The 137,065-nt window shown below is 42.9% G+C and overlaps 5 protein-coding genes across 7 annotated transcripts; 2 read left to right on the top strand and 3 right to left on the bottom strand.

Annotated features, from left to right (window-relative positions):
• Positions 1–15,866: 15,866 nt before the first annotated feature.
• Positions 15,867–19,796, bottom strand: LOC101163128 (toll-like receptor 1). Its single transcript, XM_004083114.4, has 2 exons — positions 19,593–19,796; positions 15,867–19,495 (listed from the first exon to the last, which is right to left on the bottom strand). Exons 1-2 carry the CDS (start codon positions 19,604–19,606, stop codon positions 17,029–17,031), a joined length of 2,481 nt encoding a protein of 826 aa, XP_004083162.1. The 5' UTR covers positions 19,607–19,796; the 3' UTR covers positions 15,867–17,028.
• An 8,491-nt stretch (positions 19,797–28,287) lies between these two features.
• On the top strand, positions 28,288–43,749 carry mkrn1 (makorin ring finger protein 1). Of its 2 annotated transcripts, XM_023952437.1 has the most exons (9): positions 28,288–28,539; positions 32,973–33,104; positions 37,678–37,859; positions 37,971–38,075; positions 38,207–38,430; positions 40,060–40,274; positions 42,224–42,334; positions 42,519–42,663; positions 43,088–43,749. In XM_023952437.1, the coding sequence occupies exons 1-9, from the start codon at positions 28,472–28,474 to the stop codon at positions 43,298–43,300; spliced, it is 1,395 nt and encodes a 464-aa protein (XP_023808205.1). In that variant the 5' UTR covers positions 28,288–28,471; the 3' UTR covers positions 43,301–43,749. The 2 variants fall into 2 exon arrangements, with proteins under 2 accessions (XP_023808205.1, XP_004083045.1); XM_004082997.3 differs by lacking the exon at positions 37,971–38,075 and having other exon boundaries at positions 28,339–28,539.
• Positions 43,750–48,128: 4,379 nt separating this feature from the next.
• On the top strand, positions 48,129–50,470 carry tmem121b (transmembrane protein 121B). Its single transcript, XM_004083113.3, has one exon. It carries the CDS (start codon positions 48,129–48,131, stop codon positions 49,263–49,265), a length of 1,137 nt encoding a protein of 378 aa, XP_004083161.1. The 3' UTR covers positions 49,266–50,470.
• A 3,683-nt stretch (positions 50,471–54,153) lies between these two features.
• LOC101162646 (interleukin-17 receptor A) lies at positions 54,154–64,301 on the bottom strand. 2 transcript variants are annotated; one of them, XM_023952495.1, is made up of 11 exons: positions 64,034–64,301; positions 63,335–63,365; positions 62,005–62,151; positions 61,781–61,902; positions 59,526–59,652; positions 59,063–59,110; positions 58,847–58,989; positions 57,395–57,469; positions 57,021–57,093; positions 55,996–56,100; positions 54,154–55,929 (listed from the first exon to the last, which is right to left on the bottom strand). In XM_023952495.1, exons 1-11 carry the CDS (start codon positions 64,121–64,123, stop codon positions 54,665–54,667), a joined length of 2,226 nt encoding a protein of 741 aa, XP_023808263.1. In that variant the 5' UTR covers positions 64,124–64,301; the 3' UTR covers positions 54,154–54,664. The 2 variants fall into 2 exon arrangements, with proteins under 2 accessions (XP_023808263.1, XP_023808262.1); XM_023952494.1 differs by having other exon boundaries at positions 55,996–56,103; positions 64,034–64,300.
• Positions 64,302–66,426: 2,125 nt separating this feature from the next.
• Positions 66,427–107,696, bottom strand: arhgef39 (Rho guanine nucleotide exchange factor 39). Its single transcript, XM_004082996.4, has 12 exons — positions 107,437–107,696; positions 106,744–106,945; positions 104,173–104,267; positions 97,362–97,482; positions 96,882–97,000; positions 86,714–86,784; positions 78,865–78,993; positions 74,509–74,738; positions 69,597–69,685; positions 68,079–68,166; positions 67,208–67,302; positions 66,427–66,933 (listed from the first exon to the last, which is right to left on the bottom strand). The coding sequence occupies exons 2-12, from the start codon at positions 106,891–106,893 to the stop codon at positions 66,897–66,899; spliced, it is 1,224 nt and encodes a 407-aa protein (XP_004083044.1). The 5' UTR covers positions 106,894–106,945; positions 107,437–107,696; the 3' UTR covers positions 66,427–66,896.
• Between the last annotated feature and the right edge of the window lie 29,369 nt (positions 107,697–137,065).

The following is a 137,065-nucleotide window of genomic DNA, read 5'->3' as shown; positions in this document are numbered from 1 at the left end:
AAAACACCGTCTGTACAGGAGTCAAACAGTCCCTCAACAGAATGCCATCTATTCCATTCTCTGAGAGCTTACCCCAAAAGACAAAAGGGACTAACTTGACTGCCTTCTTAAAGTCCACATCACAGATGTAGACTGGATGTCCCAACTCAGAACCACACTGTTTCCTCTAACATCTAATGTTAATGGACTGGAGTCTCTTCAGGCCTTACCAGAGAAGCTGAGGTTTGTGATTCTTCTGTATTTTGAATGCCCTTAATCCTATCTTTTAAGACAGACACCACAACCCAAGATTTGTCATCCAGAAAGACTACCCCCGCCCACTTTTGGTGTCCAATGATGTTGCAGAAACATAAAGGCTATGTTCACACCGCAGGCTGAAACAACCCAATTCCAATTTTTTTGCCCCTATGCGACCTGTATCTGATCTTTTCATGACAGTCTGAACGACACAGATCCGATCTTTTCAAATGCGACCCAGGCCACTTGGGTATGTGGTCCTGAATCCTATACGTGTTCGATCTTTTCAAATGCGACCTCCGTCTGAACGGCCAGGCCACATGTATCCAACCCGTACGTCATTGAGACGCTACAAACGTCATAATTCTGCGTTGAAGTAGGAAAGAACGAGAACATAAACATCAACCATGGTGGACAATGCTGCTGAGACCAGTCAGTGGAAGGAAAGTGAGGTCACAGATTTGATTATTATTTGGGATGACAGCTCTATTCAGGCCAAACTCAAGGGCTCTTGTCGCAACTGGGTGGTTTTTGAAAAGACTTCCAGCGAAATGGCAGAGAGTGGCGTTGAACCTTTCCCGCAATGACTTTTTTTCCTTTCCGACCGTGGTCAGAAGCGCGGTCGGATCCACCTCCAGGGCCAAAGGTAGATCCTCCTCCGTTCGGACCCTCAGATTCTCCAGGGCGGGTTAATAAAGAGTCAATAGCATTTATTCTGGGGGGAGCCTTCTTTTATTACCGGTCTCCTTCCTTCGTAACACACAACACGAATGCGCGCACCCGACTAACTTTCGCTGCCCCCCCCCCGACACACACACACTCGCTCTGGCGCTTTACGCTCTCTCTCTCTTACACACACGAGCGCGGCCCCAGCACATACACATCCCCATTCCACAACAGTGGGTACAGATGCATGCGGGTCACTTCTGGGTCATTTCACGGTCACAGAGGAGATCACAAAAGTTCGGATTTGATTGGAAATGCGAACGGCCTTGCAAAAAATTCTTATTTTTTCAAAAAATTGGAACTGAGCATTAAGCCCTGCAGTGTAAACGTAGCCAAAGATAGATGGACCAAACATCAGCTCTAACCTTCTTTTTTTAATGTGTGTAAGTGTCTGTATGTGTGTGTGTGTGTGTGAGATTGTAGTTTCTATTGAGTGTAGTTGTAGAAAAATGCCATGATAATATTGTGCAACTACGGAGCAGTGATGTCACAAATTGGGTTTTGAACACTGAAGGAGTTCCTGGACAAAAGATCTTCAAAGGAGCACCTGGCAGCAAAAACCATGGGAAAGACTGCAACTTAGTGACTTAAAGAGCCTGTCTGCCAATTGGCTGGTCTATACTGAGGTTTCATCCCAAACTGCCTGCAATTCGAAAACCACATGTCTATCACTTCAGATAAAACTGTTTGTTCTATGCTCTGTAACATGATGAAAAAAAAGCACAATTATGGTAGAACCTCATCTGACTTCGACCATACAAGAACATGAGGTAAAAGTAAACTTACTGAAATTCCATAAACTATAGTGGGAGTTTTTTGACTTACCTCCAGAAGAGACTTTGGCTTTTGGAATATCCCAATCCAACAGGATTCACTCCAAACAAAGATCTGCTCATTTACAGTCAGGTAGCTGAATTCTCACACAGAGCCTTTTTTTTCAGCTAAAGAAAATTTGTAGGGTAACTTCTTTCAGGGTTGGGACAGTCAACGACCGAACATTAGCAGCCATGAGTGTAATCTCCACATTGGGACAATGATGTGTTTTGAGTGCACCCGTCCAATCATTGCAGAGCCTGACTTTCCTTTTAAGAGATAAGTGTTACTAGAGAGGTTTTTGGATTTCTACCGTGACTTGGAACTGAACAAGCTGGATGCTAGTGGGGTTGTATGACGAGAGAATCATCAGAGTGCTGAAAGAAGATCTGAAAATTTGCTTGTGCCCCCTCCCCCTTTGTGTGCCATGAGCATGGACTGTATAAAAGAATTGGACTGAGTGACCCCTCCCCTTAGCATTCTAAACAGGAAGTACACGCTGGCTCCAGGAAGCCAAATTCCCATGGACTTCTACAGAGAAGCAAACAGCTATTACTCAATCATTCTATTTGTCAGAAGAACTATTGATGCTTTGTTTTTCCTATTAGATTTTCTTCAGAGTCCTCATTGTCTTTCATGATATTTTTTCTGTAGTGTAAGTTATTCAAGTTATAAACTGACCAATGTGATGCCTCAATAAAACTAGGTGGTCTTATGTCCAATGTTCAAAATGTTTGATTGACATTGAAGACAATTCCAAGTAGTTGGGGTGTGGACTTCCAAAAATCTCACTGATTGACCTCAGTGGTTGTCATAGAAAGGTAGACTCAGACTGACTCAGACAAATCCCTGCTTACCGACGATTTCTGGTTCTAACATTGTAGCATCTGTAATGCAAAAAAATGTCGACTGAGTTGACTTCATTTGGTTGGAGCCAGAGAAACCATTTTCTATGGATGATGCCACACTCATTCAGTCCAGTTCTTACATACAGTAAATAGCTGTGTGCCAATCACAAAATGGCTCTCTGTTGTGGGGGTATCAGTAATACCTCAACAGTCCGGTCCAGTCCATTTGAGTATTTTGAGTGTTTCCATGATAAAATGGACCCATTATGTCGGACTGGACTGTACCATTTTTGGACCCACATTGGTTGTAGGGCCAAGAAAATTGAACGGACTTGTTAGGGCGGAGCTAATTTTGGTACCTGTGAATTGGCTGAAGGTCATTATGACAAAAGGAAGTTCCAACAAAGGGGCGGTATTCATCTTCACCACACTTGATCTTCTCTCAAACAACATTAAATGCTTTGTAACTACAAAGAACCAAAAGCCAATGAGCTGCTGGATGACTTCCACTGTTGTTGTTGTTAGATTTACTCCACATGCGCCGTGACTGTCCATCTTTGAGTGGAAACGCTCACCTGAATTGCCTGGACCTTTTTAAACCAGACCCGACTGTACCACTCAGTGGAAACTAGGCTCAGGATGTTTTGGTTGTCTGACACTCTTCACGGATTTCTGTTAATTGTATCCACTTAGATTTAAAAACATGATAACATGATTTGAACATGTGTTTGAAGATATCCAATTTCATTTGACCTCTGAAAGTCAGAGATTTACTGTGGTTGGCACCAATATTTGGAAGCAGACATGATCGTAAAAATTTACAAGGGAACAAAAGAAAAATATCACCGTTCCAGGTGTGAAGGTGGATCCTACACTGATGTATAGCGTCTGGGAGTCCATCTTAGCAGCCCTACGGCTGGCAGGGGTCCGACTGGAATCAGTATGGACAACGTTTATGCCCGTTTGTGTGTCTTGACTTGTCGGACTGCTGTGTTCATGTTACTGTGTACCCCATCTCCAGAAACAACTTATGGACACACAGAGCTAAGCTGGAATTCTGGGATCTCTTCATTAAAAGAGTTCCAGGTGTGCGTGTTGCTTCCATTTATGCTGGGGACCGGTTTCCTTTCAAAACTCAAATGTGGTTTTCTGTAGAAAAACACATCATTTCAGATATGATGAAGAGACAGAACATGGGATGTTTATCTATTCAGTGTTTTTTTTTTATTAAATAAAGCAGCTGTGGATCCATTTCACAGAAACTGTGGTCTTTTTCCATCTTCTGAAACAGACACAGCTATAAGTTTTTCATCAGCCCTCAGTCAAACGTCTGTAAAAAAGCTTTTTACTGTGATGGTCTGAACAGGACTTTGAGCTCTTATCACCTGAAGTTGACACCAAACCACAGCTCCTATTGAATGAAAGCTTAGCTAAAATAGAAAATTAGGAACTGAAATTTTTATGTCAAACAGTTCTTTGTACAAAACACCCATAGATGAGGTGAATCCAAAGACTGTGAACTAAATAAGAGATATAGGAACCGGTGGTCTTATGACCCCTTGGTATTTTTGGTATCATTAGAAGCCAACTGTTCAGTCATGTTGATCAGATATAAAGACATTGAACCCTTTTTTTTCTAAAGAATGGGTGAAATTGCGGAGTAAACTTGTCTGTCAGTTGTTAAGACATGCCCACTAAGGCTGCTTCAGCAACAATAGACATATCTCTACATGTCCATCTGAAGAACATGCTTCACATCAGTGGACTTTAGACCTTAACCCTTTACCACCAAAGCTTCAGCTTCAATGTTTATATTCTTTCGACTACCGTAACTCTTCAACTGTTTATGCAATTTAAGTAAATCAGGCGAATTATGTAGCGGAGAAAAAACAGGCTTGTGCTGTCATGCAACTACATGTTTGAATAGTAGCAGATGGGCTTCATGACATGCGTTAATTTCTGATATGCACACTTTGTTGGTCATTATCCTACTTAGTAAGGGTCATAAATCCTGATATGGATCAGCCATAGTGAGGCCAGTTTACTTTGCCCACTGCAACAACATCCTAAAATGACCAGCTGAGGCAGGATAAAATTAAGCGAGTTTTGGTTGAGTTTATCCATAAATATACCTACCTGCTAGCAAAAATACACCCCCAAAATATTATTATTATTAATTTGAGCAATAAATAATAAATACATTTTTAATCCAAACACCTGCACACAGATACAGTATTTAGAGAAAATACAACAACAACAATAAAAGAATCTACACTGCACTGTGTAACAAAATTGTAAATCGTTTATTTTTGTTGTAAAGTTGGAGATTTTATTATGGATATCAATGGTAAATTGCTCCCTACCGCCACCAGCCTGCAGTGGTCATTTGAGGACCTGCAAACGTCTTGTTTGGCTTTACCCTTTAACATTGATGCTGTCAATGGCGACACCTTAAGAACACACACTCTTTGACGTACCGTACCTCCTCAACTGTTTATGCAATCAATGTGAATCCACTTTCGCTGTTGTATGGGAGAAGCAACTTTTCATGCCAACTTTGGACGGCGCACAGCTGCTTTTCTCCACTTTAGAATCCAATGGAATTGCTTTTTTTGCATAAAAAAAAGTCGAACAAATGTAAACACTGGCGCTAAAACTCAATTAAAACCTAAAACTTAATTAAAAAAGAGGTGGAGCCAGAGTATGAGTGTCTGTGCATTTCTGTGATGTAGTTGAAACATTACATTGAGGTGAATGGGGAATTCTGTGAAAGGGAGTACAAAGACTGTGCACTTTTCAGTTTTGTCTTTTAAGAATAAAGCTGTAGCAACTGTAAATGAAAAAAAGCATACCGGTAAAATGAATAATTGTAAAACACGCAAAGAGGGATATAAAGAGATAGTTGACCAAATGAACCTACGTTCTTCCAGATGTCTGTAAAATAATTTCACACTTGCACATAAAAGACTGTAGAAGTAACCCTTTCTCGGTTTGTTTTTCCTAGTGGATGCAGGAGCTGGAAGCTCTGCTCACAAAGATGACACATTTAAGTGCTGGTAAAAAGCTGGGACATTTGGGTTTTTTCATTCAAAAATGTGCCCTGTCATCACTGTCAGGTGGAGAACAGAGTGCTTAAAAGGGAGGAGAGATGGCAGTGCACAGAGATCACAGGTGCTAAAAATAATGTGGACACTCATGCGAATGTGGACAGAGCACAAGTTGACTGTCATGAAGGTTCAGCGACGCTTCAAGGAGCCCTTCTCTCACCAATTTAAGGCTTGCATTCAAATTGGCTGTAAAATGTACTCCTGTTTCCATTATGTAAGAGTGGTATGTGACAGAAACCCCTATACAGGGGTGACATCTGTGAAGGGCTGATGGGTATCAGGGATCTAAACACAGATAATGTTGGTTAATGCGTGTGGTGTGTGTACACTCCTCCAGGCACAGCACTGACAGACATGATTGACAGTTTACCATCATTCTACTCCGACATGCCACCTCAACAGCATCACAATCACTGCAGGACTGCTGCAAAAAAGGTTTTCACCTAAAAATATGTTGCTGTGTATGTCAGGCTGTCTACAGCTCACTGTGGGGTTAAAGAGTCATGCCTGGAAGTTAGCATTCATTATACATGGATCCATGGAAAGTGAAACCGCTCTGCCTCGGCAGGCCTCCTGTCTTTTTGTACATAGCAGAAACGCTGCAGAACTATTAACTCAGGTTATCGAAAGGATGGACAGAGAAGCCAAGGAAGCATTTATTATTCTTCCATTTATCTATCCATCCATCCAGTAAGTCATTCATAAATTTAATGGCCAATCCATTTGTTCGTCCTTCTTTTCATCTACTGAATGTGTCCTTTTGTCTATCAATCTACCATCTACCCATCGTTCGCTAATCTATGTATCCGTCCATATAGTTTTCCATCTGTCTACCTGTTTATCTATCTGTTCATTAACTCATTTATCCATCAAGCTATGAATCCATCCATTGATCCATTTGTTTATCTACCCATTTGTCCTTTCATCCATAAATCTTCCATCAACCCTTCCAAACAACAGTTCATCCATCCATCCATCTATCTTCAATTAGTTAAATGAGGATAGATGGATGGTAATCAATTCAACTTCCTATCTATTAATCTTTTTAATAATAAGTCTTCCATCCACTGTCAAGAAATCTGTTGATTCATCCATCCATCCATCATCCATCCATCCATCATCCATCCATCCATCCATCCATCCATCTATTCATCCATCCATCCATCCATCCATCCATCTATTCATCCATCCATCCATCCATTTATCCATCCATCCATCTATTAATCATCCATCCATCCATCCCTCCATTCATCCATCCATCCCTCCATTCATCCATCCATCCATCTATTCATCATCCATCCATCCATTCCTCCATCCATCCATTCATCCATCCATCCATCCATCTATCCATCTATTAATCATCCATCCATCCATCCCTCCATTCATCCATCCATCCCTCCATTCATCCATCCATCCATCCATTCCTCCATCCATCCATCCATCCATCCATCCATATATTCATCATCCATCCATCCATCCATCCCTCCATTCATCCATCCATCCATCTATCCATCCACCCATCCATCCATCCATCCATCCATCTATCTATCTATTCATCCATCCATCCATCCATTCATCCATCCATCTATCCATCCATTCATCCATCCCTCTATTCATCCATCCATCCATTCATCCATCCATTCCTCCATCCATCCATCCATATATTCATCATCCATCCATCCATCCATCCCTCCATTCATCCATCCATCTATCCATCCACCCATCCATCCACCCATCCATCCATCCATCCATCCATCCATCTATTCATCCATCCATCCATCCATCCATCTATCCATCTATTCATCCATCCATCCATCCATTCATCCATCCATCCATCCATCTATCCATCTATTCATCCATCCATCCATCCATCCATCCATCCATCCATCCATCTATCCATCTATTCATCCATCCATCCATCCATCCATCCATCCATCCATCCATCCATCCATCCATCAGTCCGTGAATTATTAATTATTAATTTTTAATCTGGGTCTGTTAGTTTCTAAAAAGAAGTTTGTATTTTCCTGTAAAAAGTCTCAGCTCATAACAATTTCCACAGTTATGTGTCTCTGCACTGTCTCCATCTTTTTTTGTTGAAAACCTGAAACCTCTCTTGTTGATGTTTTTTTCACTTTCTCTGAGCAGGAAATCCTTAAAGACGAAAATCTATTTTGAGGAAGAGCGTGGAGGCAGGTGAGGTTTGACCCACATTCAGAAACCGAGAGGATGAGGCTTCACTGAAGGAATGAAAGGCTCAACTTTAGTGCTTAGCTTGTTCCAACCTTTTTCTTCTTCAAACATTTGAACATCTAATGATAACATCCCAGTGGAAGACAATTTTTACAACTAATATTGGAAGTCATAACAAAAGCAATGAAAGTAGAAAATCACTTGTGACAAAGTAATGTGAAGCAATTCTAGTGACATTTAATTAAAAGTTTGATTTACATTTTCAGTCCCTCATGTTTACACCAGACTTACACCTGTGCTCAGGTGAGTGTCTGTGTTGTACTGTGGATAATTAAATGTGAAAAGAAGGGAAGTGCCCATTCACCTCCACACCAAGACCCTTGGTGAAGTAGCAGTGGCTGCCACGGCCCCCAGGGACCTGCACGGACCCAGACCAGGGCCGGAAGGACCACCACAGGGGCCCCCAGTGCCAGAGAGCAGGGGGACACAGAAGCATGGAGAATGCAATCCATTCAACCCAGCCAGAGAACAGCCTTCCTACCACCCCAGGAGGCCCAGCACAAGGCCCCATCCACAGAAGAGACCCTCATCCCCAGACAAGCAGCCCACCACCACCTGGGAGTTCTGAACATCACCCCAACCCCAGACATGAATCAGGGGCCCCCAAGGGAGACCCGCCCCACACTCCAGGCAACCACTCACTTCCCCCACAGGATATCCAGTAGAGAGCAAGGCAGGGCCCACTCTAAGGGTTGCTCCTTTAGCGGTGCCCTCTGTGCTTTCACTTAGCCGAAATGAATTGTGTTATTTATGTTTTTTATATAGATTTGCTGGATCCTTATGATTATTAAAAGGATCAGCTGCCCTCCAAGATTTTACCCAGCCTGATCAAAGCTTTCATGGGGGCTCAAACGGCACATTTCGCTTCACTGGAGCATTATCTGAGGCCTCTCAAATTTGTTTCTTAGTCACCATTAAGAGCTGATGGCACACTTTTCAACATTGTCCTTGTGTGCACAACGTTGTGGAGGTTCTCATCTGCAACTTGCTGCTCTCTGACAAATCAACCCCATAGAGAGGCAAGTCTGCAAAGCAAGAAATTGGATCAACAACTTCCATTTCCACTGCTTTCTGCACATGGAAAGATAGAGTCACCAAAACAGAGGTTTCTAGCTTCTGCATACAAGGCATGCTCACTTTGCATTTCCAGAAGCTTCTAAGGTGTTAGATGGAGCTTGGGCATCCCGCAGGAGAACTGAGGCCCAGCTAAACATCCAGACCTCGGCTTCAGAAACATCTGCAAGCATGACATGAAGCTGATTGGTTCTAAACTGCACAACTGGAAAAATACATTTGAAAACCGCATCCATCCACCGTGCAGTGGACTGTCAGCCTCTGTCAGAAATGGGGTCAAGAAATCAGGGGGATTTTTCTGCTTAATGCCAAAACAGCTGCAAGAAAGACAGGAATAACACTGACCAAAGCGCACCCCCACCCCTCCCACCTGTATGTAGTCAATGCAGAAGAGACTGTCACTCTAGAGGGTATTAATTTAGCCACTCCAGGAAATCTTTACAGAACTAATCTCTTAGATTGCTACTTCACTGTCCTCCCAGACAGACAGATGCCAGTAAATAGATGAACAATGTCAGTTACTGTGAGATGTGTGAGTCCAACTTTGTGACCCAAACCTCTATAAATAATAAATAAAAATGAAATACTCACTCACTTATATCACGACCTAAAATCTGATTGTGTAATACCAGCTGTGGAAGTTTCTGGAAAGCTTCATCAGTGCAGCACCTCTGCATAGAGCTGTTCTACTGACGATGACACTCTGGTTCTACCAATCAGTAACTCAAACGATGCAACAGGCAGTGATGGATGGATGGATGGATGGATGGATGGATGGATGGATGGATGGATGGATGGATGGATGGATGGATGGATGGATGGATGGATGGATGGATGGATGGATGGATGGATGGATCTGTGTGTTGTCTCCACATTGGTTGTACAAGACGTGTGATCTTGGAATTGCATCTGTGCTGCTGCAGAGTTCAATGTTGTGCATCAAACTGTTCTTACAGATAAATGTTTTAAGGCCCATCTAACTTGTAAGGCTGGTGCTGGTTGGCCATCAGCACATATTTTCTTTTTTATGTATGATTTATTTAGAAATTCTTTCAAGTAAGCAAAAACAAAAAATTCAAAACCACAATTACAAAAATAAAATAAATAAACAAAAAAACAAAAGAAAAAAATATATATAAATAAATAAATACTATGGTACTAATCTATGTCCAGCAAAGACATTAAATACTTCATACCTGTTAATATAGTTGAAAGTTCACTGGGTCGTTTCTAAGGTCAAGGACATGGCATGTTCTAAGAAAGGTGACCACATTTCAGAAATTGTACATCCAGAGCCCTTAAGAGAATGTCTGATTTTTTCCAGGTTAATAAAAGAAAGTGAATTCTTTATCCATTGTGAATGAGTGGGTGGGCGAAGATCTTTCCAGCACATCAAGATAGTCCACCGGGCAAGCAGTGTCAGAAAAGCTACAAGATCCTCAGACCAAGGAGAGAGGGAATGATTGTCCGGAAGTACACCAAAGAGGGCTGTCATTGGGAATTGCTGTACTATGACATTACAGACAGAGGATAGAGAGTCAAATACAGCGTTCCAGGAATCAGAAAGCGACGGACATGTCAAAAACATGAGTGAGACTTGCAGGGCCTAGATCACATTTTACACAGTTAGGATCAGTACCGGGAAAAACTCTGGCAAGTCTGTTTCTAGACCAATGAACTCTATGAACCATTCTACATTGAATGATATCAAATCAAATCAAACTTTATAAAATAGCGCTTTTCATGCATTTTGTGAGGCTCGAAGCGCTTTAACATTAAAAACAGAAACAGAAAACACACAACATTACAGTAAAAACCCAACCCACCCTTCACCCTTCCCACTCCCCTCCATTAAAACATATGACCCATGACCCATGACAATGAATATTGACTATGCAAGTTTGAATAAATAAATAAGCAAACAAACATGTATGGCTTGGCTCTGCTGTGAGGAAACGGTATTTGGGAATCTCTTCGTACCAGGAGCCAGCTCGGCCATGGGAGCATCGCCACAGCGCCCACCCAGACTGGAACAACACTGGGGTCCATCAGCCGTGAAGCTGCAAAGTTTAACTCCAGCTGCCCCAGCAAGGGCGACAACTGCAGCAACAACCACAGACCAAGCCGGCAAGCCCTGGAGGAAAAGATCCCCACAAGAAACACTGGGGCTAAAATCATGATAAGATACTAAAATTAAAGACATAAGATTTACATAAAAACATAAAACTGAGAATAAGATGCATAAAATAAAATTAAATACATAAAATAGCCTATAATAAAACTAATAGAATAAATTAGCAGTTAAAATCAACTAAAAGCTAAATTAAAAAGGTGGGTTTTGAGCCTCTTCTTAAAAACTTCTACAGTCTCTGTGGCCTTGAGGTTCTCCCGCAGGCTGTTCCACAGGTGAGGACTGTAATGGCAGAACGAAGCCTCACTATACGGTTTGGTCCTCACCTTAGGAACAACTAAGAGGCCAGCACCGGAGGACCTCAGGGTCCGCGAGGGCTTATATTATAAAAGACTATCATTTAAATAAGAAGGCCCAAGACCATAAAAACATTTATAAACCATTAAAAGAACTTTAAAATACATCCTGAAACGCACAGGGAGCCAATGCAGTGACTTTAAAACCGGTGTAATGTCTTCCCGCCCTCTGGTCCTCTTCAGAACTCGTGCCGCTGAGTTCTGCAATAGCTGTAGATTTGAGATTGACTTTTTGGGTAAACCAGAGAGCAGGGCATTACAATAATCTAAACGACTAAAAATAAAAGCATGCATCTCTGTGCAAGAGAGAGGAACGGTCGGACTCTGGCAATGTTTTTGAGATGATAAAATCCTGTCTTAACGACATTTTTAATGTGTGGGATAAAATTTAGCTCAGAGTCAAAAAGTACGCCCAGGTTTCTCACACATTCAGAAGGTTTAAAATTATGAAGATGTGGTAAAATCATCTCTCTCTTGTCTTCAAAACCGATGATTAAAACTTCAGTTTTGTCCTGGTTGAATGATACAGTGATACAATGATCAATACACATATTGATGAGGAGTGAAGAATTCGTCCAAGCACAGATCTCCACTGATCATCATTTGTGTCCACATGGAGCTCTTCTGACCAAGCCATGGGTAGATGTTCAGATGTTGAATCAAGTGTGGATTTTGCAAGAGGTTTTACATTTTTGATATTGTACCCTTCAGAGGGGGGTTGATCCCCATGAAAGTATCATTGGGACACTGGAAGGGTCAGGGAGGTGACGACGAATAAAACTACAAGCCTGAAGATACCTGAAGAAGTGAGTGTTGGGCAGATTCAACTTTTTAGATAGTAATTCAAACAGAGCTAAAGTTCCCTCTGTGCAAAAGTCTTTTACTGAAACTAGGCCACGACTTCTCCACAGGGCAAAAGTCTTATCAGTAAATGATGGAGGAAACAGAGGGTTAAGATGGAGTGACGACATGAGAGATATTTTTGGATTCCAAGGTGCTGTTTAACTTGTGTCCATATCTTTAAACAATGCTTAACTATGACATTATCGGTATAAGATGTGGGAGATAGTTTAAGAGGAAAACACAAAAGAGAGAGTGGAGTAGCAGAGGCAAGAGTACAAGACGACTCCTCTATTGGTAACCAGGCTGGCTTAACCCTATGACCAAAAGATTGTTGTTCTGATATTTGCAGCCCAATAGTAAAATAAAAGGTTTGGTAGGGAGAGGCCGCCATTATCTTTGCTTTTCTGCAATATATTTTTTCTCATTCTTGGAGGCTATTTTCCCATAAGAATTGAGCAATAGAATTGTCAAGGGACCTGAAAAATTGCTTTGGAATGAATACTGCTAGGCATTGAAAAAATAGAGAAGTTTAGGAAGCACATTCATATTGATGCAGCTCATTCTACCTGCGAGAGATAATGGCAGCATGGACCAACGCTGTAAGTCACAATTAATTTGATCCAGTAATGGGATAAACCAGCAAACATTTTCCTCATGTTGTTCTCATCTGTCCTGTGATTGATTTACTGTTCATCACTGGCAATCATGTGCTGCCACCCAGTGGTAAATGTGCTGAATGACAAAGCAGTACCGGTCCACTGAGGATTGTGACAAAGGAAAAGAGATGATCCAGAATTCCGAACTAGAACCAGACTGTTTCCTCTAACCCTTGTGCTATCCTAGGCACTTTAACATTGGGAGTTGGGTCATCTAGACCCACTAGACAGTGCTCTGAACCATTTTTCTTCAATGATTTGTGATCTTCACTGGTGTCCATGAATTACATGAAATCTTTCCACCTTTGTCCACCTTTGTCATGGTAGGGAGAACACGTCAACGTAAGGGTGGGGTCATCTAAGATAGCACAAGGGTTAAATATGAGCCTCAACTACTGATCCTACTCTCTGCTGAGGATTCCAGCGTTTAACGGAGTGTGGGATTCCTCTGTAACTGAAACACACATGCTTTATTAAAGAAGGGGGGACCTCCAGTTCAGTTTGCCATCGTCACTGACCATTTTTTTAATCATTGCTGTTTGTTTTGCTCTTATGGTTCTGCTGTTTCACCGTTTTAACACTTAACAAGATTCTGTAGCCTGCATTACTTTTTTCTTAGTTGATGTCAGAAAAGGTGGAAGACTGTTTAAGGGGAATTTACAAACCTGTCTTTCTATCTCCATATTTTTAAGTTCAAAAAGAGAACAAACCTCCTAGAACGGGGGGGGGGGGGGGGGGGGGGGGGGCTGCTCTTCTGGTTGGGCTGGAGCTTGCACTCTCTGTCCCCCCTATGCTTCCCTGCTCTCTGGCAGTCTGGGGTCTGATGGCCTGGGTGGTAGATGTGATCGCCTGGCGGGCGGTTGTTCTCTATCTGCTACCGTGCGGGTGTTGGGGGGGTCCTGGCTGCCTCTGCGGCGGGGGTCTTGGTGTGGGGAGGACTGAGCACTCTCCCTCTTTTTTTTTTTACATTCCATCATCCATTTAGAAGGACATAAACAATCACTCGAGCACAGGTGTCAGCTCACCTTTGCACAAATAGTTTGCATGACTGAATGAAATGTTTCACACTGGCTAGTATGAATACATAAGTGTGCGTGTGTGAACATTAGTAGTACTGTATACTATGTCCATGTTGACATGTTTGTATGTTTGTATTATTGGAGCCAACAGGTATGTTTGTAACATCTGAGTGTGTGTGAACAGGCCCCGCCCCTTTTTAGAATTGTTTTACATCTAAACCTGACAGTAATGATTGTAAACATCCAGCAACTTGTTGCTCTATGATGCTTTCTGATTTTACCCCCCCCCCCTTCTATAATCACCCTCTACCCCCCCTCTCTGACATCCCTCTCTTCTCTCCTTTTCCTTTCTGTCAATTCCAACAAAAGATCTGCTACAAATATAATTAAGATGAATACAGTTTAGCATAAATCACAAAAGGGGTTTATTCAAATATACACCGTTTGTGTCTGAAGGTTCATAACCCATGTTGTAATAGTAAAGCCTGTCACAACAACACAAGAGGCTTTCAGCTCCCGTCTGTTTGCTCAGCTGTTGGACAGGACAAGCTGAAAAAAAAAAGAAAGAAAGAAAACAAACAGTCAAACAGGAACATATCCAAAAGTTGTTTTAATGTTCTTGGTAAAGTCTGGAAAGCGTACATCCCACAAATAGACCATAATTTACACTATAAATCTGAACAGGATTTTTTATATGTTTTAAAAAAAAACTAAAAGCTTTTAAAAGCACCACCCCTTCACCGATGCAAAGTATTACTTGAGCCATGTGGTGTTCAGTCACTTCATCATTTTTTTTTTTTTTTTTTTTTGTTAACTTGTCCTGTCCAACAGCTAGGCAGACAGATGAGAGCTGAGGGCCTCTTGTGTTGGACATATTTTACTTTAACAAGAGGGGTTATTAATCTTCAGACAAACCAAAGGTATGTCTGAATAAACCCCTTTTGTAATTGAGGCCAAACTTTATTAATTTCAATCATGTTTGAAAATCTTTGGTGTTGGACCGGACGGAAAAGGAAAGAGGGGAAGAAGAGAGAGGGACGTTAGAGAGAGGGGGGGGGGGTAGGAGGGTGATAATAGGAGGGGAAGGGGGGTAAGACCATGAAGCAGCATAAAGCAACAAGTTTACTGGTTGTTAATCATTATGGTAAGGTTCAAATGTAGTACAAAAAGGGCGGGGCCTATCCACACACACACTCAAATGTTATAAACACACCTGCTAGCTGCAAAAATGTCCACCTGTCGACATGTACACAAAACAGATAGTGTTCACACGCATACTTATGCCTTAAAACCAACTAGTGTGAAATATTTCAGTCATTCAATCATGCAAACTGTTAGTGCAAAGGTGAGCTAACACCTGTGCTCAGGTGAGTGTTTATGTTCTTCTAAAATGGATGGTGGAACGTGACAAGAAGGAGGGAGAGTGCCCAGCCATCCCCACCCCAAGACCCCCACCGCAGCAGCAGTGGCAGCCGAAATCCCCCCAACGCCACACGAGAACCGGCAGGGAACAACCGCCGCCCGGGCGACCAAGCCCGCCACCCAGGCCAGGGCCAGCAGGACCGCCGCAAGGCCCCCAGAGCCAGAGAGCAGGGATGCACGGAGGGAAAGAGAGCGCCGCCCCAGCCCAACCAGGAGAGCAGCCCCCCCGCCGCGCCGGTAGCGCCCAACGCAGGGCCCCACCGGAGAAGGACCCCCACAGCCCCAGACAAGCACCCCACCACCACCCAGGAGTTCCGGGCATCCCCCCGCCCCCACCCCAGGTACGAGCCAGGACCCCCCAAGGGAGACCCGCTCCGCACTCCAGGCAGCCATCCGCCCGGCCCACGGTTGGTCCAGGGAGGAGCAACCGTTTGCAGTCACTTCATCATTTGATACAGCAGCAGCATCTTTGGATCTATGAGAACCACTGACTATAGACCGAGTGTGATGTCACCCATAAAAATGGTTTGCCTCTGGTTCAACCAAATGAAATCAATTTAGTCACCATTTTTCTGCAATATGGATGCCGCCATGTTGGAGCCAGCATTGACTGGTCATAGCAAAATTGTTGTGTGTGTTTGAAACCACATATCTTTGTGATAATAAATAAAACAAGGCCAAAGGATGAGCACTTGAATCACATCCTGAATGTGGCTGCCACTCAGGATGTGAGTTCTGTGGGGCTCCCACACTTTTTATCACTACATCAAACAGGACACTGCCCAACCGGACAAACGCCTGTCTGACCAGTAACCAGTGATCCAAAGACCCGCTGATACCCATCAGCCGCAGATTATAGAATTATTAACAATACTGTGCTTTTACTATTTTGGATACACTGTCTTCAGGCTACAGCCATATATTTTATATTGATCGGAAGTTGCTGTTTTTACCACAATTTTACTGGTCCAACCCACATGGGAATAGATTTGACTCCATGTGGCCCTTGAGTTAAAATGGTTTTGACACCCCTTGACTAGTGTGTGGTGAAAGGCGCTTATAATCTGTACGTCATAAGGGCGTATGGCTTACATTAGTTTTATGAATGCAATACAAGAACCACACGAACAACTTGAATTCATTTAGGGGGGTTGGGGGCCTTTAAATTCTATGGGCTGAAACTATGCAATAGAATGAAAAAATAATAATAAAGTCGCAAAAGTATCCTTTGTGTCCATAACAACCAGCCAGCAGTGGGGAAAAAACTTTTTTTCCCAGCTTTTATTTTTACAGAATTGCATTCATTAAAAAAAAACAAGGGGGGGGGGACTGTTATGTTAAACAAATTAACTAAACTACACGTGTTTCATGTTTTTTTAACTGTAAAAATGTATGAACCAAAAATTAAAAAAAAAAATTAAAAAATTGATTTTTACCACATTTTTCCGCAGAACCTCCCCCAAACACAGCTGCGGGTTTACAGTTAAATGTCTTTTTTTGTTCACTTGGAAAAAGCAGGAACTAAACATTTTCACTGAGATTGTCACGTTTGCTCTGTCAGCAGAGGGATTCTATCTAAAATGTCCTGTGCTGCATCCCTCAGAACCACCGCTTTGTCTGCCATGTGCAGCAAAGACTTCAGACTCGCCCAGAAAACCTGCTGCTTGCGCTCGTCACTGGGCCATTCCAGGTAGGTCTGCTGCTTCAACAAGCTCCGGAGTCTCAGGAACCTCTTGGGAAGAGAGTCTGGTGGGATTGGCTCCAACAGAACAAAGACTATGGAGTCGCTTTGGGTGCTGATGGATCTGTGCTGCGCAAAGAAGAGCTCATAGTTGCACCACTCACTCTGCACAAAATGTTTGGAGAGCACAAATAGCGTCTTGTAGCTGGACTCTACGCAGTTGATGATGTTATCCAGAATCCACTCACCCGGGACAAAGTCCCGCTCATGGACGCAGAGGGAGAAACCATTTCCTTCTAGAGAGGGCACCAGCTGACTGTCCACCCAGTTGGAGTCCTGGTGGCTGTACGAGATGAAGGCATGATAGTCGAATGAGGCGTTCTTCAGCAGGTTAGAACGCTTCTTGCCTCTCCTCTTCATCCTGATCCAGGTCCACAGCATCCTTGTGTACCAAGCTCCGTCACACTTCCAGAAAATGACACTGATGGCTGTGCAAACGGCTGTTAGCACAGGCAGAGCCACCACAGACTGAAGCCACATTTCGCAGGACAGCTTGCTGGTTTTGTACTCAGACAGAGACAGTCCAGTGAGGGAAGGCGGCGTGCTGCATGTGTAATCGAATGGCCAGTCTGGTAGTAAGGACTTATTGAAAGCAGTAATGAACCAGTGGATGTCACAGGAGCAGAAATAGGGATTGTTCCCAGCGATCAGTGTCTGAAGTCTGGGCAGCCCCGCTAAAGCCTCTCTGGACACAGAGGTGATGGCGTTCTGGTCCACATGGAGCCTGAGCAGAGTTGGGACGCTGAGATCTTCAGGGAAAACCTGGATGCTGTTAAAGCTCAGTGTGAGTTGCTCCAGTTTGGGAAAGCGAGACAGGACTTCCTGTGTTATGGCTGTTATTCCTGTCTTTGTCAAGTCAATCTTTACAAAGTTTGGAGACAGGTAACTGAACACAGCGTTGCCCAAATTGTTGTTGCCCAAGCTCAGTTCTGTCAGCTGAGCCGGCCAGAAGCATGCGCCATCCAAATGGATCGAGTTGAAGCTGAGGTCAAGAGATTTTAGTGTCTTCATTTGCTGCATTTTCTTAGAGATAAATGAAAGACTAATGAATCTATTTCTGCTCAAAGAAAGCTTCTGCAGCTTTGGGAAGGTGGAGGCATATGAACACTGAAACCACCAGAAGCCAGACTCTGACAAGAGGTTGTCCGACAGGTCAAGCATTTCCAGAGACGGTAGAGTTGAAATGAGTCCGCAGGGTAAAATGTTCATCCCGGTGCCTGAAAACCTCAGATACGTGAGCTCTGAGAAGGCCTTGGAACTCATGTTGAAAGTCGGATATTTGTACTGGTAATGGTTCACACTGTTGAAGGTAACTGAGCGGAGACTGATGCTTTGGTTTATGGTGGGGAGCTGAAACCCCTCCGCCGTGTCTTCATTATAAGTGATGTTAACAAACAGGAGTTCACGAAGAGAGGAGAGCCACACGTTCTTCACGAAACTCTCCATGAATGAACTGTTGATCCATGTGCTCTCAATGCTGAGTCTCTGCAGGAAAGGCATCGTCCTCAGCTTGAAGAAGGGGTCTCCTGTCACACGGCAGGTGTCAAGAAATACAGATGTGAATCGAATTGACCTTACTCGTGCCTCAGCCAAATCCCTTAGAAGGTTGTCCAACATGATGAAATCCTCACAGAATGACACGTGGAGGGAAATGTTTTGGAGGTTAATTCTTGCAAGAGAACCAGAATCATATTTTCGCCACGGAGTTCCAGCCCCCAAGAACAAATGGTTCAGGGAAACATTCACGAGCGCATCAAAGTCATGAAAACGAACCGTTGTGGCCGCTGTGCTTCCCAAGACCAGAAAGTCCAGAGCTCTTAGATCCCGAAAGGAAGCAGGAATCTTATAGCTGCTGTACAGATTATTGTCCACAGCAAAAACCTGCAGCCTTTTCAGTGAAATTGCTGGAATGAAAGACAAGCTGTTGTGAGAAATGTTGAGGACTTTAAGCCCCGGTGTGTGTTTGAACACCGTGGGGGGAATCACCCGTAGGCCACAGTGGGTTGCTTTCAGGAAGCACAGCTGGGACAATCCAAAAAACTGATCTGCGTCCCACCTGTGGATGGGGTTGTAAGAAATGTCCAAATACTGTGTGCTGTGGGGAAGATGGGAAGGGACAGCGGTCAGGTTATGGTTGGAATAGTCCTTCAGTCCTCGCCTCAGAACGCCACACAGTTGAAATCCTCTGTCATCTGTCTCTGCAGCTCTGGACACAGGATTCAGAAAAGCCACCACGAAAATGGCCCCAATCACTGGAGCAATGCTTGGCCTGGAACACCAAAGAGTTTGGAAAAAGTAGGTGGAACATAAGTGAAAGAGCACAAGGTAGGAAAAAGCAATGTGACGCATAAAAGAAGCTGGTTTACCTCTGCAACTTCATGACTTTAGAAACGGCAGCAGCTGTGACCTAAGCCGGCGGTTCCCCTCGGCACTCTGATCTGCTGCTGTCAAAAGCACAAGTCTTTCCTTCCCTAAATCAGTTTCTCCTTTCTGCCCTCTGCTCTCCTTTCATATGAGTGTGACTTACTAAAGGGGAAGTTCTAAGCTGGTGAAGCCCAAAAGAAAAACATGCTGTCTACACCATGAAACTGGAAATCATCATCAAAGTCTTTGTTTTAAAGACCCAATGTGCCAACATCAGTGCTTCGAAAGGATTCAAGCTTGTTTGAGACTTCTCCTGAAATGAGACAGGTCTAGACAACATCAAACAAATGCTTTAGAGATGTACTGCACCGTGACTTTACAGGTTTTCTCAGAGAACATATTCACCAAAAAAAAGTATAAAAAATAACTTTGATCCCAGCGCTCTTTATTTGAAAAAAGAAAAATCAGTCATTGAACCATAATTTGGATTGAGCGCTGTTTATTAAAGAATGTCATTTTTGATCTGAGTTGTGAATCCAGCTGACTTATCTGTATGTAACATTAATAGTAAATGAGAACTCGACTGAATGACCCCTCCCCCCCAATATTCCAAACAGGACGACAGGACGAGTTTTTACTCTAGTTACAAACTGACCAATCAGATGCCTTGATAAAAGAAGGCGGTCTCACGTCAACTGTTCAAAACCTTTGATTGACAAATTTTGTGTAGCTCCCCCCCCGTGGCCTTCCAACAAGCTCACTCCTGATTGAGAGTGGTTGCCATACCAGCTTTGACTCGACTGACTTGGACCAATCACTGCTTACTGATGTAATTTGGCTCCAACATTTCGATGTCTGTATCCCAAAGAAAATGGTGACTTAATTGACTTTATTTGGTTGAAGATGCAAGTAAACCTTTTTCTATGGGTGACGTCACACGCATAATTTAAAAGTGAAATGTGAGCCATATACACAATATAAAAGTTATTCATCGGTGGTATATGCGGGAAAAGTCTGTTAGACATACGTGGAACGATCATGGAAAGCCACAAATTTGCATATGCATCTTGCAAAAATCCCACACAATTGTGTAAGATTCATGTCATAATTGTGTGTAAACTATGTAAAATACGCATAAACTGTGTAATTCTCTACCAAACAAAAAATTTAAACAGATTAAAACAGAATTCATGATAAAGACCCATCGGCCGAAACCCTTGACGGACACTTGCAACTCATCGGTCAATGGCAAGAAACACTTATGAATTACATATTGTGTGCATCGCAAAAGACCAAAATTTAATTTGTGGAAAATGTACAAAATGTATGTCGTAGCTGTGTGAACAACATTTCTAAATGAAAGGATTTGGAGTTTACACAGAATATCTGTATATGCTGATGATACCCTAGTTTTTTTAGACCTGCTAGTCAGCTGTTTAACAAAATTTTATAAAACCATGTTGTAAAAAAAAATGTCTGAAAGCTCAGATACTTCTTTATAATTTTGCATGAGATCATTAAAGATGTCAAAATTTCTTTCTGTTAGTCACGGTTTTAAGCAAAGAAGAACAAGCTCGGGTTTTGTTCAGTCTTCTATTCCGACTGACTTATTGTGTCACAAATAAAATAAGCTCAGAATAAATAAAAATTAGTGATAACCTATTAAACACTCTGATAGTTTTTAGAACTAAGAACAGGTGCTTTGTAAATAAACTCGTACCTGAAATAAAACAGTTTTTTTTCTGGCTGGGTTGCATAAAGCATTCACTTGAAGAATCTGGATCATCCAAATGGTCATTGTAAAGACAAAGTCTCAAATTCAAACAAACTGACCTCATCCCACCCACAGCAAACCAAAAGACAAAGAATTGACTTTTTAAAGGATCATTGACCAAGATAAAAGAAAGAATGACATAAAATTATTCTCTATTCTTCCAAGTCTTAAAAATGAAAACAAAAGAAATGGGCTGCTGCTCAGAGCACTTCCTCTTCCACAAAGGAAATGTCCATAATAAAAAACAATATTTTTATGCCAATTTAAAATAACGATTTTGGAAACACCCGAATTGTGCCACCACATGATTTACGTGGCTCACACTTCCTCAACTTTCATGAACAAATACAACTCAGCTGAATTGTGTAACCAGCAAGTGTGGTTCCTGACCAAGCAAACATATTAATAATTCATTGTTCCATGATTTATTTGTTGGTAAAACAACATTAAAACAGTCTATAGTCTACACTACTGTTGTCAGAAAATGCCCAAATATGCAACTACTACTTCACACAACTGGAAGGAGCAGTTTAATTGCACTACAGAAGATGCTCCAAAGAGTTAATTTCCCCCAATAACCTGAAACAAATTTTTAGTTTGAATACACCCAAGCGCACACTGGACCAGGAACCCATCTTTCGAGTTGGTCTCAGTTCAATTCCAATCAGATTGAGCTTTGGTTGGCTCTGAGTATCCTCGGTCTGAATAGGCTATGTGCTTGGAGCGAAAAAAACAACTGGACGAAAACAGCCACTGTACACTGTAGACGGAATAATGGAATGTGGTTGGATGAATGAAGCCTCATTATAAAAACTTTTAACGTGATGCATATTGCTTCACACTTGTTTTCCCAACAAACTATATGTCAGCGTTTCAGCGTACCTTCTTAGCATAGCAGTCATCTCCTCAGTAACTGCCTTGCAGCATTCCTCCAACATACCAAAATAACAATGTGGGTTAAAAATAATCCTGAATCAAAATAGTTTATAATATATTGCCTTTCAATTACGGTAAATATCTATGAGGATTGTGCATCTTGGTTTGATTTTTGGATAGGTTTTTGACTGAAAAATTAACAGGGATCAATCAATTTATCCTCTTTTAAATCCAGGTCTTTTCTGTTGTTTATCCATGTGTATTTTCATTTACTTAATATTTTTGTGTTTTTGATAAATTTTTACAAAAAAAATCATTGTTTTATTTTAAACATGGTTGATTAGCCGTCATATCCTTTTTTTTTGGACAATTGCCTTGCTTTGCGTTTCCTTATGTGTGATACGTTTTTTGTGTGTCTCTCTTGTTTGAACACTTGATTTAGTTTATAATTACTTGTGTTCACCTGGAGGAATTCATTCAGCAAAACACTTTGCGCTCAAACAGTGTGTGAAAAGTAATTATTTAAGCCCCAAGTCACAACTGCCCTTATGGGTGGATTTGGGCTGTCTACAGGCAAAAAATTGGACAACCCTGTAGGGGGCAGGCAAGTGTCCCCCCACGAAATATCAAGGTCATGGACCGCTTTGTGAACCCTGAAAATAGGCACATTTTTTAGAGCACACTGTGAATGAGAGGTCCCAGTGGACACTTACACGACATGGAAGGGTGCAGTCATCGTACGGGCGCCCCATGAGCACTTGAGTATCACCTGCACACTCCATGCATGCAGCATTTGCGTGTGGCACGCAACACGCACATCACTAATGACTAGAGTGTGGCATAAGGTCACAGTACATGTGTGCGACCTATATTAGCCTTACATATACTTCACAATACATTTACCACACGCATGACAATGGTACATTCCATTTTCATGATGTTCCATTGAGGGACGAGCCTCAAGGGAACTATAAGACACACCTGCGTTCCCCTTAAAATGCGGTTGCTTCTCTCTACGACTCTTCACTGGTCCAGACAACCCAAAAGCCCACAGCACCTTTATGGACGGGTGCATGTGACTATTAATGACCGTTAAAGGTTTGTTGTCGTTCTGCTTTTGCTGTGACCATGTCAACAGCTTTTTTGGGTTTATTTGCACAGAAGCAAATTGGGAGAGAGCAATTGTTTTTTTTTTACTTTAACAAAGTCTTAATTATCCTTAATTTTCTAACTTGGACTTAATAAAAAAAGGTCTTTCAAACAGAAAATCTTTGATTCCATTTAAAATAAATCAGGGAAAGTCCGGGATGGACCCTCAGAAAGACATTAACAGTGCAGGTCTATTGCCTGATGTAACCCTCAGTTTTACAGTAATGCAACTCCAGAATTTACCATAAATCAAGCATTTTGATCTGCAAAGAGAGAAGGAAGTGCAGAATTTGACCAGTTTCAGAAGGGAAGAGAAGGCAGACTATGACTCAGTGGTACAGCAGTTGGAGCTGGAGAGTAAACTATTGTTGCATGCTTGAATCAAGGCAATTGAGAAGTTCTCAATTCCTTTATTTTACAGAAAAGTCAGCATGAAACATGGAGGAATGTCTCTGTTTATGGCGACCAAAACCAGAGCCCACATGCTTTACCTTCTGCCGGGACATTAGTCTCAGATGAAGCCAAATGGATCAAATCATCTGTAAAAAGTGGAAATGGATTCCTAGACCACCCAGGCAACCAAACCCTTTCTCTATTTGGCTGCACCAAGAAATTCTGTCCATTAAATTCATGATCAGAATTGGTGGTAAAAGCAACCTGGTTATAGTCAGAGGAGTCTGCTCTGTTTATAAAGAGATCACATGACCACATACGTCTCCTAATCTAGTAGTGGAAGGGGGGAAAGTACAGAGCAGATCCTTTAAAACATAGACAGTGTTCCTCCAGAGGCTAAGGTTGTACTACTACTGGACTATCATCTCTAGAACTCGAACATGGACACAGAATCTAGAAGTCTAGTTTCCCTTTTATGTGCTTCTGAGCATCACATGACAAAGCAGATTTTATTGATTCACGATGTTGGAGCCCGAATGTCTGATTCAGAAGTTTCCTGTTGCTGTTTCTCCAGAGGTCTGTGAAGTACCTCTCAGTCCTTCACTTCAGATGCTGCTCCTTTATGCTACATTCACACCAGGCATGTGTTGCACGTTCAAGAAAGCCCCATAAACGGTTTCATGAACGCAGATTTAGCCTGTGGTGTTCAACCAGACCAGCACCAGACAAGCAGGGAGCGGCAGGGAGGGGCTTCTTCTTCTTTTGTTTTTCTACTGTTTACTAGCGCATGTCCGCCCCGCACAGTTGGAAGAGGCTTGGTGTGAAATGTCAAAGCGGTGCAAATTCTGGTGAATCTTGATCCAGACCTTTTATTCCACAACTCCATTCCGACATATGAAAGTGATAAAAAAAAAATCCAGACGGGCACAAGCCGCAATCAGTAATCTCTCATCTCTCCAGAATAAAATCATTCTAATCCTCATCATGCACAGCACTTTTTCTCACCAGTCACCATTTTGGAGCTCCTCCTTTTAAGTCCTTAAATATTTATGTTTTTAGGTCTATGTTTTACTCTACTTGAATTTTTAATGGTCTATATCGCCTGCTTTTCTTAAGACTTTCAGAGTCAGCTATTTCCATATATATCAGGGGTGACGAACATGCGGCTCTCGAGCTGCATGCGGCTCTCGGCCAATAAGCATGCGGCTCTTTGCGTCTCATCACATTGTAGCGACCCTGGGGTTAGCCCCGCCCTTAGCCCCTAAGACTCATGGGAAGTGGGGAATTGTGGGTGTAAAGTTTGTCACCATAAGTGAGGGGGGCTATGAGCAGAAAGGAAGTTCATGCTGTTTGGTTGTGTGTGGGTGTGTTCAAAGAAATAGGCACAGATACAGTATAGGAAAGTATGAAATATAACTTTGTATTTGCTACTCTCTCTCTGTGAATGTGCAGTCTCATGTGGTGGACTGGTCATGGCTGTGTCATAGCAGTAAATTATTTATTAAGCCTGATTTTATATTTGTTTACCTTTAGGACTGTACTCATAACCATCAGAGGGTATTAAAAATAAATAATAAGAGTAAATTGGCACTATGTGTGTTCTGATTCTGCTCCCAACACATAAGTGACCGGCAATCATTTGCACGAGTTACGCCCAATGTCGGAAGAAATTACTAAACATTTGATGTGCGTGCAGACTGTTACCCTCATGGTCAAAATGGTGAAATTCAGAGTATAAAGATAAACACAGGACGTTTCTGGAAGAATGGGAAGAGTCTTACTTTTTTACTGAACGGAATGGCAAGTCACTATGTTTATTATTACAAGCTTTTGGAAGCAGTAAAATTGTTCATGGCAGAAAAGAACAAAACGTTAAACGAAAATTAAAAACTCTAAAAACTGTATGTTTTTAATAAGTTGGAGTTTTGTGAAAGTCATTTGTTGAGTGCAATGTATGTAACGTGTTTATTGTGAATAGGAATTATTCAGACACCAGATGGATGCTCTGTCCAGGTGTAAGAGTCAATAGCCGCGGTTACATGCGCAAATATCTTGATCGGATCAATGGTCGGATAAAAATTCAACCGTGTACATGGGCCCAGAAAAACCTTTTCCGATTAGAACGAACGTTCACCTGGTCACACTTTCGATCGGAATAAATCATTTGGGCATGCTCAGTAGTGTTGAAAATACCGGAAGAGGAAATGAATCCCACAGTAAACAAAGTGAGCTATACATTTATGTAGCAGCTCGGTAATATACGGGACGATCTTCTAAATGTGCTTTTATTATTGTTATGATTATTATGAAGCGCCTGTTCGCTCATTATTTTATTTTTGATCCCTGTGGTCGGTGCTTTTTTTTGTGGAAGAACGGAGCTGGAAGAAGCCAGAGTTATTAGAAGGCTGACACGCACGCATAACATTAGCCTTGTTTGATGAACATAAAATCGATGCAGGAAATGCAGCAATCTGCATCTTGGCTGCACGTAAATATGTGGGAATATTATCAGCCTTTATTTTGTCGGGACACGACTGGAAACACAAATCCACGTGAATGTTTGAACGGTATCTAAGGACTGAGCGACATTTCTGCCTTTGAAAACCTCACACACCCAAAGCCGCTGTGTGAGCTGGTGGCCCGAGCTCTGCTCGGACACAAGGTTCTCCTGAGTCCGTCAGCCGCTAACCCAGAGCGGCGGGGTCGGAAGCCTCCCCCCAGGAGCGCACACGCAACACAGCACCACCGCCCTGTCCGCAAACACAAAGCTATAAGTCCGGCTGCTCTGCTCACAGACACGGTTCACTCGCATGGAGCAGCCGGCCAGTCATGTATGAGCTCCAAAGCTTTCGCTGAAGCACCGCACCATTTATGCGTGACGTAAACCAGAGCAGTAGTGACACACGATCGGAGTTAACAGTTTACACTCACAACGATCGGATTAACAATCGGCATAACCCACCTATCTCGATCGGAAAGGTTTTTTGATCCGAACGAGTCTGATCGGGGCAGACTATTCCGAATGGCGTGTTTACGTGACGCATTTTTCTTCCGATCAGGCGTTCTTTCTGATTACTTTTGTCCATGTAATCATGCAGCTAGTGAAAGAGGAATGTTGAGATACAAAGAATTACCAGTTAAAAACTGTTGGATGAACAGTGAAACATTCAGTTTTTATCATCGTAAATCTGCCAACCATCAACCTCACTGCACGTCACTGAGTAGTTGTGTGTGTTAGAGAGGGAGAGAAAAGGGTGAGAGAGAGAGAGAGAGTGTGTGTGGAGGGGGTATCTGACCTCCAGGGTAGTCGCTGTGTTAACTTTGGCTAAGCTGCATTTAATGTGTGTATTGAGGGTGGACACTTTCCTTGAAATAAACACAAGTACAATACTTGCTGTTGTTTTGTAGGGAGAGGAATGTTTTATGGAAAATAATACGGCTTTAATTGTGTGTTTGTGTGTGTACGTCGTGGCAGGTCAGTGCCTGGTGTGGCTCTTTGACTCTCACAGTGAAAGAATTTGGCTCTTGGTGTCAAACTTGTTCGCCACATCTGATATATATGATCATATATCACCTTTGGCACATTAAAGAAGGATTTTTTTAAAATGAAATATTAGTTGTTTTTGCAGCAAATTTCTTAACCGGAAGTGAAACGCAACAATCTCTGAGGCTCTGCCTCCTTTCCTTGTGGTTGCCGCCTATTTCATGATGTCAATCGAGAGCTGGCCTCGATGTGAAATGGTCTGCATTTCACCCACAAAAATGATCAACATCCAAACTTTTGCATTGATGGATTTGCATATTTTGCATACAAAAGGAACGCTTATCGCCAATCACTGCTAGCTCTGCAGAGGAAGCGGGTGTGTGTTAACCTGGAGGCGGAGCTGGCAGCACAGACTCTTTCTGGAGGGACTGTTCCTCACTTTGTGACGTCAAAGTGTGAGAACCATTATATAATACATAAGTGAACGAAGTGCGTGTGACATCACCCAAGAAATTGCTTTGCTTCCGGGTCCAAATAGTTTAAGTCAATTCAATGGACATTTTTCCGTGACATGTCTGTTGCCGTGTTGGAACCCTTACGTCCTCAGTAAGCCGTGATTGGTTTGTCTACATTTCCATGGCAACCACTCCCTGAGTCAGGAGTGAGCATGTTAGAAGGCCACACTCCTCCCACTGAAACCGAACTGGGGATAATCTGTCAATCAAACACTTCAAATGCTTGACATGACGCCATCTACTTTTATTGAGGCATCTGATTGGTCAATTTGTAACTTGAATACCATGCATGACAGCAAAATATAATGATAAAAAAATAGGATTAGCAAGACCATGCTAATAACAGCTATCAGTGCAAGAATGTAAGAAGTTGATTTTGCATGATATAGGTCTTCTAAATCTTTTCCATGTCTTTGTTTTTTTTTTTGTTTTGTTTTTTTTTTGGACATTTGGAACTCGAGTTTAAAAAAAATCATATTCAAAAAATTCTAAAAGCAAAACAAAGAACCGCTTTAGATAAAAAAGTACATACATAAAATAACAAGAGAGAACGTTAGATATCCGGGACATACGACAGTCGTGTAAACAGACTCTCGGAAAGGTTCGTTTTGAAATGTGTGTGACGGAAATAGCCGAGTTGAGGCGGACCTGTCCGGAACATCCGGCTGGGGCTCCTCAACATAAACAGAAATGGCGGAGGCAGCAGCAGCGTCTACGGCGGCGGTAACAGGAGGTTGGACCAAACACGTAACCTGCCGGTGAGCCACCGTAACCCCGCGATATAGTGTCCAGGGGGCCTGGGGTGTTGTTGGGCCACAGAGAAGCGGGGCTTCGGGGCGCGCGGCCGGCCGGCTGACGCCTGTGTCCGTGTTACTGTTAGCTTAGCTGTGTTAACGTCACCAGATTCCTCCGTTGCTGACTTGCTCTGCGTTAGCGCAGCTCCGAGGCGACTCACCGCCGTCTGCGCGAGCGACGCGGTCAGGATCTCACCGACAACCCGGGTCACACACACGACACCGGCCCCTCGAACTACGACCAAACTTAACCCCGTTTTAGCTTTTAATTTGAACGGAAGCGTCCTGCCGGCTTCCTGGCTCTGTTGCGGGGTCCCCTCCGAATTCCGTCCCCGGCGTCAGCCCCGCTGGTTGTCGGCCTGTGTGTTTGAGCTCCAGAGGAGCAGCTCGGCTCAAGTGCTGCGGGGAAAGTGCGACAAGTCAGCAGATTATTCCTCCATATGGATCTGCTCCTCCGTCAAAACTGAAAACATTTAGTTCAGGTCGTTCACCGATCACCGGGTCAGGGCAGGAGAACCGACAGGTCTGTCTGTCCGGTCCGGTCCAGATCCACATGATCAGGTCGTCCAGACTCTGCTGAACGACAGCATTTCAAACGAGACTCCTCTTCTGATTGTTTTTCTTCCTGTTTTCAGCATCTTGCTGCTGATGTTCCTTTACTTTTGGTTCCAAAATAGAACACTGGTTTCTATTGAAAATGAATAGAGCAGTGTTAATAATAATACAGCTGGAAGGAAACTTTCAGCTGGTTCAAAGTTTACACAGTTTGAACACTGAGCACGACCCACTCCAATGGAAATGTTTTTGTAGCATTTTTCTGATGATAAAGGACACATTTAAAGAAAATTATGACTAAACGTTTCATTTCTGGTTAGTTCTTTATTCAAATCATTGGGAAATGGGAGCAAACGAGGAAAAAAAGAGCAGTTTGAAAAAGATTGTAGTTTTTTGTAGAAACTACAACCAGCACAAGCTCCCTGCTCCACTCCATTCTGATGCATCCACCTGCAGACTAATAGATCCATGAACGTCTTTGTTTTCCTCATCTGAGTTGGAATCTGGATCAAAATTTGGAGAAATCCATTTTTGTTGCACCGCTAATGTTAGGTTGGGGGTGTGAGGGGCTGTAGTCTAGCTGGAGAGAGTTGTAAACAAAGGGATCATGGGAAATGAGTGCAGGCTTACCACACCTACAGTTGTGCCCACTACTCGCAGGTGAATTTCCAATAAGCTCCTCCTGTTCTTCAGAAACTATGTCCTAGAATATGACACAGATTTTGGGGAATTTTGTTTTAAAAAAAATCACAAAAGAGCACTGGGAACACTTTAAAATAGATCAAAAGATGATCTAATAACAAAGGTTTTAGATTTTTTTATTTTTTTTAGAAATACATGAAATGTTCTGGGGGCTGCACAGGGGTGTAGTGGTTATCACTCTTGCCTCTCAGGGTTCAAATCCCAGCTGGTTTGTTTCTGTGCAGGGTTTGCATATTCCCCCTCCTTCAGGTGTAACCCAACCTGTTCTCCAGGTTCTTAGTTTTTCTCCTACAGTCTAAAAACTGGCTTTAAAGGGCAAATGATGAATCCAATCCAAATTGTCGTCGCTTGGTGTAAATATCTTGACTTTCTCATAAATCTAACTGTAAACTCAAATTCAAAAATGCTGAGAAAACAAGGACAGATTCAATAGAGATGTCCTAGTTCTGCTTCCATTGTATTTTATATAAAGTCATTACAAAAACGGCCTGAAAACAGTATAATGTTTTATTATTGTTATTATATCATTGACATTAAAGCTGCAGGTGTGTCACGAGGAAGAGGGGCAGGGGGATTCACACCTGACAGGTCACAGGTCACACAAAAAACTGTAATGCAACAAACACGCTGCTAAAACACAATTGTGTTATTTATAAAAATGCAGTTTTTTATTCATGTCCAATGAATTAATTTTGTTGTATTGATCCGTCACGTCTTAACGGCCGGTCTGTGAAAATATTGTCCGATTTTAAACCGTCAGTGTTTACATTTAAGTGACAGAGGGAACAGCTCGTTAGCATAGCATCATAGCATTAGCGTCTAATAACAGCGCGGTCTCCATATCAACACGTTTTATTCATCTGATTGTTGCTGCTGTAAGTGAAGCAGCTTTTTATCCTCCAGTTCTGACTGGATCCTGGTAAAAATCACTGCATATTCCGCTGTTTCATCACTCAAAACTGAAAGCTACACAGGTGAAGTGACCTCATGTGCTTGTTTCACTCTCGTGCAGGCTGTAGAGGAGGAAAGGAGAAACAAGAAATTTACCAAATTGAAACGACTAAGTTTATGCAAACATTAACTTGTCATGTGATGATTAACCCGCTAACTTTTAATCTATAGTGAGTCTATTTTGATAGACTCATTCTATTGAGAAAGTTATATCGAAATATGTTTTATCATTTTATTGCCCATCCTTCACATGACACATTCTGATCATTTGGCTTTCTTGTCTGACATTTTGCAAAAATCATCCAATTGACCTCAAAGTAATTCATCTATTTATTTTTGTTAGTGTTAGTAAAAATAATATTAAAGTCTTTTCAGCTAAATTAGCATTTAGTAAGGTCTATTTTCAGGAGGCATTATAGCTGCAGTTGATGTAAAGTTTGGTAATGTTTTCTCTTTCCACTTTATGTTGGGTTTAACCTTTTTAGAGGTACAGCACAAGGACAGAAGCACAGACCTTTAAAGTATTTATTAGTTATTTCAGTTTCTAAACTTCCTTTAGTTTTTAATTAAATTCCAGAATCTTCAGAGACCTCCTTTAATTAGTTTTTAAATGCATTTTTCTAGTAAGTGTAGTTTTAAGCTAATTTTGTTTTGCTAAGGACGCAAACAGATTTCACAAAGTGTTTGAAGCACGCCCAAGCCTTTCAACATTCACCAGAATTAGGCAGGAAACGGAGATTAGTTATTACATCTGCATGAAAGGAAAATATCAATGTTTCACCCGTAGATGAATAGACACTGGAGAATGTCTAACATGTGGAATCTGCTCTGTGAACAGGAAGTCTAAAAGTGAGACAGAAACTTAGACCTGCGCTCCAAAAAAGACGGTTAGGGAGGGCAACATAACCTTTGAAGCATTTTTGAGTCCTCCCACCTGAAAATAAAGGGGGAAAAAAACTCTAAATGTCTGCAAATTTGAAAAACTGATAAAAAAAAAACACACACACAGTTGTCAATGATGGGGAACAGAGAAACACACACTGAAAAGATCCTTGATACCCGATTTTATTTTTGGTAGAATTTCTCGAGCCTTTAACATGGGAGTCAATGGGAAATGGCTTCCTTTTGCAACCTGCCTCCAGTGGTCTTTGATGGAATAGCAAGATTTGGTGTTTCTAGTTTGTATTATATTCATAATGGAAGGCGAGACTTGTTTACAACCACATATATTCATGAGAAACAATGACCTAATTCTTTGAAGGAAGGATGCGGTCCTATTTCCATTAATAATAAAAGCAATATTCGTGTTGACGTCACAGTGCCAGCGGTTAGCAGCGTCGTAAGACTTTATTTGTTGCAAAACCGCAATCCCTGACTAAAGCAGATGCCAGCGATGGATGAAGAAGACAGAACATGTCACTTTACGTCTTGGCAGAGGTCATTAAGAACAGAAACAACTGATGGAGCTTCTGGAAGAAGTGAGGAGGCTAAGAGCCCGAAAGACTGCCAACAACTCTGACAAACACAGTGAGCTGGAGCGGAGCAACAGGTGGAGGCTTTTTCTCAAGTCTAAAGGGATTTCTCTGGATGTGAATAACCTTGAGACCTGCCAGCCCATCCCCAGGACAAAAGAGTCTGATAAACCAGAGATAATCACAAAAGTTGTGAATCAAAAACAAAAACCAGCTTCATTGAAGCAAGAAAATGTAAAATACTCATCAAACTAAATGGACCAGCAGAGCTGGCCAAGGTTATGGTAGCTGGGAGTGTTGAAGACTTGGAGAAGTTCTTGGTCACAACAGTCTCAGTTAAAGATAAGCAGTAAAAGGAAATCACCATGGTAACTGAGAACTTTACTGGACTCACGAGGTGAGAAGCTGAACTCTGCAAACAAGGACATCAAAACTTCAAAAGCTATCCGTGACCAGGATTTGCAACAGACTGTTCTGAACCGAGAACATCTTGACCTCAACGTCTGATAACAGCTTACACAGGAAATGGACCCTGATTCGTGTTTATTCTTCGGTTAGCATGGACTGCAAATATTACAGCATAGAGAACTTCAAAAACTGTAGAAGAATGTGGACCATCTTTGGGTTTGCTGTTGTTGTTTATTTGTTTGGCCCTCGGAGTTGCATAGAAAACTTTAAACAACGGTTGTCTAAAATGTTTGTCCTTTGTGCTTTCAGATACTTCATGCATGGTCTTTGCAAAGAAGGAGACAACTGCCGGTATTCCCATGATCTGACCAGCAGCAAACCTGCAACCATGATATGCAAGTTCTTTCAGAAAGGAAACTGCGTGTACGGAGACCGCTGCAGGTAAAGACCCGCGCAGCAATGCAGCGCCGATGTTATTGGATGTGGAGGAAAAGTTTGGCCCGTGGCTGTTGGGTTTTAGTCATCTACCTGTGATTTCATGGATTCTTCTGGGGTTCTGTAATGGTCCCTATGGGGGTGCGGCTACGTTCTGTCAGGGCTGTTTGTGTCTGAAGATGCTTTGCTGTTGCTGCAATGGTGACACATTTAGATCAAAACCAACCCATCCCCATTTTACCGCCACCTTAACCAGTATCGCCACCGTTTTGACTACCTCGCCGGAGGAGATCAAAACACGGGCAAACTAAGGGTTCCCTCTTTTACACTCTCATCTTCTCAGGACTAAACATCTCATTCTTATCAACAGTCACTCAGCTGTGCTTTCAAACTCTCACCCTCTATCTGTGCAAGCCATCTCCTTTCTGTCTGGAGAACGCTGCCAGACTCCTTCACACCCTCACTCTGACGCAGGAAAGCTCCTTCATGCTTTTGTCTCCTCCAGACTCCACTACAGCAGTGCTCTCCACCCCCACCCCCACCTCCTGGAAACTCAAGGACTTGCAGATTGTACAGAACTGGTCCTGTTGTTTCTCAATTCTTTTTTTAAATTCTGTTTGTATGTGTTCTGGCACTCTGAAAATGTCATTATTCTCATGACGTGAGACAGCTGCTCCTACAACTCTGCCCTTTATTTGTTTCTACCTCTAGTCACTGTTGACAGGGAAGAAATGACCGTTCCAAAGACACTCAGAGTGTCTCCTGACTTCTGATCCACGGCTCAAGAGCGCAACCAATTTAGTTGCAAAATCAAATTATTTTTTTTCAAAGGTGTGACCAACAACAGGTGCACTTTAAACCCATATCATGGTCTAAAGCAGCGGTCCCCAACCTTTATATCGCCACGGACCGGTATGACGTCACACAAAGTTTCTACGGACCGGTCTTTAGGAAGCAAAGCTATGCTGAAGAAGGAACAGACACGTGACAGGACTTAAACCGTGCTTTTATTTTGACACGCACAACATAGTATATCGCACAGGTGTCATCATTCTCTCTCCCCTTCCCACAGTCATGGTTCAAAAAAGAAGTACTGTCTATTAAATGTAGCTTTCTTTTTTTGGAAGTGGAAGGCTCCTCCTCTGTTTCCTGGCTGGGCGTTTTCCCCTTGGCAAAGAAACTTTCCAAAGACGTTTGTTTTTTACCCGGGGGTTGGGGACCACTGGTCTAAAGCAATCAGTGATGTACTATATTAGCAAAAGTATTGGCTCATCCATCCAAATGGTCAGAATCAGGTGTCTTAATCACTTGGCCTGGCCACATGTTTGTAAAATCAAGCCCTCAGCCATACAGACTGTTTTTACAGACATTTGGAAGAATAGGAGCTCCGTGAATTCCAGCGTGGAACTGTCATAGGATGCCACCTGTACAACAAATTCCGTCATAAAATGTCCTCGCTCCTAAATATTCCACAGCCAACTGTCAGCTCTATCGGAACAAAATGGATGAGTTTGGGAGCAATAGAAACTCAGCGCTTTTGGAAGAATGCTCAAAAATTCCTATGAACACACTCCTCAACCTTGTGGACAGCCTTTCCAGAAGAGTTGAAGCTGTAATGGCTCCAAAAGGTGGACCAACATCAAATTGAACTCTATGGGTTAGGAATGGGATGGCACTTCAGTTCATGTGGGAGTCATGGCAGGTGAGCAAATACCTTTGGTGATATAGTGTGGTTAAAGGGGCTGCACGGTGGTGTAGGGGTTGGTGCTCTCACCCTAAGTTGAATCTGGCTAGCTTAGTTCTCTGTGGAATTTGCGTGTTCTCGTGTATGTATGGATTTTCTCCAGGCACTCCATTTTCCTCCCACATTTCAACAACATGCTTCATAGGTTTAGTGGTGATTCTAAATGGCCCCTAGGTGTGAATGTGAGTGTGCGGTGCTGTAATGGAGTAATGAATGACCTGTTCAGGGTCTACCCCACCTTCACCCAACAGTAGCTGGGATAGGCTCCAGCAACCCAGTGACTCCAAAAGGGATATTCTCTCTCACTCTCACTCACACACCCAGTAGGGTGGACCATAAGCTCCCTGCAACCAGAGATTCTAAGAGAATATCATCGTCCATCCCGGTGGTTTACTGCAAACATCGTCAACTGCCAATTTAAGGGACATCGCCCAACCCTACCACCCAGCATATTTTCTGCATCACAACTACAATATTTTGTTTTAAAGGCCATTTTTTTCACCTGCTCCTGATTCAATATTTAAGTAAAGAAATACCCCGAAATGCTACTTCAGATCAAGTTTCTTTAGGTAAAAACACGTTTTACATTTTTTTTAATCAATCAGTCATAGAAAAGTTCTAGAAACTTTTTTTTTTGGTTTATAGCTTTCCTTTTTTAAACCATGTTGATGTTTCGTATCCCTATTTACTTTGGTGATGAAAATTCTTAAAGCATGATTTTAATTTAGTTAGCTATTTCAGGGATTATTGATCAACATTATTGTCAGTTCTAATAGTCTTTATAGCTGTTTGACTTTATTTTGTCTTTACTGCAATAATTTTACATTTAAAATCTAACTGAGCCTTTTACTTATTTTTCTTGTTATTCTAACAAAATGGGGGAGACAAAAATAATCCAACGTGCAAACATGGAGGAAGTGGAATGGAGAGAAAAACAAAACAAACAAAACTGTGGCAGGAAAATCACATCATGGGTTGTGTGTGAGTAAACAGACACTGTTCAGTGGATACTAATATTTATAATACTAGCATTACACATTACCAATAATGACAAAAAAAGTTACTCTTCGTTATCCCAAGTATTCCATTTATATTTATAAGTTCCTATAAAAAAGAAAGTACTTGCATGTAAATTAATATATGTTATTATGATCAGTGAGGATTATTTTACAAGGACCATTAAAGTAATTTTAGTCTCTCAAGTATGGCATGGCTGCCCCCCCCCCCTCCCACATCTAAAAATAGAGCCTGTCTTTCAAGGAGTCCAGTTAGCCTCCAACATTTAACTTGGCAGCTATTGCTGATCATTTTTCTGCATTATTGAAGCTTCTAAATTCGTTGGTCCAGAAGCCTCCTCGTCTGTCAGCAGACGTGTTTGCTGTCTGAATGTTGAACGTTTGTCAGCGGAAGTCCTGACAGGAACAAAGACACAGGAGGTGAGTGGGTTCAAGCTGGACTGATGCAGACAGCCTCCTTCACGCTCAGACTGTCTGCAGCAGCCTTTCTATAGCAGACCCCCCCCCCCCCCCCTCCCATTAGCAGCTGGGATGCATGTGAGTCATTCACAGCCTCCATCCTTGCTGCCTGTTGTTGTGTTGTGCTGCTGTAGTCAGGGGGCTGCTTGCATTGTTCGTGTGACTCGGCTGGGCTCAGCTCTTTTCTCCGTTCTTTTGTGATGCTCTGTCTGGCGCCCTCTCCCTCTGCAGGAGTGCGTTTCTCCCCGTTCTGCAGCAGGCGCTGTCATTACATAACCCTTTCTCTGCTGCGCTTTGTCAGAGCTGCGCCTCCTCCTGTCCTGGGTTTGCAGGTTCGTCCTGCTTCCTTCTGCTCCCCCTTTCCCGTTCCAGCTGCCTTTACGTCATACCTTTACCCTCCATGTTCCAGGAGGCAGGCGTGTGCGTGGTCTTTGTGTTGGAAAATCGGCACACACTGACATGCAAAATCAACCGTAATGAATGAAAGCAGCTAAAGAGAGCACAAGGAATTCGAGTTGGTGCTGAAAGACGAATCCTCTGCTCACACCTGGCTACTCATACCAGAGTCCATTTCACCCCAGCATCCACTGGCTTTGTCTGGTTGCTCAGGTGGTCTAGAATTAAGGACTTGGGTGTGTGACTCCAGCATTTGACCCCGGGGGAGCGTGAGCTGTAGACACAACCATGCTTTGGACCCTCCCCCCCTCGATTCCAACCCCTAACTGCTGAGGGTCAAGCAGGTAGGGATTTGATCACATTTTCAGAGTCTTTGGTGTGACTTAGCCAGGGATTTGAACTCTCAACCATCCAGTCTCAGGGCACAAGACCACTGAGCTGCTATGATCACTAACACACTAATTCTCCAAAGCTATCACGTATGTCACACCCTGAATTAAAAACCAAACTTCATTCATGGGGATGGTCACGAAGAAGCTAAAGCTGCGTTCACACCAGACGCGGTTTGCTCGTCAGGTACGTGAAGTTTCAATGTTAAGTGAATGTGCAGACGTGATCTGAGGTCCTGTGGCACGATTTGGCCGTTTGAGGGACTCAGCTTTTGGGCACGTAGATCCAATAAGCTCCCTACTCTGCTCCACCTGCAGACAAATGGATCCATGAACGTCTTAGTTTTCCTCGTCTGAGCTGGAATCTGGATCCAAACTGTACGGCTGGATAGCTCTGATATTGCTCACCATTTATGTCCTAGAAAACGACAGCCTATTTTCAGCCTCACCAAAGCCTGTCTGTCATGTCTGACTTTATACTTGTCTGCGGTGCAGAGAAGGTTTGGAACTGCTGGCGTGGGCGTCCCATCGTCTGAGTCTACATGATCATGATCTAATCTGTCTGGTTCATTCAGGTTTGAACACAGTAAAGTTGCGCGGAAAGAGGAGCTGCCAACCTCCCAGACGCTGCTGCCGGCCTCCGCCTCGCTGTCTGACCCGTCACACGCAGAACCCAGTGGGCTGACACCCGCACAAGGGGGGCAGGACTGGGTCAACGCAGCCGAGTTTGTTCCTGGACAGCCGTACTGTGGACGCCGTGAGTCACCAGCGTTAATTCACACAACATTAAATATCTGCTGTTGGTTCTGGCGATAAATGTACATTTTTAAATAAAGAAAAACCTTCCTTCATCTCCTCATATATGAAGCTGCCCTTCCTGAAATTGGGGGTGGTGGTGTAAACCTCAGAGGGTCCCACCACCACCCGCTGTCTGACTGTTTAAGGCCGCAGGGTCAGACTCCAGGCCTCAACGGTTGGTTTGCTGCTGGTTTTTCAGCAAGTTTTCAGAGGAAAAACTTCAAAGTCACGTTAGTGACTAAATGACACAATATGAATGAGTGTTAAGGTTTCTCTAACCCCTAGTGTGTGTTTGTGTGTGTGCAGCCGAGCCGGTGAAAGGGGAAAGCTCTGTTCCTCTCATCGAGGAGTTTGACCCGGACGCGGCGCTGGAGAACAAAGACCTGAGGAAGGAGCTCTGTCCCTATGCTGCCGTTGGAGAGTGTCGCTATGGGATCAACTGTGCCTATCTCCATGGCGACGTGTGTGACATGTGTGGGCTTCAGGTCCTCCACCCCACCGACAACAACCAGCGCTCAGAGCACACCAAGGTGACGGCACACATGAACAGTGGGGGGCTTGTTTTTTAACATCTCTTTGGAAACTACAGTTATCTGTGTGGTAATATGACACTGAGAAAAAGCTGCAGTAGAAAAATGGACAAAATTCATGACTGTATTAGTACTCCCCCTCCCCCCATGTCTGTATCTGGCTACGGTTTGACCAGAACCTTGTAGAAATAGTCTTAACCTTTCTCTGTGTCTTCTCATCTTGTCCATGAACTAAAGGGATGGTGGGAGGAGTTTAAAGTCTGTCCATATAGAGTCATAAAATGACCTTCAGCAGTAGAAGCCTTAGCAGCTAAACTCAAGTCATTGCTTAAGGTCACCCTTAAGGTACCTCCTGAACTGTTGGTTCTACTAAATAGCCCCCCTCCATTTAGTATATGAAATTCAAGGAAGCGCCTTCTATGGAGTCCGTGACCTGATATGGGTAAAGAAAAAAATAATAATTCGTTCCCATGAAATAACCATTAGCTTCCCTGAAATAATCGTTCCCACAAAATAATAGCGGGTGAGCTATGCCCGGCTGCGGAGCACCAAGCGGGCGGCTGGCTGGCCGGCAGACGGAGAGCCGCTGCGGTAAGGGATGTTGTACTTTAAGGTCGAACAGGAATAATAATATTCAGGACGTCCTGAGGTAACTTGTCTTTTATTAACATAGTTGTTAGCAGTCACTTGGCATCCGATGGCTACATACTTTGTAAGTATCCCATCATGCATCACACATATCCCATAATGCATCTCAACCAATCAACATGTCACTGTACCTGAGGTGCATTCAAATACAACAGGATAAAATTATATTCTAAAATATTACAAGGGGAAGCAGCAAGCCATCTGTGTTTATGAATGACATCACGAGAATTATTATTTCGTGAGAACAAATTATTATTATTTCGTGAGAACAAATTATTATTTTTTCGTGGGGACGAATTTTTTATTCATTTTTACCCATGTCGGGTAACGGGCTTCGTAATCCTGCAGACTCAGAACAAAATGTTCTGTTCGGAAAAAATGGGACTATGAGGTCTTTGACAGAAAATGGAGCTTCTCTGTTTAAATCTTTAAATCTTAGTAAAAGAAATATGAAATCTATTCTGTTTTTAACTATCAGAAAACAATGAAAAGAAGCTAAAATGGGTTGAATATGATCTACCCTTATTTTTAGCAAACTCTGGCCGCAGCATTTTGGAGAACAGTTTGATACTAAAAAATAACCGCTGTCTAATCTTGATTTCCATAAAGTCATTTTTCTTTCTCATTCTGGATTTTGTAATATTTCAAATATGAAAGATGATGTTCTAGAAAATTGATTTATGAGCTGAAATTCAAGTTTTGATCAAAAATGATACCAAGGTTTCTCTCAGTTTGAACAAAGACCAAATGAAAGACATTCAGTGTGATGATGAATCCATGAGAAAAAAAATTAACCTCAGTTTGATCGGAGTATAGGAAAAGAAAAATCAGTCTCTAAATCTTTAAACTGGGAGAGATCTCCTGTTTATTTGATAAGCAGTTCAGTATCATCTGTATAAATGTCTGCTGTTCTACATGACAGTGTTGCTTCATGAAAGCCTGTTTGGACTAATCACTGAGTGCTTGCTCCTCTTTTTGCAGGCTTGCATTGAAGCGCATGAGAAAGACATGGAGATCTCTTTTGCCATCCAGCGCAGCAAAGACATGATGTGTGGCGTCTGCATGGAGGTGGTGTTCGAGAAAACCAACCCCAGCGAGCGCCGCTTTGGGATCCTCTCCAACTGTAGCCACTGTTACTGTCTCAAGTGCATTCGCAAGTGGAGGAGTGCTAAGCAGTTTGAGAGCAAAATTATCAAGTGAGTGAAGCTTGTTTTTAGCATAAATCAGTCTGCCCCAGGGCAGCTGTGGCTACAACCGTAGCTTACCATCACCAAGTATGAATGAGTAGTGAATGAATAATGGACACAATGTAAGCGCTTTGGGTGTCTTGAAAAGCGCAGATAAATCCAATCCATTATTATTATTATTATTAAATGATTTTGTATATCAGACGGGTGTTTAACAGGTTTGTATTTCCACAAACTTTGTTTTGATAATGAAAGCAGTTTGATTTAAAGCATCTGGATCCGATCTGTGCCAGCGGACTTCCTGAGGTGGTTCACAAAACGTTTTGTGTTCTTTAGCAAACTTCAAGCTTAAGCTCCATATCTGGGCGTATTCAAACGGCTGTCACCCGTTTGTCCATGGTCGGATAGGTCAGGGTTCAGTGATGTAATGTCACTTTTCAATCTGTCACTTTCTACTTGCGTAGTTCCTATGTATAGAAATGCTCTAAAGTTTTTCCATTACATAAAGTTGGGGATAGCCAAAATGTAAACAACTATCAACCTATTTCGGTTATTAATAATGTTGTGAAGGTTTTTGAGACAATTTTCTTGAATCAATTAATCAACTTCCTCTCTTCAAATAACATTTGCTCTTTATCAATCAGGATTCAGAAAGAATTTTCCTACCACTGCTCTTATAACATTTACAAATAATATTTTCTCTCATTTTGATAACAAAATGTTCACAGGTGCTCTTTTGTGGGTCTAACTAAAGCGTTTGATTGAGTTGATCATTATCTGCTTTTAGATAAATTGTATGCAGTTGGTCTTTCTAATAACTCTCTTCTTTGGTTTAATTCTTACTTTTGTTTATGCCACCAGTGTGTATCATTCAGGGGTAGCCATTTAGATTTTATTTGAATAAATAACGGTTTTCTTCAAGGATCTTTTCTTGGGGCAGTACTGTTCTCTATCGTTATTAATAACCTACCAAATTTCTGTACAAAATGTAACATCCATCTTTATGCTGATGATGCAGTTATTTACTGTTCTAAATGAAGCATCTCAGACATTATTGGGTTTTTGCAGCACGATTTCAAGAACTGTGTTCTTTCAAACGCAGTCTATGAACACTTAATTAAACCTTAATGTACATTTTTTGTATTCTTCTCCTCTAGAGTCAACAGTCTTTTAAATATCTTGGTGTTTGGTTAGAACCAAATTTATCTTCCCAAGCTTACATTCATTCAACATCTGTAACGCTTTAACTTGCATGTAAGAAAAAGATTAGTTTCTCAATAAATGCTCCCCGTTTTAGATTATGCAGACTTTATTTATTTTAATGGTATTTCAGCTTGTTGACATTCCCTGGATGTTATCTACAACAATAAGTCGTTTTGTTCTTCCCTGTCCTTATTTGACTCACCGCTGCTGATTCGATGTACGCCTTGGTTGGCTCTCAGCATCAAACAGAAGACAAGTTCACTGGCTACGATTTATATTTAGATGTTTTTACTTCAACTTTGTTTTTATTTCAAACTGTACTTCCTTTCCTATAGTTTACAATAGGACTGGGCAATATGGAATTTTTATCATCACGAAATAGATTTTTTCATATCGGGTGATAATATCTACCACGATATAAACTAAATAACGATATTTGTTGAAGTCGAAAACTCTACGGCTCTTAAAACAAATGTGTAATCATCATTTCCTGTTTGGGTGGTGATGTACCTGAATTATGATACCTGAAATGTATCCGTCATTTTCGTACCTTTAATCTAAAAAAGTGAAATAAATGGAGGCTTTCTTTTGAACCAAGCACAGCAGACGGCCTCTGAAAGTTCAGTGAATGGAGAAGACGACTGCTTCAGCGGTCACAAACTGACTTTCCTGTCATGGTTAACCCTTTGTGCACGGCAGTGTTCCTCCTCTCAGGTGAGTCTGTAAGCACACCTGTCTGTGTCTGCGTCTGGCAGGTCCTGTCCTGAGTGTCGCATCACCTCCAACTTTGTGATCCCAAGCGAGTACTGGGTGGAGGACAAGGAGGACAAGCAGAAGCTGATTCAGAAATACAAAGATGGCATGAGGTATAGAACACACACAGAAGAAAAGGCAGTGTGAGTGTGTCAATCCAGAAGCCCCTGTTGTGTAGATGTATCATCCAGGTTTCAGCTCCGTGTTGTGAAGACCTCCAGGATCTCCTTTTCCCGCCCAAAAGGCGAACAGAGCGAGTGTTGGTGGTTTCATGTGTCTGTTCTCGGGTTCCTGCAGGAACAAACCGTGTCGGTACTTTGACGAGGGCCGTGGGACCTGCCCCTTCGGCTCCAACTGCTTCTACAAGCACGCCTTTCCTGATGGGCGTCTGGAGGAGGCTCAACCACAGCGCAGACAGACCGGCTCCAGCAGCAGAAACCGGGTAACGCTCCCCCTCCCAAAAAATGCTTTCGTCTCACCTCCCAAAGCCCAGAAATGGAGAGGTGACCATGTGACACTGTCAAAACAAAAATCTATCGTCTTCCCAGCGTTGAACCTGTTCAAGTTGAAATTTACTCAAATTCACAGTGGGCCAAAATTAAGCAGTGAAGTAAAGTCACGGACTAAACTCAATATTTATTGAAAATTGATAAGTAATGTCCAGCTCTAATGCACATTTGATATGATCTCGCGGGCCAATTATAATTGCCTTACTTATGTGATCTATGACATCACAGACTGGGAATAGACGAAGATGGAGTCTGTCTGCTTCTACCTCAATGCCACGCAGCCCCACACCTCCCTTTTTGCAGGAGGTAACCGCTTTACTGAGTGCTGAGTTTGTTGTGTCCCCCCCTCCCCCACAGAGCTCGCGGAGAACCCCACTGTGGGACATTCTGGACGAGCGGGAAAGCCCGGACTCGCTTGACAACGAGGACGAGGACCTGGTGACGCTGGAGCTGAGCGAGATGCTCCTCATGCTGCTCACCGCAGGAACGGACGACGAGGTGACGGACTCGGAGGACGAGTGGGATTTGTTTCACGAGGAGCTGGACGATTTCTACGAGATTTACCTATAGCAGTCCCCCCCCCGACCCCCGACCCCCCTCCATTTATGCTAGACACTAGAATGGACTGTCTTGTGCAAGTTATGGACAGTAGCTCCCTCTGTGTTGTGGCAGTGCCTTGAAGCAGGCCATTCATAACTGAACTTCTAAAACGCTAAAAAAAAAAAAAACCACCTCAGTGCGCTCGTGCTAAATATTTTATAGACCTCTATCCTCGTGACTCCTTCCTGTTTGTGTCCATGAGAAGAAGAGTAACTGTTGCTAATAAACTGGGTCAGGTTTGTACATATTCTGACAGTCTGATGATGCACTTGAACTACTCTTACTGTAATCCAGCTGGGCATGTGGTCAGGTTTTACAGGCGCTTTCTGAAGGCCGGATCTTCTCCTGTTTGTTTATAAAAGCTGCTCAGAGCCAATATATTGTGCTGATGTTTAATAAATTGACAGTAATCATTTTCATGTTGTGCAGAAATTCTGCTTTGATTTGTTGTGTTTCAGTCGCGTTTGAAGAAGCAGAACCACCGATGGTGGAGTGTACTCCACTCACAAGAAGTTGAGGGTTTGATTTCGTCTGAATTTTGATGAAATACTCAAAAATCCCTTTGATATCACTAATAATGAATGAGAAAAAATACTACATTTTTCATTAGTTTGATATTCTTTACCCCATTAATGAAGACAATAATAAAGATAGACCCAAATAACAAACATTGATCATGTCAATGGCAGGTATTTCCACCAGTGACAGCTTGTCACCAGACTCATGATGTTCTGAGGCGTTCCACTCTACCACAAGTTCTACATACAGTTCTGCAGGTCACTTGGGGGTCCGATCATCCAGTTTCTGCTTCAGCTGGTCCCAGATGTGCTCAATGGGGTTCAGGTCAGAGGTCATTGCTGGTCATACCGTATGAGGCCACGCCCACTTCCTAAAGTCCAGTTGTGATCATTCTGGTACCATGTGGTGGAGCAATATCTTCCATGAACAGAACGTTGAAGGGTGTTCTGGTGGAATTGGGGGATGAAGGAGGTTCTATGATCTTTCTGAGGTAAGTACCTGCCTGCGACTGAACCCTCTACAAGAACCAAATGGGTTTTGCTCTGACTGGGGATGCCTGCCCAGACTGTTGCTCCTCCTCCACCACAGGGAACCCTTGGGACCATGTTGACCTCTGCGTATTGTCTTCTCCATCAACGCTGACCTCCATCATATTTATGTAAGGTTACCCGACACCCACCAGTGAACAGGACGGTAGACTGTTGCTGCATTGTCCAGGTCACATGGTCTTGTACTGCAAACGTTCACAGCGATGTCTGGGGGTCAGTGGAGTCACCTGCAACGGTGTCATTCCAGTCAAAGCGGTGGAGTCGCTTACCGCCCTGATGCCCCTCACATCTGGTAAACGGGCCTGCAGCTGTGTGGTGTTTACTAAACCATGTCTGAGGTCAGAGGTCCTTAGGTTCTGGTCATGGAGGTGGTCTGTCAGTCGTTCTGAGTGGTGGTGCAAGTCTGCCGATGTCACTTTAAGGCTCAGCAAGTCCACCTGCAACACCTGAATGCCTCTGAGATGGAATTTTTTCAAAGCTGGATTCTATAAAAAATTGAAAGTGAATCATTTAAGTGTGACGTTTGAATAGAATTCAATCAGGCTCTTTTTATTTATTTTTTTAAATCTGCATAGACTGAAGAGTTCTCTGGCACAAGGGTGGACTTCCCATAAGGCAAATTTCCATACCCAATATTGTTTAACTCGTAAAAAAACACTAAATCCCTGAAATGGCATAAGAGGGTTTATTGTCGTCCCCTGTCCCTCTGCAGCAGTGGACTATTCCACCAACAGCAAGTTTATTTATTTATTTATTCTAACTTGTCCAACAGCTGAGCAAGCAGATCAGAGCTGCAGTACCTCTTGTATTGGACAGATTTTATCCTTACAGTTGGGTTTTATGGATCTTCAGACAGACAGAGTGTGTATTTGAATAAACCTCTGTATTTGAGGCTAAGCTTTATTTCTGAAAATTATATTTGTATGCATTCCTTGTTGGACCGGACGGAAAAAAAGAAACAAAAGAGGGGAGAAAGAAACTGAGTGGGATGTCAGAGATGGGGGGGGGGGGGGGGGATAGTCGATATTACAAAGTTAAAACAAAAAAGTGTTGTAAGTAAATTAAATTACATAACTTGGGTCACACAGCAACAAAACAAACAAAAAATAACCCAGCAAGTTTTTGACTGGTGAGCTAGTTTGCCATTGATGCAGAGAGACACTTTGATGATATAAAAAAAATGAAGTTTTATGAGCAGTGGGGAAAATGATCATTATTGTTGTAATAAAAGAAAAAAAGAAAAGCATCTGACATGAGTTCTTAGTGGAAGTTCTCATTCATCCAGGTGACGACTTGGAAGTTGAGCCATAACATCTGAACTTTAGATCTTCCTCCTTGAAACATTTTGCTGCTCGTCCAAGTGATGAAGACGAGGAAAGGCAGAAAATGGTCATTTTGTGAATGTTTTTTATTTTTAACAGTTGCCACAAGGAGGCATTTCTCCGTTCACACTCTGAACCCGCTTGTTCCTGTACTTTATCAGGGGGTAGTGTGAGCGGGGTACGCCCTGGACAGCTCCCCAGTCCAAAAACACGCATCAGAGGTTACTAGTTGATAGGTGGTTGTTCTTTTTTTACCGTTTTGTGTTTTCATAGACCAGGCTCCTGGAATGTTCCTCGTCATCATGTTTCATGTCAACTGGACGGCAGCTCTGAGTTTGTCCTGGCTGAATGTTCTTGAAACCTGGTCTACAGGAGAGAGAAAACACTAAACGGTCATAAAACCATCTAGTTTGACGTCCATTCATTCTTTTTTGAACTCTAGTGGTATTCCAAGTTCTTGTGGTCAGTAAGCATGCGAATGGCAGATGTTTTTTAACTGATCCCCCGTTGCCACCACTGTTTTGATCCATCATTTAAGTACTTTTCAACCTTTTGCTTTCCTTCTCCAGAAAAACCTGACAAATTCTAGAAAAGACAGAAGATTGTCATTTGTTCCTGCTACAAAGTGAGTGGGGCATAAATAAGTGCATTCTGTAAATGGAATGTTGTTTTCCAAGTAAAACTAAAGGATTTAAAACACATTTGTTTAACATACATATACATTTATTTGGAGTTTTTCAATGTTCATCAAAACATTTTAGATTCTTGACATTGCTGCCGTCAAAAAGTGGTTACAAGGATTTTACAAAAAAATAACAATGAATACAACTGCTGCAGGGGAGGGGCCTGTGTTATTGTTCTAGTGGGGCCCCCAGACTGCTAAGTCCTCCACTGATCTGGTGCCCCACAACTAAAAGCGGTACAAAAGTTTCAGTCCAACAAACCCAAAACATCTTACACCACAAATGATGTAGCCGCTTTTCTACCTTTATAGAAGGCTCGAAGCACTTTAATCCCATTCACACACGCACGCACACACACACACACATATGCACGCGCGCACACACATATGCATGCACGCACACACATATGCATGCACGCACACACACATATGCATGCACACACACACACATATGCGTGCACGCACACACACATATGCACGCACGCACACACACATATGCATGCACGCACACACACATATGCATGCATGCACACACACATATGCATGCACGCACACACACATATGCATGCACGCACACACACATATGCATGCATGCACACACACATATGCATGCACGCACACACACACCTCTATGCATGCACGCACACACACCTATGCATGCACGCACACACACACACACGCACGCACACACACACATGCACGCACACACACATATGCATGCACGCACACACACACACACCTCTATGCATGCACGCACACACACCTATGCATGCACGCACACACACACATGCACGCACACACACACAAAGCATGCACGCACACACACACCTATGCATGCACGCACACCTATGCATGCACGCACACACACACCTATGCATGCACGCACACCTATGCATGCACGCACACACACATATGCATGCAACGCCAAACACTGGCACCAACCAATGACCACCAGGAGTGATGTGGGGTTCAGTGACCTAGCCAAGGAGGACACTTCAACACTTGGCGGGAACCAAACTTGCACTCTGACTAGAGGTCAACCGCTGTACCTGTGGACCACAGCCGCCCCATCAGAACACATGGAAAGTATTTTTTCACATAACCGTTTCATGCAACGGATTTGAGACAAATGGGAACTTCAAGATGTTATACATGATAATGTAATCAATGTTGGCAGAGTTTGAGAGTAAAGTTACTTTTACTCAGTTACTGCTATTCAGTAACTAAAATCAAATATATGTTCCCAGGTCCTGGATGTTAGTGTCTGAGGTGATGTTTGTGCGTCTGAGGAGGTAAAGATGTCTGTTTTTATCAGAATGGTTGGTTCCAGCTAACAAAGGCTTTTCTATTAGGAAGAAACTGCTGGGACTTGAACCAACAACCCTCCAGCCACATCAGAATTCACTACGTTTTTTGGGTGAAGGTTTTTTTTCCAGCTTTTGGATTAATTTATGATGGATCCAGAAACATGACAGTTTCAGGTTTGATTTCAGCTTCTCCCTTTGATGTGAATGGAAAAATTTCATAGATGATCAAATTGATCAAAGATGTCAGACCGGAAGTGACGAAAAATCTCCTTAAAAATCGTCTCAGATGAGATTTGGATTTGAAGCCGGTCCTCCTTCAATCCCCCCTCCCCGCCTCCGTCAGTCAGTCTGGCTCCTCTGCTCCTTTAAAGGCTCCAGGAAGCGGAGCAGCGATGGCGGGGGCGCGGCAGCTGCAGTAAGATGCTCTCTGAGACCTGGAAGCGCAACCCGCAGGCCGATCACCTCCACAGCTTTGGGCCGGACCCCCCCTCCTCTTCTTTCTCCTCCCTCTCCGGGGGAAGCACCCCCCACAAGGACAGCGGCACCCTCCAGCCCCTGGTCTCCTCCGGATCCTCGGACACCGCCCGAAGCATGACGTCCGGGGAGCTGATGCAGAGCGCGCCGCTCCTCGCGCACAGATCCACGCGCTGCGCGCTCTACAAGGCGCTGTGCTTCCTCCTCCTCATCCTCCAAGGCGGGGTTCTGGACTTTTACCTGATCTACACCGACCTGTACCGGTGCTCCTGGATCGCCACGGACCTGGTGGTCATCTCCGGCTGGGGCATCTTCTTCGTGAAGAACGCGCGTAGCAGACGGGAGCGCGCCTGCGGCTTCCACCAGAAGAGCTCCATGTTCGGCTGCAACCTGGGCGAGTTCACGTACGCGTACCTGGCCTGGCTCATCTACGTCATCGCCTACACGCCGAAGGTGGTGTTGATCCTGGAGACCTCCATCCTGGACCTGATCGCGCTGAAGCTCCCGTGCGGCGTGACCGGCTTCAAGGTGGTGGCGCTGCTGTCCGCGCCGCTGCTCTTCTGCCTCATCAGCTCCGTGGTGCTGGACCTGAACGGCCCCACGCGCCACCGCGCGCACAGCTGCTTCATGAGCACGTGCCTGGACCTGCTGGACAGCTTCACGCTGGTGGAGATGCTCCTCCGGAGCGAGGTTCCCTCCGCCTACCTGAAGTACGCGGTGATCGCGGCGTTCTTCGCGGCGCTGGCTGCGCCCGTGATCTGGCTGTACGAGCTGACGGCGGCGGAGCTGCGCTGCGCGTGGCTCTGCGCGCGCTTTTCCACGGGCCTGCTGGTCAACGCGCCGCTGCTCGTGGTCAGATGTTTCCTGGTCTTCGTGTACCGGATCCCCGTGTCGGTGTTCATGCTCAAAAACGTCTTCTTCCTCGCGTGCAGGACGCTGGAGCTGGTGGAGCAGTGCGCGGCGGTGCGCGGGGTCCGGAGGCTGGCGGGAGGAACCAACCCGGCCCAGTTCTCCCACTGCGTGTCCGATAATGACATGTGTCCTCACGATTACGTCAACACCCTGGCGGTCAGCCAGTCATAACGGGGGCGCGTCCAGCTGCGTGTCACGCGCACGGACATGGGAGTTTATTGATGCAATCAACAGAACCTTCTCCTCAGCAGTGTGGGTTTCTTCTGGTTCCAAAGATCTGTCACCCGTCTTGGTTTGACCTTTGAGGGTCCTCCTTGGATTTTTGAACGTTTTTCTTCTTTTCTTTAATTGTCTTTAAATTCAAACTAACTGCAGGAGCCACAAGCTCTTCTCCCAGCATGCAGCAGTGCTGGACTGTGGAGTTCAGGAGCACTCAGCACCTTCTCCATCCAGATGGACCCTGATGTTGGACATGTCAGGGGTCAAAAGCCTTTAGCGTGTTACCTTTTGTGCTTTAGTTTTAGCTCAAAGAGCAGGGCCTCGTGCACGTGCACGTGCAGGATTTTGCACAAATCGCTGCAGTTAGTTGTGGAAGGCCGTGTTTCTGTGAGGAGGATTTTCTCACTGGTTGGGTGACTTTACAGAGTTCTGGTGACGTCCTGTCCTCGGATCACAAGAACTCCCCGACACCACTAGTCTCTCTTATCAGATTCAGTGACAGGAGGGGAGCAACGGGAGGAAACACGCCGAGGACAGTTATCTGAAGAAGCACAAGTCAAAAAGATTCAAAGCGGGAGGGTCATAGTTCAGGCTGGGACATGTGCATTTCCTCCACCCTCATTTCATCACTGTGGTGCCCTTGAGCAAGGGACTCTGTTCTGGAGGGGCTGATCTGTGGTTGTAGTGGAAATGGAATAAGCCGCCGCTCACATGATGCAACCATAGCTCGTGTTGGGCTGGAGGATGGAGGATGGAGGATGGAGGGGGTCATTTGTCCACACAAACTAAATCCCTTTTTATTGGGTGGAGTGCAGGTGGAGGTCAAAGTGTGGTTTCAGGGTTAGACTTGGATTGTGGTCAGGATCAGGGGATTTATAGTCATGACGTCAAAATAAAATGCATTTCTGTATAAATGTGTGTAAAGGTCAAGCCCCCACAGGCCCTTTACTTTCATAACGGGGGGTGGGGGTGGGGGGGCTGTAAGGGTAAGTTGGTCCTTTGAACCAGCCTGGGTGAGTCCACTGCTCTAACCCCACTGCAGAGCTTGACAATAATTCAAACCACATTTTGAATGATGCAAAACATTTAGGTTCTGCAGAAACTCTGCAATGATGGTTAACCCTTGTGCTATCTTAGATGACCCCACCCTTACATTGACGTGTTCTCCCTACCATGACAAAGGTGGATAAAGGTGGAAAGATTTCATGTCATCCATGGACACCAGTGAAGATCACAAATCATTGAAGAAAAAAGGTTCAGAGCACTGTCTAGTGGGTCTAGATGACCCAACTCCCAATGTTAAAGTGCCTAGGATAGCTCAAGGGTTACACGCGTCTGTTCTGCAGCAGAACCGCCGGCTCATATAGACCATGAGCCGGCGGTTCTGCTGCCTGCTGGAGGTCTCACTGAAAACTCACACCTGTGGGTCCATGGACTCCACCAACCACAATTCAGAGCTCGACCCTCCCCAAGTGAACAAAGACTCAAAAAAGATCAGTGAAGAACAATTAAAAGCCTGTGTAAAGAGGTGTGTATGCAGTCGTGTATGTGCATGTTTGTGTGTGTATATACACAGATGTGTGTGTCTGTATACAATTGGATGTATGTTTACAAGTGTGTGTACACACATGTGTGCATACAGTTCTGCGTGCAAAGGTGTGTGTATACACATACGTGTGTGTGTACACAGGTGTGTGTATACACATTCGTGTGTGTGTACACAGGTGTGTGTTTACAAGTGTGGGTACACACGTGTGTGCATACAGGTGTGTATGTACAAAGGTGTGTGTAAACATATACTTGTGTGTACACAGGCGTGTATACAGTTGTGTTTACAACTGTGTGTACACACATGTAGAACTGTGCGTGTGCAGGTGTCTGTATACAGCTGTGTGTTTGTTAACAGGTGTGTGTACACAGTTGTACACACACTTGTAAACACATGTGTGTAACCCTTGTGCTATCTTAGATGACCCCACCCTTACATTGACGTGTTCTCCCTACCATGACAAAGGTGGATAAAGGTGGAAAGATTTCATGTAATCCATGGACACCAGTGAAGATCACAAATCATTGAAGAAAAAAAGGTTCAGCGCACTGTCTAGTGGGTCTAGATGACCCAACTCCCAATGTTAAAGTGCCTAGCATAGCACAAGGGGTACATGTGTGTGCCTGTACACAGGTGTGTTTTCAGTTCCAGCAGTGAGGAGAATCCACGGTTCTGTTCTGTAGCTATAGCTCCGTTTTGCTTCTGTCTGGAGTTTTTTTTGTAAAAAACATTTTTGTTGCTACGGTTTTTTTGCACAAAAGATCTTCAGAAGAAGTGAAAAAGCTGCTGAATGTTTTGGTGCCGCATGAACATCAGCTGAACTCCTCATGACCTGCTTCCTCCATCAGGACGCCGGTTTGGACTCTGATGTTTCAGATCTTCTGCAGGAAGCTCCTTCATGTCAGGCGGCATCTGTTCATGAAACGGTTGAACGTTTTCCTCGGTGCTGCTGTCAGACTGTTCTTACACTTTAAATGTTTGACGTAATGTTCTGTGGACGCTGGAGAAACATCTGTCAGCATCAGGATGTCTCTGCTGACCAGGAGACATCTCAACTCATCAATGTGGTGTTTAGAAGCAGAAAAATTCTGAACGTTGCTTTGTTTTCAGGAGAACTGTGTGTTTATCATCTTGCAACAACCCACAAAAGCACATCAGATGGAAAACTGCACGGAAACCTCCTCTAAACCTTCATGAACCCTGATGGGACTCTGTGCTTCTCCTGCCTTTGTCTTCATGAAGGTTTCCTCTCACCTTTGGCCAACATTTTTCTATATTTGATATTGTTTCTATCAGAAGTTGTCAGATGGTGCCGACCCGCGTCCTCGGGCCCAGTTTGTCGTGTTTTAGCTGCAGCTCTCACTCCTCGGTTCCGTGTAGCTGTTGTGATCCGTGCGTCTGGAATAAACCACATGAAGACCCAGAGTCTGCTTTTGTGTCTGAAGCTCCACTTTTTAAAGGACGCTCACGTGAAGTTAGAAAACATGAAGGATCTTATTTGTGCAGTTGCATAAAAATTCTCGTCATAAATTGTTTGAAAGCTTCAGACCTGAGGTCATCTCCAGAATGAGAAGACAGGAGCATCCAGCCCAGAAGAAACTAAAAACATCCAGATTCTTGAGACACAAACCTTTCAAACGAGGACAAACTGACTTATTTTTAGTAGGAACATTCCGCTTCGATTCTTTAGCCCCAATCCGGTTTCGGAGTCATTTGTTTTGGAGTATCAGCCAATACCGAATTCCGATCCAATACTTTGGTTGCACATGCATACAAAAATGACCTAGATAGTAAAAATAGGTGATAATTAATTGATAATGATAATAATTAATTGACTGAAGCTTCAGGACCATCAGAACTCTTAAGTGTTTTTGATCAGACCTCTTAAAAATTCTTAAAAATGCTAACTTGCTTCCAAAATCGTTGTAGTATGACTATGATGAGTAGCTCATATCAGCGTAAAGATTTATCAGTTATGGTTGTTATCAAGAGATTATGGATTTCTTTTCTTTTTAATCACTTTTTCCTTGAGCTTGAACTTTGTTGACGGTCCCTTAAGGCCGCGTCACACTGCCGCTACATACAAGTTGTGCATGTTACACGGATGAAAACCGGTCATATGTGAATAAATGTGGAAAAAGTGAGAAAATTGCGGTCTTTATGTGAAATGTTAACAGATGTTTCACGAATAAACCACATTAAAATGACAGAAGACTTACAAATAAACCACGCTAAGAACATCTAAACCCACGCTGCGTTGAATTTCTTCACTTTGACCTTCAGAGCACTGAGCAGAAATCACATGGCGTCAGCACCATGGTCAGCTCCCGCCGTGTTGTTTTGTTTAAACGGATTCCGCTAGTCCACGCCAGTTCTAAGTCAGTTGCTAGGCGCTAGCTGAGGCAGCCTGCCGGGGGGCCCCACCGAGAGCCAGAGTCACATCTGCGTCCTCCCGTAACCCTCACCCGCTTCCCCCATCTGGACGAGCCGGATGGGGGGAGAGAGAGCCCAGCTACAGACTGTTGGAGCGCTGAACAGTTGTCCGCTTTCTAAACCTGTCACACAACACACCAATCGTGCATGGACCATGCGTGATCATTGCATTGTTCCTGATATTCAGTGATTCCTGTAATTTTTACGTGACGTGTGCGCCGTTTATGCGCGAAAAGTCCATTAGAAATACGTGAAACAGTCGTGGAAAACCATAAATTTGTATATGCGTCTCACAAAAATCACGCATAGTTGTTTAGCCCTTGTGCTATCCTATGGGGTCAAGATGACCATTGACGTGTTCTCCCTACCATGACAAAGGTGGATAAAGGTGGAAAGATTTCATGTAATCCATGGACACCAGTGAAGATCACAAATCATTGAAGAAAAAAGGATCAGCGCACTGTCTAGTGGGTCTAGATGACCCAACTCCATTGTCAAAGTGTCTAGGATAGCACAAGGGTTAAGATTTATGTAATAATTGCGTATAAACTACATAAAATACGTGTAAACTGTGTAATTCATAATTCTCAACCAACCAAAAATTTTGAACAGCTCAAAACCAAACTCACGTAAAGACCCGTTGGCTGAAACCCTAGACGGACATCTGCAGCATTGAGGAAGGACTTATGAATCATGTATGTCACGCATGGATCACAAAAAAAAGAATTACATACATGGAACATGTACAACATGTAGGCTGCTTCTGTGTGACACGACCTCACAGCACAGAGAGCAACGCTCAATACAAAGAAACCAAAGAGATTTTTTCTGTTAAGACAAACCCAAAGAAACCCTTGGTGTCAGTGTGAAACATTTATTAAAATTCCAAATCTGTGAACATCTTTCTAACTTCACCAAACTGTTTTTGTGCGCCTCCTGATCAAACCGCTGACGTTTTCCGCTGCGTTTGACTTCCAACAAGAGTATTTATCGCTTATCATAAGCTGGAAATATACAGAAATGATCAAAATAGGAATAAAATAAGTGATCAGGATCCAACATCTGAGACCAAGTGAGTCTGAAATCTGTCAATCACCAGCAGGTTCCATAAAGAACCCCCTCCGGACTGCTCCATTTGAGGGTCCAGGTCTTTCAGTGACCTCTGGTTCTGGAGGCAGATCTTCATCAATTCAGCATAGAACTCCAGCAGGAGCTGCCACCGGCGTGCCGCGCTCCTGCTGGAGCTCCACACTCACTGGGTTCTCCTCAGGGTGTCGGGGTTCTGCTGCACCGGTTCTGCTGCAGCACCGGTTCTGCTGCACCGGTTCTGCTGCAGCACCTCCCTTGCAGCGGAAGCTGCCAGCTCCTCTCACGACGCAGTCAAGCTGTTGGAGATGTAGCCTTGGTCGGACCCGCTCCTGGGCCCCTTTCTGTTGGGCTCCAGCTGATCCTCCTGCTCCTCATCCACTTCCTCAGGAATGGAGCATCCGTCAGGAACGGAAGGGAAATGCAGAGCCTCTGGGAATGCCTGTACAGACGGAGCAGAGGCATCTTCATCATCCTCAGCGGGGCTCTGAGTTAGGATCCGTTCCTCCAGAGAGAGCCAGGTTCCTCCTGAGGGGGACTGGAAGTCCAGAACCGGCTCGTGGATGTAGAGCTGTGGAGTGGTGGGGTGTGGGGGCAGCGGGACCTGGCTGGCCAGGTGCTGAGGATGATGAAGCACCGCTGGAAGGAGTTCAACCATATGCTGAGGCTGCAGCGGCGGCCTGAGCTCAGGAGAGAGAAGCAGAACGCTGCTGCAGGCTTCAGTGACGCTCACGTCACAGGCGTAGACCGGAGGCCCGTCTCTGATGGCGGGAACACACTCCAGAACGGCGGGGATCTGCTCCTCGACCTGCTGGACCTCAAGCGTGACGTCCTCCTCACTCTCCACGCACTCCTTCTCAAACCAGTCCGGGTTCTCCTGCTGGAAGGCCTTGAAGACCTGGATGGCCTCCTTCAGGGCCCTCCCCGAGGGGCTGCTGGAGTACTCCTCCTCCCCAATTCCCAGGATGTGGTTGATCCGATCCGGCTGGTACTTCTCCATGTCCAGGAGTCTGAAGAAGAGCTCCTCAAAGTGCTTCATCAGACTGTATTTGGCCGCGATGTTGAAGACGGAGGGCACGTCCTCCGCGCTGCTGATGTCCTCGAAGTACGCCACCAGGTACTTTCCCAGCATCCCTGCCTGGTGCATGTCGGACAGGAAGAGGTTCAGGAAGGGGATGAGCATGTCGTCGGTGGGGGAGAGGACGTCCTCCCTCAGGGTCACGCGGCCCAGACCGCACATGGCCCTCCACTTGGCCTGGACCCCAGGAGAGCACAGCACCAGGATCTTGTCGGACGGGTTTCTCAGCTGCTGCCGCTGCCACTCCAGCCAGCGCACTCGACCCACCATGCTGACCGAGCTGGAGTCCAGCAGGTCCACCACAACCTTGGTGCCACACTTGGCTTGGAGGAAGGCACACAGCTTCAGGACCACGTCCCGGTACAGGCGGTGGTCCTGGGAGTAGATGACCAGGACTTTCGGAGGATGCAGCAGCGGCTCCAGACGCTCCTTTTCTGGATCCCGGGGCGGCTCCGGAGGAAACGCTTTCCCTGAAACACAAACCGCCATGAGGAGGACAAACGGGCACAGAGGCGGGGAGGGGGCGGACAGAATACCTTTCCTTCTGCAGAGAAACCAGCCGGCAGCTGCCAGCACGACGCACGAGAGGCTCCCCGCCACCACGGCAAACGGGTACGGCGTGTCCGGTTTCTGCGTGGGAACTACTAGAAGAAACACGGGAGAAACAAAGGCGTGAGGTCAGGAGCTGGGAAAGTTCAGACTCTTCAGGATGAAGATGGAAGAATCTCTGCTGTTCTTTTGGTTTCCTGCTTAGTTTGAAAGATCTGCGGTTAAATCCCAGAAAAATGTTCAGAAATCTTCTGGATCTCAGCTTTATGTGCTCAGCTCCTTCAGGAGGAGATCCCTGCTTCCTCTCGTGGTCTTTTGTTTTACACCCACTGCAAAAACAGGCCTCCTAAAAAGTCAAAAATATTTAAAATAAGCCCAAAAAAATCTGTCACTAGGGTAAGAAGATGGTTTTATCATAAAATTCCTGTTTTAAGAAATCATTTCTAAGATGAACTTTAAGATGATTTTTCTTGCACGACAGAAAATTAGCATTTTTCTTGAAGCAACGCTCTTTTTACTTTCTTCAGATTCCGTTTTTTTTATTTGGGAATATGGATCTATGTGAAGCCCAGATTTATGTCTTCTCTATCTCTTCTCTGCCCAAAGAAACTTGATTTTTTTTATTAGCTTTGGGCTTTTAATTTAGTGACTAGAGCAGCCGCTTTAAGGAAGTGGCGGATGGATTTAGGACCAATGAGGAGGCGAGCGCGCCCTGACATGAGGTGGTGGACAGAATCCTGTAGGTTCCAGAACAAAACGTTCTTTTGAATCCCAAAAAAGAAAAGAAAAACTGTATGGATTCTGTCATTCTTTGCCTGCAGCCCAGTACCAGGTGACGGACAGAGGGGTACTGGTCTGCGGCTCGGGGCTGGGGACCACAGTTGGATCAGTTTTCATGTAAAGAACCAGATTCAGCATCAGAACGCGGTCCAAAGCAAACCAGTTTTCCCTCAAAGACGTCTCTGAGGATGTCTGGAGGTCAGTGACGGTGTCAGAAAGCGGAGCTTCGTACCCGCTCCACAAAGATCTCCAGTTCGTCTTCTTCTGGGACAGTCGCTTTGGCAGAGCGGGAAAAGGGGTTTGATCTGTAGAGAAACAATCAGACGAAGGGTTCAGGCCACAAAACCACGTCTGGGTCTTCGTCCTCTGTAGGGGGGCAGTGAAGCTTTATGAAGCTCAGAAACCGATGAAACCATTTCCAGCTTCAAAAAGAAGTTGTCTCCACAGAGACACCTAGTGGCCGTCTGCTCTAATGACCACATTCTGCTGAATACCTGAATGCTGCTGCTCATCTGCATTCAGCAAACGGAATCTTAGTGCACCCACCATCCCAGACGACCCCCCCCCCCCCCCCCCCATGAATGCGTAGATGACTGGGAAACAAACCTCGACATCAAACTGGCAGCAGGACCTCGGCCACTTGGAGAGCATGAAGGTTGCATTCAGGATCTTCTGGCCTCCCTGGGAAAAAAAAACAAGAGTTTCAGGTTTCTGATACGAAGGCTCTGTGAAAATGAAAAAAGAAAAGAAAAGAGTAGAAAAGAAAAGACTCAGTTAATGATGTTAATAAGTTTCCTTTGAATTTAAGCACATGTCAGTTACGGTGGTGATGACATCATCTGCCGCTGCAGGCAGACTGTGCCGCTGCTTCGACCAAATGAGAGCAGGAGAAGGTTTTTTTTCTTTGACGTTTTGGGCCTTTGATGATTTAAGTGAGTTTTTGTCGATGCAGGTTTGCCTTTGGGCTGTTTGTTTAGTATTTTTACTTCCTCTTAAATTGGTAACGTGCCGCTAGATGAGCACTAATTTACCCATAAGCAGTGTAGAGCGCCGGCTCCAGTCCGGCTGCTCGGCATTATCTCTGCATGTACATGTACATGTACACATCCAGATCTGCTGCTGTCAACAGACAAACCTATGAAGTGAATATGCTCTGTAAAAAATAATAATGTAATAAACTACAGTGAAGCATTTTTAACATTTATCTTTTTTGTAAACTTGTGTTTTGAGGACTTTAAGTATCTTTTTCAAGTCCTTATCGCTGATGTTGACAGCGATGGATAAAGAAAGTGACCGAGGGAAAACTGCAGAGTTAAATGCAGTCAGGTGGAAAAGGTGGGAGCACGGAACCTTGGTGCTGGTGCGCCGGAGAAAAGAGGTTAGGCGCGGCGGTGGAACCAGTGCAAACATTTCATCTACTTGTGGACTTTGTTTCCTGGAAACAAACTTTTTCTTCATCATCTGGACAAAAAACAATGTGATAAAAAGGTGAACTTTCTTTCTCTCGGAACTGACGCTTTGGATCACTTTACGTGACGTTTAGCTTACAAACCACTTTCCTGCAGGCTCGTTTACCATGACAACACGCCACTCTGCATATCACAGTCTGCTTGTTTTAAACATGAAAAAAACTTTATTGATTATGTCTTCCTTTCTGCATTGACCATGGTATAAGCGGGATAATGTCCATTATCAGGAACGAATGGACTTTGCAGAAGAAACCGTCCGACTCAAAGAGCCGTCCGTGACTTTCTGACAGTGGAAACCTCAAAGGACGTTAATGAAAGTGTTTATGTTCGGACTGCTGAGAGAAACTCTCTGAACTGCACAGGAATCTTCATTTCAGAAACCATGTCAGACGTTAGCCAGCTTCAAAAGTCTTCAAAACTGGAGAAAAAAAGAAATTCAAAGTTTCTCTGGGACGATTTCTTTGGAGAAATGAAGACATGTTCTACCTACTTTCTGAGAAAAAGATGTGCAGGAGGACACATATAAAGTCTTTGGTCACATTCAAGCACATCAGGGAGTGACATCCAGCAGTTCCATGACGCCACTCACCTCAGAAACCGTGACGGTTTGGAGCTGCTGTCCACATTTCACAAAGACGTCGTAGCTGTGGCAGAGCGGGTCGCCAGCGAAGCTGACGGCCAGAGAGCCGTCTGCGGTCTGAGCCATGCTGATGTTCGGCTGCCACAGGCTCCCTGCAGAGAGGAGGCGGAGTGAGCCAATCACAGCGCACGCGCGTGTGCACGCTCACCAGAACACAAGACTCACCTGTCTCTATGCAGTACTGGGTGTTCTCCATTTCAGGGACGTTACAGTCTGAGGAAGCAGAGCAGCATCAGGTTAGACGACGGTCACGTACCCCGAAACCCGAAATGAGAGTTTCTCCACATATCCGGCAGGTGGCCGCATGGCGGCATTAGCGACCGGGAGGTGGTAGTGGCATTTTTACACGACATGGGTCAGTGGCTGCCCGGGCACATTTGGAGGTGGTTTGGTGGCTGTCCGGTGACAGGCGGGTGGCAGGAAGGCAGCAGTGTCATCATTGACGGAAAATGGACTGATCGTCTGCTGATTGGCCGATTTCTGCCACCATCAGATTGTTAGTAATCGTAAGGCAGCAGGTAGTCGGGCTGTTGACGAGCTCCGTGAGGACCGCTGTATGTTTTTGTACATTTACCTCATTCTTACATATTCCTGTCTTCTGCTCATTAGTCTTTCAGTCTAAGCTCACCTGGAACCTGCACTCTGGTGCTGACGTCGTAGAAGCTGTGACCTTCCTCTGGTTTGGGGATGTTGAAGACGGAGACTTTGTACTCCTGACCCGGCTGCAGAACCAGCATGTCTGAGGAGATCAACCACTGGAAGAACAGACCAGACCATCAGCTGACACCAATCTGGACCCGATTCCACCCCGGTCCCGCCCTTTTTCAGCGCAGCCTGCTGCTTCCGACGACCACCGACCTAAAACAGAACTAGACGCTCAGAGAGTACAGCAGCTGAGTGTGTGACCTCCTCTGTACAGCTGATTTATTCACTAAATGATCACATATTGCTCCATCCTCTCAAACTATCAGGTAACTTTAAAGCCGCGGTTATTCGGCCATGAACACTCTTAGCAGTGGGCGGGCTGTGTTTTGATTGGTTTAGCAGTGGGACCCACCAAGTCCCAATAAACAGGAAGACACTAGTGGGGGCGTGGCCTCTAAACGGGAGGCTTCCTGCTTCACATCACTGGGAGGTTCTGAAGTTTTCTGGACATCTTCAGTCAGGAACAGATCAAGTTGGATAAAAACTTTCAGCGCCCCCATGTGGCTGGTTTGGCTCATCACTGACATCTAGGAAAGAACCAAACATATTCTGGAGTCTGTCCTGGCCGCTCCACGTCTCCATCTCTCTTTTCCTCAGGCAGAGCCTGCATTTCTATTTAGGGTCTTTGTCTGGTTGTTGGATAAACCCCTGAACAAATGGGTGCACGAAAGCGTGTCGTGCTGGTTAAATAATAATAATTGATACTTTATTCATCCCAAAATGGGGATAATCTTTCCTCGCATTTGACCCCTCCCCTGGGGGAGCGGTGAGCTGAACTGCGCTCGGGATAAGGGTACAAGCCACTCATCCTGAATCCAGCAAAACATCCCCTTATCATCACGCTATCTTCTCCGTGTTTTACAGTCTCCATAGACTCTGGAGCCATCCTTTCAACCTTATTGACAAAGACTTTGTGGAAAGAACCAAAGATGTTCCGTTTTGGGTCTTTGGCCCATAATTCCTTCACCCCCTCCAGTGTTTCTTGGTTCAGATGAGCCGCTTGATCTTATTCTGACGTCTTAGGAGGGGCTTTGTTGCTGAAGCATCCAGTCAACCCTGCAGTTCTGGTGCTGCGCTCCCACTGGGCACATGTCGCGGGTTCTACAAAGCACTTTAGCATATACTGGGTTGTCCCCACCTGATACTCGTACATTTATCTACAGTTGGAAGAGGCTTATTGTGGAACCTCAAAGCGGCGTAAATCTGGTGAATCTTGTTCCAGGCTTTTTCTGTCTATTCCGATCCATGAAAGCCTTCTAGTCAGGCACAAACCACTAAAATGCATTTCTCCCTCATGATCAATTATCCAACGTTTGACACTTCCGTAAATTAAAAAGGAAGCTACCAAATCAAAGTCCCCTTCAGCGGATGGAAGTCTCTGTTGGCTGGCTGTAGGACAGGAAACCAGGTTCTATAGGGCAAGACCCTTCGTGTTACTCTATATGTGGCCACAAAGGGGTTCGGGTCTGCGTCCCCCTGTGCCGGTCCCCAGCCTGGATACTACAGAGTTGTCAGGAAGAGGATCTGGTGTAAAAATGTCTGCCAAACCACCTGTGGGAAATAGTGAAAGCAGACTCGCTGTGGCGGTCCCTGATGGGATATGCCTAAAGGTGAAGAACAACCAAATCAAAGTCCCTGATTGGTCAAAGTTGAACTGGTTTAACTTTTAAAGCGTGTTCAATAGCTGCGGGTTTTGTCCACAGAGCCCACAAACTGACGTTAAAACTTCTGTAGTGACGAATGAATGCGAGTTTTGAACACGGAAGCCCGAAACGTGCGTTTATGTAGACGTTTGATTGGATGTGGTCGCTTGAATGCATGTTTCTGAGCCAGGTATGAACGTAGCGTTAGTTTTCACAGTTCAAACGGAGACTGGAGACCACAATGAAGCTGTTGTCTTGTGAGATGCTGATCCTGCCGTAGTCCCACCTCCCCTTACAGGTGAGGACAGGCTGTCTGATACAAAATATCTAGATCGTAGACCGCTTGGCGATCCCCAGAGCAAAAATGTTCGTGTACTTTTTTTTCTACAGGCATGCTGTGAGCGACAGGTCATAGTGGACCCGGACAACCCAAAAACCTGCAGCATCTATATGGGTCAACCCCTGGTATGACTGAGGCTTAACTGTCAGAAAGGTGTCAAACATCTCTGAACCTTTAAAAGTTAGTGACCCTCACCTTTTTATTTGACGGGTCCCTCTGGGGAAGTTTGCCCTTAAAGGAAAATCGAAGACAATCGTTGCGTCCGGTGGAGATGGTGAGAAGGTGGAGCTCGGTGGCGACCAGGTAAGAAATGCTGCCTGCAGAAGAAGATGATGAGCTGCTGCTTCTTCCCCACAGAGCTATCAGGAATCAAACCCGTGACACAGAAGGGGGTGTTGATCCTCTCTAGACTGACTCACCATCATCCTTTATCTCCCACTGCGCCTGCAGGACTGCCTGGCGCCGGCCTTCATCGTCTGTCATGGTGATGACCTGGACATCCGGCTCCTCTGGAGCGCTGGGTGTGTAATTCTTCACCTTCAGCCATTCGGGGTCCATGCAGTTACCTGCATGTACACACACAAATACACAAACACACACAGACACACAGGGGATCAGACCTGCAGTTTCTGAACCCTGAAGGTCATCAGAGCATCAAGACAAAGTCCCAACAGTCTTCTGTCCAGCTCTTACCCACAATTCATTCACTCATCTGTCTGTCTCCATAGAGACGGGTCCTTTTCCAGAAATGATGCTTAAGTTTTCTGAACGCCTCGTGGTCATATTGAGTCACTGGAACGTTAATCACCTTCCTGCCGTTTTGTAATTGTTGTAACATAAATAAATGTTTTTATTAAAATAAAGCAACAAAACAAAAAAAAAACTCATGTCAGGGATATCCAAAGGAAGGTTTGAAATTATTATATCATGTTGTGGCCAAGAATGAGAAACTTTGATTCAAGGGATCCTTCCAAAATATCACACACATTCCACCAGTTGAGGTCTACAATCACAACCAAAGTAATGTTGACCTTTGACCTCGGGAAGAGGCCACCATCTTGATTTTTTTTTTTGTTAAGCCACCTTTAGTACCATCTACAAATATAACCTCTTTCAATCTATCGCCTCCTAACTCCTCAAGCATCATTGGGAAAGTAATTAAGAAGTAATGTTGGTTTTAAAGTTTGTACATTCTGAACGCCGTTAGCATGGCGAGCTCACTAAAGTGGCGTCCCCCTGTTACTGGCACATTTTCTACGATATGTTGTGAAAATATCATCAGCGAATCGTTGGCTCAAGCTGTACGAAACAATATGACATAATATGAACACATTAGGAAAGTAGGCATGGTTAACAAAACAAAAAAACCTCGGTTGCCATGGAGACACAGAAATTTCCTTTTGCCGATTCTTCTAAAAATTACTGCGACCCGTTTGTCACCCCCGGACTAGCAAAAAATTAAATGGTTGCTATGGAGATAAAAACAACATAAAAGCCACAGTTTTGAAAAAAAAAGTGTTTTTTTTTTTATGTGCAGCTCTGACCAGGATGGCAGTGGCAGAAGGGGGGGGGGGGGGGCGTGTACCAGCTGCCAATGAGGGCCGGTCAAACGGGGGGGATGGCAAGGCCCCCATTCAATGCCGCTCCTGATATAAATGTGCATTTTGTTCATTTCTGTCTTTGTTGTCAACAGAAGTGCAGGAAATGATGTGCGGTGTTCTGGCAGGAGTGAGGAGGAGTGTGACTCACTGAGGCTGATGGCGCAGTTCAGGTCCTGCAGCTGAAACACAAAACAACCAGGTCAGATGAGGAGGCGGCAGGTTCAGCGTCTCACGCAGACAGGAAGTCCATCTGCTCCAAAATCAGACTCGATGCCATCCGTCCAAGCTCTGCTGTTTTCAGGCGGTGAACACTGAACCACAGCCAGAGGTTTGAGTCCCTTTTTAACTAAATTACAGGCATGAAGCTTTCATTAAACTGTAACCAGAACTTTACCACATTATGCATGAGGAAATATTAACTCAGCTTTATCATTGAAAGAAATATTTCATCGAATGGATCAATAATTTACCATAAGGGGACATTTTTCTATAGAGTCGGGATTATTAGGGACAAAATAAACAGTTTTGTCTATTCTTTAAAATAATCAAAACTTTAATCTCTAACTCTTTTTTTAAAATCCCAATTTCTTTAGAAATTCTGAGAAACTTTTTCTTCTGGCCGTTCAGATCATTTTCATCTTTGTGTTTCCGGTTGGTTTCGTTTTCCGAATTAAAATGTATTTTTACAGATTTAGGATGAAACGACAGGAATTATCCCGGGTAAGATTAGACTGGATCGCATTCAAACTCTGGGTCAACAGTTTCTTCCAAAGAATCCAGAACACAAAGGTTTTTCTTTTTCAAGGCAAACAACACAGCAGGTAAACAAACAGCGCGCGCGTCTCACCTGTCGCGGGCACGTGAGGTTGTGTCCAGACAAGACCGTGACCGCTGACAAGCGGGCCACGAGCACGAGGATGGTTAGGAAAGTCCTCATGTCGCTTCGCGGTCATAGAACCAGAACCAGGACCCGCTCGCTCATGTCTGAAGCAGCAGGAAAAGTCTCGAGCGCGTTGAATGTGAAACTTCCTGCTAAAAAAAAAAAAAAACCTCGCGCAGTTTACTGGAAAAACCTGTCGAGTGATGCCTTCAGGTGTCCCCGGAATTTATGGCTCCGCGAGGACAGCGGCCATTCGCGGAGCCGCGATTTTAACTTGGCAGGCGGAGCTCCGCGCGCGGATATTCACTTTTCCGATTTTCCACGGTGACATGAAAGCGCCACGAAAGATTTCCGCAACCCACTTCCTCATTCAGAGTCGTGACCTCACCTGTGTAGGTGTGTGCGCGGGCGCTGTCTACACTGACTGGGCCTCCGGCTAATTCTGAACTTTTTATTTATTAGAACTCTTTAGATAAATTAAAATTCCCCTCTGAGTTGAGCGCAGAACTATTGTTGCAGAGTAAACCTTCCCTCATTTCCCACGATCCCTTTATTTATGCTCTCTCCCACTAGCTTACAGCCCATTTAAAGCCCACAGGTAACAATAGCAGTGCAACAAAAATGGTGAGCAATATCAGCGCCGTCCAGATTCCAGCTCAGACAGGGAAAACAAAGACATTCATGGATCTATTTATTTGCAAGTGGAGGCATTAGAAGGCTGTAGGTGTACATTACACCTACAGCATTTTCCGTCTGTTTCAGCTGTACCACTTTAAAGAAAAACTTTAGCCTTAATTTTCTTAAAATATGTCCTCCATCATGAAACAAATGCCACATGAACATGTAAAATCTGACCATATGACTGTCCATCCATCCTTTTATTAATATAAATCAGTCATCCTGTCCTGGTCCCTTTGCTGGAAAACAGCCCCAAAGCATGATGTTTCCACCCCCGTGCTTTACAGTGGGTCTGGTGTTCTTTGGAATGTAACAGCATTCTTTCTTCTCCAAACAACAAGTAGAGTTCTTACCAAAATGTTCTATTTTGGTTTCATCTGACCATAGGAAATTCTCCCAATCCTCTTCTGGATCATCCAAATGCTCTCTAGTAAACTTTAGACGGGTCTGCACATGTACTGGCTTTAGTAGGGGGACAAGTCTGGCACTGCAGAGTTTGAGTCCCTGGTGGTGTAGTGTGTTATTGATGTTTTACTTTGGTCCCAGCTCTCTGCAGGTCATTTACTAGGTCCCCCATGGGGTTCTGGGACTTTTGCTCACCGTTCTTGTGATTATTTTGACCCCACAGGGTGAGATCCTGGGAGTAGCCCCAGATGGAGGGAGATTATTTGTGGTCTTGTACGTCTTTCATTTCCCAATATTTGCTCCCACATTTGATTTCTTCACACCAAGCTGCTTAACTATAGCAGATTTAGTCTTCTCAGCTTGATGAAGGTCAACTATTTGGTTTCTGGTGTCCTAAGACAGCTCTATGGTCTTGTCTATAGTGGAGTTTGGAGTGAGACTGTTTGAGGTTGTAGGCATATGTGTTTCTCCCAAATATGTCAGGAAATTCTTGAACTCTGGCAGCCAGGGCTAGTTTTCATTTGATTAAATATAAATATTTAAATGCTAATACTAAAATAGAGGGCCCACCCATCTGCCAATTAAACAGAAACATGTGTTCAAAGTCATAAAAAATTTGAGCTCTAATAAAATACAAACGACTAATTAGAAAAAAGAACTCACCTTAAACAGCGATAAAAATCAAAAATGTTTTTCAAACCAAACTGAATGTGTTCCTTTTTTTTACCAGAAATGTTACATTTTTAACACGAGCCACTGGAAAACGACTCCTTTTCCCCCAGTGGACCTTTCAGGAACTGCAACGGTACTTCAAGTTGGTAAAATGGTAAATACTTCTATAGCGCTTTCTACCCTCTTTCAAAAGCCCAAAGCGCTTTACAGTCACAGTCCCATTCACACAGTCACACACACATTCACACACTGATGTCGGTTCCGCTGCCAAAAACTGGCTCCAACCTCGCACCAGAGGCAAGGTGGGGTTCAGTGTCTTGCCCAAGGACACTTCGACACATGGGTGTGCAAGGCAGGAATCGAACCTTCAATATTTTTGATCATGGGTCGACCGCCCTACCGCTGCACCACGGCCGCCCAAGTGAGGTGGAGGATCGCATCAAACAGTTAAAACGTGGAACTGAACAGCCCAAAACTGTTTTAAATAAAATGGACTCAAAAAGATCAGAAAATATCAGTAGAGCAGCAAAAGGCTGTTTGGGAAACAAACAGAGGCTCCAAAAATACGGTAAATTACTTTAATGATAAAATAATAGGGAAAAAAAAATGTTTGTAGCATTTTTATTGGGAAATTATAATTTCCATTTTACATCATAAAAAAACACAAGAAAGCTAAAAGATCATACCATACCCACAGTATACGATAATGTTTAGGAGTAAAGATGAAAGTGTCAAAGTGAAGATAAATAAAGGTCATTAAAGACCATAAAGTGAGCATAAATGATGAAGAACATTCCTGCTGCTTCGTCTGGAAGAACGGATCAGTTCTCCTGCAGTTTAAGGAGTTGGGTTAATAAGAAAGGAGTCCTTATCAGGACTACATAATCCCTTTAAGGTCGCATTAAAGCCATGAAACCACCACGAAGAAGAAAGCGAGTGTCAAAGACGGTCAGGTTCTCGTTTGCTCCATCGTCTTCCTCAGTGGAGCTGCAGAAGCTGCATGTGAGCCTCGGTTAGCTGCAGAGGTGAAGCTCTGCAGCTCCACCTCCTCCTGATCCCGACCTGAACGGAGCCATCAGAGGATCACACAGCTGGAGGCGGAGCTTTCTGCACTGCTGACACAAAGGGAAATGGGCGAGGGTCACAGGCTAAACAGAACTTTAGTGTGCTATAGTATTCAGTCAGTTTGACGTCCGTGTACTGGTAGAGGATTATGGGAAGGAGCTGACAGAAGAACCAGTTATTCATTCATCTACCTTCACTTTTAGGCTCATTGTAAACATTCTGACCTGCTGATGTGTCAAAACTAGAAGAAATTGTTGGAGAGGAACAGATTTCTGTCAGGAAGATCTGATGGAGAAAACGAACCACGACCAGCGTTCCCACCTCGCTCCTGCCTCATCAGACTCTTTCATCCTCTTCGGCACGCTGCAGTCCTGCTCGGCGACAGTTGGAGCATGCTCAGTGGCGTCGGCGAGGGGCTGAAAGGGGGCGGGGCATTCAGATAGTTGAATATGGAACCTTTTATGCGTCAGAAACTACATTTCTTTAACGGCGTCACTCAGAGTTTTACAGAGATGTAAAAAGGCGGAATCACGCAGCCGCTACGTCCATTTTCCACGAGTAAAAAGTCGTTCTTTCGTCATTCATGTGTTTCTTGCCTCGTTGATCTGCACTGATGTCCATCGAGCCTTTCAGGATTTTACGTGAATTCCATTTTGAGCTGGTCAAAATTTTTGGTGTGTGCTGTTTCCGTGTGTTTTATGTAGTTTATACACAATTATTACGTAATTCTTATGCAATTGTTTGTGATTTTTTTTTGTAGATTCATACACAAATTTTTGTCTTTTCACGACCGTTTTTCGTGTGTCTAACTGACTTTTCATGTACGTCCCAACTCTGTATGACTTTAATATCGCGTATATGTCGCACAAATCATGCTGAAATGACGTTGATGCATGAATAATTTATGATGGCATCTAAACAGGACAACAATCACACATGGTTCATGTTCTATTCTGTTTTTAACGTGATTCATTCGAGAAAACTTCACATGAAGACCACAACTTTCTCACTTTTTCTACTTATATTCACCAATTTCCATCCGTGTAATACGTGTTAACCGTACGCAGAGGCTGTGAGACTCGGCCTTAAGGTTTTGGCATCAGCACACAAACATGGAGGATCTTTGGACCAGCAGCACAGGAAAGGTGGCTGGCTGTGCACGTGCGCGTCCGTGCACGTGAGCAGCACTCACCATGTGCCTCTTCCTGCCGCTGCTGCATGGCTGCCCCCCCCATCCGTCCTCCCTCTGATGGATCACGGTCGCTTTGGGCTGCAACTTCCTGTGACGACCACACCAACGAGCCTCTTTGAGCACTTCTGAGACCACAACATTCAGGTAACCATGGCAACCTGCTGCTGACGCACAAATTGAGAACTAAAGAGATGAAAAGTTCGGAAACAAAAAAAACCCCAAAACAACCCACACTCCTCTCTTCAGGGTTTTACAAATGAGAAATACGATAAACATCTGAAACGTTCTTGACACTAGACTATAAGTTTGTTTGCAAAACGAAAAAAATTTCCACAACTCTGCAAACAACAAATCGGAATATTTAAAACTGTTGCTTTTCCCTTTTTAAACCCAAAGTCTGCACTTTTTTGGTATATGAGGACAGTTTCACTGCATAAAGCTTTAGAATGTGTGTGTGTGTGGGGGGGGGGGGGGGGCGGGGGGGCGGGCAGGTTTGGGTGGATTCCTTTTCTTGACGTAAATCTATGATGTGATCTTTGGTGGAAGATCCTGTCAGGAGTTTTATTGAGGAAATCTAAAGGGTCACCTATAACAGGAGCCAGGAGCCTCACTTTGCTGTTTGGGTTTAGTCTCACATTTACCGTGTTTGATCACAGATTCTTGGGCTCTTTCACTGCTTCCGTCTGGTCTTTTACGCATTCAGACTGATGTTTTTTAACTAATTTTTCAAACTTTGCAAACACTTAAAGACCCACTCCAATGAAACTTTGTTTTTGGTGTGTTTTTTGGAGATTTTCTCAGGTTTGAGAACATACAATGGGTCAAAAAAGTATTTCGTCAACCACTAATTGTGGAAGTTCTCCCACTTAAAAACATCCCTGCTCTAGAGGAGATCTGCATGGAGGAATGGGCCAAAATACCAGCAACAGTTTGTGAAAACCTTGTGAAGACTTACAGAAAACATTTGACTGCTGTCATTGCCAGGAAAGTGTATACAACAAAGTATTGAGTCGTACTTTTGTTATTGATCCACCATAATTTACAAATAGATATTTAAAAAATGAGACGATGGGATTTTTTGCCCCCCCCCTCATGTTGTTAAAATTACAGGCCTCTCTCAGAATTAAGAAAATGAAGATAAAATTGTGTTTACAGTTATATTTTTGTTTGTTTTGTTATGTTTGAAGTTAAGCAGGAACCTGACAGAAAAACAAGGGACGTTGTTTAAAGGGATGAATTTAATTTCTTTCTCAACCTTTCTTTTTGTATTATCTTTTGTGTATTCTGATCTCATGTTTTAAAAATAAAGGTATGCATTTTAAAGGCACTTCATTTTCATACATCCAGTAAAAACACAAATATGTAGTAACCATTCTGGCACAATATATTAAATAGATAGAATTTTGGTCTTATCTGTGTATCGAATCAAAACCTAACTAATGATCCACAGCCCTAAGGTGTGTGTGTGTGTATGTGTGAGTGTGTGTGTGTAGGTGTGTGTGTAGGTGTGTGTGTTACCTGATGGCTGCGCTCAGGTTCTGGTGCCAGTCATTCAGGTCCTCCTGGTTGTTGGACATCAACAGAACTTTGGCTTTGGGGAAGGTTAACTGGAGGAAGACGTCATGTGTTACAAACATTCACCAGGAGGCTGAAGTCACATTATCGGAAGGAACTCCAGTAGAATACTTTCAAATGACCTCAAAGTTCCTGCAGGTCAGAAAGTTTCTTCTGTGCTTCAGAAAGACTTAATGAGGAGGTCAAAAACAACAGACCGACCGGGTCAACCCCAATATGGGAGTCCACACGGCTCCTCCCCCACCTTAACACAAAGCTATTACAACTGAACCCGGAAGAGATCAAAGGAGAGAAAAACCAAACAACCAAGAAAGCAACCAGCTGGTCTGCCGTCACAGTCGGCTGCTATGATCACAGAGTGCAAAAGAAGGGGCCGGGAAGGCGGTCCACGCCTCAGAAAAGGTCCAAACAGAACAACCCTATGCAGGTCATCAAGCATATTTAAAACATGTTTAATAGTGATGAAGGCGGAGCCTATTGATGCTGTCGCCTTTCCTTTCCACTACAGCATTCGCCATGAACGAATATGCAATGTAGCATAACAGTGGGAGGAGTTTATGATCACTTTAAGACATGAAATGTGATTCATCAGTGATTGTGTTTAGATTTTGCATACCTGAGCCAGGTGCTTCACACTAAATCTCTGCATTCACCGAGGGATAACTGGCATGTGGCGGCCAAGCGTTCATAGCGACGTCGCTTTTTGTGAAGCAGAATTCACCAAGCGTTGGATTGTTCACCCACTAATAGGGAACGTGAGCTGGGTTTAGTTAGTCTTACCCTACTGATGATGTGTTGTTGCAATGGTAATCCTGCTGCCTACAACTGTGATGAAGGCAGTGGATCTTCTCTGTTCACGCGCAGAATATTAGCGATTAGGATTTTTCGAGATCTCCAGTCCAGCACGGCAACATTTTTAACATGTAAAGAAAAGCTCAGCACGCAGTGTGGCTCCAACCTGCTCACTAGAACCCAAACAGATCCTTTTGCTCCTTCCTCCAACTCAAGCAGTCAAATGTGGTTTTCAGCTTTAAAGGATATAAAAAGTTGAAAAGTTCCTAAAAGCTCTTGGTAGTTGATTCATATAAATTCCACTCTGATCATCTTTTGCTCTACCTAAAAAGTGTTCCCAGTGGTCTTCCAATAAATCTTTTTAATGCCGTTTTTAGCCAAAATCTAAAAACCTGTGTACTAGGACATAGTTACTGTGGAGGGGCAGGATTTCACCTCTGTGTTGTGGATGGGACCATTTGCACAGAGTAACACTGCCCTTATTTCCTGACATGCATCTGTTTATACGCTCTCATGCTAGCTTACAGCCCCTCATACCCCTAACTTAACATTAGCAGTGCAACCAAAATGGCGAGCAATATCAGAGCTATCCAGCCGTAGAGTTTAGATCCAGATTCCAGCTAAAACGAGGAAAACAAAGACGTTCGTGGATCTATTTGTCTACAAGAGGATGCATCAGAATGGAGCAGGGCAGGGACTTGAGGCCCCGCCCAGCGTATTTTCTACGCCACGAACTTTTCCAACAGCGTGTTTTTATTTACATTAAGCTATTTTTATTTATTTTCAGCAATTTTTAGTAATCAAAGCAGCCCCCACAAACCATGATTCATTTGAATGGGCTGCAGTGATAATACAATGCCAGCAGAGGGCGCCCCAGACCAAGAATACACCATGATTGTTCAGGAGCAAACTGCAGATGCTTTTACAGATGTTTATCGATAGAAGTCAAACTGATGTAAAATATCACAACCATGTATAAAGAAAAAGCAAAATGAATTTTAAAAAAATGACACAGCATGTTAGCAATCAGGCCATGTTTGCTTAAGAACTACCTTTTGTTGGTTGTTTGGTTCACAGAACAGGTGTGACGTTTGTTCAGCAGGACAAAAGAACTAACCACAAAAGACAGCTCAGGAGCGCCAAGAAAACTAACAAAGCTTCAACATGGAGCTCCTAAAGTGTCCAGCTATTTCACAGAACACACTTGGATTCACTAGCAAATCATCTTCCTGCATCCAATCCTCTCTGCATCCTCCTCATTCACACCATCCACCCTCATGCTCTCCTACATCCATGAACTTCCTCTCTGGTCTTCCTCTAGCCCTCTTTCTTGGTAGTTCGGCACCCTTTCACCAACATCATCACTGTTTCTCCTCTAAAACCATCTCCATCTCCTTCCCTGCATTTATCTCCCAAACATCTACCATGATCTGTTCCTCTGATGGATTTATCCTGATCCTCTCCATCCTAGTCACTCCCACAGAACACCTCAACATCTTCATCTCTAGCAACACCATCTAATTGCAGATGACCTTCATTCCTCTTTTTCCAGAACCTCTCTAGACATTCCTTCACCTGCTCTCACTATAGATCACATTGTCATCTGCAAACATTATGATCCAGACAGATTCCTGTCTAACCTCATCTGTCAGTCTGTCCATCACCATAGAAACAAGAAAGGGGTCTGGCGAAGGACCAGAAGTTACCTACCCCCCCCCCCAGAAGACTTGATTCAGGGACTACAAAATTCAATTTGGACAGTTGCCATCTTGTTGATTTTCTTGAGTCCAATTTCTTCCTCACGGTACAGGAAAGAGGGCATTTCTGCCAAATTGTTGGAGGGAGGTGTGTGTTTGTAGGGGGGTTCATACAGTCCATCTACTGCTTCTTATGCATTTGGACAGAAGAACATTAAACTCATCAAACACAGAAGCTGGGGAGGGGTTGTCTTAAAGATGAAGATTTCAAATTCAGCGTCGTCTCATTAGAGGGTTCATTGAGTAGAGCCAAAAATGAGTAACTCATAAGATGAAGCACTTTCCATTTGGCAGACAGCCGTTATTTCCAGCATAAATAAATTTCACTTGTATTGCAGTGGGGTAATTAGAGATTTGTCAGGAAATCTGACCCTCTTAGGTGGTAATTACTTTGTATAATAAGAACGGCGGAGCAGAGAGCCTGATCGCTGCACATAATTTAGCTTGATTATTTATACATCAAAGAGAATCTGTCAGCCAAGTGGAAAAATATTCAAGCAGAGAGGGAATATTAGCATGAAGAAGGCAAAGGGAGAAGGTAGAGGAGGAAGGTTGAGAGTCAGAAGAGGAAAAGGCGAAAGCTGGGAGGGGGGGGCATAAATAATGGTCATTGCTTTGCCAACATATGCGAGTAAAAGAAAAGAAAAACCAGCTAGAAATTTTAATAAAAGATCTTTTTTCAGACTTTGCATATAGATTGCCGTGGCATTTACAGCTGTCAAATTTAATTTGGCTTTAATTCTTCATGGTCCTCCATGGAGGGGGGGCCTGAAGTGTTTACAGCCTTTTTCCTGAGGCTCAGGTAGACGCCCGGGATCAATAATGTGTCGTTATGAGAAATTATGTGTAATGCTATTGAGTATGCATGCGGGCCTCTGTGGGAGAAGAGGCTAATGAAATGCCATTTCTGCCATTAGATAAGCTGTAGAGAGATCCCAGAGAGCGGCGACAGGCTGGAGGAAGATGCATTTACTGCAGGCCTGGAAGAGACGCATTTGCAACTTAATCTGATCCAGCAACTGGAGGACTCTCTCAAAAGCATGCGCACGTGCACACGCACGCGTGCACACGCGCACACGCAGGCGTGCACACGCGCACACACAGTAGGTACTTGCAGTAATTTCCTGGAGATTTATTCCAGCTTTAAACAAAACTATTACTTATTCGACCTTAAAATCAAACATGACCTTTTTGTGGGCTTCACAGCGGTGCGGTGGTTAGCGCTCTCGGCCTGAAAGCCCTATTCAAATCCCGGCTGGGTTCTTTCTGTGTGGAGTTTGCTCCTTCTCCCCGTGCATGTTGGGGTTTTCTCTGGTTTCCGCCCGCAGTCCAAAAAGCGACGTACCTGAAGTGTTTTTAAGTGTGTGTGAGTGGTTGTGTGACAGATTGACAACCTGTTCAGGGTGCACCCTGCCTTCACCTAAAAGTAGCTGGGATAGGCTCCAGCAGCCCGTGACCCTGAAAGGGATTAAGTGAGTTCAGAAAATGAATGATGGATGACGTTTGTTTTGCTAACTTTGACCTCAGAATGCTGTGACTTTAGCTGGTGGGCGTTGATTTTAGCCCCTACAGGGAGAGGAACAGCGGCTGGGTAGCTCGGTTGGTAATGGGGTCAATTACCATAGCAATTAATATCACCCAGTGGGGGTCCTTGGACGAGACCCTTAACACTACCCAGCTGTAAGCTGACGCACCCCTGAAACAACTGAAAATATGTCATATTGTAGGTTCTTCATAGTAGCCACCTTTTGATTTGATTACTGCTTTGCACACTCTTGGCATTCTCTTGATGAGCTTCTAGAGGTAGTCACCTGAAATGTTTTTCACTTCACAGGTGTGCCCTGTCAGGTTTAATAAGTGGGATATCTTGCCTTATAAATGCGGTTGGGACCATCAGTTGTGTTGCGCAGAAGTCAGATGGATACACAGCTGATAGTCCAACTGAATAGTCTGTTATAAGTTGTTTTATGGCAAGAACAAAGCAGCCAAGTACAGAAAAACTTGTTCTGCAAAGGTGCAGAACAAATGCGGTTCGGAGAGCTGCTGTGATCGCGCCAGTCTCTGCACTATGACCATCTGCTTTTAAAACAACGACATAAACCAAACTGCAAAACAACGTTGTGCTCTGAAGTCAGACCATAGTGGAAAACATTCAAAACACTTTTAGATCTAGAGGACTTCTCTGCTCTGGGCGCCTGCAAGCTCTTCATTTATTTCTGGGTGGAAAACCAAAGAGAAAATGTGGTAAAAGTATAACCCACAATTAGGATCGGACTGTTTTGTACAACGTCAGGCGGATGACTTACGCTGAGCAGGCCTCCTTTGCTCCTGGTGTGTCCAAAGACCTTTTCAACGCTGCAGTCCTGTAGGGGGTAAGCATGCTGGCCAGCAAATTTCTCTCCGTTGGTAAGATCCAGGGGGCTGCAGCGCTTGGCCTGCAGGAGCATGTCAGAGAAGAGGAAAAACATCCTGGGCTTGGCCTCGTCACCTTTTTGGGGAACCTTGTTCAGCCAGCCCTCACGGATGTACCACCTCCCTGTGAAAGGGGACATTAAAAGGAGACGTTCAGCTCTTGTGCTTGAGCTGAAGGTTTGCCGAGAGCTTTTGAGGCGTCATGACGGACTTAAAATATAAGCTGCATGTTAAAAACAGGAAAGAGCCAGGCAGAGTTATGCAACTGTAAATTTAGTCTGAATAGATTTTGAAACTGCAAAATGTTCCCAAACATTCTCAGTCACTTGTGAAACTAAGGTAACATCATTTTGATCTTCTAGCAAAAGAAAGTATAGAAGTTTTCTTTTACATTCAGGTTTTTTAGACCATGGCTGTAAACGTAGGCTGGGCCTGCGGTTCTGAACCCAGAACCAATCAAGCACTTCATCAGCAACTTTCTTCACTGTCATATTGACATTCATTCTTGATTACTTGTTAGTTTGTACACAAACTTGATTATCTGGAAGAAATCTGGAAAACTTCAGCTGCACTGTTCAGTACCAGGTAATTCTCTCTGAGTCACACTGGATGACTCAGAGAGACCAAGGTGCATCAGAAGGGCGGTCGACCCACGATTGTAAGGTTCGATTCCCGCCTTGCAGGCCCATGAATTGAAGTGTCCTTGGGCAAGACACTGAACCCCACCTTGCCTCTGTTGGTAGGCGGACGCCTGTGTTTGGCAGCGGAGCCGCCACCAGTGTGTGAATGTGTGTGTGACTGGGTGAATGGGACTGTGACTGTAAAGGGTTTTGGGCCTTGTAGGTAGAAAAGCGCTTTATAAGTATACGCCATTTACGCCATGAATGTTTGGCTAAAGATGTCCTGGATCCATTGTAGGTCAGTGAATCGTTCAAAATGAACCAAAATTAATTATGAATCGTATCGTCAAGCACAAATAATGATGACGTCCTCTTCAGAGAACAAAGGAAAATGGACGAGGCACGTGACCACCTGACTTACAGTTAAAGCTAAACTGTGTTAAATGCATTAGACGACGCGACATGATCCAATGACAGTTGGGTTTGTTGTTTGTCTGTTACCACTAGGAGGCGTAGGTTTAGAGGTCAAGAATGTAGCTGCTCGGTTCTACAGGACTGCTCTGAAACCCCCCACTGCATGACAGACTACATTACAAACTATGTGAAGCTTTGATGCAATTTTAGTGAGGAAGATGTACCTCATCTCCATGTATGCAGGTGGCTGATTCATCACTCACGTGTCACTCAATTGTTCCTCCCTCTGAGCCAATAGCTAAAGTACTCTTCATTTTATTGTGTTAAGTATTTAACACAATGAAATGATGTATTTATGACATCACAGATACAGAACGAACTTCCTGGAGAAAAAATGAGAGTCTAAGCATAATCTACCGGGGGCGGGGAGAGAGAAATCAGCTGATCCGCTTCAGATTTAGAGTCAACTAATTTCTGTATTTAACAATATTGTTAGAATTCTAACCCAAAAACTAAAACTAAAACTAAAATTTTAAAAAATTCCCAAAAGATCGGGCCAATTAAAGCAGAAACTTCGTTTCCATAATGCAGCTGGTAGAAGTTGTACCCGACACCAAACTCTTCTGTTTCATCATTTCAATGCTCTGCCAATCAGAAATGTGCACTTAATTGATTTAGCAAAAATCCTTTATGATTGTCCCAACCTTTAATTAAACAAAACAGTAAAATGACAAATTTCATATCTCACACTTTGTGTTGAGTTCTGCTTAACGTGACATGCACACTGATGCCCCCACCCCCCGCAGAAACAACCTGTGCTGTACGCATGTCCAATTGACTGAGGCTGTACGACTCCCTTCTGTCCCGCAGAGCTACTTAATATGTCTGAGAGGCCCCGATGCTTCTCTGGTGTTAAAAGGCAGAGCTTTTCTTTTGCCCACATTAGAGGCAGTGACAGTGGGGAGGAAGGAGAATGGGTCGGCGTGGGGTCGAGGCGTGTGGAGCCGCTGCAGCCGCTCTGAAGTCTGCCTGGTGGGACCGGAGCTTTATTGGCTAAAAAGGCTGCCTGCAGTCGGACGAAGGCTTGAGAACGAGGATGAGAGAAAGCTTTTGAAACTTTGCACGCCGACATTAGAGAGATGAGCAGCTATTCATGGGTCCCTCTTAGCCAGCACAAACACCTCCACACAAGCACACTTTAAACACGCCTGCATATCTAACACACAGACCCCCGTCACAAACACACTTTTCCCTCCTTTTTATCTTTTGGTCTGAGAGACGAAGCTGGACTCTAATTGGTCCTGGGGGAAGCTGGCAGGGCGAGGAGCACAACAATGAGGCCAGATTCTCTGGAGACAAACACCAGGAGGGGGAGTGTCAGGAAGAAAAGAGCCACCTCTTCACAAGAGAGAGTGGGGGGGGCACAACAGAAGAGAAAAATGAAGGAAAGAGGAAAAAAACAGGGGGGGTTGTTCACATATATGAGCTTTTTAACGTTAGCTAAATCTAGTAATTCTCATTACTACTAAACTTACAGATTTACTAAATTAGTTTAGGTGTTCATCCACTCTGGCAGGTTTGGTCCTGGTCTGATCCAGGTCTGGTTTCTTCTGATGGCTCACCTGAACTCTGGTTTGGACTAACCAAGAGAACTCTGGCTCTCTTGAGCTCAAACGTTTGCTCATCTGCAACTAAACTATGGTATGGTACACTAAAGTATGAATGCAGATGGATTTGTCATGGGAAGGGAAAAACAGCCAGGAGTTGCAGATGTTTCTTAGTTTGACGAGTACCAGGACTCACCACTTGTCTTCCTCCTGCTTTTGGACAATAGCGCCCTCAAATGGGCAGTTTTTGGAACTGCCTGATCTTTCCAGGTGGTTTGGTCTGCTTTAGTCTTTGGTTCTGTGTGTGAAGATTAATCAAACTAGATGCCCTCTAACAGATAAAAGCAGTATCACTGATGGCCTTAAGGTAAATGACACAAATCTGGGTTGGGTTGAGGGTTGGGTTCAAATCCTCGTACCATGTCTGGTCCAACCATGTTGGACTAATGTAGTAAGTCTTATATTTGCGCTGGACTGGCAGCATTGCAATTTGAGTCTTGCAGCGTGGCGCCTCCAGAGTTCAAAAGTATGAACTTTAGCGAAGAAGACAAGTTGCGTCAAGCAATCAATCTTTGGCCCATGACGTGTTCAATAGCAGAATCAGTGGGAGGAGTCCAAACCCAACCGGGGGGGAGAATCTGATCGTTCTTCTCCTAAACGTCATGATTTTTTTGCATCAAGACAATAATAAAAAGTTCGTCTAATTTTATTCCTATCTTTCCCTCCTCGGACTACTGCGAGACAGCAAGTTGTCAAACTAGGTCACAGATAGACAGAAGTACCGCTAAAAGCGTCCGTCATTCAGATGCAGCTCCTGCAGTAGATGATGAAGTTCACCGTACTCAGAGAATCTCTGAATGATGTCATGAACTCAGACGTGGAGGCGTGATTATTGATGCTTTTGTAGAACTTCTTATAATAAATCAACCTGATCTCTCAGCTTCATCTTTGTCTTCCAGGCATTGTAAATGAGATACATACAGACACCACTCCAACTAGCGATCAGGCTAAAAACACTTGGCAGAAGCTCCTCCCACATGCGTCCAGGGCATCAAGTTTGTGAACACATTTTTGGACAAGCGTCAAGCAGGGAATTTGCCGCATGTACGAATAGATGGACCCAATGGAAAGTTGATGCTTGAATTGCATTTAGACTGCTAGAAGTGACTAAATTACACAGTCGGAGTGTAGTTTGTGTGGACATCCTATGGCACTTAGATATTCCGTGCATATGGCAGTGTAGGCCAGTTCACACACCTTTCTAACAACAAGAGGGTGGTGCATCACCTGTACGTCATGAATCCATGCAACTTCCATTAGCCTTACGAATACTTCACGATACAACTACGACACACACGATAATTGTGTGTTCAATTTTTATGATGTTGCTTAAGGTGGCTGTACGAGCCTCAAGGGAACTACGAAACCCACCACCTCTCCCTTTAAGATGCAGTCCCTGCTTTCTACAGCCCCTTTAAACATGCGACTAAGGCGAAAAGCTTCAGTGGATATTTGAATCTGTGGCTGTAAACAGGATGTCATTGTGATATAAAAACTGTTCACTTTCCGTGGAGCCTACCTGTATAAAGAAAAGGTGAAACAATCTTACCTGCAGTCAGGATTTTGGTTTTCTTCCCTTTAAGCAGCTTTTGCACTCGACAGAGCTGCAGGTGGTTCTCATGGCGCCTTGTATTGTCCTCAATGCGCTGGAACACCTTACTGACTTCATGAAAGGCCTCTGCAACAAATGCAATTAAGTTTAGACAATCGCTCATATCTGCAACATGACACACTTTAACCTTCTAACTTAATTTGTCAGCAAATATGTGATTTGGCATCCTAGATGACATTAGCCTGAGGATTTTCGGGTACATCTGTAATCAGCCAGAGTTTTTCTAAAATGGAAGCTGGTGAAACTAAAACTATAAGCCGTCTAAGTGAGAACACTTGTAATACTTAAACAATTCATAGGAGCGAAGGGTTTTCAGAGTGCTGCCATTAAGATGGAACTGTACAATTTACTTTTAAAACAATGCTAAACTTTAGCCTGACAATGAAAGGCGATCCCTTAGGCTGTACTGCAAATGCAGGAATTGAAACTTTCACTCATCTGTCCTTTCATTATCTTTGATGGGATATGATTTTTTTTTCCTTTCATTAAGAAAAGATTTTATGATCCAGAGTAAAATGGTACTTCATAAAAGACTTGGTGAGCTTAAAGGTCATTCGTTTTTTCTTTTTCACGCTTGAATGCACTAGTCCAACCAAACTGAAGCAGAGCAGACCAGAAACGATGCTGCTAAAACATGACATCATTAAATAAAGCTCCTTTAATCAGACCGTTTTACTGGCTGCAATGCAGAGCATATACTAGTGCGCTAAACTGTTGCAGAACTGAGAGGAGAATCAGAGACAAAACACAAGAGTTTGCTTCATCATGCAAACCAACAGCTGCAGCTCAGTGATATTCAGATCCTTTCAAAGACGGACGTCAGTCTAGATTATGAGAAGGTGAAGAGGATGAAGGCTGCAGGTGAGCAGACCTGCAGATTATGATTATGAGACATGCACAGCCACACAAACACGTGTCACTGTTTATGGTTTGATTTTAGTAAGGAGTTTAAATGCAGTGGCAACTTTGACATGAAAATACTCTTAAAATAAATGATATTTTCATTTCAAAGGATGTCTTCCGTCTTACAAAGTTCTTTTAACGTTGGGGGTGTCTGTCTGTGGCCACAATGGTCTGATAGTTTACATCGACTCCATTGGGTCTCCGGTCCGTCCCCCTCCCCCCTGGATCCTGGAGGAATGGTTTGTCCTGTAACCCCCGTGTAAAGTAGTTTGTACCGCTGTTTGCTCATCCAATACTTAAATAAACAAACCTCATGCCCTTTCCTGAGTCCTTGTAAAATATAAGTTTTGTGTCATATATGAGGCTATTTCATCGTCTTGTTATCCGTGGTGTTCACGTCAGTATAAATAAGAAATTAAGTCTTATAAAGTTTATTTTGAAAGTACAGCAGAAGTTTTTATTTTGAAGCCCACACCTGTTTCACGTTAACCGGCTTTTTGCCGCAAAATGACGGGTAATTGGACTGGAAATAGAAAAGCGTGTATTGCGGTACGGAGGGACACACGTGGAACGCAGACAGGATGAAGGCGAAGTAAATATCCGACTGATTTATGAAGCTTTTATTTTTTTGTGTCTGTGCAACGTAGGCGTGCTGCAAACGGACCAGAAGAAATCCGCCTTTTCTCCATCAACACGAGTCAGTGGATTCACAGAGAAAAACAGATTTACGAAGCGAATTTAAAGCAGCTTTTCACTAACACACAACACATTACTAACATAAAGTAATGCATACTGGCGCAAAGCCACTTTTCTCCAGTCAGAATAAAACTGACTCACTTTTATCATGTTAAGGGGTGAAAGGTTCTGGTGGTTGAAGGAATGTAAACACCGGAGCTTAAAAGGGTTAACAGTTTTAGAAAACGTGGCACTTTTGTTAATAACAATTTTTAAAGAAATAAAATGAGTACCGCTTTTTTCCCCCATTTTAAGCTCATCTTCCACACTAAAACTTTTTTGTACTGGAGATCATAATAGTAACCGTTTTATAAGATAAAGGTTTAATAAAAGGTGCCACAATTGTGAAAACTTGTGGAATTTCCACTTCTAGCTACTGATGTCTGGGCGCCATCTTGTCTGCAGCCAGGCCCCCTGAAATGGGATTGATGTAATCGGCTCAGAACAAACACAATTAATGGAGATAAAATTCCTATCCTTTTTCCTAGAATGTATTTTTTTTTTGGTAACTACTACCCCCATTCATTTTCACTTCTCTTCATAATTCTATATCTGTTGCAACTCCGGCCTTTTTTGTGAAAAGGTGGTCTTTCTACCCCCCCTTGTGGGTTCACCTCCAGAGGATATGGGCTCTTTGTTGCGCTCTTTGCTCTGTCAATCTCCCGTAGGACCAATTATAGTCCAGCTTTGTCTTTCTGTTTCTGTTTTTGACATTCAGACTGTCCTACTGCAAGACGACACACATGAGCACAGCACTGTAGTTAAAAGTGAATTCAGATCAACTCCTTAACAGCACTTCATTAAATGGTAAATGGCATACACTTATAAAGCGCTATTCTACCTTCTTTCCATTCCCCCACACACTGATGGTGGCTCTGCTGGCAAACCACCAGGAGCTATGTGGGAGTCAGTGTCTTGCCCAGGGACACTTGGACAACCAAGGCCGAACCGAACCAGAGATACTCCGATCAGAGGTCCACCACTTTGCCTCTGCACCACGGCCACCAGAGATTCAAGGGAGATTTGATCAAAATAGATTTAAAAGATCTAGAGATACTGACTTCATAAAAAGCCATTCCGAGCTGGGCCTCACTAGAGCTCAGACAAGATTAGAAAAGTCTAACAATGTTTGAACAACAATGGAAAAGTCTACACAGTTTCCTTACATCTATACAAAAACATAGAAATAGTCTAGTTAGGGGTGTGGTAAAGAAGGATGAGAGTGGGGCAAATGGCACACTAATCAAACTGTTGCACAAGGGTCATGCCCTTCCTGTGAAGCTGAACCCCCATGAATAATATCAGCCAGATCATTGGGCAAGTGAGGCGCCCACAAATCCATAAAAATGTCATCATTACACTTTACCTTTGTACTTAACCCTTTTTTATTGGTCAATATTTTTGAAAACGTCTTTGTACCACTGAGTTTTAGTAGGAGGTTTCTCTCTAACCCAGTTCAATCAAATAAATTTTCATGCTAATAAAAGTAGCTTACAAAGGAGTTTAGACTTGTGTCCTATGTGGTAGTTTTTTGTCGCATCCCAACAGGAACTGACCTGGATCTTTACATGATTTGCATTTCAGTATGGATCTTATTTATCTTGTAACACATAGCCAAAATTTACGGATTTTCAGACAGGTCCATAAACGGCGCGTGTATGTTCCCGTTGGTGATTTTTGTGCAACACAAAAATGCACTTAAGACTACTTGCGTGGATCTAACCAATTCAAAAAGTGTGGTGTCTGCTGTTGTCCATATAAGATTTTATTAATCAGTCAGGGTTTACTTCAGAAAGTCGTGATCACACCAGAGCAGCAGATTTAGCTCGAGGTTCACGGCAGGACCAGTCAAATCTTGCATTAGAATAACTCTGACACGAGAGAGTTGTTGTTCGCTTTTTTAGCACATCCCACCACAGCGAGTCAGCTTTCACAGATTCTCACAGGTTATGCATTTTTACGCCGGATGCCCTTCCTGACCCAACCTTGTATTTTACCCGGGCTGGGGACCTGCACAGGGAGACCCTGTGGCTACATACACTGGAAGAAGCTCATTGCGTTTTCTGGTTTCCTGCGTGTCACCACCAGCTGCACTTTTTTCCAATCCTCCGTTGTTTTCGGTCAGGATTCGTTTAATTTTAGCAGAAAACTCTGCGGTTTCTTTTCACTAAATGGATTGAGTGAGTTACACAAAAAATACAAGGAAAGTATCAAACCAAGCCAGAATAAATCGATTATTGACTATTGTAATCCACTTTAGCCCTGATCCTTCCAAACAGGCCAAATTATTTTATCATTATGTGAATAGTAGATTCTGCTCACAAATGAAGCAGGTTTGTCAACATTTGCCCAACACCACAAACCACAGTTTTATATTTTATATTTTTTACTTTTAAGGATTTTAAATTGAAGTGTTTTTCTATTAAGAGTTAGTAGTTGCTGCTATGGAAGAGCAGCAGACAAACTTTGAATGTCTTGGCATCATAAAATCATTAGTGTGTCTGTCTAATATGAACTGCACGGCTCCACTGATACCTGCATGAAGACATCCCTGCAACAAACTGGGAGAAGCTTTGAAATGTGGCGTGAAGAACAAGCAGAACAATCACCAAGACAGACAGACATGTCCAATTACAGAGTGTCAGCTGCCGCGATGCCTGTGAACTTTCAATCGCTCATTAACGCTTCCAAAATAGCTGGAAACAGATGGACTCTAATTTCAAGATCAACTTAGCTGCTGTGCTGTGGAGACGGAAACGCTCAGCGACTCGTCTGCGCTGAAAGAACAATCAGCTAATTGGCTCACTTAACTTCACCACAATTAGCATGTAAAGCCAACAAGGTGTCCGTGCAGAGTTTCCTTCCGTTACAAGTGTGTGGAGTCTTTTATGCCACCTTCTTTAGAAAAACAACTCCTAACTAATTACATTGTTCTCGGAGTGAGATTTCAATAATACATAGAGCCCATTAGAGATGCTGAGGACATCTGCCACAGCAGCTCTTCCTCTCATTTACTGTCCGCCGGAGTTCAACCACGAGCCCGGCACGCCGACCTCCTGACAGCCGCGTTCAGAGCGACGACAGGCGTTACAGTGTCGCTGTGAAGCACGCCGAGACAACCACTAGAAGCGCCGCAACAATTAAATCCAGAGAAAAGAGGAAAGCCTTAGAGGAAAAGCAAACAAAAGCAAAGCAACAACACAACAGACTCCTGGGATTCTCCGAGCTAGTTCACTTAATCAAGTACAGAATGATTTGTCTGGATTTCTTTTCAACTGCATTTCCTCAAAAACACAAGCAAGCTGAGAACCCCCCCCCCCTCTCTCTCTAATGAGAGGAGGATGGAAAAGCGGGCACAACCACAGCTGTACCTTCATCTTAGAGGCCATAGCGGTTTTAATTTGTAAGCAAAGGCAGCGCTGCAGCAATGAGATTTTAATTGATGCACATAAATAATTCCTTGTGTGTATTTGCACTTGAGTCAGACTTTCTGTTTATCTTACAACTGAAATTAGTCATTTTGAAGATTCCTGTTGACGCTCAAGATTTTACTTATTAATACAGCGCCCACTTAATATCCTCTGATCCGTTCCCAATTAGTGATGTCAAAATCCAACTCACATGCAGATGGAGCTGCTTCTGTGCTTTCTTTTTTCCCCCCCACTTTAAAAGTTGATAACAACATCACTTTACCGCAGTCTTCCTGTTGGCTGCATAACCAACCTTTTTCAGGCCACGGACCAGTTTAACGGAGCAGTTTTTCCCCGGATCAGCCTGTACCAGGCTGAAGCGGGCGTCCTCAGAATCAGATTAGAAAAAGGTTTTTTTCTGACAGGGCTCGACATAGCCATTTGTCCGCTGGCCCGGTCCTGTTTTTCGAGCAGTGCGGACCACAAGACTTTACTTTTCACTTGTCCGCTCGGGCCACTAAAATATCTAACGGTTTATATATTCTTCACCTTTTTCAATAAAGTAAATTTTGCGAAAACGTGTAGATTTACCTCGTCTTCATAATTTAGTTTTTCTGCTAGTCCTGTGTTCAGACTTCAAGGGTTTCTATGGGAAACCTTTGATCACTTCTCCTTCTCTCCCGCCTGCGCGCGCGCGGCTTTCACTGCCGAGCACCACGCGGCACGCGCTCACTACTTTTTTCCCCCAAACTTTATTGAATGTAACAATTCAATACAAAACAATGTTAAACAGCAACAACGAAGGCACAAGCCAGTGGGTTATTATTACATTTGATTATAAATCCGACACCGTCACTGAAGAGAGACTGAAGCATGTCAGAGATGTGGAAGACATGGCAGGAATAGATAGGAATATGTTGGATGGAGTAGTGGGTATAATTAGTAGTATGGACAACAAGATATTTAATGAATGCATTGAAGATGAAACTGTATCCACTAAGCTTTAAGATGAATGTCAAAGAATCAAAGGCAACTCCAAATACCTGAATCTCAGACTCAAATGCAGTAGAATGTTAAACTACTTAATTTTGTTTTTCTTTACAACACTCTAAGTAGTAAGTATTTCTAGTTAGCTGAATGATCTCAGTTAGACCTGCACAATATGAGGAAAACTCGCGATATGCGATATCAGAGATTAAAATTGCGATAACGATATAATTTGCGGTATATAAACAAACAGCAAAACAACCAAATAACCATTCCCAGTTTAAAAATTATACTCCAAATGACCCACGTTGACATAGGTTACGAACATCTAACATAACAGGGCTCCATCTGATTGGTCAACAATGTGAAGGCGTCCATCCGATTGGTCAAATGCATTAAGGGATTTATTTGATTCGTTAAATGGTTCAAGCTGCCATTAGATTGTTTTAACACATTTAAGGTTTATGATTTATTGCGATATTTGCCGTTAGAAGCACCATGAAAACTTCTGAACTAGTGTTACCTACTACACTGCAGTGCTCTCTTCAAAACATCTGAAACAGACTAGAGCAGATTTAAATTTGATATGGTCTATTTTCAGTCATTGAAAAGTGTAGAAATAAATGATGTCACCAGAATGCACCAAATTGCACCATATTAAAAGTTTCCGTGGGGGCATGCCCCCGGACCCCCCAAAGTTGCAAGCACCTGCGGAGCGGCGGGTCCCGCTATGCGCGGTGTCGGGCCAGTAACTTTCAGGCAGGGCCAGTAAGTTTCAAAAACTACTGGCCCTATGGGCCAGTGCAAATTTCTGGGCTATGTCAACCCCTGTCTGGTATAGACCAGAATATACAAAAGCCCTTTAACACAAGAGAACCCCCTAGTAATCCTCCATTTAAATGACAGGAAGTGGCTAAAAAGTATTAAAGCAGAAACAAATATAGATACTTATGAATGGAGAAGGTTGCATTTACAAACACATTTGAGACAGGAGCAAAGGCCTTCCTCTCTTTGGACTGTGGGAAGTCAGTTTGCGTTTACACTGAAGTGAACCCCACCTGAAAGGTGAGCCTTGGTCAGTGGAAAAATAGTGTCGGCTTCAAACCAGTTTAGGGTCTTTGGATAAAGAAGCTTTAAAAAATGATGGAGAAAGTTGTGTAAATTAGGGGTAAATGTGTCCACAGATGCAAACATCCATATTTGTGTGTGTGTGTGTCAATCACACAGTGATGTCTCCCACAGCAGAACATTTAATAGGACAAATGACTGTTTTACACGTCACGCACATGAATCACATTTGTGCTCTGATGTCTTCATATTCGTCAACACCTCGGTTGTAATTGATTTGATGGATCAGGCAGAGACATTTCTATTACATATAATCCATTCCATTTTATTAAAATCAATGCACTCAGAGGTTCAGAGCTATAGAGGAGGAGAAGGAGTTCGCCACCGAACACAGGTTGTCCTGTCAAACATCTGGGCTGAGCCTCCAACTGAAACTTTCCGTTCTTCCTCCTCTGTCAGCAGCGCCTCAGCTTCACACTGACAACGGCTGACTTCCTCACTGACGTCTCGGATCAGTTTTAGTGATGTCTCCACCCCACACTATCTTTTATACTTCAGTTATAGAAGAAAGGTTTTTTTGTTTTTTTTTACTATTAAAGGATTCTGTAAAAATCAAATTTTTATTCACCCAATTTCTGCAGAGTAAGACGAGGAAACAGAAGAATGACCAACAAGACACTCACTTGAAAGCTGCTCAAACTCTGGGTCATCTGGACTCGTGTTCGCGGTCAGATCCTGTAGGAAATGTTTATATCTGCACAAAAAAACACAAACAATATTTACTCTCTTGAAAACAAAAGTACAAAAAACTATATTTTAGAAGCCAAGATATATATAAAATGTCATTAACCTTTAAATTGACTTTGGCTGACCACTACGGTGGCCTTGAAGGGCAAATCCCTCAATGCGAAAATCATAATAAAAGATCAAAACAAAAAAGCAAAAACAAATGAAAAAAATAACATTACATTTTAGAAATTAAAACAAAATTTTAGAAACCAAAACACTATTTCAATAAAATGAAACAAAATAAATGTAAAACGTTCGACAAACCAAAGTAATTTTCAGAAATCAACATGAAATATTAAAAAAACAAAACACAAGAAGAAACCGGAAAGGTAGGTATTATGGGACATTCCTGACTGGACGATGATGTTTGATTTTTAAGTTTGGGTTTTTTCAAATGGGTCTTTTATTAGAAATCAACCGATAAAAGGTTTTTTTTATAAATAAATAGTTTCCTCAAATTTTTGAAAACAAGTGGCTTTTTTTTTTAATTTAAGCTAAACATTTGATACAGTCGCTACTTTTTAAAATGTGAGCATTCTGGTATTAGAGGAGTGGTTAAGAACTGGTTGCCAAGTTATTACAAATAAAAAAGACGATCAATGTGTTGAAATTGATGATGTGTCAGAACAAATTACAATAACATGTGGAACTCCCCTGAGCTCTGTTCTGGGACCAAATTAATTATACTTTATTTAAATGATCTTGTCAAGGTATCAGAAAAATTAGTGCTTGTTAGTTTTGCAGATAATACAAGTTTATGTTGTTCAGGTCAAGATTTCCTTTCAATTCATTTTAGAAATAGACAGGGAGATGGTTAAATTTAAAAATTGGTTTGAGATTAACAAGTTATTTGTTAATTAAAAGGAAAACAACATTTAAGGTTCTTGGTACAGATAAAGCCAAGAACAATATAGAACTTCATTTTGATGGAACAGAAATTGCATATGTTCATGAAAAAAATTCCTTGAAGTCATTATTGACCACCAGCTTAGTTGGAAACCACATGTTGAATAAAAAAAAATAAAAATAAAATCTAAAGCCATAGGTATACATCACAGAACCAAAAGAAGACTGAGTAAAAAATTCTTGCCATTTTATATTAAACCTCAATTATTTTATACTTCCAGTAAAATAACTATTGATTCAAAAATTAAATTTCCAAAAAGCAATAAATAATGTTATGAATGCACAAATGAACTGTTTAAAAAAAATCAAATACTTTAAAAATGTACAGATAATGTGTTTTATAAGAATTATGGAAATGTGTTTTTGTGCCTTAAAAAATATTTTGCCCTTGAGAGTGCAGTCATTAAAAAAAGAGGAACATTCTAATTTGAGAGGTAATTTTATGTTTGTATCATGCAGAGTAAAAGCAAATGTAAAAGGGAGATGTCCCTCTGTTTTTGGAACTAAACTTCTATTCTTCAACTATTCTTTGGATAAAGATCTTAAATAATTTAATACGGGTCAGCTGGTCAGACAAATTACACGCACAAGAAATATAAAAGAATGTGGGGGGAAAATCTGGAAAAAAACATAAATAGCGGAAAATAAAACATTATAAATAAGTGAACACATCATAATAGTAACAAATATTAAACAATGATATATCCTTTTATGAATGATAGATGAATTTTATTTATCAAATGCATTCTGGATTAACAACAACATTACCGTCATTACAGTGAAACGCTGGTGCTGCTGATGCAAAACATAAATTGCTGTTTCATAAGGTACTTTAGGTGGAAAGAATAATTTATGGAGCATTTATGATAATATAAACAAAGATGTGTACAAGACTGATTTATACCATGATCCGAGTGAATACTCGATTCTGATTGGCTGCTCAGTGTGGATTAAAAAGTGATAATCCACAGTGATAGTGCACGCCTAAAAAAGAAGTTCCGGTCACCTACCTTAAATGTTCTGTATCACTGCGCCGGCTTCTTTAAAACAACCTTTAGCTTCATCAACTGGACAAAAACTTTCTCTCTGAACTGATGCTTTATGTAACCCATCATGACGACCAGCATATACGGTATATCGCTTTCCTTTGCCGCTGCAGTCGAGGTCAGTGCTGTTGTCATGTTTCTGTGACAATGCGCCGCACCATGTAACAAAATTGTCCACTTTTTGTGAAAAAAAGCAATTTAAACTGAACAAAACAAAAGAATAGAGTACTAAAAATTGATAAAATATGTATTTCTTTTGTAAGTGACCATGGTATAAGTGGGTTAATGGCCTTTGAAGTGTGCATTATCAGGAATTAACGCACTTCCGGAAGCAACCGTCGGACGCGAAGGACGGTTACTTCGGCTAAGTGCGTTCATTTTTGAAAATGCACACTTGAGAGGCCTTATGCAATAATTCGGCATGCTTTGATATAAATTATTACACAACAAATAACGTGTTAGAAATCTAGAGGTGGAAATGATTTGGATTGACTTTTAAAGGTTGGAATTAGCTTTCCAGACAATAAAGTAATAAGGGCTGAACAAGACCAATGCAGACACCCGGTGAGAAGGTTCCACCTCTACAAATGACCTAGAAATATACTAAATTGTAGCCTGGTGTTTGTGTTTACATTTCATAGAGAAAGGAAGCGTAAACATTAGCAGGGAGAACCAAACAGATCCATACACAAAACGCGACCTGGTGCCTGGTTTTTATCTTCAGCTTCCAAAAAGTCTCACCTCCTGTCGTCTGGACAAAGTGACCCTGAAGCGCATCGACAGCTGAAATTGATTTCCAGTGTCTGTCTCAGCCTTCAGTCCTGCCTGGCTCTGCTCTGAGCCACTTTTTCAGAGGAGAAGTGCAGCAGAAACTGGCAGCTCATGGCGCCTGCACGATCCTTAGCTTGGCTGCGATTTGGTCGCACGGATAAGAAGTGGTGTATGCAACAGGGTAATTTGAATGCTAAAATATTTATAGAATCAAATTTTAAAAGTGCAGGAAACAAGGAAATGGTAAAAAACAAAGCCCCTCAAGATTGCTTAATTGCGCTTTTTTAATGCACAATAAAGATTAAAACAGCAACAAAAAAAAGGTGTAGCTATTCGTTTGTGACAGGTTGCATTTATTAAAACGCATAAATTCACAGTTACAGGGAGGGCAAACTTTTTCCTGCCTTCCACTGTTTTTTATCTGAAGTATTTACATTATTGCTGCAGAGTCTCTATTTAGAACAGTTTTCATGAGGAACCAAACATGAAGGCTGGAGTACCAGTAGAGACCACTGGTTTAATCAATTGAACGATATAAAAAGTTCCATGAATTTACCCCTGAGCTCATGCGCCTGGCAGAAAATGTGTAGTTCTGGCCAACATTAGCGCTTGTGTAGACTGTAGAAGTTAATCAAACAAAAAATGTGTCTGGCCTGAGAAAGACAAACACGCACACACATGCAAACACACACAGACCCTGAACTTCAAAATCGACAAAAACAGTTGAATAAAAGCCCTATACGCTGATAACAGCGGTTTATAGATTGTCCTTCATGAACCTGAAAATTTAAAGACTAACTTCAATGAAAATTGTGTGTTTGGTGTTTTTAGCATGTTCTTCTTGCCAATCAGAAAATAAATAAAACCGAACAATGTAACTTATGAGTTCTTGTGTGGCTTTATACTAATTGATCCACAGTCCTGAGTCAGTTCCCCGCCCCGTTTTTTGGAACTTTTGAATTAGGGGTTAGCGTTTCATTGGAACACACATCCGCCAGCGGCGCAGTGAGAAGGCCCTGGTTCAAATCCAAACTGGGACCTGGGAGTTTGCATGTTCTCCCCGTGCATACGTGAGTTTTCTTCGGGCACTTCGGCTTCCTCTCAAAGTCCAAAAGCATGCTTCATAGATTCATTCATTACGCCAAGTGTCCCTAGGTGTGTGAGTGTGTGTGGGAGTGATTGTGTACCCTGCAACAGTCTAGTTTGTAGCCCACCTTTGCCCAACAGTAGCCGGGTCAGGCTCTGGCAACCCCACAACCACAAAAGGGATATAGTGAGTTCAGAAAATGAACGGATGTGATTGTACAACAACTCAAATCATAGCTGTGAAATTCATCATTTAAAGATCGTTGGAGAGGTTTAGGCAAAAGCTGTGCATTGGCAGACAGGGGAGCACAAATATATTACGCTAATTGACAATTCATGCAATGTTCATGCAAACAAATACGGTAGTTCAAATTAACCTCAAAATTCTTTGTGAATACTGAAGTAAATATGCACAAGAACAGAAAAAGAAAAAAGAAAAAGTGTATTATTTTATAACATTGAGATACGTGTTCTGTATTGTGATAAATGAAAGACTATTGAGAATTAGCCCCAGCCCTATAGACTTGTATGAAATGCTGATTAGTGGTGGGAAGTCCTAAAAGTGCATGAAAATCGGCTGCAAGTTGACCTGCTCACTTGTTCATGCATGAGCTCAGCTTGTTCAGAGCTCGACATGACAAAAAGACAAACAGAATCAGCTTTGGCCTACTTCACTTAACAGGAGCTTCTTGTCCAATCTTGTAATAACAAATACATTACAGGCCTAATTAGAGCAGAGCCCTTTGTTTTAATTATGGAGAGGAGAAGAAAATCTAATTAAAGCAGCTATGGAACAAAAAGGAGAGCTCTAATGAGGACTATTCTGAAAAATGTGTACCAATCCTCACGAAGCTTTGCTGTTCCGGCCATTATGAGCAAACCAAAGACAGAAAGACGATTAAAAAAAATGATTCAGCTCCAACGCTGCAATTTATGATAACCTCAGCTTCAGAAAGCTCTGTGCTGGGTGAGTCCAAACCTTTCCAGTGTGCACAATTTCTCATTCTGCTAAACACCAGAATGCTGTTAAATAAAATGTAGCTGTATAATTTCTAAATGTGGCTAACTCTGCTACGGCTGCCTTTCATCGTTGAATCAAGTCTAATGAACAGAACAGAAACTGTCTCCTGTTTGCTGATGACAAGCTCCTTCATCATGCCTTCTAGATCATTGAAGGTTTGCAGCAAAATGTAAAGAGAATCAGAGGTCTCTTATTCAGTCTGAGGCTATGGCCATTAGTTAAAAAAGGGTGCAATGTCCCTTTCAAAGTTAGAAATAAGTCCCTCCCATCGGGGGAGGGGTTTAAGAAACTGAGCATTCTGTTCGGAAGTGAGATAAAGATGAAGCACAGCAGTAATGTAACATGGCCAGCAGCACAAAGCTCAGAGTACAGACAGAGAACATGTTAACATGGTTGGACGACAGAGAAAACCCCTGGAAGCTGCAACTGCTTATGAACAACAATAAAGATAGAACACTTAGAGACACAAGTCCGTTTACCGTGCTGCCCCGGCTTTAGTTCAAAAGAAGACCAAAACTCTGGCACGACCACACCCAAAACATCCTGTGATGGGCTTGAACCGTTGACCGTATAAGAGAGATCTGGACAGACGCGTGCACGTCACCCATATTAGAAAACTTTACATCCTGCTACAGCAAAATGAAGTCACCAAATTTAGTCGCCATGTTGGTCCGAGTCAACATTTCTATACCAAGTACCAAGCAGGGCTCCAGACTAACTTTTTTAACTAGGAGCACAGTGGCCCCCAACTGAAAATTTTAGGGGCACAACCAGAAAATTTAGGGGCGCATACCGTAAATCAACATTCTAACCAAATCTACTAATTTCCACTGTATTATGAATAAAAACTTTAAAAATAGATGCAGAAATTACAATGCGCTGTTTCAAATTCAATGTCACATTTTAATCTGCACTTTTGAAGGTGCAACAACAAGGTAAACTGACAGAAGAAGGTAAACTGTAAAAGAACGGGCGATGTTCACTAGATATCAGAACAATCGATACAGATACCTGAGATCAATAACTGATGGAAATTTATCTTGGTGACACCAAATAAGTGCAGCCAAGACGCACAATAAGCGTGTTTGAGATCACCCAGGTGGACGCAACGCTGTTCAGATCACCTGGTGTGTGACATGTAATTTTGTTTTTGCTCCAACATCACCTGTCAATCATCACAAAAATATCAGGAGAAAGGGGCGGGGGCATCAAGGCCCCAACCTACCGAACGCAGCTGGAAATTTAGTACTGAACTGACTGAAAGCTGCCCTATGACTACAAAACAATGCATTATGGGACATGTGTCCTGATGGTTTTTGTAGTTAAGTGAGAAATTGAAATAATTTAAAATACCAATTGATTAAAAATAGGCTACATCCATTACAAAACATTCAAATAAATATAAAATATATAATAACACAGATCATACTAAGGGGGAGAGGAATATTAAAACTAAATTGAACTGAACCCAATGATCCAGGCGAGCCGCTGGTTCATCTCAAACACTTCTATCCTTGCATTTTCACCACGTGTTTTAAGTGCGTCTCAGACTAAACCGTGTTGTTGCTCGCACGTGTTTAAAGTTCAAGCCCCGTTAGCTGTCACGCATGTAGGTGTGGGACATTTATTCTCCTCAGATGACCCGACTCCCGCGGGAGCGGTGTGCTGCCCTAACAGCCGTGCATAAACCCTTTTGTTGGGGGGATGCGACGCCGCGCGCTTAACCGTAACCCCCGTAACCTCCGGGTCTGTGCGGCCCAGAGAAAAGTTCAGCACGGACTTCATGCATTTAGAAAATTACGAGCGAATAGATACGTTCTAAAAAGGAAAGTAAGGAACTCCTTCATGTGGTCTGGGGAGGGGGCTGTCAGGTTTCCTGCTTTCAAGCCCGGTCATTGTCACGCCCCCAATAGTCATTTACTCCAGTGTGATTGGTTGGTTTGTCAGCTCCGCACACGACAATGAAAAGGTGTCATTCATACAAACTGGCAGGACGCATTAAAATTAAACTTTCATTTCATTTCAAGGTACGCACAGGTTGTGATGATATTTGTCTCCGTTTCCTTCCCACAGATGTTTACGCGCGCTCGATTATCTCTAGGCCCCTCCCCCTACACGCATTTAAGCCACTTACCCGAGAGTGTGCTCTCGTCTCATGAGTATGTGTGCGAGTTTGTGTGTGTTTGCGTGCGTGTGCGCTTGCGTCTCATTGATTATTTCATTGATCATTGACGTGCCGTTTTTACGTTAAATGTATAAAAAATACGGAGGGGGGGGGGGGATTTACTGGTCGCACACTCTCAAATTTTGGTCGCAAAATGCGACAGACGATGCTAAGGAAAAGATATCAGATCAAGAATGGCTATTCTGACCGTTAGAATGACGGAGTAACAGCTGTTTATTTCTCTATAGATGTCTATGGGATTTTGGTTTCTTGGATCAAGCGGGTACTTCTGGTTTGGAACGCGAGGGGGGAGGGGGTCGTTTTGTCCACCTCTCATTTACAGTCAACAGCTTGAATCCAGCACCTCTAAGACTGATGAAGCTACTTGGATATGTGGAGAAACCTCAAGTCCAGTTGACTTGACTTGACATAATTTAGGATTATGCCGGTTTTAGCCATAAACTTGTGGCATTCTAAGGACAGTTAGTGTCTGCAGAGCGGCAGGAGTATTAGAACTACTGCCTCATTCACATGCACTGATGTTTTCTTCTGTTCTGTTAAAGTCATCTCAGATCAAATCTTGTGAACCCACCAAATTTGGACTTAAGCTTCGTGTTCTAAATGCAAAGACAGAATTTGACAGCTGCAATCCAAGACACTGTCACACTTTTGAGGAAAAAGTGTTGCACAGCAAATATTTAAAAAGCAAACACACACAAACACTAATGTTATCATTTTTTTGTATTGAAGACTGACATCAAATTCCTGAATCTGTTTGATTTATGAATGTAATCTGATTTAAAATCTTGATAACCTTTTCATTGTATAAATCACGTTTTTAACAAAAGTGCAATTTGAGTAAAGAAAATGATTAAAGCAAAGATTATAAAAAATAAAATAAAGGAAATATATAACAATTAAAACTAGAGGAAAAGGGAAAAAAAAAGATATGTAAGGATTTGGTCAGGTGGTTTTGTTTACGGGTTTTAGACTGAAAACAGGAAAGTCCAACTGACAGCAGTCGAATACAGACCAAACCCAAATGTTCAGGACTTGATCCGGACCAAGTTAAGCGGACTGGATCCGAACCAAACAGTTTTCCCAGTCTGATTAAACCTTTCCACCACATCCAAGTCATCTTGACACACCCCTACCACTTCAAATCAAGCTCTGGAGAATTTGTCAAACATTCCAAACGTTCGACACACGACCACCTACTTTCATTAAAAGCACCTGATTGGTCAGTTTATGCTTGAATAACTTGACCTACAGATAAAATATCATGAAAAAGGATTAGGGTGATTTGCTGTGGCGACCCCTGATGGGATATGCCGAAACGGGAACAACATCTTAAACTGTTTAGATTAGGTTTTGGAGAGCTGGCTTAGGCCCCTCATCAAGAGGCGCTTACTGCCCCTTAACACTGGAGGACAAATGAAAGATTCTGGGACGGTGTGTGAGGAAGCAACTGCCGCTATAAAACATAAGTAAACGTAGACCTGGACGAGACAGGCATCTTCAGAACCGGACAGAACTCTGTGTTTGGTGCTGTGCAGTGATGGCTGAATTCTGATTTCCCACAATTCTTTTTTATAGTAAAAACACAACATTCCTTTACGCTTGTGGTTTTTACAGCACAGCAGTCATGTCTGAGAAGAAGAAAAGCTCCCCCTCTCATTGTTTGGTATAGATGAGTTTTTTTACACATAAGTGTGTTTTTATCATCTGTTGTGAAGAGAAAGTCAGCTGTGTGATAACTTTGACATGAAAGGATAATCCCTGCTGCAGTACTTGAATTGGTTCCTGTGCTGGAAATGACAGGCAGTCGTAAAAGATTTGAATTCTGCGGTGATGGCGGGAGCTCTGGACCTAAACCTCAGACTCTTGTGGAGCTGGAGAAGGAATGGACTCATCGCTTGTATTTAGAGGCAGTCAGCAGAGCCGGCTCCAGAAGTCATTAGCGTCCTCCCAGCCAAGGTCGCTACGACATCCGTGGGGTCTAGAGCTGATTGTGGCTGTGAATAGCAGCCCTCTTTGCTTTTATTGGCCGTGTTTGTTAAATAATAGAGGTAGAGGTGCTGGAGATGGCAGTAATTGAAGGCCTTGGGTATCTGCTCTAACACCGTGTTTGGTACAGTGAGAGAATGGCCCAGCGGGCAGCTCATTGTAAAGAGGCAGCATGCTTTATGTGAAGGCTGTGCAACTGTTGAGGTCCCAAGGTCATTATGTGCTTAGTGCTCAGAGGCAGGCAGCTGTGTAACCGCGGGAACCGCTCTCCGTCCTGCTCTTTCCTGGTTAAGGTGGAACTGTGGACAGTTTGTTTTGTGTCTTTAGTCCATAATCCTTAACAAATCAGTGCTGATCTATGTCCCTGTTATTCCTCAGTTAACCTTCAGCCTGTTAGGACGTTAAAAAGAAATCCGTCAGAATAGTGCTTTAAACCACAAATTCATAGTTGTTTGAGCTGGATCTTCCTGTGCCGGTCCCCAAGCCCAGATAAAACACAGGGCTGCGTCAAGACGGGCATGCGGCGTAAAAATCTCTGTCAAACCACCTGTCCGAATCCGTGAAAGCTCATTCGCTGTTAACCTCTGAAGGGACATGCCGAACGGTGAACAGCACAGCAATTTCTTCGGTTCTATGGAACTGGTCTTGGGACTTCAGACTTGAAGCAACAAACCGCACACACTGCAAAACCTGTTTGAAGAATCTAGTTTCTACAAGTGGAGTATGATAAATTTGATGCTCAAGCTGGCAACAGCTCACAAAACACCTGCTGCATTCTTTTACAAACATATTTATTACTTGTATTTAGTTGTGCTTTGTGCTTAGGCCAACTACCAAAGGAAATGTTAAAATAAGAGGTTTTCTTATATATTGTATTTTTTGCTAAAGAATGTAAAGGGAGGAAAAAAAGATTAAAATCGGAAATCGATTTTTTTTTTTTGCCGTATCGCCCAGCACTACCTTCTTTTCTTTACAAATTACAGGTCAAACAAAAGAAATCTGTACTCTAGAAGTGACGTGCTCCAACTGAGAGGGAGGAGAAAGAACCCCCGGCATCTTACTGATGGATCCGCTCAATGGGTAACTGAAGTAAGTCCTCCAGCTTGTGGCTGCTGAACTCTGGCCGAGCTTCCTGCAGCTTCTTGAAGCGTCTGAAGGCCTTGTTCTTCTTCAGCTGAACCTAGGAAACAAGTTCAGAGAAGGGGAAGTTGTTCTCAGTCTGGTTTGATCCAACATGCCGGATCACATCAAAATGAGGCCTTCAAATTAACTTCAGGACGTTGTCACACTGGTGGGCCCAGTTCTTGTACATTAGATGTGTGGATCTGCGTCACTTGAACCTGGTTTAACTGTTACAACAAAAAGGTGTCCAATCATATTAATTATATGATATTAACGACTCTTTCTCCCAGCTGTTTGGCTGAGAGAAAGAAAACCAACATCAGATTGAAATTGGCTTTCCTGCTTCTGTCTGTTTAGAGCACTTCGGCAAAAAGCAAAAATAAACATTTCGGAGGGGTTTGACGGAAATCTGGTCTCACCACAAGCACTTTCTTGGCATTGAAAATGTTGTCCGCATAGACAGTGTAGTGATGCAAATGAGAGCAGAACTGAGCCAAGCCCTTTCCAAAGTATCCATTCTCCAAATGGACAAGCAGGGATCTGCAAAGGGAAAAGAAAACATATTTCAGGCTATAAAAACAACAGGTTTCAGGTATTTTTGTAACTACTTAGGATCTGTGGATGGATGAACTACAGAAGAGCTTCACATGGAAGACAACATTAAAGAGGTGTGATTCCCAAAGCAGAAGAATGCAGATCATGACCAATCCCAACTGAAAACTGGCTGGTTATTTGACACACATGCCTCTCATATATTTGTCATATTTATTCATCTTCTTTCGTTTTGGTTGGCTGCCGGAGCCTATCCCGGCCACTTACGGGGGAAGGCAGGGGACACCCTGGACAGGTCGCCAGTCTGTCGCAGGGCCACTCATCACACATCCATGCACACTCACATTCACACCGTTGGAGCATGCTTTTGGACGATGGGAGGAAGCCGGAGACCCCGGAGAAAACCCCATGCAACTCCACACAAAAAGGTCCCCCATTGATGTACTGTTTCAGGTCCCCCAGCCAGGACTTGAACCGGGGGCCTTCTTGCTGTGAGGCAAGGGTGCCAACCACTGCGTCACCGTGCAACCCTTGGCATATTAAGCTTTTATAAAACGTCATAAAATGTGGTGGATTTCCCATCTACCAGATGGTTTCCCCACATCTGAGGGTTCTGCAGTATTTTTGCCATGTGTGTTTTTTTTATATATTAAACTCTTTACATTTACGGAGGCTTCAGAAAGTAGTCAAACCCTCTACAATGTTTAACTCTTTGTGTCATTGCAGTAATTTGCCAAAATCAGAAAAGTTCATTTGACTTCTCTATAAAGACCACTAGATTAATTATCTTGACAGGAAAAACAGAGGTGTAGAAGTTACTGTGAATTTACAAAAAAAGAAAAACTAAAAAATCCCATGGTCATAAATATTCAGAGTCTGGAGTCTGGAATATGGAGTCGGGCTCTGGCTGGGGTCACAGAGTTTTTCTGAAGCCCCTCTGTTATTTTAGCACTGTGCCATGGGTCATTTTCTTATTGGAAGGTGAACCTCAGCTCCAGATTGAGGTTCTGTTCCCTCTGGATGAGGTTTTCTTCCAAGATATCTCTGTACTTAGCTGCATTCATCATTCCTTCGATACAAGTCGTCCTGTCCCTTTTGAAAAAAAAAGAAAAAAGTTCAGTTTTGGTCTCGTCAGACCAAAGAATCTTATTTCTCATAGTCTATGAGTCTATTTTGAGATTTTTTTTTGGGCAAACTCAATGTGGGTTTTCACACCTTGCACACTGAGGAGAGGTTTCCGTCATCAGGCTCTGACTGATGGAGAGCTGCAGTGATAGTTGACTTATTGAAACTTATTGAAATCTCCATGCAGCTTCTCTGGAGCTCAGCCAGAACTTTGGGTTCTTCTCACTAAGACTCTTCTCCAACTAGTGCCAAGTTTGTCTGAAAAGTCAGGTTCCGGTTGTCCCATACTTCCTCTATTTAAGGATTTATGGAGGCAACTGTGTTGAGAACAGCAGCAATTATTTTGTAACCTTGACCAGAGCTGTGCTTTGCCACTTTACTGTCTCTGAGCTCTTTGGGCAGTTCCTTCAACTACATGATTCTCATTGGTCTGATATGCACTGTGAGCTGTAAGGTCTATGGACAGGTGTGTGGCTTTCCTAAGCAAGTCTGATCAGTTTAATTAAACACATCTGGACTCCAATGAAGAAGAAGAATCGTCTCAAGGAGGATCAGAAGAAATAGACAGTATATGAGTCAAATATGAGAGTTACAGTAAAGAGTGTAAATACTTATGACCGTTGGATTTTTCACGGGTTTTTTTTTGTAAACTAGCAGAAACTTCTACACCTCTGTGTTTTTTTTCTTTTGTCAAGATGAGGCTCTCAGTGTGCATCATCAAGTAAATATGAACTTTCCTGATTTTGGTAAATGGCTGCAATTATACAAAGACTGACAAATGTAAAGGGGTCTAAGTACTTTCTGTACCTGCTGTACATCCTCTGGATCTGGACAGACTCCAGTCTGAATCACAGGTCTGGAAATTTTTTAAACAAAAGCCTCTGCTTGTCTGAGAAGACGCTTCGCTTAGCAGTTATAGCGGTTTGTTTTCATCCTGATAGGTGCACATCAATGACCTCATCGTCTGTGTCGCTGGATTTGACATCCAATTTTAGTTAAACTGCTAGCAGAAAAAAATTCAAAGAGCTGAACCGGAATGATGGAATCAAAGCAAATAGCTGAAGAAAACAAGTACAAATCCTTTAATTCTCTGATTGATTGATCATGTATGACACATCTTCTGTGATCACTACTCGAGTACATTCTGAACACCTATGCAGATATTATGGATGTAAAATATGGGCATTGAAAAACCTATCAAGCAACTGTAGTATAGGTTAAAAACTACATATATACAAACAAGATTATGCTGGTAAAAAAGTATAAAATCAATCAGGACGTAAATAGATGGTTCCTGGGAAATCCCCCAGCGGCCGTGTTGCACACTCAAGAACGCACGCAGCTTATAATGGAAATGAATACAATGGAAATTAATAATTAGAACGCAGTAAATTTGTTGTATTTCCTCGCGAGACGGAAAGCTCTGTTGTAGAATGAAGATGTGCATGTGCTTCTGAAACCGCGCACGTGTGTGAAAGTAGAGGGAGCGCGTGCAGCGTAGAGGGAGAGAGAGAGACGCGGCGCAGGGAGTGAAGGAGAACAGTAATAAAAGGCTTCCCCCAGAAACCCTTGAAGTCTGAACACAGGACTAGCAGAAAAAGTAAATTATCAGCAAAGATGAACGTGTTTAATGTGTTTATTATAGTTCCAATAACGCACCAGATGCAGAACTTTAAAAAAAAAAAAAAAAAAAGCTTTTAAAAAAAAGTGCAATGATGCGGTGATGAGGTTATCGTCACACCCCTAGGTGGGAGGGAGCCAGAGTCCCCAGGGAAAACCCATGCATGCACGGGGAGAACATGCAAACACCACACAGAAAGATCCCCCATTGGTGTTCAGATTCAGGTCCCCTAGCCGGGACTTGAACCAGAGGTCTTCTTGTCGTGAGGTTGTGAGGCAAGAGCCAACGTGCAGCCCATAAATTGTGTATTATTGGTAGAATTTTATAATTTTATTGAAAGCATTTCTAGACTAATTTTTTTTCTATGTGAAGACATGAGAATTACAGCATGCCATTGCATTCAACAGTTCATTTATATTTATCGTTATTAAAATAGTTCAAAGAATGTCAGGTCCTCAAACATTTCCACCTCACCAAATCTGGCCCTCTTTCCAAAGTCTGGACACTCCTGCCCTAGCAAAAATATATATGCTCGACCCCAAAATCAATTACTTTGCAAAAGTTAAAACATCTGCATTTATGTATTTATGCCAATACTTCATTCAAATCAAACAGTAACCAGAGAAATGGCGTGATCCTTTTAGATTGGATTTTTAGAGCGATTGAGTCACAGCAGCGTCCCCAACCACCAGCGCAAGACCGGACTCCAAACATCACAGCTGCCTAGTTTAAACGAGCATTTCAAAACGCCCCTCCCCAGAACGGATTTAGCTTCCAGTCAACAGAACGGCTTCGCCGTTTTTCAGAAAAAGTCTGCGGCGTTTAGAAGAGAGCGAGGAGGCGGAGCAAAGTTCTGAGGATTTCTTCTCTGTCAATTAACAGCGTGGCAGACGAGGTTATTTGAAGGCCTCTCACTCCGGGTGATGTGTTTACCGGGACCCAGACGGGGACTCTACCTTCAGGGCACCCGGGCCCACTTTGTAGAAACAGCACGCCTGCTGAACTCGGGAACAAAACAAGAGCATCAAGGCTCGGGAAACGCAGCCGTTCAGCCTGTCAGGCACATTTCAGTAACACGGCTTCAGCAGGTTGAGGGTGTTGACACCTGGGAAGGAGCTCGTTATCTAAACTTAAAGCACCCCCCTCCCCCCAACACACACTCACAATCCCACTCTCTAATGATGTTCCCAGAGACTTCTAACAGCGTGCTCTGTTCCTGCATCCTGGAAGAAGCGGCACTGCCATTGAAGTTGATTTAAATAGATTTTAATGAAGTTGCATGCTAAGGTAGACTCTTCAGATAATCAGGAGATGCAGAAGCAGCCGAGAGGGTTCTAACGAGGGCAAAGGGCGGGAAAAATAGAGTTTCCGTGTCTTCCCCTTCTCTTTGCCGTAGGCCATTATGATAAATATCATATTAGGGATTACATTTTTATACTTTTTCCACAGCAATCTGGCTATCAGCAGGTGGGTGGAGGTGACATTAGCATTCCAAACATGGCTGAAAAGTTTCCAAATATTTCCAAGCCGACATTTACTCTCTATGCAACTTCTAGATAGAGATCCAGGTCCTTTATGGGGGATTAGAAATGACTCATCAACCAAACACATGAAGAAAAGTCCAACACGATCAAACAAACTCCACAACAGACACAAGAAAGAGTGAACTTCTGACATAAGACGCAGCAGCATTTATTCCCACTGCAGATACAAAGTACTTTTGTACTCACTTATAAGTACTTTATCTAAAACTGTACCTTAAGGAACAACACGCATTTTTAATAGCCAATGTCTAAGGAAAACATGGAATTCTTCCTCTGCTACAATGAGCTGTGTTCAAATCAATTACTTTCAAAATTATAGTTGTCTAAACCTTCTGACGATGCACCAAAATAGAGAGATGAACATCGACGATTATTCTCATTCATCCACAAAACATCTTAATAGTTGAGTCGTGGCATCTGGACTTGTAGTTCTCTCTCCTGAAATGTTTTGTCACTCATCTATCCATCTACCAAAACCAAGTATTAATGTAGCCCTAAATCCAAGTAGGGTGTCCCCTTTGCTTTATGGCAGATCATTTTTTGAGGTCTTGCAGATTTGTGTGAAGCCTTTTTTTTAATACAAGGCAAACTGTGCTCTGCGTCCTGATTGTTTGTGGAGCTTGTCAATCATTCTCCTCTGTGCCGTGTCTCTTGTACAGACTGCCTTCAGTTTGCCACGTTACAAAAATCTTTGATTGTAATCAAAACTTTTGTTTTATTCTATAATATTGGAAATTTAGCCACTGCCATATATATCCATCCATGTATTCATCCATCATCTATGTATTCATCTATCTCTTCATCCAGTTTTCATCCATCCCCCTGAGCAGCCATACAGGTAACCATGTATCCAGCCATCCATCCATCCATCCAAGTATCCAGCAATTCATCATCCCTTTATGCATCACACTGGTGGAGATACTTGGGTGTAGGGCTGCACGATATGAGGAAAACTCAAGAGATGCCATTTTAGTGATCTATATATATTGCCATGATGATATAACTTGCGGTATACTGCAACAGTTTAATTTTAATAAGAGTTAACCCTAGTCTACATAGGGTTACATCCAACATAAAGGAGCTCCATCCGATTGGTCTATAACATGAAGGCGTGCATCTGATTGGTCAAATGCAAAAATGGATTTGATTTGATTTTGATTTGTTAAATACTTTTGACGTTTAGAGATATTCGTATAAAAAGGTCAATATTGGCTTCAGCCAAGGTTCTACGGCTCTAAGACTTTCAATCAGATATGTTCAAACATAACCAAGTAATTTTGTTGGTGGTTTCTTGACTACATTTGACTTCGACTCAAGTCAAATACTAAAGTTGCGCTGTTGAGAAAAACCTTTTGAGTATTTCATCTATTTATGGCCTCAACAGGTGGAAAATAAGGATATCAGAGGAAACAAAATTAAAAGAGTTGCATGTAAAAGTAGGTGAGGATGAATCATAGAATGAAAGAAGCTTTAAAAGTTTAAGTGAGCACTTCTCTTAATGTTCATGAAAAAAATAAAGTAAAGATACAAAATCAGCACCTATGTGCTGAACTGAGCAGACAGCATCACTTATGCCCTCCACAGCTTTACACTGTTAGAGCAAAATACCACAGTAGTATTAATGTGTACAAAAATGACAGGAGCATTTTGCAGTACGGTCTAAAAAGTAAAGAACTGTGCTGAAAAAGCAGCAAAAAAATGTATACACTAAGTGACTGAGCCCACAGCTTTCCATGGGTCGACTAAAGCACTAGTGAGATCTTGAGAGCCTGCAGAAGTTTTTATTAAAAACGATGCTGCTCAGTCACCAGCATGAAAAAGTGGTTTGGACATGGACCAGAGGGATTTAAGGAAATGTCTAACTGGGAAGAAGTCCTTAAAAGTGATTAAAATGTTCCACTAATAAGTGTAAGGACAAAGTTGACATTAGAAATGCATAAAGCCAGAGAAACGTTCTCACCATTGAAAGTCTTAAAAGCACCACAGCTCTTCAGCTGTTAGCAGCTGTCAAGACTAAAGACGTTGCGTCTTCTCCTGATCAGAGGAACAAACACTCCAGGTTCAGCAGTGATGAAGAACACCCCACTGTGCAGAAAGCCTGGTTTTTCTCTAAAGCAGTTCTAGCAGGTGACAGGCGAGTGAGAGGAAGAGGAGCTGCTGACTGGCACTGTGCTCCAACAGATTGTTCTTTATTAATTACATCAGGATTATAATGAAGTCCGTATTGAGAATTTCATCTTGCTCCAGACTGTTTATTCAGTCATCTTCTCAACGTGAAGATCATTTGAAATCTGAACATGATTGTCAGACATAGGAGCCTCCAGGTGAAGAAGAGGTTCATCAACTACAGCTGGGAGAAATTTTGTAAAAATATCAGAGAACACTTACTGGTTTGCTGAGTGAATGTCTTTAATAGAACTGAAGATCGCTTCTCTGACGTTCTGCTTCAGGGTTCCTTTGGCCTTCAAGATCTCCACAAAGAACTGTGAGAAGGGACATTTGCTCCGGTAAACAAAGATGGAAATCCTTTTTTTTTTAAGAAAAACTGGTGCACGAGCTCTTTTCCCCCCCAATTTCTTTCTTTGTCAAATTTTTCATAATAAACATTTTGTTTTCCTTTCCGTAACTCCAGGATGTGACTGCTCTGAAAAAGAAAACATGTTTGCAATTATTTAAGCTTGAAATATCCTAGTGTGTTCAATACAACATAAATTCTGTAAGAAGAGGTTTGTTTTATGAAATGAAAGAAGTTTTAACCAAAAATTGAAGCTGCAGGCAACATGAAGGCGTTACATGGACTGCCTCTCCCCTCCACCCCCTTTTGACCCGCCCTCCTAGGCCAAGCAGCTGCTACACGCCCACCCTGCACATGACAAATTCCTAACCACTTTTTTCAACAGGACTTTTAGAAATAAACCCACAAATGCAAACTTTTGGATTTCCTTAGCAACTGTGGTTTTTTGTTGACCACGCCCACATTCCTAATATGTTCACATTATATGTCATTTTGTTTTGCTGAGATTGAGCCAAGGATTCTTTGGTGACATTTTTAATGTTCCAGTTAGGGGTGTCACTATAACTGCATCACCACGGTGATGACCTCATCACTGCATCACCGCACTGTTTTTTTTTTTTTTTTTGGTATTTGAAAGTTGTTGTTTTTTTTTAGTTCTGCATCTGGTGCGTGATTGGAACTATAATAAAACACATTAAACACATTCGTCTTTGCTGATAATTTACTTTTTCTGCTAGTCCTGTGTTCAGACTTCAAGGGTTTCTGGGGGAAACCTTTTATTACTGTTCTCCTTCACTCCCTGCGCAGCGTCTCTCTCTCTCCCTCTACGCTGCACGCGTCCCTCTACTTACACACGCGCGGTTTCAGCAGCACATACACATCCTCATTCTACAACAGACGTTTCCGTATCGCGAGGAAATACAACAAATTTACTGCGTTCTAATTATTAATTTCCATTGTATTCATTTCCATTACAAGCTGCGTGCGTTCTTGAGTGTGCGACACGGCTGCCCGCCGGAGGATTTTGTGTTGGGGGGGGGTTCTCCTTCACTCTTTAACACCAAACATGAACACGCATTGTTAGATTTCGATGAATATCACTACATGTTTAGTTTGGGAACTATTTTGTGCAGCGCAAAGTTACGTGTCTGTATAAACAAAGGCGGAGCCTCCTGCCCCGCGTTCTTCATGGGTGTCAGGCTCACGGCTACCGGAAAGGTGACAAAGTGTCTGCAGTCTGTTTATTACTGGGCAATATATAATATTCTGAGAAGATGTCTGTAACCAGAGAGCTGCAGAAGAATCAACACGCACCCACAACACACCTGTGCACGCTACTTCCTTCTACACATGCAGCGCGCTGACACACACACACACACAGTCATTCCACAACACCTATATAGTTAGTCATTAGTTAGATAGGTAGTAATTAGTTGTTACTGTTTTTTGTTAATAAAGAATGCTGTGTTGTAATTGTATTCATTCCCCCGGCCGCCGGGGGGATTTGGTGTTTGGTGGTGTTTGTGTGTGTGTGTGTGTGTGGGGGGGGTTTAACCACAACACTGGTTCATCATGGTGATCAAAAATCCCACACCGTCAAAGCTCTAGTTCCAGTAATAAATGTTCCAGCATCCAGAGAACGCCACTTTTGCGAGCTCACCGCACTAACTCCATATGAAATGTTCAAACTTTAAAACCAACCTGTTTATCCCCCAAGTGAATTTCCAGTGACGCTCGAGGGGTTTTGAGGCGAAAATATGGAAATCACTAGTAAGAGTTCAAATTTGTAGAAGGCGTTTTTATTTCCGAAAACTCAAGATGGCAGTATCTACTCACGGTCAAAGGTCAACAACAATTTGGTTGTGGTTATAGATCTTACTTGGTGGCACGTTTGGGAAATTTTGTGAAAGATCGCTCAAACTGAAGTTTTCTTTTCCCATTTTGTGCAAATATGTGAAGAAAAAGAAAAAAAAACGCCAAATTTCACACAATCACAAAATGGCCGCCAATGCGCAGATCCCAGGGCCATCCCATAATAATTTCAACACTTGCTTTAAATATCTCGAAGTCATTTGTTTTTGTTTCATTAGAAGATTTTGAAAACATTTTTTAAGGGGCCATAATGGATTATGGCACCATTCGTTTTTGACGGTTTCTCCCAATGTGATGTCATCTTTTTAGGGGGTGGGGGGGTCATTCACTATGTCCAAAACAAATTTTCAGTTGTTACTAGGTGTGTGCAAATGTTGGTGAGTTTTTGAGCGTGTGGCAGTATGCGTTGCTCAAAGGCCCAATAAGAAAGAACTATTGTGAAAACAATCTGGTCGTCGTCGTCGTCCGGTAGGCGGCGGGACAGAAAAAGCCTCATGTTTGTCTTGTTTTGGTTACAGGACAGATTTTTTATTTTTGTTTTGGTGCACATAAAGAAGCAGAAGGTGACATACCGTGGTTACAAGCTGGAGCTGCTGGCAGTAGCGCTGCTCTGTCTGGACCAGTTCTTTGGCTGTCCTGCAGCGTTTCCTCTGCCAGCGCTCCCTCTGCTCCTGGATGCTGCAGCCGCCCGGACGCCCAAACACATCTGGAGAGAAGCTCATCGTCGCCACGACACAGAAGACGCCGTCGGATCAGAAGTGGGCCAGGATCCTCCTACAAGCCATACAAAGTAACAAAAAGGGCCTCATGATGACACACAATCATGTTTAACACCTAAGTGTATGCATTTGTCACTCTTTTTTCTTCTTTCATAGAGTCAAAATAGTTTCTGCCACAGACTAATAAAGTTATTCTGCTTCAAATTACAATCAAGCAGCATGGACTGACCTGTCCATCATGGACAGGTCAGGTCAGACTCCGTCAGATCTCTCCTCCACCTCCTTTCCTGACCTTTATGGATCAGACTCCTTCCACAGGAGGAAGGAGTCCACAGGTGGGTTACATCAAGCCCTTCTGTAATGTTCAATACTCCATTCCATAGTAAAAAAATAAAACACGGATAAAATGCTGCTGCGCTCATTCTGTCTCGACTAACCGTGCCACTTTTTACAGCATTTCTGGAATGAAACGCCCATAAACTCAGAGAATTGTCGGTCTTTATGGCCTATAAACATAGAACAGGTGCTGTGTGTTTGCTTACGTACCTGTCCGAGCATGAACTACAGCGGTAGGAGGAGAAGCTCAGAGCTCCGAGTTCAGCGGAATCACAAAAACATGGCGTCGACGATTCCTTCACAAAACTCTCGAATTATGTTTTGAGTTTAATAAAAGTAATGCAGACGGTGTCTGCGGGAACTTCTTCCTGTGGTTTTGGGTGAGCTTAAAGTCTTACACATAAACTTTTTCGCCTCCCTAACGTCTCCGTTTTGAACTGGGGCGCTCTTTTCTTCCACAGCAGCTTCCTGTTGACGCCCGAGCTCATTGGCTACAACACATCACGTGACCAACCCTCTGTCCAATCACTGTCCAAGCAATCCAATCAGCCACGCCCAGACAAATCCAATAACGTCATGTGAATTCAAATACAATTTTGACGCTTCAAAAATGTTATCTTCTGAAACAACCACTCACTCTCTCCGTATTAAATCTGTAATTGTATCAGATGTGTTTTTTAATATAAAATAAGAGGTTTTAAATCATAGTTGTGTGTATTTTGGTCTAAGGGGAACAGAAATACAGTAAACATTCTCAAAAGTATTAGTAACCTGGAGGTTTTAAAGAGCTTAATTTACATATAAAATGAACTATAAACCATAGGCACATTTAATAATTATATTACTTTGCATATCGAGTTTTTTTTAATATAATATAGTACTATTAATTAATTAATTATTAACAGTAAAACAAAATATTAGAACCCAGCTATTTAGACAGGTTTTATTGAGTGTTTTGATAATCGCCCATTTAATCGCCCATTGGTCAACTACAGCTGTTTTAAACTGAATGTAAAAAAGTTGACTGGCTAATTTAAATCTGAATCGATGATTGGCACTGAGAACAATTTTAGACATGACATGGACTGTTAAATTTATCTTTCAACAGAAGGATGATAAAGCTGAGCCAGAGAAAAAACGGTTTTAATTTAGTGAAGACTCAATCAAAGTTCAGCTGCAAAGACCCCAAAGCTGTAACAAACCAACAGAAAACAGTAAAAATAAATCATTTCATAAAGAGGCACTCCTATGAAAACTGCTTTTGGTGTTTTTAACATGTTCCTGTGGCATTTTCCTCCTGACGGAGGACATGTATAAAGAGAATTAAGCTTAAAATTGCATTTCTGAGTATTTATTTGCTCAAATTATTGTAAGTCAGCATCTGAAAAAGATCCTATTTGTTACATAGAAAAACACTGGGCGGGCCACAAGTTCCCTGCTCCGCTCCATTCTGATGCATCCACTTGCCGACAAATTAATTCATTGTACAACTTCAATATTGATCGCCTTTTTTGGTGCACCAGTAATTCTAAATTGGCGGTGTGGGGGGCTGTAAAATAGCGGGAGAGCACGAAAACAGAGAGTTCTCAGGAACAGGGAGGGGAAGGTGGGGCTGGGTCGCTCCTAACCAATGATCCCGTCCACAACTCAGAGGCAAATTTCTCATTTATTTCCTGCAGCTCTGCAGAAACTTTGTCCTAGAAAACAACACAGGTTTGTTATGGAGTGATATTTCTGCCACCATGTTGCACACAAAACTTTGTGTTCAACTTAGAAAGTTTTGTGTGCAACATGGTGGCAGAAATATCACTCCATAGTTTGTGGGTTTTGGCTAAAAACAGCAGAATTATAATTAAAAGGGCACTGGGAACGCATTGAAAATAAATAAAAAGATGACTGGAGTGAGACTTCAACACTTTTTAATGGGGGGAGGGGTCTTCATCATTGAGAACAAACAAAAGAGCCACTTCTTCCAAAGAACTTCTTAAACAGATCCACATATATCAGGGACCGTGTCCCTGCTCTTTTGTCCTCTCCACTGAGTCTCACCCACAGGAACCAGACAGCTGATTCATCCAGACTCTGGTTTTTCCACAAACCATCTGCTGGGATTGAGGTCAGGAGGATCCTGTCATGATGAGAATCTCACAAATTTCTCAAGAGCCCAGATGCATTTATCTGCTCCTCTACACCTGCAACAACATGTCATTGTGCTCAACCCTCTGGACTGACTGAACTCCGTCTGTGGCTCTGCTGGACAGCGCTCCAACATGGCCCCCCTCCCCTTCCATCATGCGGTCTGTTAGTGCAGACATGGCAGCTTCTCTGCCGGACAGGTGTGAAGAATTGCCTTTCTAACGCCGCTCGGCAGCAGAGTAACTGACTGTGAGCGAGTTCAGGTGACAGAAAAGCAGGAGTCTGACTTTACAAACAACACAAGCAACACACCAACGTATCACCGACCACTAACTTCAGGATGACGGAGAAGCAGCTGGTTCTGACTCTGTGTTGGATCTGCTGTGGTTATCAGTCTGACTTACCAACTCCAACTCTCTCACAAGAAAAAGAACAATGGAAGCTAAATAAATGTAACTTTCAAGTTATCGTCTTACTGCTCAATGAGATGTTCGCCGAAGGGACACGTAAAAGTTTGACCTTTCTGTCTGAACGTTTGCTCAGAAGAGTGTCTGAAGAGTATAAAAGTGTCTCAGATTTCACTTGGATCTACTTTTCAAGGGCTGTGATGAGTTGAGCGTAGCAAGTCTCATCAAACATTCAACTTATTTTATTTGTGGTTTTAGTGGGTGATTATTTACTGCAGATGTTTTAGTACCAAGTCCTGTTTCCACAGAGAAGTTCGGTTAAATGTGGACCTTTTGGCATTTCAGGTTTTTGTCATCCGTCATGGTTTCTGACCCTGGACCTCATTTCGGTCCTCCTCACAGCAGTCAAGTCATACTGATCAACTCTAGATCCTGAGTCTTCACTTACCCAAACCCCTCCCTGACCAGCCCCCCCCCCCCCCCCACGGTTCACAGCAGTGTGGGCCTGAATGCATGCCGACGCCCTTCCATACAGTAGGTGGCTGTGTGTCTGTCAGTATCCACCACTAAATGAACGAAAAGCTTGTTGGGGCAACGAGAAAAAGAATCTTCTAGAAGCTGTTTCATTGCTTCCACTAAGCTTGTGTTCAACACACATTCTTGAACGCTCATTTAGCCCATGGTGTTCACACTGGACAAGCATGGAGGGGCTTTTCTTCTACTGTTCACTAGCGCATGTCCGCTTTACCTACAGTCAGAAGAGGCTTGGTGTGAAATGTAGAAGTAGTGCAAATCCTGCAAATCTTGATCTGGATTTTTTATTTCACAGCTCTATTCTGAAAAACGAAAGACTTGGGCTGGGTTGCTTCCCCACTCCTCTGGCTCCTCCATATTGCTCCAACTGAAGGGGGAATTAAATCTATAATGGTGTCATAAAGTTATCTTTTAAGGAGGAGTGAAGGGACTGTAGGGATGGCTGTCCCCCTTCAATCGCACTTGTAGGCTTCACCTGGTTGTGCTCTCAGAGGTTCACATTTATACGTTAGTATTTTATAATTCAAGGTGACTCTTAATTGCGTTTTGGTTTTTGCATGACTTTTTAAAGTCATCATAAAGCGGTGGTAACGTCTGAATTTGACAACACTATTTTTCCATGTCTCTCTGCTTGGAGGGATAGATATACCGTAAGTGCGGCTCCGTCTAATTTCTGAAAGGCTCACATAAGCTGTAGAGTCGGAGCTTATAGTTGACGCATCTTTCTTAAATGAGCTTTCACAGTCCAAGATCTTCGTTTTCAGATGTTTACTTTCCAAATGTATTGTGACAAAAAACGTAAATTATGTTATAAAACATATAAACATGTTATAAGAAGGTTAAAATGCGGTAAAAAACTAGTGCGCTCTCTAGCTCTAGCTTCACTGAACTGACAAAAACAATGCGCATCTACTACGTCATACATCTCATCTACATAGAACTGCTGGGCTCCTAAGTTGACCTATTCTTTTACAAAATCCAGTAAAAACGTTGTAGAATGTTTAAATGGCTCTAACAATAAGGTCGGGAGAAGCCGCAGTGTCACTTAATTGTATGGGGTCATATAACTCCGTTTAGGCACAAACAGCTCTTCCATGACCAATTTTCAAACTTAGCACTTCCATGAATTACAGGGAACATCATCCATATATCACTGTCAAATCTGAGTCCCTGATTGGTCAAAATTGAACTCTTAACACGAGTTCAATGGACGAGTCTTTTGCATGCAGAACCCAAAAATGACTGTAGAAACTTGCGTAGTGACGCGTGAACATGAGAGTTTGAATGTGGAAGCCCGAAACATTTTGATAGTGTTTTTATTGGAAGTGTGGGCCACAGAGGGAGGTGTGAAGGTAGGTTTAGAGAACTGCCATGTTTAATGATCCCAGCCAGCAGATCCGTACGGAACCACAGTCTCTGAACCAAAATCTGGTCCACAATCGTTTTTTTTTACCTTAAAAATGCTGTAACCAAACCTAAAAAATATGTGTAAGCAAGAAAATGTTGGGGTTTAAACCACATGTAGCGTGGCTGCAAGATGACTGTAGTGGTTACCACCCTTCTCTTTCTCACAGTAAGAAAGACTTGGTTCATATCTGGTTCTTTCTGTGTGGAGTTTGACGTTCTCCTCATGCATGACTGTTTTTTCTCCCACAGACCAAAACATTGGCTTCATACGTTAAATAGTGTTTCTAAAGGTGTCCTTTGTTTGTGTGTTTGGTTGTCTGTCTGCCCTGCAACTGAATGACAAACTGTCCAGGGTCAACCCCGCCTTTTCCCAACATGTGCTGGGTAGGCTTCAGCGACCCTTGACCCTGAACAGGAATAACCAGGTTTAGAAAATGGATGAACGAACAACCTGAAGCACAAAGCTTTACGCAGTTTTCTCAGTAAATTGACCAACCAGCCTGCAGACAGTTAGAAATGCCGCCATGTTGTTCTCCTCCTAATGCTCACCTCGTTTATTCTTAAACTGACTAAAGTATTCTGTTTCACCCTAAGTGCTCTTTTAGGAGGAAAACAAATGTTTCAGCTCATCTTTTTGCAGTTCTGGAGTTTCCTGGTATATGTGCTCATCTGCCTGAACTGTTAGCCAAAATGTTGATTTGTTATTTCGATGCAAAAACGTTCTCAATCATGTAATGTAACAGGTTGAACATGCAGACTGAAAATGTCTGATGTTTTTCTCATCTGCAGCTTACTTACCCTTTAAGGCCCACCCCCTTTATTTTGGGGGGTTATCCCCCCCCAAGGAATCACAGCTCAGCAACCCTTCAAGTGAGAACCAGAAAGAATTTTCAAATCAGTCGTATTGTCTTTAAACTTTGATGATGAATTTGTTTTTACAAAACAGAACTTTATTTAAAGACAGAATAAAGAATGAAGCAGAGAGCGTGCTTGAACGTGTTGAATTCAAAGAGCGCCACAGCTGGAGTTAACCAGTCTTCTTTTGAAAACAAAGAAAACCTGAGGCCTCGTTTGTAAAACTGTGTGGGGATGAAACTGTGTACAGCAAATCTGAAACGGAAGAAAAAGTTCAGATTTTGAAAAAGACCCCCGCATGTTTCCACTTTCTGAACACCAACCTGTGGTCAGTTGTATGTAAAAGACTGTCATGTTATTATTGACCTGCATTCTCCTGATATTGATGTAACAAAAGCAGTAAAGTACATGAATAAGACAGCACACACACACAGAAAGAGTTAACACAAGCTTCTGACATAATTCAAACAAAACAGCAACGGAGAGTTAATAGATGCATCCCAATTATTCACAAAGGCAAAAGCTAATTTATTCATTGAAGGTCTCTGTTAACTAGGAATGCATCTGCAACCTTTTCTCTGGTCAGTTGGTCGGGAAACAAATGACTTTAGCAGAGAAAAATATATTCATGGTGTGCTGAGAGGTTGAAGCTCAGAGGGAAAAAAGTTCAAATGTCAAAAATGACAAAGTTCTGCATCCTTTGCCAACAAAAGAAGAAACTTTAAAGCTACGTTCATACCGGCCATGTGACATGCCAGACATTTATGCAACGGTCACAAATACAGGTGCCACTCCACGATGGGGAGGAATCAGCAGGATCTTCAGATGAGTTGCCGCTGCCGGATTTTTGAAAAAATTGTCGGCGTTGTCATGAATGCAGATGGCGCCAGTCTGTCAGGCGGGAATGAAGCCATTATGAAATCAGGTGACGGCTGGGCGGCCACTGGGAGGTGGCAGCTGGATCGATGGCCGGCAGCATCTCTGACTGGACGATGTGTAAATGTTCCGGATGGCGGCAGTCCATGTGCAGCTCCGCCAGCCGCCCGGTCAGTTGGACTGCCACCAGTGACTGCAACCTTGAAATGCAACTGCCTCCTGATTACAAATGCAACCGCTGATGTCTGTCTGCCAAATCTTCCGAAAAACGTACAATTCAGATTGCTGCGCAGTGGCATTTTGGGAGATGTGACCACAGTATAGGGTTGGGTTTTACCAATAATTTCCAGAATTGATTTGATTCATGATTCTTTTGATCCATTCCATTCAATTTGATTAGATTCAAATTTGAATAGACATTGTTTACACGTTTAGAAATATTTACACAGGTCAAAGTTTGATCTGGTTTAAATTTTGATGTTGTTTAATGGCTGTGTTTTTTTTGGTACATACAGCCCAAAAACTGACTAAAAAACCTGCAAAGTAACACATGAATATGAGATTTGTGAACGCTGAATCCTGAAACACGCATATGCGCCCAATTACATAGACATTTTCTTGGAAGTGGTCACTTGAACGCGAGTTTTCGAGCCCGGTGTAAACCAACGTAGCTTAAGACCTATTCCATAACCGTGTTAGTTTCTGAATAGACTTGTTCATGGAAAGTCAATACTGTGAATACAGGCTGTCTTTGCTAACAGAAGAGTTTCCTTTCACCCGATGTGCTTTTCTCCTCTTTAGCAGGTAATCTGGCAGAAATCAAGGTGAACGAGGCAAAACTCTACAAACTGCTGAACAGATAAAATGCATTTTTAATGAGAAGATTATTAAAATGCAGCACTTTGGAAGCTCTTTATTGTTTTCAATTTGATTGTGTTTTCAGCACATTTAGTATTATAATAATTGGCCCCAAAAGAGTCTGGTGCAAATTAGGCCTCTTTTGCCTGGAGCGATGGAAACAAAAGCGTGTAGAGTCCACTCTTTACCCGAGGATAGGAAGAAAAAACAGAACAGGCGTCAATAATGTACACAAGGTGGGCAAGTCTCTCAAGGATTTGGAGCCTTTCAGTGTTTTATTTATGCCAGTTATTGCCAGAGGAGTCATAATTGACTTCTGCACTTTGTGGAAAAAAAGAGAAAACTTTATGAGATGAAACGGTGTGATGGTTTGTAATTCAACTTTGCAGTCCCTCCATACCCAGTCCACCACTATTGGATTGGAAGCCATGAATTATTCAACAAGCAGGAGGCCAAACAACAGTAGCTGGAAGACGTGAATCAAGGTTGGAGGACTAAATGAGAGCAAATGAGTCGGTCCAGAAGGAAAAACAATCAACAAATAAAAGTCATCTGAAAGTAAATAAAGTCTCTGCTGGGAGGAAACCTGTCCACGCTTCTGCAAAAAAAATTCTCCTCAGAGTTAGTCGATGTTGACGAGGATCTTTTAATTGAAGGGGATGGAGGCTTCATTTCTATTCCAGAGCCTCTTCACTTCAGTGTTTGAGTTGTAATTAACAATGTTTTTCTCAAATGATAATCACAGAGTCAAGTGTTGCTGTTAGGCTGCACACAAGTACATAATTATATCTGTTAAGAACGTTAATGTGTTTGGAGATGCGTTTGATGAATCACCACTCAAGCAGGTTTTAGCTCAACTTCTGCTAAGAAACTCTCACTTTCCTAAATCCTCTTCTGGAAATTGCACTTTAGGTTTCATGAAGATTTTACATCATTAGCGTGTGGGTGTCCTCCTCTCCAGGTCTTCTATTAGTTTTTAATGCATCGCTTCTGAGGCATGAAGGCCTCAGGTCCAAAGATTCTGCCCAAGGAGCCAGAAAGGCACCATCAACACACAATTCTGTTCAATCTCAGTTAGTATCTATCTCTCTGTTAGACATTTCCATAGGTGAAAATATCATTAAAGGGCCTATATCATGCTAAACCGACTTTTTGAGCTTTTAAGTGTATTAAAATGTTAATTCCTCCAGAAAAAAATGTAGTATTTGGATCAATTCCTGCATTTCTGGGTATTCCTATAAAAACCTGCTCTCTGAGCACCTCTCAACCCACGAAAACAAGTGGGTTCTCACATCGTGACATCACAAAGGGAAGAACAGCCCCTTCCAAGAAGCGTCTGCTGCCAGCCCCGCCCCCAGGCTAACACACAGACTTTCTCCCTGGAGCTAGCAGTGATAGATAGATAGGTAGACAGACAGACAGACAGACAGACAGACAGACAGACAGACAGACAGACAGACAGACAGACAGACAGACAGACAGACAGACAGACAGACAGACAGACAGACAGACAGACAGACAGACAGACAGACAGACAGACAGACAGACAGACAGACAGACAGACAGACAGACAGATAGATAGATAGATAGATAGATAGATAGATAGATAGATAGATAGATAGATAGATAGATAGATAGATAGATAGATAGATAGATAGATAGATAGATAGATAGATAGATAGATAGATAGATAGATAGATAGATAGATAGATAGATAGATAGATAGAAACTTTATTAATCTCCCAAAGGAGAAATTCAGGTGTCCGGTAGCAAAACACACAACCACACACAATAAACAACAGTAAAATGACAGTTCACAAACTAAAGTATCAGTTCATATCAGGCAGGTTCATTAAACAGCCTGATAGCTGAAGGGACAAATGAGTTCTTAAAGCGTTCTGTCCTGCAGCGCAGTGAAAGGAGCCTATTACTCCGTGTGCTCCTCTGACCAGACATCGTGAAAGATAGTATGATCTTATACCGACCACCAAGAGCTCCAAATCACGAGTGCAGATCTTGTTTTTGACCGTGATGTGACCGGGATGGCACCACTTGTTGCTGACCAGCACAGCAAGTCCACCACCCTTTGTTTTCCCGCATAGTTCCACCTCTCTGTCCAGTCTGGCGAGAGCGTAGCCGGCGATGCTAACAGCTGAGTCGGGGATCACTTCAGTCAGCCAGCTCACTGTGAGCAGATATAAACTCACACGGTATGCCTCGTCCGTTTTTATCAAGGCTATCAGCTCCTCACACTTGTTCGGTAGAGAGTTTACATTTCCCATGACAATCGATGGCACGAGGGGCTTGTTTTTCCACCCTCTAGCCTTAAGTTTAGCCCCAGCACGGCATCCACGGAAGGGCTTCTTAATCTCTGGAGGAATCAGATGTTTACATCCGTTCGATGTATGTCGTAATTGAAGGAGGATATCTCTCGAGTACTTGTAGATGCACATTTTGGTCAAAAAGGATGAGAAAAAAAAGCACAAAAAAGCTATTTTAACAGCAAAAACACGATCTTGCTGCCACTTCAGTTGGCGCAACCGTTAAAAAATAAATAAATAAATAAAATCGATCGGCTGAACGCTTTCATTTTACATGCACTATATGCACATCCATCTTTGCAAAAATTTAGATGTTTTTTTGTTTTCGTGGACAAAACCCAGACATGCTGCCTAGGCCGACTCTAGGTTGACGTCATGAAATGGACAACACCAATATACTTGGATGAGTCGGCTAGAAAAAGAGCTTGTGAAAATAATGAATATTTTATATTTAATTAATTCGTTCTTCAGTGTACCAAGTAGTGACGTGCAGTGAGGTTGATGGCTGGTGAGGCACCGACTCCTCTGAAGTCAGATTTACGATTGAAGAACTGAATGTTTCCCCGTTCATCCCCGTTCATTTCCCTGTTCATCTGTTTCTACTGCACCAGTATAGCTACAATGTTCAAAGCGAGTCCTGTAGTAAGACATGAGGCGAAGTGCTCCGGAGCCTCACCCGGAGTTTCCGCTCCGTCTGTGATCGCGCAACACTCAAATTTGGCGATTTTAACCTCAGAAACTGTGGAAATCTTTAACACGAATCAATGGAAAATAATATTTACTTAATTTACCTTTTTCTATTTTATCACAATGACAGGTGAGGCCAGTGAGGGTCCGACTTATACTCCGCATATTAGAACTAAATTGAAATAAATACATTGTTAACCCTCCTGTTATGTTCATTTGTGAGGAACAGAGATGATGTTCCTGGGTCAATTTGATGTATGAGGTATGTTAAGTGTTAAGAGTATGTTTAGTGACTCAGAGAATCAGCAAACCTTTTTTTATAATAAGATCTTGAAGGCTAACAACATAATATTCTATTTTCCAATGATTTCATAGATTCAGAAATGCAATAAAAATGACAACTGTTTCTACAAATACAGGATGAAAACAGAGTATTAGTTGGCCAATGATGCTTCATGAAAGAAATAAATAAATAAGTATGCATTAGAAAGAATTACTGTGAAATTATGAGATAAACAGTCTGCTATGATTGTGTCATATGAGGTTGTGGAACTTATTAGTTCTTGGTCTCCGATTTTGTCAAATAAATTTCCTGTCAAAATGCGACTTATAGTCCAGTTCGACTCATCCGTGTTTTTTTATACTTTATTATGCATTTTTGGGCTGGTGCGACTTATACTCCGGAGCGACTTATAGTCTGGAAAATACGGTAGTTTCTGCAGAGCATTGCTGCCTTCCTTCCACCCGCCTGTCATTGGACTGCCACCACGCGATCTCCAAGTGTAAAAGGGCGGCCACTGACCGACGTCAAAAACATCGTCCGGTCTCCATAAAATTTGAACTTGTTTTCAATCTACCTCATTATTGTTAATTCTTCATTGCAAACGCCACTCATCAATTAGTCAGCACTTTAGCCATTGACACTTTAGCCAATAGCTAAAGTGTTGACTTTCTTCACAACCAATCACAATCAAATTCCTGTGTTTAAATTAATTGATGTTTGTTTATCCCCATTCCAGACGTTTTGCCAGCTCACATCCACCCCCTTCTTTCCACCTGATTCTTCGATTCGGAGCGGTCTGGCCTCAACCACCATCGACATCTGGGACCCGGGGTCCCTTCATTTGGGCCGAGGTCATCAGAAGCATCAAGGTGTCTAACAGCCAAAGACTGCGGACTATTTCATGCTCAATTCCTCAAGATCTCATCTAATTGAAGTGAAGTTTGCACTTGTGCTACTGTCTCAGTAATGGTCTCAATTTCGATTTGAAAATCTGCACAAACGAGCAAATCCTTTTTGTGCATCAATACAAACTTGCAGTTCGGTTTAAACATATACCTGCCGGATTTCTGCTGCTTTTCTGTTCCTCAAAGGCCTGATTGTCCGAGAAGTTTTTGCTTTGTCCACCATCGTTTCCATGACTCGTGTGTAGAGAAGCATCACCTGCTGTCCCTTTGAAGCGCATAAAGTGTTCATGAAAAACCCAGAACTTTTATCAAATTCAGTTTTCTATGAAACCTTTATGGATTTGTCATCAAAACATTTTTTCCACAAACATTCTGAACGCACTAAAGAAGCAGAGAAACAGGTTTGAAATGATTGCCTGTGATTATCTGAGTTCTACTTTTAGCAACCTTGGTTTAAAATCTCTCCATCTGCCTCTGAAAGCTCTCACTTCAAAGCACAATGTGCACTTAGATTTTGTTCCGGACTAAACTTATTAAAGCAAAATGACCTTTTGAAAAAAAGAAAGAAAAGGAAAAATAATCACGGCAACCAAACTGAATGGCGCTCAAGTGGTGAAGGACCATCAAAACATCCAGGTTTCATTAAATGCAGCAGTTTTCAAGGACAGCCATGGAGTGTCGTGCATGTAATTACTGACGGCGCTGGATGGCAGTTCATGATGTTCTTTATGTGTCAACAAGGTTTGGTCCTAATTGACTTTCAGGGACACTGGAAAACTGTCAGTCGAGTGTCAAAGGGAAAAATGGGCAAGTATGGAATCATCAGAGCAACAAAGAAAGCATTAATGACATCTTCTTTCTGACTGGGATTTATTCAGGTGCGACCACGTCAAAGAGCCTGTCGCCGGGCCAACAAGAAAAGATCTTTTCATTTGCGGCCTCAAAGGGTGCTGCCTGAATGCTTGCATGCTCTCATGGGGCAAAATTTGACGTTGGATGAGATTCTGTTCTGATTGATTGATAGGTCATGAACATTGGGTTCATTTCAATGTGTGTTTTACTCCAAATTATGACTGAATGTTTCTAAACAAACACAATTTGAACCACAGTGCTTCAGAATTTGGATACAGAGCTTCATTTTGAAGTTGGCTCAATCAGCCTGAGTGGTGCAGGATTCAGTCCTCATTTGTATCCTCCACATTCTTGCAATTGAATGCCTCATTACGGGAAACAAAGGCAGAAAAACCAGAGTATGCACATTTCCTCTTGTAATCTCTTCAGCACCCATCATAGTGTTGTTGGGTGTGACCGCAATGGAGTTTCAGTCATTTTGAGGAAGATTTTAGGTTCAGTTGGTCTGACTCAACTTCAAGACAACGTCACCTGGATGAATGAGAACCTTACGACTTTTTTTGTCACCAATCACCCTACCCACCTATTGTAACCTTCTTTACCCACCCTAAGAAAAATAGGTGCGCACTTGCTGCTGCTGCCTCAGTAAAACTCGAACTGTATGTGTATTTGTTGTATGTCTGATCTTGTTCGGGTTGCACTGGAACAATATCGTATGTCAGTGTAAAAGCTGTGCGTATGACAATAAAAGGATTCTGATTCTGATTCACCGACACACAGAGCCGGATCCAAGCTAGATAATGATGAAAAAAGGGTCTTTGTGAGATTTTCCTAACTCAAAGATGATCGCGAGTCTCTTTTTGCATGGTTTGAACTAACACTTCCATTCATCCATTTTCGTAATTCGCTATATCCCTGAAGCATGTCCCAGTTACTGTTGGGCAAAGGCGGGGTACCCCCTGGACAGCAGTGACGTGCAGTCACTCTAATTCAATTATTATATTTTATCAGTAATTTGTGCTTTGCAGTCATTTTCCATTTAAATGTACCATTTTTGGGTGTTTTTTCTTTTCAAAATCGCTGAATTTCCCCATTTGCCGTTCAGATACTAAGTGATACTAAGTGACGTGCGATGAGGCACCAGCCCGCTGAGCCTCACCTTGGATTGCGCAATACCTATGCAGTCAGACGGTACTGCTGTCTCTCTGTATGTCGGTTCAATCACTTGTACGATATGATATGATACATAAATTAGCAGATGTATATGATGTACAGTGTTTGTTTTTATAAATAACTGTATGTGAGGGACGTGTTTCTTGTGCTGAGCGCTAAACGCCAGCGAAAAAGCCGCTGGGTGAGGCCAGCAGTTCTCGTGCCTCATGTTAGGGGGCGCCGGTGAGCCCTGAGATTATGACGCTAAAAAATAATAGAAGAAGTGATAGCAAGCAGCAAGTCATTTTCTTCAGAAGGAGCGGCGTATGGACTTTATTTACAAGTAAATGTAAGATGATAATAAGGTTTGTGCTTTTTTCTATGCTGCAGTTTGTATATTAAAAAAAAACATGTTGAAATGATATTTTAAACAAAACACGTTAACTGTTGTCAATTAAATGGTGAATAAGTTACTCGGTATGGTTCATATGTTTGTAAATCTGACTGATGACGTCAGTGCCTCACCAGCCATTAACCTCACCGCACGTCACTGCTGTACAGGCCGCCAGTCTGTCGCAGAGCACACTTGCACTTTGTCCGCCATCCTTAAATTCAAAGAAATTTGATTTTCTGCATAATAAACTTTAGTGCTTCAAGTTCACATGTACACATTGTTGTTGTTGATCTTTCGGCATATTCCTTCAGGGGTCATCACAGTGAATTAACTTTCACTAATTTGCACAGGTGGTTTGGCAGAGATTTTTATGGAACAATTTTTATTCATGCGGGGGGACCAGCACAGTGGGACCCAGACTTGGGCCCCCCTTCTGGCTACAGTGTTAGGCAGTTTAGCAAAGGGTCTTGCCCAAAGACCCACACTGGATGAAGCTGATGGCACCCCCTGGTTTTCCCGTGTGGCCATCCTGCACTTAACCAACTGAGTCATCCAGCCTCTTGACTATATAGACATAGTAAAATGTCGAGTTTAAAATAATGTTATTTTATAGAAAAAAATGAATTTGAGTATAGATAGATGTATATACCATAAATAAAATCAGCCGGATGAGTATTATTTCAAACCAGACGAGACCAAAACATTTTTTCTGTTTCTAAAATCATCACAGTACAGGACAGTCCTTTTTGAAAAATGTAACCCTTACATTTCTATTTTAATACTGAAAGAACAAAAAAATGCTGAAAACCTACAGTATTCAAACAGTTTGAAGACTCAGTGATGATGTTTAAGAGCTTCTAAAAGATGAAAGATAAAGATGTGGAGTTAAGATTTTAATGACTGGCCTGCAGTTTGTTCAGGTGTTTTTTTCTTTTCTCATTAGGTTTGATTTGGTCGATTCCTGGATGCTTCTCAGCGGTCTCTTGTCTTATTAAGTTGGTCTTTGTGTTTTTGAATGTAAATTTAAATTTGAAGGTGAATTTAAATAACATTTGGACTTTGAATTCCATTTTCAATTTGAAACCAAATTAGAAATTGGAAACTGAATTAGAATTTGAATCCGAATCTGTATCTTATTTTAATTGTAAGTTAAATTTTGAATTTAAAGAGAATTTGAATTAGAAACTGATTTAGATTTTGACTGTTAACCAGAATTAGATTTTGAATTTAAATTACATTGGGAATTTAAATGGGATTTGAATTTAGATTTTTAATTTAAATTTAAATTTGAATTAGATGATAAAGTATTTCTGTCACTAAACCTACTTTTATGCTTTCTTGTTCCTCCTTACCCTTTCTTGACCTTTGAAACAGATTAAGGTTTATAGGAAACACTGGCTTTATTTCCATTTGGCAAACCAAGACTGACCTTCAGGGAATTATAGAAAATGATTTTAATCTATTTCTGGACATCATTGTCTAAATTCCTTTCTTTTGATGGCAGTTATTGTATTTTTGTGGTGGAGTTTCACTGTTTTTTTATTAGATTTAAAGACTTTATGAACACTTTGCTCAGGTTAAAAATCCCAAACTGGGAAATCTCTTCAGTTTGAGAAAAACTGATTCTTTTTTATCATTTCAAAACTTACCTGAATCGAATTCTCAGTTCCTCAAAAGCTGTAACCCTTGTGCTATCCCAGGCACTTCAACGTTGGGAGTCGGGTCATCTAGACCCACTAGACAGTGCACTGAATCTTTTTTCTTCAATGATTTGTGGTTTTCACTGGTGTCCATGGATTACATGAAATCTTTACACCTTTATCCACCTTTGTCATCGTAGGGAGAACACGTCAATGTAAGGGTGGGGTCATCTAAGATAGCACAAGGGTTAAAAAAGAGACACTTATAATGGTCATATATATATATATAATGGGACCTTTCTGTGTGGAGTTTGCATGTTCTCCCCGTGCATGCATGGGTTCTCTCCAGGATCTCTGGCTTCCTCCCACTGTCCAAAAACATGCTTCATAGGTTGATTGGCAACTCTAAATCGTCCATAGGTATGACTGTGAGAGTGAGTGAATGGATGTGTGATTGTGGATATTCTACCCTGCGACAGACTGGCGACCTGTCCAAGGCATCCCCTGCCTCTGCCCACAAGTGGCCGGGATAGGCTCCAGCAGCCCTGTGACCTCAAAAGGGAAAAACGGTATAGAAAATGAATGTATCTTTATTTTGGTATAAAAAAACTCAACATCAAAACTACACAGCTTTTCTTTTTGAATCCAGACCTGTTGTAAATGGATGTTCTAACGTTCTCTAACGTCAGAAGGACTGAAAGTTCAGACTGGGAAGTTTGGTCCGGCCTCGTCTTTCTTCCCCACTGCAGCTCTGGCTGTGAAGATGACCTCGCTGCCCCCATGCAGACAGCTCTGAGGGTTATAATTTGCTTCCTGAATTGCAGCTTTAATGACTGTTGAAGGAAGATCAGGCATTAGTCTAATGATGTTTTAATTGTGAGTGGAAGAATGCATTAACTGTGACCTAAAGGCTTTTTGTGACAGCCTCAATTCAATAAGCACTCGTGTTCAGGCACCTTGGGGTGCTTGATGAACCCTTGATGTTGGGATTTCTCTTTCACTTAACACATTATTGTTCGTTCGCTCACTTCCTAACCTCTGATGCTTTTACCGTGACAAAAGCCACAAAAAGTCCCAGATCTGTTCAAACTCAAACCAAGTTTATCTGAAGACGAGAACAAAATGTGGGAAATCAAGCTAAGCCATAATTAGCCTGAACACGTTTTAAGAAATATTGGAAATTTCATTTGAAGCGTCTCCCCCAGGAAACCTCAGATACATTTCAAGTGATTTGAACCCAACAGCACCCTTCATCCCTCCATTAGCTGATCCCACCAGGAGCCACTTTGGCTTAACTTTGCTAAACCACAAAACAGTGACAGTATGAAGAATACCTTTTTATTTTTTTGTTTTTATTTTATTTATTTATTTTTTTGCACTCCTTTTGGTCTTGCAGCAAAATGCATTTCTGCCTTTCTTAAACTTGGTTGGGTTTACTTCAATTAACAACAGTTCCGTGGTTTGTAGAACAATAAAAAATGGAACCATAAGACGTGGAGCACAGTAAAAGATCATAGTGTCCTCAGAAATGGTAATGGTTTGAAAGTTCTCTTCAGGTGAAATTGTATTCAAATGAATGCATCAGAACGGAGCTTGTGGCCTGCGTTTTCTACAGCTACAAGTATTTTTTAACACCATTTTTTGTCTGCTTCTGATTCAAGACAATTGGAATAAAGAAATACTTCAGCTTCATTTTCTTAATATATGTTCTCCGTCATCAAATTAACCCCTGTCTCTTTTATCCCCTTCTTGGCGGCTCTTCTCATCTCCTCAAACATAAAAATATACATTTTGTTTGCCAAAAGATCACACAGTTTGTTGTTAAGTGCATGTATGATGAGGCTCTCAGCTCCAAGTTTACCCACAGGATGATGTGGATCTGAAAGCTGAAAGCCACAGGCGGGTGCTCCAGCTTTTACAGGAGACTGGCCCATGGGTGCTGCTGTTCCTCCACCTGCAGAAAGCATTTGTCAGTGTGGTGACAGGCTCCTCCTGAAAACAGGGTTGAGTCATTAGTTCAGTCTTAGGTCTGGTCTAAATGCTGTTGCCCGCTGTTTTGGCTGCTGCATGTCCTGGCAGCTCGATCTGTTGTCAGCTCTCCTGGAGCCCACAGCTGCTCATAAATAACCTGGTCAGGCCTGAAGCTCAGGAAACAAGTAAAGGGTAAACGTAAGGCGTAAATTCTACACATGGCCTTTAAAACAATGTTAAGGAGAGGGGAGTGGTACTTCTCTAAGGCCGGACAGTAAAGGTTGCAGACCTGACAGTCCCTCAATGTTCTGCTCTACTACAAGTGAACGAAACACGCTAAAGGTTTAGGAACTTTAAAAGATGACCTTTACCTATACAAAATGTTTGTTTTTGTGTGTACTGTATGTGTGTGGTTTTTAGGTGTGTGGTCTGTATACCAGTACTACATTGTGCATTGACTGTGTGTGTATTTCTGGGTTAATCTATGTGTGTGCTTGTGTTTGTATAAAGTGTGTTTTTAATTTTGGTATGTGTTTGTAGGTTTTTGAACTTGTGCGCGTTTGTGTGTATGTGAGTTTGTGTGTGCGTGTAGGTGTATGGGTGTTTTTCTGTGAGGGTGGGAGTGTGTTTGTACATGCTTGCCGATGAGTGTTTGTAGGAGTGTGTGTCTGTGTGCTGGGGGGCAGGGGCGGGGGTGTACTAAATAATGTGAATGCCCATCTATTCCATCCCTTGGTACCTGCAGGGTTTGTCCGTTTTTTTGGAGGTTTGGAGACAGACGTGAAGTGTGGTGAAACACAGATCCACAACCCAGAAAGAACCCAGACTCAGCAGGAGTGATCTCACGACAGAAGAGTCAGGGAGCGACAAATTCGTCGCACCCTGACTTTGTTTTGGGGCAGTGATCGTGTAGTCTAAGGAGCAGTCAAGCTGGCGATGGTGAGCAGGCGGCACCTGAAAGTACTTTAACAGTAAAGCAGGAAACTGGGTTAGACAGTGACAGCAGCTGCTCACTTCCTCTTTCTCTGCATCTCTTACAACAGACAATGAGGGAACCGCCGTCAAATAAGAGATTGAAGTCAATTAAGTCAATGTTGGAGCTGGACGTTGTGGGTAAGCGGCGATTGGTCCGAGGCAACTCTCACCAATCAGGAGTGAGCTTGTTTGAAGGCCACACCCCTATCACTTAAAAAGCGGGCTCAGGAGAATCTGACAATCGGACATTTTGTCAGTTTACACCTTGAACAATTTGCAATAATGTAAAAACTTCATGAAAAAAGAGGATCATATCAAGAAAACGTTCAAAAAAGGTAACAGAAAAAGTGGTTATTTTGACCAATAGAACAACTGCGTAGCTGTTTGAGGAGTTTCATTGTAGAGGAGAACGGGACGGAAGCCAAGAAGGAGCAAAAGAGAAGAGGCAAGACCAGAAGGTCTTGAAGCTCTTCTTCTTCAAAAAAGAGAGGGGCAATTGCTGGTCCGGCATGGTTTTTTAGGGGCAGTTTGTTCTACTTCAGCCTTTGGTTCACTTTCAAGAGCACTGTGTGAAAGCAAAACCATCCAGCTGAATAGGTGGGAGCCTTTATCCGTAATCCTTCTCAATACAACCAAATCCACTGTATAGTTCCAGAAAGCAAGGGATATTACAGGACAAGGAAGACAGTCGGCTCAGCAACGGATTGACCCCACCTTCACCCAACAGCAGCTGGGTTGGCTCCAGCAACCCTGTGACCCCAAAAAAGATTTGGCGGGTTCAGAAAACGAATGGGTGTAAGAAAGTCCTGGCCTCCTTTGCATAGCTGTGAAGCAGAAAAGTGCCAAAAGAGAAGACAAATGTGAAATACTTTAAACAAGATGAATGCAGATGCAAGCAGATTAGGTTTTCTTAATAAAACATCCTCACAATCCCCTAAAAAACCCTAAACTAAGAAGAAGGCTGTCATGTTTACAGAAATCCAGTATTTGCCAACCTCTTCAGAACAAGTTTGTCTCCTGGATGAAATGTCCTATGAGACTGTCATAATCCACTGCTCTCAATTTTCCCACAGCCACAGAAATCTAAACCCAATCATAGATTTTGTGTTTACTGAAATGAAATGCTTACAGGAAATACATGACTGATCCTTTTTTCAATATGCATCCCATTTCAAATGAACATGTCAGCAGTGTTTGAATGTTATAAACATCCAGGTTCTTTGATCGCACTCATGGATGGAATCACGTCTGCGCGACTGAGGTGGGTTCAGGGCACGGATGGGTTTGTACAGATTACAAAAAAAAGGAGGGTTCCCATCAGACAAAGAGAGAGAACGTAAAAATTGCACAGGAGCTGCAAAAGTGACAACACAAAGGTTTTTAAACCTGCTTTAATCTTTGGAAGTTTGTAGTTGTGCATAAACACACCACTGGGTTCCCCATAGCCAGTGCTCATCAGCAGGAACGTTGCAGTGCTAGTGGAAGAACAACTAGAAGAACAACTTTTTTTTTTTAAACAGGATTGCTTCTGTGCAAACAGGGGCAGAGCTAGAATTTTTATATGGAGGCCGGGGGGGCCTTTGAAAAAGTGGCAAACTCGATCATTTCGGGCATATTGCATGGATGAAAATGAGTCATACTTGAATTTATGTGGTCTGTATGTGAAATTTTCACTGATGCATCACAAATGAACCACATTAAAACCACAGAAGAAGTACGAATAAACCACGCAGAGAACAGCTAAATCATGAACAGTGTGTGATTGTTGCACTGTTAATATGCAATTCATTATTTATTTGTGTATCAATTACAGAAGTTTAACAAGATATGTGCACCGTATACGTGACATTAAAGTTACACATCGATGGTACATGCATGAAAAGTCCAAAGAAATACATGGAACGGTCGTGGAAAGAAACACATGTGCTGGTCTCAGCTGGTCTCTGGTTTTGGTGAACCGATGTGATGAAGCCTACTTGCTTTGTTGACACAGCGAAGTTGAAGCCTTTGGCTAAAACCTCTCCATTGTGATGGTCATACTAGACACTGCAGAAATACTAAGATCACCACATTTTTGAATGACTACCGTTTTAACTAAAAGGTCAAGAAACCTCACCCGGAGTGATAGATGCATTTTATCAATTTATTCTGAAACTGAGAACCATAATGGTGGACTTCCACATAACCTTTTTGCCATTTACAGCATATTCCTGTCAACTCTCCATCCAACTCACACAGCTAATGTACAAAGATTCTTTTTGATAAATGGTTCGCTGGGTTTTAAGTGGACATCTTGTCATGGTGCCTCTGGCAGTTTTCTCCTCCCCACTCCTCTCTCTGCTCTGCCTTCCTGATTGGACCCAGCTGTGGACACTCACCTTATCACCAGCCAGCTCTGTTTCAATAGATCCTTCACCAGCATTCATCGCCAGTTCGTTGGCCCTCTATGTTGCATTACCTGGTCTAAAGTCAAGTTTCTTGTTCTCGCTTGACATGGTTTTTACTAATTGCTATTCTTCACCTCGTCTTCAGGAAATACTGCCACGAGTGTCAATCTGGGTCCTACCTCCACACAAGCAGTCAGTGCTTCCAAAGCCTCCAGCCACGCCACGACTCCAAGCTACGCCACGAGCCCAAGCTACGCCACGACTCCAAGCCAAACCACGCTTCAACTGAAGTCTCAGCTCTTCTCCACGTCATGCCACAGCTCACAGTCTCTACACCTGGACTATTACGGCAACAAATGCTAAATCAACTTACTTACCCACTGGTCCTGTTCCAGGGAAAATAAATCAGTTTATTCTCCAGCTCATTCTCCTGTGGTCCTTCCAGGTTCCAGTGTCTGGCTCTGCTCAGCTTTAGCCGATCATGACACATTTTTTATTCTCTTCAGGGGATATTGTTGTTGGAGTATAAAGGAAGGTGGTCAGAACAATTCTCGATGTTTTAGATAAACAATTGTTTGACTCTTTTCCTTTTGGCGCAAAGTTGGCCACACCCAACTTAGAGCTAAAGATGTTCAGCGGCCAGATTATACCAAATCCATCAGCTTGAAAGAAAACAGGAAATATTTTACTGTAACAGAAACTGAACGTGCCATTTCTGATTAAAAAAAAAGATGGACAGGATCAGGAATGCAGATAACGGTAGATGTTCTGGAGATAAATGCAGGGGACAAATGGGGATGTTTGGACACGTTGAGATGAAGAACAGTGATGATACTGTTTTTCAGGATGCCAACCACCACCACTAGTCAAATATGGTAATTGGGAACCGTCCACCGTCTAGCAAGATCCCACAGCAAGAAGTGGTCTCCTCCATGAAGCGGGGTGTATCCGTCCCACCAAAAAAACAAAAATGGCAAAGCAGCAACTTTAATTCCCTATTCACGATGAGCCAAGGAAGAAGTGCAGCAAAAACATGTTTCTGGAGGAAAGAAATGAATGAGATGCAGGAGCTTGATTGTTAGGAGCAGGAAGGCCAGCTTAATAACAACAGGTCACTGACAGGAGACGGGTCTAGGAGAAAAAGTCCATGTTATGCTTGCAGGCTACTAACGCCACTCAGCAGATGCGCCAAAACCGACCGACTGCCCGTGTACAGTGAACTGTGAATGAGACTACTCCCTGTACACATCTGAGCACTCAGAGCCTGGCTTACCTGCCTGCCCACTCACGCTCCCACTACCTGGTGGCTGGGTATATGGCAACAAAAGAGGGGGAAGAGGGCTTTTAAAGCACAAACTCCTGATTAATACGTGTGTGCCATGAGCAGTTTCATAATTAGTAGGCGTGTCCTACTTATCACACTTGTCTGAATCTTTCCTAGCTGTGATCTGACAGCTATGTTTCTAGTGTAGTGCACTATGAATTATGCGTAATGTGTCTGTGCGTGTGCAAGGCAGTATGTTCACAGCCAATGTGTAAACAACAAAATACATTACATACAATGATACAAGAAAAGTATTTAGTCAGACACGAGTTGTGCAACATGTCTCACTTTAAAAGCTGAGTTTGGTCTATGATGTAAATCATAGAAACACTTGATTGCTTGATTGTTGAAGTAATTATTTGTAAATTATGGTGAAAATTGAGTATTTGGTTGATAACTAAAATTTAACTTTAATACTTTGTAATGTAACCCTGGTTAAAGAGACAGAGGTCAAAGGTTTCCTGTAGGTTTTCACCAGGTTTGCACACACTGTAGCTGCTATTTTGGTCCGTTCTTCCATGCAGATCTTCCCAAGAGCTGTGATGTTTTGGGGTTGTTGCAAGAAAACAGATTTTTAAATCCCTCCAAAGGTTGGAGGGATTTAGATCTGCATATTGGCCAGGCCAGAAACCTTTCTTGTTCGTAGGTGTTAGTATGTCACCAAATACTTATTTTACAAATGAGTTTAGTAATTATTTCATTAAAAGTCATTCCAATCCGACACTGAGGAGGAAGTCTTCCATGGTTTAGCTGCACAGGAGGAAGATAAAGAAAGCACTCAGTGACTTTTACATTTATGTTTTATAAAGCATCCCTGTTAGTGCTGTGTTACGGTGTGTCACTGTTGTGGAAGAAAACTTCTGGCGCACACCCTATGCAGCTCTTGCCTCTGCGTGGCACACGCCTGTAAGTTACTGCTGCTCTAAGTGACTTTTACCAGTATGTTTTTTTTAACCAGCCCTGTTACTAGCATGTTGCTGCCGTGTTCCTGCCGTGTCACAGACACTGTTTGGAAAAAAAAACTCAGGTATATCATTATTTTTTACCTCTTGAGAGTGCAGACGCTTTTTTCCCTGCTCCTGCCGCTTCCTGCTTTATTTGCTTTTTAATCATTTAATTAATCATTTTTAATTATTTTACCTCATCCACAAATCCTGGAATATCAGACTGGTCATCCTTTTTTGTGACTTCCACCTATACAAATCAATATTTTTACGTCTGACAAGCCAGCGACATGTCCGGAAGAGGAAGAAAAACAAACTCCCACTGTGAACGCTGTCGGATCTACCAACAAGAAATAAAAGAGCTACAAACACGGATATTTACTTTGGAAACTGAAAATGGACTTCACAAGACCCTTCCAGTAACATCGGGTAGTAAGAAGCCCACTCTTACTACAAATGAGAAGAATAACAGTGACATAGACATGAGTGATGTTGTGTCCTTTCCGAAACTTTGTGCGGAGGAACTCTGTGTTAAGCCAAAGCGTAAAGATGACAGAACATCCAAAATAAAGCTCACAAACAGATTTTTTCCCCTTAACACAATGTGATGTTAAAGAACAAAGTGAAATTGGACCACAGAATAGGAGTCATAACGTTGGCAACAAAGCACAGGCGGAAAGAAAATCTGTGCCAAACATCAAGGTCAGAGATACGCTGCTGCTTGGAGATGGCGCTACCAGTGGAGTCAGCCACAGAAGAATGCAAACTTTATGTTGCCCAAGTTCTACTGTTCCAGTGATTACAGGACTCTTATCTAAAGTCTTGTACCAAGGAGTTAAACGAATAATCATACATGTAGGTGCTGTCGATATCAAAAAAGAACAATCTGAACGTTTGAAAAAAGACTTCATGAAGTTATTTGAAGAGATTGACAAAGTAGAGGTTGAAGCATTCATCAGTGGACCTCTTCCTAACATCGATGGGGTGTCACTCAAGTTCAGCCGTCTGTTTCAGCTGAACAATTGGCTCTCCAGAGAGTGTGTTTCCAGAGGATTCCATTACACTGAGAACTTCAATATATTCTGGAAACGAAAGGACCTATTCATGGGAGAAGGCCCACACCTGAACAGAGGTGGAGCAAGAGAGTTAGTGAAGAACCTCCTCCACGCTCTGGGGCATAGAGGCCAAGGCCCTGAAAAGGCAGTAAGGAAGGACCGAGCCAGTGTCCCAGGAACCACAGCACAACGGCGGCAACAACAACTACCTCCACCACCACCGGTCAATGACTTAGATCCAGCAGCACCAGCACCACAACCACCTCCATCAAAGCACTCAGCTGCACCAGCATCACAACAACCACCGCCAGCTAAGGACCCAACCGCAGAACCACAATAACAACCACCAGATTTGGCCCCAGAAATACCACCATCTGACCAGCTGTGGGCGCCCCCTGCTACATCTACTCCCAGTGAAGACTCACTTTCCTTTTCGTCCCCCCCACTTTCACCCATGGCCCTACCTAGCCATTTTGAAGGAATTAAGATGGCTCCCCTAACACCTGTGAGCCTCACACCACACAGGAACTCTCCTACCCCTCCAGCGCCCCCTCCTTATCCTTCACCCAAAGTCCCTCCAACACGTCCTTCATCCAAAGCCCCTCCAACACGCCACCTCCGTCGTTCACCCAAATCCCGTCCAGCTCCCGCTCCTCCTGGTCCATCACCCAAACTACCCTCAACTCGACCTCCCCTGCGCGCCTCTAGACGTGCTATCCCCCAGAGCTAGGATGAAACGGGCCCCCAGTGTCCTAGGAAAGGTTATGTCAAACTGGGGCCCTGTGATGAACAGCTTCCTTCTGGTGCTATACCTGTAGTTCCACCACGTAGAATGCAAAAAAGGGCAGTTAGACTTTCCAATCAAAGAAATCTAGTTCATATCCCCTGCAAGAAGGTTTTGACCAGTCCCAAGGAAACTAATCTCAAACTTGCTGCACTCAATGTTAGATCTTTATGCAATAAATCATTTTTAATCAATAATCTTATCTCTTCTTTTAATCTTGATTTTATGTTATTAACTGAAACATGGCTTGACAAAAACACAGGAAACATAGTTCTAGTCGAGTCAACTCCCCCCAACTACAAACATGAATCGGAAATACGAGAAAATAAAAAGGGTGGAGGCGTTTTTGCACTGTTTAGAGATAATATTGCAACCCGCAGACTATCATTTGGTGTGTTTTCATCATTTGAGTATGTGTCCTTTAAGATTGAGTTAAAACAAACTCCTCCCTTACTCTACATAGTCATGTACAAACCACCTCAGCACAGCCAAAGTTTCATTGATGATTTCACTGAAATGCTCTCAGTTGTGTGCACAGACTTTGATGGTCTAGTCATTACAGGTGATTTTAATATTCATGTTGATAATGTCAATGACATTAGCAAAACAGCTCAATGCTGTCCTTGAAACCTTTGATCTAATTCAGCATGTGAGTTGCCACACCCACAGCAGAGGGCACACTCTGGACCTGCTCATCACAAAGGGGGTTAATATTTACAATGTCAGTGTGGTTGATGTCGCCCTCTCTGATCATTTCTGTGTATTCTTTGACCTGTCTGTTGCTCCCAAACCACCGCCTGGCCCTGCAGTTGTCCAAAGGAGACAAATAAATGAGAGCACTAGGGCACAGTTTGTAGAAATGATAAACCCTGAAAACGCCTCTGGTGCCAATGTTGATGAAATGCGGAATTCTGTTACTTCTAGCATCTTGAATGTTCTGGATGCCATTGCCCCTATGAAGGTTAAATTGAGAAAACGTAGACAGAAAGCTCCCTGGAGGAACAATGATCTAGTCAGTGCACAGAAACAACAGTGCCGCAGAGCTGAGCGAAAGTGGCGCAAGTCAAAACTCCAGGTTCATTATGAAATGTATAAGGGGGAGTTGTACGCTTACAACCAGATCTTATGCAGAACAAGGGAAAGGTACTTCTCTGAAATCATTGGAAGTTGAAGCAGCAACTCTCGTGTCCTGTTCAAAACAGTAAACAGATTAACTAACCCTCCAACCCAGCTACCAAGAGAACTGGTTTGCACACCTAAATGTAATGAGTTTGCTGTATTTTTTAATGACAAGGTTCAGGGCATTAAAAAAGCCATCAACTCCACAACACATATAACTATCCAACGGCCACCTACTCACTCTAAGCTGACGCACTTTGTACCTGTCACTGACCAAACTGTCCAAGAGACCATCACCCGTCTGAGCTCGTCTACATGCTGCCTTGATGTGTTACCCACTAGATTTCTAAAGTCTGTCCTGAACAGTGTGTTGCCATCAATTACTCAAATAGTTAACATGTCTCTTCAATCTGGAATATTTCCCGAGGCCTTAAAAACTGCAGTCATTAAACCTCTCCTGAAGAAAAGCGGTCTTGATCCCACTGTACTGAATAATTACAGACCTATCTCTAATCTGCCATTTTTATGAAAAGTCCTTGAAAAAGTTGTGTACCAACAGCTCACTGATTTTCTCTTATTAAACAATTCATTTGATGTTTTCCAGTCAGGTTTTAGATCCCATCATAGCACAGAAACTGCTCTTATCAAGGTAACCAACGACATCCGCCTGAACACTGATGATGGCAAAGTCTCTGTCTTAATCCTGCTAGACCTGAGTGCTGCCTTTGATACTGTTGATCATGGGATCCTTTTGCACAGACTCCAAGAATGGGTTGGCATCTCTGGATCTGCCCTAAGTTGGCTCAAGTCTTCAGGAAATATTTTGTTGAAATTGGGAGTTGTGTCTCAGACTACATGGCCTTGACTTGTGGTGTGCCCCAGGGATCGATCCTGGGAACCCTTCTGTTCAACCTCTACATGCTGCCACTAGGGCAGTTAATACGCAGTAATAACATAACTTATCAGAACTATGCAGATGATACTCAGATCTATGTGTCACTGACAACAGGTGAATATGGGCCGGTGGATTCACTCAGCCACTGCCTCCAACAGATCAGTGCGTGGATGCAGAACAACTTTCTCCAGCTAAACTCAAACAAGACCGAAGTTATTATTTTTGGCCCACAGAAACAAAGAGAAAGTCTCAGCAGCTACCTTCATTCTCTGTCTCTTAAACCCTCAAATCAAGTCAGAAATCTAGGGGTAATCATGGACTCTGACCTGAACTTTAACAACCATATTAAGTCAGTAACATCAGCGGCATTTTACCATCTGAAAAACATTGCCAAAATCAAAAACATAGTGTCAAAGCCAGACCTGGAGATACTTATTCATGCATTTGTCTCCAGTAGGTTAGACTACTGTAACGGCCTGCTCACCGGCCTCTCCAAACGAGCCGTAAAACAGGTTCAGTACATCCAGAATGCTGCTGCTCGAGTCCTGACCAGAACCAGGAAGTATGATCACATTAGTCCTGTGCTCAGGTCTCTGCACTGGCTCCCTGTACCTCAAAGAATAGACTTCAAAGCAGCTTTGCTTGTGTACAAGTCTCTCCATGGCCGAGCACCAAAGTACATCTCTGACATGTTATTGCCATATGAACCATCTCGTACTCTGAGGACCTCAGGGACCGGCCTCCTGTTGATGCCCAGAGTCAGAACTAAACAAGGGGAATCAGCGTTTCAATATTCTGCAGCTAAAATCTGGAACAGCCTCCCTGAAGTCGTAAGACAGGCCTCTTCTGTGTTCATGTTCAAATCTAGACTTAAAACATTTCTGTTTAGCCGTGTATATGACTGAAAGATCCTATCTGCACTTTTCTTTCCTTACCTTCCTTTATTTTTAAATCAATTTTCAAATTTTTTCTTTTCTTTTAAAGTAAATTTTACGTTGATTATTTCTATGATGTATTGTGATTTTAATGCATTTTTCTGTTTTGTGAAGCACCTTGAATTACTTTGTGTACGAATTGTGCTATACAAATAAACTTGCCTTGCCATTAAAACTTTGAACACTCTTTCTGTGTACCGTCTTTCTTTGTCAATATATCATGTGCTGAACCTTTCCTACGATTACATTTTTTCTTTCTTTCCTCCCTGCTGAAGGCGGATCTTCCTTCGGTTGTTCACTTCCCCGTTCGGACCCTCAGAGCCTCCAGAGTGGGTTAATAAAGAATCATTCATGGTTCTTCTGGGGGAAACCTTTTATTACAGTTTTCTTTCACTCTGTATAACAAACAGAAAAACACACCCCTAACATTGCTGCTCTTGCTCCCACTCCCTCTTGCGATGCACTCGCGCTCTCCCCTCCTTCTGCTGCAGCTCCCTGCTCTTTACACGCGCGGTTTCAGCACATATAATATTCATCCTTAGTCTACAACACAGTGTGGCGACCTGGAGGTTAGCCCCTAAGACTCATGGGAAGTGGGGAATCCTGGGTGTAAAGTCCCCCCCCCCTGAGTGAGGGGAAGTAACATCCATGCTGCTTGGCTGTTTGTGGGTGTGTTCACAAAATAAGTCTTAAATGCCATGAACTTCTCCCTCTCTGAGACTGCTCATGATCTAGCAGTGTATGGGGCAGGGTCATCGGTGACAATCCAACTTGTTCAATTCAACATGCTTCATTGTGGGCACATGCAGCTTGTAAACAGGTGCAGCTTGGGTATGTACAAGATAGCTAATCCTACAAAAATGGAATGGGTGCGGCTTGTACTCAGGTGTCCTCAATGGCCCGGAAATTACAGTAGTTTTTAATAAAAAAAAAACAAAAAACTCCACAGTTCCACAGACAAGGTCCACAGTGCTGAAATGTGGGCTCGCCGTGGGTTGTTGCTCTGACTTTTGGGACTGCCTGCAGACCTGACAGCTCTAAGAGGGTCATAAACTAAAAGCAGCTCTGATAAATATCAAGTTACAATTCTATAAAGGCATTTAGAAACCAACAAAAGAATCTTAAAAGTGATCCTAAAGCTACGTTCACACCAGACACAATTCGCGCATCAGGGGTGTCCAGTTTTAACGGACGCCATCATTGGGTCCTGCGGCGCGTTTTGAGCATCAGACGCAACGCAGCGGTCTGACAGCAGTGTGATTTGAATTGCGCGCTTTGGGCGGCTCAGTGTGTCCAGAGTTAAAAAAATTGGAACTTTGGCGAGGTCGCCAGATCGTTTTAACCAATCAGGAACTATGCTTTGGGCATGTGACATGTTCAGTGACTCATTCAGGGGGTGGAGCATCCAAATCCAATATGGAGGATTGAACCAATAAATGTAACCCTGAACTTCCATCCATTTTCTTAATCTGCTGTATCCCTTTCGGGGACTTTTATTATTCTTTTTCTTGTTGCTTTGCCCTGACCTCGAAATTCCTGGCCAATGACTGAACAGATCTTTAGCCACATGCTTTTTTTATAAGCTTTCGAAACATAAATGTCTAGTTGAAAGGCTGTTTGTATACGAACAGGACTCGATGTGGACCAAATTAAGTGGACTCGGTCCGGACCGATTGGACTTTTCCAGTCCAATTTTTTGTGACTGAATACTTTCAAGACACACCTCAATTTGAACAAACCTATGCAAATTTCATTTCATAACTGCAAACTTTGCACAGCATTCACGTGAACAGCATTAAAAAAAGGTTGTATATTTGTACAGAAGCTGGGGCTGAAAGAGCAGCCCAGGAGAGAAGATCAGAGACAGCACATCCCGGGGACAAAGCCGTGGGAGACAGAATTGCAGCTGGTATTGATAATTTGGGAAATGTGATCACCTTTAGTCTGTGCTTTTCAAAGACAGTGGGGCAGGGAACCAGAGGGATATGTAAGGGAGCCTGCTTGTCTCCTTGAATCCACTTGGATCCTGTTGCAGTCTGCTCCTGTAATCAGTGAATCAGCGGCAGTCATCCTGTCTAACTGCAGCCCAGATGACACTTCAATGCCTGGCAATTGGATTTTGGGGCATCTCACTGCTGGAGTC

The sequence above is a fragment of the Oryzias latipes genome, chromosome 23 (assembly GCF_002234675.1).
Source record: "Oryzias latipes chromosome 23, ASM223467v1".
NCBI lineage: Eukaryota > Metazoa > Chordata > Actinopteri > Beloniformes > Adrianichthyidae > Oryzias > Oryzias latipes.
This window is presented reverse-complemented; position numbering and strand designations above follow the sequence as displayed.

Coding starts and splice junctions, on each gene's coding strand:
- mkrn1 (XM_023952437.1), top strand. CDS start 28,472: ATGGCGGAGGCAGCAGCAGCGTCTACGGCGGCGGTAACAGGAGGTTGG. Junction 38,076..38,206: donor TCAGACTCCAGGCCTCAACG/GTTGGTTTGCTG, acceptor GTGTGTGTGCAG/CCGAGCCGGTGAAAGGGGAA. Junction 40,275..42,223: donor TTTGAGAGCAAAATTATCAA/GTGAGTGAAGCT, acceptor TGCGTCTGGCAG/GTCCTGTCCTGAGTGTCGCA.
- tmem121b (XM_004083113.3), top strand. CDS start 48,129: ATGCTCTCTGAGACCTGGAAGCGCAACCCGCAGGCCGATCACCTCCAC.
- LOC101162646 (XM_023952494.1), bottom strand. CDS start 64,123: ATGAGGACTTTCCTAACCATCCTCGTGCTCGTGGCCCGCTTGTCAGCG. Junction 63,366..64,033: donor ACCTCACGTGCCCGCGACAG/GTGAGACGCGCG, acceptor TTTGTGTTTCAG/CTGCAGGACCTGAACTGCGC. Junction 59,111..59,525: donor CACCAGAGTGCAGGTTCCAG/GTGAGCTTAGAC, acceptor CTGCTTCCTCAG/ACTGTAACGTCCCTGAAATG.
- arhgef39 (XM_004082996.4), bottom strand. CDS start 106,893: ATGAGCTTCTCTCCAGATGTGTTTGGGCGTCCGGGCGGCTGCAGCATC. Junction 69,686..74,508: donor GCAAAGGAGGCCTGCTCAGC/GTAAGTCATCCG, acceptor GTCTTCCTCCAG/TTAACCTTCCCCAAAGCCAA. Junction 66,934..67,207: donor TCTGATGAGGCAGGAGCGAG/GTGGGAACGCTG, acceptor TTGTGTCAGCAG/TGCAGAAAGCTCCGCCTCCA.